The 139566-nt window shown below is 42.0% G+C and overlaps 13 protein-coding genes and 1 long non-coding RNA gene across 22 annotated transcripts; 9 read left to right on the top strand and 5 right to left on the bottom strand.

Annotated features, from left to right (window-relative positions):
* The first annotated feature begins 27850 nt into the window (after positions 1–27850).
* On the top strand, positions 27851–34204 carry LOC113032256 (CUB domain-containing protein 1-like). Its single transcript, XM_026185052.1, has 8 exons — positions 27851–27986; positions 30048–30260; positions 30356–30718; positions 31378–31590; positions 31686–32048; positions 32155–32523; positions 33219–33294; positions 33398–34204. Exons 1-8 carry the CDS (start codon positions 27917–27919, stop codon positions 33831–33833), a joined length of 2103 nt encoding a protein of 700 aa, XP_026040837.1. The 5' UTR covers positions 27851–27916; the 3' UTR covers positions 33834–34204.
* Positions 34205–38201: 3997 nt separating this feature from the next.
* LOC113032255 (CUB domain-containing protein 1-like) lies at positions 38202–46681 on the top strand. Its single transcript, XM_026185051.1, has 9 exons — positions 38202–38493; positions 38946–39161; positions 39257–39619; positions 39739–40107; positions 41001–41192; positions 42009–42368; positions 42468–42824; positions 44492–44579; positions 44779–46681. The coding sequence occupies exons 1-9, from the start codon at positions 38424–38426 to the stop codon at positions 45146–45148; spliced, it is 2385 nt and encodes a 794-aa protein (XP_026040836.1). The 5' UTR covers positions 38202–38423; the 3' UTR covers positions 45149–46681.
* clec3ba (C-type lectin domain family 3, member Ba) lies at positions 46501–48184 on the bottom strand. Its single transcript, XM_026185053.1, has 3 exons — positions 47881–48184; positions 47673–47771; positions 46501–47478 (listed from the first exon to the last, which is right to left on the bottom strand). Exons 1-3 carry the CDS (start codon positions 47975–47977, stop codon positions 47078–47080), a joined length of 597 nt encoding a protein of 198 aa, XP_026040838.1. The 5' UTR covers positions 47978–48184; the 3' UTR covers positions 46501–47077.
* Positions 48185–49883: 1699 nt separating this feature from the next.
* On the bottom strand, positions 49884–56865 carry fez2a (fasciculation and elongation protein zeta 2a). 2 transcript variants are annotated; one of them, XM_026185740.1, is made up of 9 exons: positions 56392–56864; positions 55026–55134; positions 54724–54840; positions 54428–54560; positions 54075–54334; positions 53849–53929; positions 53386–53461; positions 53249–53314; positions 49886–50968 (listed from the first exon to the last, which is right to left on the bottom strand). In XM_026185740.1, exons 1-9 carry the CDS (start codon positions 56727–56729, stop codon positions 50952–50954), a joined length of 1197 nt encoding a protein of 398 aa, XP_026041525.1. In that variant the 5' UTR covers positions 56730–56864; the 3' UTR covers positions 49886–50951. The 2 variants fall into 2 exon arrangements, with proteins under 2 accessions (XP_026041526.1, XP_026041525.1); XM_026185741.1 differs by lacking the exon at positions 53849–53929 and having other exon boundaries at positions 49884–50968; positions 56392–56865.
* Positions 56866–69044: 12179 nt separating this feature from the next.
* ubxn11 (UBX domain protein 11) lies at positions 69045–74152 on the top strand. Of its 3 annotated transcripts, XM_026184409.1 has the most exons (14): positions 69045–69303; positions 69406–69446; positions 69816–69911; positions 70024–70124; positions 70219–70270; positions 70352–70431; positions 70513–70579; positions 70673–70890; positions 70976–71053; positions 71127–71250; positions 71341–71444; positions 72510–72583; positions 72970–73113; positions 73201–74152. In XM_026184409.1, the coding sequence occupies exons 1-14, from the start codon at positions 69233–69235 to the stop codon at positions 73370–73372; spliced, it is 1422 nt and encodes a 473-aa protein (XP_026040194.1). In that variant the 5' UTR covers positions 69045–69232; the 3' UTR covers positions 73373–74152. The 3 variants fall into 3 exon arrangements, with proteins under 3 accessions (XP_026040194.1, XP_026040193.1, XP_026040192.1); XM_026184408.1 differs by having other exon boundaries at positions 70513–70890; positions 71127–71184; XM_026184407.1 differs by having other exon boundaries at positions 70513–70890.
* On the bottom strand, positions 71406–73105 carry LOC113031895 (uncharacterized). Its single transcript, XR_003273820.1, has 3 exons — positions 73052–73105; positions 71856–71990; positions 71406–71470 (listed from the first exon to the last, which is right to left on the bottom strand). It is a non-coding gene; the product is annotated as an uncharacterized LOC113031895 (long non-coding RNA).
* Positions 74153–74234: 82 nt separating the features above from the next.
* On the bottom strand, positions 74235–86981 carry cep85 (centrosomal protein 85). 4 transcript variants are annotated; one of them, XM_026184405.1, is made up of 14 exons: positions 86735–86981; positions 85780–85838; positions 85544–85675; positions 80902–81689; positions 78981–79111; positions 78761–78878; positions 78459–78644; positions 77835–77987; positions 77585–77739; positions 77357–77474; positions 76859–76909; positions 76655–76762; positions 76279–76417; positions 74235–76164 (listed from the first exon to the last, which is right to left on the bottom strand). In XM_026184405.1, exons 2-14 carry the CDS (start codon positions 85817–85819, stop codon positions 76001–76003), a joined length of 2283 nt encoding a protein of 760 aa, XP_026040190.1. In that variant the 5' UTR covers positions 85820–85838; positions 86735–86981; the 3' UTR covers positions 74235–76000. The 4 variants fall into 4 exon arrangements, with proteins under 4 accessions (XP_026040190.1, XP_026040188.1, XP_026040189.1 ...); XM_026184403.1 differs by having other exon boundaries at positions 76279–76522; positions 86735–86980; XM_026184404.1 differs by having other exon boundaries at positions 76279–76522; positions 86679–86739.
* A 2965-nt stretch (positions 86982–89946) lies between these two features.
* On the top strand, positions 89947–99883 carry wdtc1 (WD and tetratricopeptide repeats 1). Its single transcript, XM_026184135.1, has 16 exons — positions 89947–90148; positions 90656–90798; positions 90880–90963; positions 91062–91108; positions 92215–92326; positions 94034–94221; positions 95179–95361; positions 95506–95600; positions 95703–95818; positions 95910–95985; positions 96064–96160; positions 96254–96424; positions 96522–96757; positions 96996–97161; positions 98046–98238; positions 98398–99883. Exons 2-16 carry the CDS (start codon positions 90733–90735, stop codon positions 98593–98595), a joined length of 2028 nt encoding a protein of 675 aa, XP_026039920.1. The 5' UTR covers positions 89947–90148; positions 90656–90732; the 3' UTR covers positions 98596–99883.
* Positions 99884–100350: 467 nt separating this feature from the next.
* Positions 100351–106412, top strand: LOC113031761 (transmembrane protein 222-like). Its single transcript, XM_026184140.1, has 6 exons — positions 100351–100603; positions 100776–100860; positions 101170–101201; positions 101303–101399; positions 101671–101801; positions 105197–106412. Exons 1-6 carry the CDS (start codon positions 100485–100487, stop codon positions 105282–105284), a joined length of 552 nt encoding a protein of 183 aa, XP_026039925.1. The 5' UTR covers positions 100351–100484; the 3' UTR covers positions 105285–106412.
* A 5-nt stretch (positions 106413–106417) lies between these two features.
* On the top strand, positions 106418–108990 carry LOC113031759 (trophoblast glycoprotein-like). Its single transcript, XM_026184136.1, has 2 exons — positions 106418–106691; positions 106938–108990. Exons 1-2 carry the CDS (start codon positions 106432–106434, stop codon positions 107899–107901), a joined length of 1224 nt encoding a protein of 407 aa, XP_026039921.1. The 5' UTR covers positions 106418–106431; the 3' UTR covers positions 107902–108990.
* Positions 108991–110156: 1166 nt separating this feature from the next.
* Positions 110157–113577, top strand: kdf1a (keratinocyte differentiation factor 1a). Of its 3 annotated transcripts, none has more exons than XM_026184139.1 (4): positions 110157–110454; positions 111037–112067; positions 112476–112550; positions 113259–113577. In XM_026184139.1, the coding sequence occupies exons 2-4, from the start codon at positions 111056–111058 to the stop codon at positions 113342–113344; spliced, it is 1173 nt and encodes a 390-aa protein (XP_026039924.1). In that variant the 5' UTR covers positions 110157–110454; positions 111037–111055; the 3' UTR covers positions 113345–113577. The 3 variants fall into 3 exon arrangements, with proteins under 3 accessions (XP_026039924.1, XP_026039923.1, XP_026039922.1); XM_026184138.1 differs by having other exon boundaries at positions 110157–110578; XM_026184137.1 differs by having other exon boundaries at positions 110161–110737.
* A 3010-nt stretch (positions 113578–116587) lies between these two features.
* On the bottom strand, positions 116588–117923 carry nr0b2a (nuclear receptor subfamily 0, group B, member 2a). Its single transcript, XM_026184878.1, has 2 exons — positions 117287–117923; positions 116588–117171 (listed from the first exon to the last, which is right to left on the bottom strand). Exons 1-2 carry the CDS (start codon positions 117819–117821, stop codon positions 116930–116932), a joined length of 777 nt encoding a protein of 258 aa, XP_026040663.1. The 5' UTR covers positions 117822–117923; the 3' UTR covers positions 116588–116929.
* A 10596-nt stretch (positions 117924–128519) lies between these two features.
* Positions 128520–133546, top strand: gpatch3 (G patch domain containing 3). Its single transcript, XM_026185683.1, has 7 exons — positions 128520–129005; positions 130494–130954; positions 131113–131287; positions 132497–132556; positions 132638–132759; positions 132849–132976; positions 133318–133546. Exons 1-7 carry the CDS (start codon positions 128591–128593, stop codon positions 133508–133510), a joined length of 1554 nt encoding a protein of 517 aa, XP_026041468.1. The 5' UTR covers positions 128520–128590; the 3' UTR covers positions 133511–133546.
* A 398-nt stretch (positions 133547–133944) lies between these two features.
* On the top strand, positions 133945–139306 carry gpn2 (GPN-loop GTPase 2). Its single transcript, XM_026183749.1, has 5 exons — positions 133945–134812; positions 134967–135123; positions 135403–135563; positions 138641–138771; positions 138960–139306. The coding sequence occupies exons 1-5, from the start codon at positions 134393–134395 to the stop codon at positions 139030–139032; spliced, it is 942 nt and encodes a 313-aa protein (XP_026039534.1). The 5' UTR covers positions 133945–134392; the 3' UTR covers positions 139033–139306.
* The last annotated feature ends 260 nt before the right edge of the window (positions 139307–139566 follow it).

Below are 139566 nucleotides of genomic sequence, written 5' to 3'. Positions count from 1 at the left end.
GCAGAAGTCCTCCAGGATGCTCTTTATGTCACGGCGAAACAGGGAGGACTCAGGCACAGACTGAAATCACAGAGAACTGAACTTTATTTACACACTCCCGGTGCACTATATACAGGTGAGGAGGAAAGGGTCCAAGGTTCCCAGAAGTCCATGGAAGAATCAGGAAAACGTCCGCACAGCTCCACACGAACAGCACTATGGGCAGAAATCTGTGCCATCAGAAACTGAATTTGAATAAGTTAAATTTGAATTTGAATTGCTCAGATTGAATCTGAATTGTAACTTGAATAAATGCTTTTGAAAACTGAATTTGAATTAGTCTAATTTGAAATTGAATTTATGGTTTGAAAATGATCATCACTAAATTGAAATTGAATTTTATATTTTGAAAATGAATTGATTTGCTTTGAAACTGCATTTTATCCTTTAAAAATTCAGCTCTCGAATAATTTCAGTTTCACTTCTCACCATTCAGTTTCAGTTCTACAATTCAATTTCAGTTCCAAAATTCAGTTTTTTGGAACTTACATCCGGTTCCGGTTCAAGCGCAGATTAATAGAACTACGTTTTACTAGCGGACCGAAAGTGTTACTGACGGGAATCTACAGCATCTTGAGCTGAAGTAAGACTCTCAGGTTGGTAATAAATGTATTACATGTATAAGAACAAGCATCATGTTAACAAATGATAGCCGTAAGGTAACTTTTATGCTTATTGTAGCTGTTAGCTAAAAGCGCTAATTTAGCGGAGTTTGCCCTGAATTCAGCTTTGACAACAAATATGATCGACTGTTTCTAGTAGAATTCCAAAGTTGTCATCTTGTACCCTCTCAGAGTACCCCCTCTGTATGCTTGCAGAGACCCCTACAGTAGGGAAACATGCAAAACGGTGTCCAAACCTTTTGTATTTTAGCTTTATTTATGTCTTACACAGCATCCCAACTCTTTAGCTAACTTAATAACTTTAGCTAAAGTGAATAGTTAGTCTAATTCATTAGTGCAGCATTACTGGATCACCTCTATTTGAAGTGATATAATATGATATACAACTATCACTGAAACAGCAAACTTTGTAAATAAGCAAACAACACTTCTCATTCTCTAAACGTTTGGCCACAGCTGTAGATTACACTATCAGCACTTGTTCACTCTTGACAATAATTACATTTCAAAATTTACTTTGTGCATTTACAGGTAAACAATATCTAATATTTTATCTAAATGACTGCTTTGTCTTTGAAAAGGGTGAAGAGCCTGAGGCCGGTGACAGTCCAGTTCTACTCTAAGTACATCCTTACAGTGGCTCACAGGACAAGGCCACATTCTTGTCCTGCCAGAAGAGAAGAGAAGAGAAACTTCAGAGTCTTCATGCAGTTCAACCACACCTGTCATATTCCGTATGACAGGGGTCTCAAACTCCAGTCCTCAAGGGCCAGTGTCATGCAACTTTTCCATGCCCTCGAGGACTGGAGTTTGAGACACCTGCCGTATGGTGTTCATGCTGTTTTCTACCCCACAGTTACAGCATGTCTGACTGCCTGTTCAGCATATGCAAAAATATATGAGTTGAAGCATGTGATGACTAAGGCCTTCCATTATGGTGTTTGTCATCACATGTCACAGACATCTGGATGATCATTTGGAATAAACAACACTAAAAACTTGTTACTTCATCTTTTATCTTTATTATTATTGTTCTTATTTTACATTTTTCATTGTTAGGCATTGGGTTTATTTGTAGTAGTCCTTTCCAACTTCTTTCCCTCTTCCATGTTACTGTGTCAGCTTGTCAGCATCTATTTGGGTTTGGAAGTGGAACAGAAAGTAAGGAAATCCAAAGTGCCATTAAAACCAGGAGAGGTTCTTATATTTCAGAAGAAGGGATTAATTCAAAAGAAATGACCTCAATGCCATATTTTATTTAGGAACCCTAGAGAGCACTTTGCAAAATAACACATTCTTATAATTTCACCCTCAGATGAGCCAAGCTACAACTGTCAGGGAAGGTGATGTAGGTACAGAGCATGTGAGAGTGGTTAAGTTAATGTCTCTTGTCTAGATGAAGGCACAAGAGGGATCAATGGCAAGGCGTAGAGATTCAGTATCTTCAGTCTTCAGTGGACACTCCATTTCTGGCACAAAACACCTGTAAAAGATGGTCGATTTAGGAGGTGACCCGACAACTTCAGCCTGTCAAACATAGTAATGGAGCAGTATGCTTTAAAAAAAATCTAATTAAGCATGCACTCAGTACCCTAAGAATTATTATGGTAGCTAAACACAGTGATAGTTGTATATCATATTATATCACTTCAAATAGAGGTGACCCAGTAATGCTGCACTAATGAATTAGACTAACTATTCACTTTAGCTAAAGTTATTAAATTAGCTAAAGAGTTGGGATGCTGTGTAAGACATAAATAAAGCTAAAATACAAAAGGTTTGGACACCGTTTTGCATGTTTCCCTACTGTAGGGGTGTCTGCAAGCATACAGAGGGGGTACTCTGAGAGGGTACAAGATGACAACTTTGGAATTCTACTAGAAACAGTCGATCATATTTGTTGTCAAAGCTGAATTCAGGGCAAACTCCGCTAAATTAGCGCTTTTAGCTAACAGCTACAATAAGCATAAAAGTTACCTTACGGCTATCATTTGTTAACATGATGCTTGTTCTTATACATGTAATACATTTCTTACCAACCTGAGAGTTTATCCGCTGGTCATTCGACATGACTAATGACTTCTGAAGTCTTACTTCAGCTCAAGATGCTGTAGATTCCCGTCAGTAACACTTTCGGTCCGCTAGTAAAACGTAGTTCTATTAATCTGCGCTTGAACCGGAACCGGATGTAAGTTCCAAAAAACTGAATTTTGGAACTGAAATTGAATTGTAGAACTGAAACTGAATGGTGAGAAGTGAAACTGAAATTATTCAAGAGCTGAATTTTTAAAGGATAAAATGCAGTTTTAAAGCAAATCAATTCATTTTCAAAATATAAAATTCAATTTCAATTTAGTGATGATCATTTTCAAACCATAAATTCAATTTCAATTTAGTGATGATCATTTTCAAACCATAAATTCAATTTCAAATTAGACTAATTCAAATTCAGTTTTCAAAAGCATTTATTCAAGTTACAATTCAGATTCAATCTGAGCAATTCAAATTCAAATTGAACTTATTCAAATTCAGTTTCTGATGGCACAGATTTCTGCCCATACAGCACTCACTCGAAAAGGTCCTTTTCTCACACACGCCACTCTCACTGCCGCACTCACGAACAGGCTTCGGTGACCAAACTTCCAAAAAGGCCATGAAGGACCTGTACACAGAGATCAGGAATTAACACTGAGAAATAACACGATGAATACTCAAAATTGGCTTAGGCTAAAGTAGCACTGACGAGCGTTACTCAATAGTCCAGCGACGAGGTGCTCTCAGTCACTGCCTTAAGTAGTGAGAGCAAACGAGGTGAGGAGCCACAGGTGATTGCTTGCAGGTTGTGAAAGCTAGGGGCGGGAGCCCACAATGAGCTTCGCCCAGGCAGCGTGTAGAGAGTGAAAGGAGAGAGAAAACCAAAACACACACACACAGGGCCAGCCGGGCAGACACGAGGACCATGACATATTATGCGCGTCACAAATTAAAAGCGGACCAGGTGGTGGCTGGACTCTGCGACTGGTGTATGTTTCCTCCATGCCTGACATGATAGCTGGAAGGTTCTCAGCTGAGGGCCGCAATCTTTTGATCAGGGTGACCCACTCATCTCTGCTCCTGGTATTCCCATCCTCTTGCCTGAGCTTCTTGTCTTCACCACGATCATCTGTCACTTTTCGCTTCCTATAACATCTGTGCCCCTGTTCAAAATTTTGTCTAAGGTTGCGCAGTTTAGTCTCTAGGAATCCATGTCAGTGAACAACACTTCGCATCTCTCCTAAGCGATATATACACACCTGGATGGGGGAAAAGGCACGGTCAGGATACTGTTTCTTGACTTTTCCAGTGCCTTTAATACCATCCGGCCCTGTATGCTTCAGGAAAAACTGAACAGGATGGAGGTGGACCCCTGCCTGGTGGCTTGGATCTCCGACTACCTCACCGACAGACCACAGTACGTCAGGCTGAAGGACATCACGTCTGACACTGTGGTCAGCAGCACAGGAGCACCACAGGGAACTGTGCTGTCCCCTCTTCTCTTCACCCTGTACACCTCTGACTTCTGCTACAACTCTGAATTATGCCATATTCAGAAGTTTGCAGATGACACGGCCATCATGGGGTGTATCTGGGATGATCAGGAAGAGGAGTACAGAAGTCTGGTGAGGAACTTTGTCGCATGGAGTCACACAAACCACCTGCAACTCAACACCTCAAAGACTAAGGAACTGGTTGTGGACTTCGGGAGGTCCAGAGAAGGTCCACTGCCGGTTCAGATAGAGGGGGAGGAGGTGGAGGTGGTCAACAAGTACAAGTACCTCGGGCTGTGGGTGGACAATAAACTGGACTGGTCATGCAACACAGAGCACCTGTATAAAAAAGCCCAAAGCCGACTGTACTTCCTCAGGAGGCTGAGGTCTTTTAACATCTGCAGGAAGCTCCTGAGGATGTTTTACCAGTCGGTGGTTGCTGGAGTACTTTTCTATGCTGTGGTGTGCTGGGGGAGCAGCACAGCAAAGAAGGACTCATCCAGGCTGGAGAAACTGATCAGGAAGGCTAGCTCTGTGGTCGGCATGAAGCTGGACACTCTGGTGACAGTGGCAGAGAAAAGGACATTAAAGAAACTGCTGGACATTATGGACAATGCCAGGCATCCTCTGCACACGGCCATAAACAACCAGAAGAGTCTGTTCAGTGACAGGTTGCTTCTCCCCAAGACAAGAACTAACAGACTTAAAAACTCCTTTGTCCCACACGCCATCAGACTGTTTAACTCCTCTCTGGAGGGGAGAGGGAGGGGAAACAGGAGGACAAAGGAGGGGGGAACAACTAAGCTGTAGTGCCTCTTCACCTCACTGTACAATACCTTGTGCAATACTTTTGTAAATAGTCAACAGTGCAATAGACTCAATACTTGAAATGTGCAATTCACTTGTATTTTTATCTTTTATTCCTATTTATTCTATTTATCCCCTTTGTATATTTTATTTATGTTTGTCTCTGTATTTATATGTGTGTGTGTGTGTGTGTGTATATATATATATATATATATATATATAACAATTCTGTAACTTCGGTCGTTGCTGTGCTTTTTTTTGGAAGTCGAATTTCCCAGAGGAACCCACCCGAGGGATTAATAAAGTTCTATCTTATCTTATCTTATCTTATATGGGTCACAGCTGAGCAATTTCAACTCAGAAAAAAAATGCTCCTAATAAATAATGAGATAAAAGTTAAAAGATACAAAATTATCAAGTAGGAGGGGATGAGTGTAATTATTATAGCACGCAGTGGAATTTATATTATTAAAATGCTCAATTTACTTACAAATCCTTCCCTCTTTCCTGCCACTCGGACACTCAGAGTTGGAAGTGTTGATGATGCTTTTTGCTACAGTCAGCTTCTCTGCACTAAGAGGGTAACTGGAAAACAAAGGTACCCTTTCTTACTTCTGTGCACTTCAACATTTTTAAAGAAAAACACTAATTGCAAAATTTGAAGTGCAGTAAGGTGCTATACTTACTAACCACACCTCTCCACCAAATCCCCTATGCATGTCTTGACAAGAAGCTTTCTCAGTGGCACTGACAGGGTACCTGTAGTCTCATACTCCTTAAGAATCGGTGGGGCTTTCCTCTTAAGTAGTGACTTTAGGGGTTGAGTTTGTTCTTCGGTGGCAGTGGTAGACTGTGTAAAGGCAACACCAGACACATTACCTCTCTGCAGTAATATTCAAAGTCATGACAGCAAATTACCACAGAAGGTTGAGTTTTTTTTATAAAAGCTGCAGCAGAAGAAGGTGGTTTCTTAATCACTGTGATTATGGTTCAATGACTAAAATAAATTCTGAATAATAATTAAATTGATTTCAGACTTGTAGTTGCTACTTGGCAAATAAATCTGATCCTGGCTAATTGTTAATGACTGTTGAAACACATTTTATGACTTAGCAAACGCGAAGTGTACCTGATTTTGACTAGTCTCCCCAAGAGAGGTTTCCATCTGTGGTCCTCTGGCCGACAGGAAGATATGGAATCTATCAAAGTCCTTAATGTCTACCTCACTGTCAACGTCAATCAATTCCATGAAATCAGTGTTATACTTCAGCAACCTATCAAGCACACAGCCCACGTGCTGAGCTTGGCCCTCAGCTGAGAACCTTCCAGCTATGGATAGCTTGCTGTATTTCTTGTGCTTCCCTTGTTGTACTACCCTTTCTTCACTTTTCTGGAGCCCTGACAGTTAGCTAACTTCCCTGCATGATGGGATTTCCGGCTCTTTTTAGAGAACTGGCTCTTTCGGCTCGGCTCACTAAAAAGAGCCGGCTCTTCAGATTGTTTTGTTGCTTTAATTAATTTATTATTAACAACAATATAAAATTATGCACACAAGGAATTACTACAGTTCAACTTTTAACTATTTAAATTTTCAGCTTTTTCCTTTTAAACAAATTTAAAATGAAACAACACAAAACAATGCAAACCACAACACAATTAAATATAAATTATAATATGAAAACAAAAAGAAGATGCACATTCTCTGTCATATGTCATATCCACCCCTCACAACTCATCAGGAAACTGACAGACCTGGGCATCAGTTCCCTCATCTGCAAATGGTTACTGGACTTCCTGACCAACCGCCCCCAACATGTCCGGCTGGATAACCGCTGCTCATCTACCATCACAATGAACACCGGTGTACCACAAGGCTGTGTGATGAGCCCTTTCCTCTACTCCCTCTTCACCCACGACTGCAGACCTGCTGATGGTTCCAACACCATCATTAAGTTTGCAGATGACACCACGGTGATTGGCCTCATCAGTGACAACGATGAGGCCGCCTACAGGGAGGAGGTGGATCGTCTGGCTGAGTGGGGCGACAGAAACAACCTGCTGCTTAACACCGAGAAGACCAAGGAGCTCATCGTGGACTACAGGAGGAATGCTGACCCACATCCACCCATCCACATTAAGGGGACGGCTGTGGAGCGTGTGAGCAGCTTCAAGTTCCTGGGAGTCCACATCTCCGAGGATCTCACCTGGACGACCAACTGCTCCAAGCTGGTCAAGAAGGCTCACCAGCGCCTCTTCTTCTTGAGGACTCTGAGGAAGAACCACCTGTCCTCAGACATCCTGGTGAACTTCTATCGTTGCACCATCGAGAGCATCCTGACCAACTGTATAACAGTCTGGTACGGGAACTGCTCTACCTCGGACCGGAAGGCGTTGCAGAGGGTCATGAAAACTGCCCAGCGCATCGCCGGAGCACCACTTCCTGCCATAAAAGACATCTACAGGAAGCGGTGTCTGAAAAGGGCTGGGAAAATCATCAAAGACCCCAGTCACCCATCACATGGACTCTTCACCCTGCCCTCTGGGAGGCGCTACAGGAGCCTCCGGACTAAGACCACCAGGTACCGGAACAGCTTCTTCCCCACAGCTGTCAGACTCCTGAACTCTGCCTCCTGACAACTGACCCACGTTAACACATGGACTGAACATACACACACCCACAATGGACAACTGTACCCTCAAACACACAATAATAACATGGACTGAACCACCACTCACAACCACTAGCACTTTATATAGCCTCTGTAGAAACTATCTACACCCTCACTTATCTTAACTGCACTACTGTATAGCTCTGTGTAAATAATCATTCTGTACATTCGATAATCTTTAATCCTACAACTTGCATAGTTCCCATTTCTGTATAGCTGTATATCTCAGATTCTGTAAAGTTATTTATTTCATATTCTGTATAGTTTTTCATATTTATATCCTGTTCATATCCTGTACATAGCTTGTACTCACTACAGCCTGTACATACTTATAGTTATAGAATATTCACAACATACTTCATACCGTGTACATTATAACATACCATAATAGACCCATTTCTGTAATATACTCACATATCTATATTATTGCTAATATATATTGTAATATATCTATATCACTGAAGCACTTCTGGATGGATGCAAACTGCATTTCGTTGCCCTGTACCTGTGCATGTGCAATGACAATAAAGTTGAATTCTATTCTATTCTATTCTATTCTATTCTATTCTATTCTATTCTATATGGGCCTGCATGAATAAACTTTCTGAATCCTTTATCATCTGCAACTGAAAATGATTACTATACCTTTCTGATGTGACGTTGTTGACCCTGGCTCTCTTTCTCCCTCCTGCTCTGTTCCTGTGCTACTGCGACTATAACTACCGCCCCTCCCCCCTCTGCCCAGTGCAAAGCACAAGGCTCGCATGCGGAGTGAAGCAGAAAAAAAATGCGAGACAGACGGGGGGAGAGAGAGGGGGGGGGGGGGACGACACGCCTCGCGATAAGGAGTTGGCTCGCGTTGTTCACGTCAAAGAACCGGCTCTAAGAGCCATTTCGTTCGCGACCGACACATGACTACTGCATGCTACCTTGATCTTGGCCTGTAGTCTCCTTCTACAGAAGGGCACAGCTGATCACAGCTTTCATGTTGTAGGTCAGCTGGTTTGTTTCTGTCTGTTTCCCCTGACGTTGCATTCAAATCTTCTAGTAGACCTTCAGATGGTACTTCACCTAATTGGTCATGGAGGGTCCAGGTTTTTAGCTTAGCCATTATACTATCTCTCAGGTCAGCTGCTCTAGCGCCTTCAACGCCTTCAATGTGCCAGTTGTACTTGGGGCTTGGTACCCAATCTTCGGTGGGGATGATGATATCCCCCCCTGACCTGACATGCTGGTTTCCCCTTGTCATAACAATTATGCTGTACCTCATCAATTTCTAGTTGTGATAGCAGTTGCTCTTTCCTAATGTTGGAACACTGAGCTACTAGTTCACTTTAAGTCTAGATGTTGGATACAGAAAACAACATAGGTCTCACAGCACCCTATTCTCATCCCTTCTTACCTTATCCCTTCTTGTTATAACAACAAGCTAACAGAACCCATGCTCTATGGAGGTTTTTAAAACTAACTTGAAGACACATTTATTAACCCTATCCTACATGTCTTAATTCTATGGCTTTTAGTTTTTAAATTTTTGCAGTTTTTAACTTGTATTGTGTCTTTTACCTGTATTGCTATGTATCACTTTTATTTTATTTATTTCTTTAGTTGTACAGCACTTTGTTTGAAAGTGCTTTATAAATAAAGTTATCATTATTATTATTATCAGTAAGCACAGAAAAGGAAAAAACAGTGTCTGAGACGTGAGAGCAATGTTTGCTGATTATATGCTATGCTGCCTGTAAACTCCAAACCTGAACTGAGGAGAATAAAGTTGCCAAAAGGAGAATGGAGTCATGTCTCTCTGAGGGTGCCACACTGGCCTTTGAAGTAATTAAATCATTGCACCGATTACTAATATATTTTAGTAATAAGTCACTTTCCAAATCTCATGTTATTTCATGCAAAAGCATTACCAACTATTACACTTTTAAAATACTAATCCGATCTTTTTTTTCTTCATCATTTTTTAGTCAGGTAGATTTTAACCCTGTCCATGAACTCCTGGGTTTGGGCTCATCGCATTGCCTGGTCTGCAGGGGTTGAGTCACTCTTTCCCACTCAGTGAGGACGCTTTCCAGGCCCCCTAAGACAGTACTGGTACAGTGTGCAGGGACCAAAGAGCACGTTCATTCCCAGCCTGAGATCAGTCAGCAGCATCCTTGGGATGTTGGGTTAAACTCCCACCAGCTCTGCTATTTCATCCATGTAACAGAGTCCACCTGGATGGTGTGTATCTGACTGGTGACATACCTGAAAATGAATTTAGGTCGAACATGTGCAGAACACAAAGTGGCGTGTTATAGAACCTATATATTTAAGCAACCACAAAATCAAGTAAATCTACTTTGTTACCTTTGAGTCATGGCTGCCGGCTTGCACTGTATAGCTTTTAGCATAACAACTACAGAAGGAAGCTTTATGCAGCCTGTTAAAGAACACAACAGTTTTCTTTAGTTTACTTTAGTAATAATGAAAACCTGTAAATGCCTGAGTTAAGAGAAGTATTTTAAATTAAACTCTGACCTTTGAAGACACGTGGTACCCACCTGGCCTGCAACTCGGAGATGGGCATAATAGCTCCCATTGGCTGCACTTTCCTCTGGAAACTTCCAATGCCTGAAGAAAATAAGACACAATCTTCCTTTCTGTTTCCATGACAGACATAGTGTCATGGCTGCAGCAGCAGTCGTGTTGTGTGTGGAAGAAAAGGACCCAAAATGCAGGCACTGGCTTGATGCGAGTGAGCATTTTATTTACATTGAGTGATGTACAAACAGAAACGTGGTGGTAAGGACAGCACTAAGACAACGACCTAAACTGGAGAAAACTTATAAACCCAGAACACTCAATATAGAGGGAGAAAGATGGGTTGAAGGCAGAGAGAAGCGGAGAAACACCAACTAACGCAGATGACCTGACATCGAGCACGCACTATAAATACACACAGAGGGGAATGGGGAATGGCAAAACAGGAGGGAGGTACAGCTGATCCTAATTGAAATGATGAGACAAGAGACACGGACCTATAAAGTAAAACAGGAAATATACGCAGACAGTGAACAGCGGAAACACATGGGCAGGGATTTGATGTTCCCAGGTAATTTAATGTTGCAAGGCAACATTCTTCCACAAAATGCTCTTGGGAGTAATGTGACTCAAAAATGCATATAACCTCTGCATTTGCTTTACTAATGATCTGCATTGTTAAATAATTTTGTTTGGTTGTGGAGACATGCATCGACAGACATTTAGTCAGGTGATAAGATCAACTCAAAATAACTCAAAAGGCAGCTTTATTGCTGAACACCAGAAATACAAAACTAACTAGCTAACTAACTAAACTGAGAATATACATTGAACTAAACAGGCAAGCAGACAGAACACATGGCCACCTCCTCCAACTTATCCAGGGAAACACCAAGGTGTCCCCAGGCCAGCCAAGAGATATAATCTCTCCAGCATGCCATGGGTCTGCCTCCCAGTGGGACATGCCCGAAACACCTCACTCAGGAGACTCCCAGGAGGCATCCTTGTCAGATGCCCAAACCACCTCAACTGGCTCCTTTCGATTTGGAGAAGTGAAGTTAAATTTGAGAGGTTCGACAGTTCCATGTATTGGTTTTTCTAACAGGAAACATGCCTACATTGTTCTGATAGTTTTTTTATTTTGCAAATACAGTTTTTTTCTCTGACAGAATTTATATTCCTTATTAATTATTATAAGTTAACATGTTTTTTTACTTTTAAAGGGTGTGATCATGATAAAAAAAAAAAAAATCCAGTACTGGTTTATGTTTCACAACCTTTTCACAGTAAAGAAAGGGGCTGGTTGACCTTGGATGACTCTAGAAACCTTTATTAACATCTTTAACATGATAGTAGCACAAACGTAACACAAACATTTGACATCAATTTTGTTTGAACTGAAAAACGTGGGGGGGCAACTTCACTCAGGTCACCGGTGTTTATATTAATTTGGGGATTTAAAAATGTATAAAATTTTGTTATTATACTTCTGCTGCTTAGTCTCTTCTACACTGCTAGAGTTGTAGTTATTAGAACAGAGGACACAGAGAATACCTGTTCAATCAATCAAATTTATTTCACTTTGATCTGCTGACAAATTGAAGCAATTTTCACATCTCCTTTGTTAGGCTGTGGGGCAGGAGACTTTATACTTAAATGTATCCAGTTTAAAGTTACAAAGCTCTAATGTGCAGCCATCACCTTAGATATAAACAACAGCACTAAAAGTGCACTCATTGATGAAAAAAATTTATCAACCAGAATAACAAATATCTGCAAATTAGTCTCGTGCACTTTTTATAACAGTGTCACATTTTGGGTTTTTAGTGAACTCTGATCACCATCATGTTGTCATTTAAAGTCTCTGATTGGGGTGGATGACACTCATAGGGATCATTTTCTGTGGAATGACACTCTACCATCTCTTTCATTCAGATTCCCGTGACTGACTATCTTGAGCGCCATTGTTAGGGTAAGTGAAGCCAGAAAATCGATCGATACCCTGGGTTTAGTGAACATGCTTTTTAGCGAGGGCCTGTGGTTTTGGCAGAATCCAACTAATGTAAAAAGGGGTGCTTCACAGTACGCTTTTCATACACAGTGCCACCTACACCAGAGATATTATGGCGAGTAAAAATCTGTAAAGAATATAGAAAACATAGCACTTAAATGCAACACTGTTGTAAATGGGAAGGTATAATTAATGCTGCAAATCTTGCGATTTAGTGCACAGAGCTTTAAATAACCACTTTAATTCCAGTTAATCATTTTATGCTGAGTGCCTCCTCACTGCTCTTGTTTATTTCTTAAGTGAAGGCTGCATATTAGACTCTTAAAACTGGATACATTTAAACTTTAAAGCTGATTGAACAGGCATTCTTGGTGCGTGTTAAAGAGCAATATAAAAGGGATTACAATCAAGTCTAACAACATTTTATGCACTTTCTAAATAACCAAATTAATACATACATTAATGCAATGCACAGTTTGGACTTCATTTAGTGGTTTTAGTAAGGTAGACTTAAGCTGCACATACAAGAAGTATTCCCCCAGCAGAGAACGTATGCTTAAATTACACTGTTGAGTGGACCAGTATCATCACATTAGGGGGCCCTGTGGAACCTTATTCTTTTAGATTTCTGGTATCACACATTTGATCTGACGATCTTTATATTTTGCAGTGGTCAATTTGAGAAAAGCACACAAAACTTGGAGGGGAGGAGTTATTTTGTAATTTGTAAAAGCTCAAACAATGTTTGTCATTAAAAAAATACACTTATTACTTACACACACCTGCTGAAAAGAGGTGCAGATACTGGCAACTATGAAGAAACATATCAACCTGTTTCAGGACACAGAGAATCCCAACATCCCACTGCTCTCATCACAGAAGGGTCCTCCACTTCCCAACAGGCCACCAAGCAAGATACGACCACCAGTGGACAATACGGTTTACCAGCCTAAGGATCAAAGTGAGGACGAACAGCGCCTGAATCTGGGGCTTCGACTGGAGCTAGAGGGAAGCAACGGAGCAGAAGACTGAACTTAGCTTTTTGATTTTTCTCTTGACCCATTTGAACTTTGGGATATTCATTCCCTCTGTGATTGATCGCTGTTCAGCCTCACAAAGCACCTTTTTTGTTGAGTGCAGCTTTTGCACTAAAGTGAGGCACACACAAACAGCCCCGTCCAAACCTCTCTGGAGCTGTTACAACATTTTGTCTCAGATTAAAGGCTCTTTTATTGCGAAAGTTGCAGGTAATCATTTCCTCCATACAGGTTTTAGTTATTATAAAGAGGTCTTCTGCTGCTTTCAGGCAATTAACATTTTCCATTTGTGATATTTTTAGATTAGTTAGTACAGAAGCTACGGTGTGCTTTTTTACATGGTAGGTGTCTCATTTTTGTGATTTTTAGTTAAAATATATAGAGGCTGCTATTACACATGCAGTATGCTGCATTTTATAGCCTTTTTAAAGTTGTTTTCAGTCATTTGTGTTACAGGAACAGATGCAAACTGAAATCAAGCATTTGATCTGACTGATGTGCTAGTAGTCAAAGATTTTTGTCTGTGTTCATACAGACATATTTCAGCGTTTGTTGTGAGGACAAAAAAACCCATTACCTTGGATCACAACAGCCTGTGTTGATCACAGCGAGGTGCAACAATAACTGCACACATTGACTTGCGTATATCAGGAGCTGAATTTGACAAAACATATTTATTTCTTAGTAAGGTCAAACATATTGCTTTTTTTGTCACGGCTCGTAGGATGAGCTGTATGAAATTATTTAAGGACCCAAAATGCAAGCACTTCAGATGTGAGGAAGCTTTATTAATGGAGGTGGAACAAATACACAATGCGAAAGTGGCGAAAAACAGAACTGAGTAACCTAAACTGGGAAAACTAAAGAGCAAACCTGAAACAATAACCAAACGGGGAGAGGGACAGAGATACACAGAGAAGCCACTCAGGATGACGGCACAGATGAACACAGACAAACCAGCAACAGCAGGAGAACACACAGGGCTTAAATACACACAGCTGTAATCAAGGGATGAGAGACAGGAGGCGAACACACCTGGGAGAAATCAGAGCTGACGGGACAGAGGAAACATAACCTGAACACACTCACATGAGACAGAGACCTTCAGAATAAAACAGGAAACTCACAGACACAGAGAACCAGACACTGAACTGAACAGACAGATTCACAAGCAGACAGCGTGACACCAAAGACAGACAGAGGGAACAAAGAGAAGTGGGAGCAGGCAGGCATAGAACAAAACCCTAACAAATGGCAAACCTTAACAAAAGATATAATAGACTAAACAAGCACATAGAATATTATAAAGAAACACAAAACACTGAGTCGTCAGACTCAGGACCATGACAGTTTTAATGTGTCGTGATGGGATGAGTCCCTCATCCTCATTAGAGACCAGGAATAATTCCCCTGTAATTAAACTGTATTTCAGTGTATTTTATTTAAAATTGCAGTTTAGTTATTTAACTACAATAACTTAAAAGCAGGTACACTGGAATAATGGGGTGACAAGTCAGGTTTTTACAGGAAATGGGAATTATTTTACACAAGTAATTTTAAAAAGTGCATGAGTAATTTTAAGTATTACAGAATATCAGGTATTTTAAAGGAAAGGGGAGAAATTAACTACATTTAAGTAGTGCATAAAAGTCCAAAAGTCATTTTAAGTATTCAATTTCATTGTAATTTTGCTGAATAAACAATATTTTACCCATTTTACCTCATAAATGGACTGGGTTTTGGGGCTATGGACCATATTATGGAGTCACTTGACCTTGTCTTACATGATATTTATTGTTTTAGTGTGCATGATGGAGAGTCCACTGTGAAACTATTCTTTCATATTTATTAATATAAAAATTATGTAGTAATTTAAACTGTTCTTCCTTTTCTACTTTTCAATATATTTATTCAAGCTTTCAATATATTTTCACAGCGTTGTCTCCTCTGAATAGGATAGAACACTAAAGCTTTCTCCTTCCAGCAGTACAGACAACAAATGCGGATAAAAGTTTTCAGTGGTCTTAAACTTGTTTCTCTTTCCTACAGCAGTTTTAATACGATCCACCCTCTCATAACTGTGAATTAATGGTATTAATGGCATTATTTTTGGTTGATGTCAAAAAGTTTGTCAAACTATAAAACAACAAGAAAGATTTTTGTTAAGTAAATATTAGGGCTTTACTTTCTTCTTTTTTTTTTTTTTGGCCTGTCCCGTTTGGCTCTTTTGCATCAGAATTATTGTCTAAAGGCAAAGAAAGATGCCCAACAGATTTACTTTACCAAATTGACCATCCCAGCCTTGCCGTAATGGTCCATTTGATTCACCTTTTATTGTTTATTTTATTTTCACTTACTGAATACGGGACAGACTTGACTGGGGGAAAGAAGGGGAGAAAGAAAGAGGGAAAGAGAAACAGCTGAGAAGAGGGACGGGGGAGAAGGGCAAAAAACATAAACCAACAGAATGAGCAGAAAAAAAAAAAAAGAAAAAAAAATGCATATATCAATCACCTGGATCACCTGCTGAGAAAGAAAAAAGAAAACAAGCAGAAGAGAACAAGAGTAATAGAATAAACAACATCACAATGATATATGGGAATATGACAGTAAATACTAAATGTTAAACATTATTGTGCAGCACATAAGATCAACAGAACACAGTGTGCTTTGAAGTAGGAGCCAAAAAGGGTGTAGTTTGTGGGTGTGATCACCCGTGTGTACACCTGTGAGCATGGACGCGCTTGTTTTTTTAAAAAGGTTCCTTCATGTAATGATCTGCTAGATGGTGTGGGGGGGCCACAGCCCCGTCCTCCAGGGCATGAAGCAGGTATGGAGGAGATCAAAACTCCAGACATCCAGAGGCCCCCAGAACACAAGAGACCAAGGAAGACCAACAGAGGGGCAGCCGCGCCACTGTCCCAAAAAGAGCTGAGGAGAGTCCCAGATGAGGGCTCACTCAGCAGCCGCGGAGCAGAAGCCAGGGGGGGTTGCAGTGACACGCCCGTGAGCTCCGCCGGCAGCCAGCCGCGCCTGAGTGACCGAGCCCCAGGCCGAGAGGCCGGGGGCACCCCACCTCCGAAGTGGCCCGAGCGAGCCCCAGGCTCCAGGCCCCGATAAGCGGCCGCCAAGGAGTGAGCCGGTGTGTACCTGGACGCCCATCCCCGGACACAAAGAACCACCAATGCACCGATGTCTGAGGGAGTCCGCCACTGGCAGGGGAAGTGGTGGTGGGTGGAGATAGGCCTCCAAACCTTGGAGGGCCTGAGCTGTCCCCAGAGAGGTGGCGCCTGACACCCAACCTGACATATAGACACAGACATACAGGCACACACAGACACAAACATCCATTCCCACCCTCATGCTCTCATATGCACTTACTCCACACTCAACCAACGTGGAGACAGACATAAAGAGATGCTGTACACACGATCACACTCCCCAAGCGTGCTCTACAAACCGGGTCTAGGTACCCTTGCCCCTGGAGGGGGGAACTGCACCCAGACCCAGGTGGTGTTACCCTTTTCCCTGCGGTGGGGGGAGGCAGACCGCCCCGACTCCGCAGCAGCAGGAAGGCCCCACACTCCAGACCGCAGTCGGACGGCCAACTCCTCCTCCTAGCCCCCCCGCTCCAGCAGGTCGCAGAGAACGGGGGTGAGAGAAGACTCCAAACCTCCCTCCACCCGCTCATTGTAGTGTTGATGCATGTGTGTTCTAAGGTGCAATTAAAACCCAGGAGGGCATGGAGCTACCTGCCAGAGAGCAGCAGGTAAGCGCATAGTCCCTCCTGCTAGCCCTCAATGTCTACGTGTATTCAAAATTGAGAGGTGGGCAACGACGCCAGGGGTGAGGTGTACACCCTGATGGTAATTTGGATTCCGTGTATCGTGCCCACCCCCAAGATCCTATATGTATGTGTAATGAGAGTGTGAGTAATGTGAATGTCTAAGTTGTGGGATAAAATTGAGGCAGAGGCAGCCAGAAGGGGACAGGGGGGTAGCCTCCTCTGCACCCTGGTGACATACCCCTACTCCAAGGTCCTGCATGTGTGGGTGGTTGTGGTGGAGCGGGAAGAGGGAGGCAGCTGGAGATGGGGAGGGAAGGAAGGGAGGGGCAAGTGACCCCTCCCTGGGGCCAGCTCCCCCGCTGACCCCAGTAGGCACCCCCATAATCCGCGACCCGCCAGGGAAAGGGGGCCCAGGCCCATCCAGACCGGGGCCCAGCGCAGCAGCCCCTCCCGGCCCCACAGAGCCCGGGACAGTCCACCCAACCCCACCACAGAGAAAACTGCACCCACCCCACCATCCATTCTTCTTCCAGACTACATAAGACAATAAACACCCAGGCTGAGATCTTCCTCCACCTCTCCTGTATCTCCCCCTCCTGTAGAGAGAGCCCCTGAGGAGAGGAAAGCTCCTGCAAGATGTGACAATCTCCCCCACCAGTTGAAGAGCCCCCCAGGTGGCTCGATGCACCGGCGGCACCCTGCTCCAGGGCTGGGCCCCCATGCACCCACCCGCCCACAACCCCGGCAACACATCAACCAGGACCCAAGCCCCCGAGGCCCGGCCCGGGCCCCAGCCCAGAGATGGAGCGCCCCCAGAACCTCACGCCCATCCCAGACCCTCCCAGGGGCAGCCAGGCTACCAGGTCAGTAACCCACGTCCGTCAGCACAGACCCTCCCCTAGCCCCGCTGCACGACAGTCACCTGAGAGCCAACAGAGCCCCTAACCGGACATGACCGCTACCCCAGGTTGAGCCCCCCAAGGAAGATGCCTCCAGGGAACCCCCCGACGCCCTAAGCTTGTCCCTACCCCCACACCAATCACAACAGTGAAGGCGGGACCAAACTATGACCCCCCACCCCCACTAGGTGATGGAGCTGATCAAAGGAGCCCAGAGCAATTGATCTGATGTGGTGGCAGAGGCTGTATCAAGACTAATGTAATCTAATAGATAATTTCTATATTGGTTAGAATTAAGATTATTTTTATTTTTCCAGTTCATGAGGACAGTTTTCTTGGCTATGCATAGGGCAGTGAAAACCATATGGGCTATATTCTTTTCTGAAGTGACATTATCTAAGCTGCCCAACAAACACACTAAGGGGGAAGTTGGAATGTTACATTTAAGACACTTCGATAAGTCTTCACATATCTCGCGCCAAAACTTCTGAACTGGTGGACAGAACCAAAGAGCGTGGATATAATTGTCCGGTGAATTGGTTTGGCAGTGTGAGCAGTTGTTGGTAGACGTAAAGCCCATCTTGAACATCCGATGACCTGTATAGTGCACTCTATGTAATATTTTGTATTGAATTAATTGAAGACTGGGATTTCTAATTAGATGAAAGGTTTTTAAGCAAATCTGAGACCAGAAGTTTAGGTCTAAGTTAACTGATAAATCCGCTTCCCATTTTGCAATAGGAAGTGATATTTATTCATCTGTTTTAGAAAGCATTCTGTATATTTTGGATAGTAATTTGGGGGTTTTAAGAGTAAGAAATTGAACCACACTTGGTGGTGTTTGTAGTTCAACTTGACCCGGTTTAAATTTCTTTTTTACTATGGATTTAATTTGTTGATATTCTAAAAATCTTTTCTTGTTGATCCCATATTGTGTAACTAGTCCGTCAAATGAAATAAATTCTGTTCCTTCTAGTATATGTTCTAAATATTTGATTCCTTTACCACTCCAATCTGAAAAGTTTATCATATTATTGTTTTGTAATATGTCAGGGTTGTTCCAGATAGGTGTACGTTTGCATGGGATTAATGAAGATGCCGTCAATTTTAGAAACCACCATGCTGTCAGAGAAGAGCTGATGTTGATGCTTTTAAAGCATTCATGTCGTTGGATGTTTGAGCTGATAAATGGTAGGTCTGAGATCTCTAGATTATTGCAAAGTGCTTGTTCTACATCTAGCCAAGGTTCATCTAAGAGGGTATGTTTTAGCCATCCTGAGATAAACTGAAGCCTGTTGGCTAAGAAGTAGTGCTGAAAGTTAGGCAGTTCTAGTCCTCCTTTATCCTTGGTCTTTTGTAGTGTTTTTAAGCTTATACGTGGGGGTTTATTTTTCCAAAGGAATTTGGACATACATGAATCTAGAGATCTGAACCAATCTTGTGGCGGTTTAGTTGGGATCATTGAGAATAAATAATTTATTTTTGGTAAGACCATCATTTTTATAGCGGCAACCCTTCCCATGAGTGATATGGGTAGACATTTCCATCTAGCCAGATCATCTTCTACCTTCTTTAAAAGTGGGATATGGTTTAATTTAGTTAGATCTGCAAGCTTGGGAGAAACATTAATACCTAAATATTTTATATTTCCCGATTGCAGTGGTGTAGAAGAGGAATTATGGAGGGAGCAATTAATCGGTAGAACTGTAGATTTTGACCAGTTAATTGAGTAATCTGATATTCTTGCAAAAGAGTTTATCAATTCAATCACCCCAGAGATATTGGTTTGTGAATTTTGGAGAAAGAGTAACACATCATCCGCATAAAGGCTGATTTTATGTTCCACGTTCTTGCATTTTATGCCCTTAATTACTGAATTCTGTCTAATTGCTGCTGCTAGTGGTTCAATAAAAATTGCAAATAGTGAAGGGGAGAGTGGGCATCCCTGCCTGGTGCCCCTCAAGAGACAGAAGCTGGAGGATGTCTGGTCATTTGTTCTAACACAAGCTGTTGGGGAATTATATAATATTTTTAACCAGTTTATGAAAGAGGATCCAAAACCAAATTTGTGTAAAGTTGCAAATAGAAATTTCCAGTTAACTCTGTCAAATGCTTTTTCTGCGTCTAAAGAGAATATTGTAGTTTCTAGGTTTTTACTGTATGAGTAGTCTATCAAATTAAGTAATCTACGTGTATTTGTTGATGAGTGCCTACCTTTTATGAAACCAGTTTGGTCAGGATGAATTAAGAGGGGGGTTATTTTCTCCAGTCTCTTTGAGAGAGCTTTGCAGATTATTTTAAGGTCTACGTTTATAAGGGATATTGGACGATAGCTTGAGGGATATACAGGGTCTTTGCCTGGTTTTAGCAGGAGATTAATGTTTGCAGAATTCATATTTGATGGAAGTCTGCCCTTTTCTTTAATTTCCAACAACGTTCTGTAGAAAACTGGTGCTAGAATCGACCAGAATTCTTTGTAGAATTCTGCAGGAAAGCCGTCTGGACCTGGAGCCTTATTATTGGGCATACTTATCAGGGCTTCCTGGAGTTCACCTGGTGTCAGTGGTGAATCCAGTGCCATTGCTTGAGTGTCTAATAATTTTGGAAGAGTTATGTTGTCCAAAAACTGATCAATTTCTTTTTTAGATGGGTTTATTTGTGGTGAATACAACGTTTTATAGAAATCCCTGAAAATGTTGTTTATTTGTATCGGATCATATATTGTGTTCCCAGATGAATCTTGAACAGCACATATAGTTGTTTTTTCTTTATTTATTTTTAGCTGGTTTGCTAGAAATTGACCGGATTTATTACCATGTTCATAATTTTGTAGGCGTAGTCTTTGTACTAAGAATTTGGTTTTTTTTATCAATTATCTCATTTAATTCTAGTTTTGTTTTGCGTATTTTGTTCAATGTTTCCTGATCTTGGTGGGACGCGTAGGCTTCTTCTAGTGATTTGATGTTTTTTTCTAATTCCTGAATATTTTTGTTTTCTTTTTTCTTTTTATGTGATGAGAAAGAAATTATTTTACCTCTCATCACAGCTTTCCCTGCTTCCCATAGAACAGAAGCTGATGTTTCGGGAGTGTCATTATAGTCCAAATATGAAGTCCACTCTTTTTTAAAATATTTAATAAAGTCTTCATCTTTAAGTAGTGATATATTAAATCTCCAGTTTTTTCTTGGCGTAGTATTATTCTTGTGCATTAGTGTTAAAGATACAGGACCATGATCGCTGACAGCTATAGGATGAATCTCAGTGTCTGAAATGTCGTTCAGCAGTGAGCTGCTGACCAAAAAATAATCCAGACGAGAGTAGGAGTGATGGACATGTGAGAAAAAAGTATATTCCTTACTGGTGGGGTGAAGGGAGCGCCATGCATCGCAAAGACCAAAGTCGCTCATATACTGTTTGATTATATTTATGGACTGCCAATTACGCTGAGTTCCCGCTGTATTGAGCCTATCCATGTCTTCATTTAGTCCAAGGTTGAGGTCGCCTCCAAGAACAAGTGTGCCATCTAAGTGTTCAGAGAGTGCACTGAAAAAACCGTGAAAGAATGAGGGATCATCAACATTTGGACCATATACACTTGCAATACATAGCTTTTTATCAAGTATAGATAGTTTAATGATTAAGAATCTGCCCTCTGGATCTATAACTGTATCGAGTACAGTGAAATTAATATTTTTATGTATTAAAATTGCTACTCCCCTTTGTCTAGAATTATAACAAGCTGAGAACACATTGGGAAACTCAGGTGTTTTAAGTTCATTCGAACCTCTAAGAGGTCTGTGGGTCTCTTGTAATAGGACAACATCTGCCTGTAGTTTTTTGAGTTGGTTAAATATTTTTAACCTCTTTTCTCTGGAGCCAGCTCCATTTATATTCCATGTAATGAACCTCAGTGTACCCATAGATGTTTGTGTATAACTAGGGATGTATGCTGTGTGCGTTGCTTAGACAGGTGGAGAGAATACGTCACTTGTTCATAAATAAAGAGAAGGAGAGAGAGAAAAAATGTGTGGCGAGATGCTCCCTGAGTCTGATTTTTAATTCCCTGCCGCGGCTTTTCACATGTTGCTTTTGTTTGAAGTGGCCGAATTTGGCCACGATAGGACGTGGTCTCCCGGCCGTAGCCCGAATGGGGCCGAGGCGATGTACCCGATCGAAGACGATGTTCTTCACAGTGTCCTCCGGCAGCTTCAGGTGGGTTTTGATGAAGCTTTTTACCGTGGTCTCCGCGTCCTCTCCAGCGGCTTCTACCAGATTATCACGCATGCTACGAGCTTGTAGATCGATAACTGTTTCTTTTATTTTTTTTATTTTCTCTATTGAGCTGGGTAACATTATCTGTGAGACATTTCACCGACTCCCTTAGCGTGGCATTTTCAGCAGCAAGCGTTTCCACCTGCTGCTGGCTGTACTCCAGGGATTCTCGCAAGCATTTAAATTCTCGGTGAAGAATCTCCACCAAGGACAGCCTTGCGTCGAAACTGGACAATCGCTTGTCGATTGACTCCAGTATGTCGGCAATATCTTTGCCGGCTGGCGATGTTGAGCCGGGGGAATCTGCCGGGCGTTGTCTTTTCGATGACGGCGTCTCAGGTTTGGCCGGGGAAGCTGCACACTGGGTCTTCTTCATCACGAGATCCTGAAAGCACTGATCAATATAATCTTGGAGAGTCTCTAAACTCTCCTAGTTGTTCTCCAGGGTGTTGGAGATTATTTAGACAAATAGTGTTAGTTATAAGATAATTGATAAGTGTATTTGGTATTTGGGCTTTACTTTCTTACATTTTATTGTCAAATGTTTGGCTGATATCTGACCGTGTTCATCTCGGTCATTTATAATAAATTATTCATAATTTTAGAAGTCATAACACTTTGAGATGATCCACTAACAAGGTCCTCCTCCTCGACCTCTTCCTTTGCATGTCTTTGGATCCATTGTTTCAAAGCTGAATGAGCTGACTTTGGCTTTTTTGTCTATCCATCAAAGTTTCTGATTTGGTGTGTGATATATTTTGACTCCTAGTGTTTCCACTTTGTTAATTGTGTGTAATTGAGCTAAAGCTGAGCTGATGTGAGTTTATTGACTGTTAGTGCTTTCTGAGTGACCACATGGTGTCAGCACTGATAAATGTAGGAATTCGTGTGTAGAGTTTTGCAGTAAGTTCACTACATCTGACTCATGTGGTAAAGCAGGGGCATAGTGGGAGGGGCTTTGTCTGGGTGGGACACCATTTCAAAAGTGTGTGGCCTAAACTATTCTCTCCCACAAAACTTACAGTTCAGAGGAAAAAGCGTTCACACACCATACCCAAGCGTCAATATCAGTCAAACGTAGAGTGTCCGTGCACACTCTGATGACTTAGTGTCTCACATAAAACAACACGTCCCTCCAAATGAACACTGTCAAAGTCACTGTGGCTTTAGCATTAGCTTTAGCGCCGCTGATGTAAGAGTCCGAAATTTCTGCATTGGTAAGTAAGGGTTGTTGCACAGCGGATTCCCGATGGGGACTGTGCAGCGCAGCACTGATTAGTGTTCCAGTTTAAAAATAAAAGCTGCCAGAAAGCAAAACATGGTCCTTTTTAGTCTAAAATGTCAATGTTTCAAACCATATTCCAGGATTCTTAGTTCACCATTTATGAGGTTTCCCAAAAAAGGAAAAGACAGATCTGAATGTTTGAAAATGTTTTTGAAAAAGTCTGTAAAGATTAGATGAAAAATTCTCAAAGGATAAATTAAGTTAGTTCATTCTTTTGTCACATAAGTTGAAAAAAAAAAGGTTAAAGAAACAGTCAGGACTGGTTGGGGATGAAGGTGAAAAAAGAAAAAGGATGAAGAAGGAAGGGGAGAGGTGTTAGAAGATGCAGGGAGGGAGGGCAGAGGAGAGCTGAAAATTAAGATGGAACAGAGGTGGAGGAAGAAGAGGCTACATCAAGAGAGGAAGCAGCAGTGTCCCTCCTCCGGAAGAAACGGAAGCATTTTTTCTGCTTTTTCAGGCACTTTTCCATCAAACAATCATGGCTTCCATCATCTGGCTATGTGCGCTTTTTCCTCCAGGTTGAGGGTTTTTGAACTCATCGATTGTTTCGCAAGATTCAAGATTCAAAGTGTTCGTTGTCATGGGTACAGAAGAAATAGCATATTTCTGTGCAATGAAATTCTTGCTTTGCTGTCAATACACAAATGCCAGTTAAGTAAGGGTTAAAGGAACAAAATAAATAAGGATAAAAATAAGATAAGATATTAAGATAAATACAAATGTAAAAAAAATAAGGATAAAAAATAATGAAAGATAAATGAATAAGTACAAAAATAAGTAAGTGAAGACAAGTGAGGTATGCAGATGTCGATGTAGATGGATGTACAAAGTAGCTTAATGTGCAAAATGAACTTAGTGTGCAAAGTGTCCTGATATGCAAATTGCAGTTGAGGTAGGTCAGCTGTTCAGGAGTCTCCTGAACTCCTTCTTTGCAGTGGCAAAGAAGGAGTTGTTGAGTCTGGATGTTCTGGATTTCACACTTCTAAACCTTCGTCTCGAGGGCATACGTGTGAACAATCCGTGTTGAGGGTGTGTGGGGTCTTTAAGGATGGAGGCAGCTCTCCTCTGGACTGTGATGGTAGATGCTCTGCAGAGAGGGCAGTGGAGTCCTGATGATCTCCGCAGTTGTTATCACTCTCTGCAGGCGTTTGCGGTCCATAGCAGTAGTACTGGTGTACCATGCAGTGATGCAGCTGGTTAATGTGCTCTCCACAGTGCAGCTATAAAAGCTACTGAGGATCTTGGCCAACATACCAAATTTCCTCAGCCTCCTCGGGAAATACAGCCCCTGCTGAGCGTTTTTGACCAGCTGTGTGGTGTTCCGTGTCCAGGTGAGGTCCTCATTGATGTGGACGCCCAGGTACCTAAACCTGCTCACCCTCTCCAATTCACTCTCCCGGATACACATCGGCTGGTGAGGCCTCTTCTTCTTCCTCATGTCCACTATCATCTCCTTTGTTTTATTACGCTTAAGGGTAAGGTTGTTGTCCTCACACCATGACACCAGACCGGCCACCTCTCTCCTGTAAGCCGCCGCGTCCCCACCAGTGATGCGACCAATCACTGCAGTGTCATCCGCCAACTTCAGTATGCTGTTGTCTTTGTTGGAGGCAACACAGTCGTGGGTGAACAGGGTGTAGAGGATGGGACTGAGGATGCAACCCTGTGGTACGCCAGTGTTTGTGATAATAATAACTGAGGTCCTGTTGCCGATCCTGACAGACAGAGGCCTGCCAGTCAAAAAGTCCTGTAGCCAGTCACAGAGGGTGGGGTGCAGGTCGAGTGTAGACAGTTTGTGGATGAGTTTGTGAGTGTGTTGAAGGTGGAGCTGTAGTCAACAAAGAGTACCCTGATGTAGGAGTCATTACTCTCCAGGTGGTAGAAGGAATAGTGAAGGGCAGCAGCAATGCCATCCGACACTAGCAGCACCCGAAGCAGGGCCGAAGTGTTTAAGTGTTCACCGGAGTTTGCACCCTTGGCAAGCGGACTGAGGTATGTGATGAGAGGTGATCTGTTGTTATATTTTATTTAACTGAACTGTGTAACCCCTGTTTGAAACCCCTTTTGTTTTATTTAATCTGTGACTGTATATCTCAGAATTACTTGTTTGAACTTACCTGAATTAACTTAAGCTCATTGTTGTTATTGCTCATTGTTATAGTTCAAAAGGACTGTACGGGTATAAATTTTTTCTTATTTTATAGTTTTCACGGTGCTCAACGTCCAGAGAATGAGTCGTGTGTGGTGAGGAAATAAATGGCTGCACCCGTTAGAGACTCTTCTGTCGTTCTTGATGCCAAGGGCTGCTACAGGGCCGGTAGGCATACTGCAGGGGATCCAGAGTGTGTGCAATATTGCTCTTAATGTAGGCCATCACCACTCTCTCAAAATCACTTTGCAATGATTGGAGTGAGTGTAACAGGTCTGTAGTCGTTTAGGCAGGTGGCTGGGCTATTCTTGGGGACAAGGATGATAGTTGTGGTCTTGAAGCATGTGGGAACAATGCTCTGGCTGAGGGAAAGGTTGAAGATGGAGGTGAGAACATCAGCCAGCTCGTTAGCACATGCTCTAAGGGCTCGTCCAGGGATGTTGTCTGGTCCTGCTGCCTTGCGGAGGTTGATCTTCCTCAGGACCTTGTGTACTTGGTCTATTGAGACCGCTGGCAGGAGAGAGGGTCAGGTGATCTGGGGGTTCTGGAAGGTCTTGGAGGTCTGGGAGATCTAGGAGGTCTGGTGGGTATGGGAGGACGGGAAGGTCTGGGAGGTCTGGGGGTCTCAAAGCTGGTGTAAAACACGTTGAGATCATCTGGCAGTTGGCATATATCACAGCATTCAGGGCCTTTATAAGAACAGACAAAATTACTAAACTGAATCAATTTCAGCTTTCATTTTTTATTATGTATATTTTAGTAATAATTACATTTCATTATCTATATCTTTACCAGACATTTGCCACACAGGTGTAGATACTGTAAGTGCAGCTCTCTTCACCTACCTAACACTGACAGTCACACACAAACACATTGTATTCAACTAGAAAATCACGTAAAACATAAACTTACAGCTTTCACAAAAATATCGTCAATGAATGTGGACAAAGCAGAAGCTATGGTTGACTCTGACATGTCGATTCTTACCAGTTTCTCTTTGCTTTCTCTCTCTTGTTGAACGAGGAGTTGGCTGAAGAAAACCCGCCAGTGAGGAGGTTAGGTTCAGACTCTGTTACCCTGGTAACTGACTCAGAGTTAAAGTTTAACTTAACTTTCTGGAACTGAAAACCCGAGTTTCCCTCATCTCGGGATTAACAAACTTGGACTTAGCTAAACCTGCTTCCTAGAATAACCCCAGTAATGAATCTACAATGAGCTTAAAACATGTTGTGGATGAGAGAAGCAGTGAAAACACAGCACTTCAAGCCGGAGAAACTCAGAACATAACAGGCTCTGTTTTAGTTTATAATCTGTCAGCTGTGGACTCTGTGAGAGTAAAGATTAACTATTAAAACATAATGTTTTATGAGCATACTTTAATGCGTATATAACAATAACAATAAAATAATTCATTATTAAGTTGCATTTTAGAATCGAGACAAGCTGGGATACATTAACAATACTGGGAAATAGTCTGAAAGTTTTACACCAAACTTACAAATAAAATGCCATTTGCCACTCAAAGGTTTCCATTTGTCTCTGTGCCACTTGGAAATGGGTTGAGCAGCATGTACCGTATGTACGGTTACTGAGATACTGTAACACATCCTGACTAACCTGTTTGTCCTGTGAAGAGAAACTAAAAGTCAGGGTTTTTTCCTCACAGTTGAGCAACCACACAAGGCTGTTTATCGTTTGGGGGGGGGATTTCTTCATAATATAATTTTAGAAAGCTCAAAGATCGTTTATGTTTCCACATTGTAAATCTTTCCAGTTGGGAGTAACCATATTTATAGTTATCAATTTCTTATTCAGCAAATACCTCAATATATCCTTTGGGTTACTGTTTTGCACTCAACGATCTATTAAAAGATTAAAAAACTTCACAAGAAACAGAAGACAGTCACAGGTGTTAGGCGTCCTGCTCACATTAACTAAGGCTCTATAACAATGCGATCTTAAATCGTGACATCTTTATTGAAATGACGTGATTAAGGGTGAGTTGCCGTTTCAGGCAACAGTTCTCGTATATTAGCTTCTTTTTTAAAAATTCTCCATGATACTTTTCAGGATTTTATTTTTTACTGGGCTACAGGGCTGTCCTAACGCATCTGTGTCCTATACCTGCCAATATGGTCCTCCTGACCGCGCCTTTAATCTTTACCTTGCGTAAACACTCCCTCCTTGCTGGCACACTTTCACAATTAGGAGTCAACAACAACTAGCTGAGCTTCAGTTAACACCCCAGGATTGAAGGTTTCAGAGCGTCACTGTAGGGCAGCATGTCCGTATCAACAGGCGCGGCCCTTCTGTGGATTTTACTTCTTACATTCACTGTCTCCACCGTGTCAGGTAACCTGAAACTTAAATATGAACCAGTGGGAGAGATTTGGTGTGGTGGTGGATCTGTCCGTTAAATACTGACACTAATGTCACTCAGAAGCTGAAAACAGCTGAAGCAAGAAAATCCCTTTCAAGAAGCTCTCAGAGCGTGAGTGTCAGGTGATACTGAGTACGGCTGTTTTCGGTAAATCGCCACGCCATATAACGAGTCCACAGCGGAAGTGGTCAACGGGAGATCAGTGGGTATGAATCACCACTGACTGATTAGTTTTCGAGAAAATAGCGCAGCATTTCCCGGAAGATCTCTGAGACCTCTGAGTGTGGACATGAGACTTTTGTTTTTAATGGCTTCCAAAGTCTTTGTGTTTCCCCGATGAACAGCAGAAATATACAGATTCTAAAACGCAACTTAATAATGAAAAATTTTATTGTTATTGTTTTATACGCATTAAAGTATGATCCTAAATCATTGTGTTTTTATAGTTAATCTTTACTCTCACAGAGTCCGCAGCTGACAGATTAAAAACTAAAACACAGCCGGTTATGCCCCGAGTTTCTCTGGCTGGAAGCGACGTGTTTTCACTGCTTCTCTCATCTACAACATGTGTTAAGGTCGCGATTGTTTTATATATATATATGTATACAATACTGGTTTATGTTTCACAACCTTTTCACAGTAAAGAAAGGGGCTGGTGGACCTTGGATGACCTCCAGAAACTTTTATTGATATATTTAAGATGATAGCAGCACTAATGAAACTTTTTGTTGTAATTATTAGAACAGAGGACACAGAGAATACCTGTTCAATCAATCAATTTAATTTCACCTTGATCTGCTGAGAAACTGAAGCAATTTTCACATCTCCTTTATTAGGCTGTGGGGAACGAGATGTGAATGCTTAAATGTATCCAGTTTAAAGTTTCAGAGCTCCAATGTGCAGCCATCACCTTAGGTATAAACAGCAGCACTAAGAGAGCACTCCTTGATAAGAGAGTTTTATTAACCAGAATAACGAATAGCTGCCAATTATTCTCATGAAGCTGATTGAACAGGCATTCTTGGTTCATGTTAAAGAGCAGTATAAAAGAGATTACAATCAAGTCTAACAACATTTTATACACATTCTAATTAACCAAAATAATACATGGCATAATACATACAGGCATTCCTATGACAATGCAATGCACAGTTTGCACTTCTTTTAGTAGTAAGGTAGACTTAAGCTGTTCCACATGTCCTGTGGATCCCTATTCAAATTGAATTCCTGGTATTGAATTCGGTTTATCAGTTGGAAAATCTTGCACCAAAAGTCTGTTTAAACAAATATACAGAACAACCTGCTTTTTCAAAATGACATCAATTCAAAATCATGGATGTGGAATCTGTCTTCAGTGTTTATTGTGTCTTTAATAAAGGTTGTTAAAGCACTGCAGATTTCTCATATATAATACATACATAATTCGTAGTAATTATCACTGGTTCAAATTCACAGCTTAAATACAAGGTTGTTGTTATTCTTTTTTAACTCACTTTTTCTTTTACTGAAACCCCGTTGATAACTACAGGGACAACCTACTCCATACCTTGTGACAATCAGCCCCGTAATAGATTTATTTTATTCTCTCAGGTGCAGACTCGGTGCATACACAGAAATTTGGTAAGAGGTCAGCAAATAAAGTGTAGGTGTCCTGTTTTATGATCATATAATGATGACTATAGAACAATAACAATTTGCTGCAATAACAAATTACTGATCCTCATTAGGGAAATACAAATACTTTAGATGCCATCCATTCTTCCCACGTAGATCCAAATGATCTTCCAGGAATGGTGAAGCTATTTACCGAAGTACTGCAGCGATTTTCTACCTCTTGATCTCTAATCTGGAATCTAACTTGTTCCACAATACAGAGCTGCTTGGTTATAGGAGAAATCATCTGTCACTGCAGTTAGTCATATTTGTGAATTTTATCTCATCGAAATGGTAATTTCACTCTGTTATTTCCAGATATAATACTGGACCCAACATGTTTATCCCTTTGCTCACTATAACTCTCTGTTTGCTTCCAGGGGCCCAGAAGTTGACTCTCACTGCTGAACCAGGAGCCACCATATACATCAGAAATAATAATAAAGTCAAAGGTTGCCAAGTGTGTACAAGATCGATTATTAAAAAATGCAGTATTCAATCTCTGAACTCATTCAGTGGAAGTACTGTGTCAGTGGCGCTTGAATGCTCCAGACCTCAAGATGTATTCAGTATAGAAATTGTACGGCATATAAGTAAGTGTCTGTGTGATATCTGATTATTTTATCAGTGAGACTGAATGTCCTGAGTGGACTAACACAGCATGGGTGGATTCATTGTCTCTTTTCAGCTTGCACCACGGAGTCATGCAGTGGCCACATCATCCAGACTGACTTCAGCTCGACTGATGTGCTGCGTTTTAACCGCACGTTTACCTGGAATCTAGCGGCCGCAGCGCCAAAAGCTTTCCAAATAGATTTCACTAACACGGGTCTTAAACTGATTCATCCATCTGAGAAATGTCCAGACAGACACACCTACACCCTCCAGGCCTTCCAGTCTACGGGCAGTGCGGCTGTGGAGCAGTACTGCAGAAGTGGCACCATCAGCAGTGCTCAGATTTTGAAAAGCGGCAGCTTTTCTGTGGACGTCCCAGCAGAGCAGAAGCTGCAAAATGACAAGTTTGATGTGACTGTGCGGGAAAAAATCAAGTGTGAGTTTAGTTACAGTCACTTTTTTGTGTTTCTTTTAAAATGTAACAATTTTTGTTTTCATTTTAATTAAATTTTTTTTTTGTGTGTGTGTGTGTGTGTGTGTGTGTGTGTGTGTGTGTGTGTTTTATACCTTGTGACAATCAGCCCCATAATAGATTTTTTATTCTATCAGGTGCAGACTCTGTGTATACATAGAAATTTGGTGAGAGGTCAGCTAATACAGTGTAGGTGTCCTGTTTTATGATCATATAATCAATTTTGAAAAAATGTTTGCTGGCATAAAAAAATCTAAAGAGTAAAGCTGCATGTAATAATTTGTATTCATTACTGATGCTCATCAGGGAAACACAAAGACTTTAGATTTTAGATTCCAACGAATCTTCATTGAATGGTGAAGCTATTCACTGGAGTACTGATTAGCTAGTACGCAGTGATTTTATACCTCTTGATCGCTAATCTGGATTCTAACTTGTTCCACAATACAGAGCTGCTTAGTTATAGGAGGAGACAAGCCGTAGGCTTCATCTGTCACTGCAGTTAGTTGTATTTGTGAATTTAATCTCATCTAAATGGTAATTTCACTCTGTTATTTCCAGATATAATACTGGACCCAACATGTTTATCCCTTTGCTCACTATAACTCTCTGTTTGCTTCCAGGGGCCCAGAAGTTGACTCTCACTGCTGAACCAGGAGCCACCATAAACATCAGAAATAATAATAAAGTCAAAGGTTGCCAAGTGTGTACAGGATCAATTATTAAAAAATGCAGTATTCAATCTCTGAACTCATTCAGTGGAAGTACTGTGTCAGTGGCGCTTGAATGCTCCAGACCTCAAGATGTATTCAGTATAGAAATTGTACGGCGTATAAGTAAGTGTCTGTGTGATATCTGATTATTTTATCAGTGAGACTGAATGTCCTGAGTGGACTAACACAGCATGGGTGGATTCATTGTCTCTTTTCAGCTTGCACCACGGAGTCATGCAGTGGCCACATCATCCAGACTGACTTCAGCTCGACTGATGTGCTGCGTTTTAACCGCACGTTTACCTGGAATCTAGCGGCCGCAGCGCCAAAAGCTTTCCAAATAGATTTCACTAACACGGGTCTTAAACAGATCAATCCATCTGAGAAATGTCCAGACAGACACACCTACACCCTCCAGGCCTTCCAGTCTACAGGCAATGTGGCTGTGGGGAAGTACTGCAGAAGTGGCACCATCAGCAGTGCTCAGGTTTTGAAAAGCGGCAGCTTTTCTGTGGACGTCCCAGCAGAGCAGAAGCTGCAAAATGACAAGTTTGATGTGACTGTGCGGGAAAAAATCAAGTGTGAGTTTACATTCATTGTTTTGTGTTTCTTTCAAAATTACAGTGTCATTTAACAATTTTTGTTTTAATTTCAATTTATTTGGTGTGTTGTGTGTGTGTGTTGTAGCTCTTGCCCGAATTTCTCTGACTTTACCAAAAGGGACCTCTTCCTCAGAGCTGCTCTCGCCAGACTACCCAGAGAGCTTTCCTGATGACGACACCATGGAGTGGTACTTTCAGGTCCCAGACAAACACGGGGTTGATCTTCAGTTTCTAAACCTCACACAGCCAGATTGTGTGAAGAAGGAAGTAGCAGTGGAGTACCACCAGAAAGGCAGGGTGACATCGGTTCTGGGGCTAAATGACACACAGCCGCTCCAGAACCAGGGAGACTTTTTGCTCACGCTGAGGAACTGCGAGATGGAGAGAGCACCTGCTGATTCTCCTGGACTCACCTTCACCCTCAAGGTGTCTGCTTACCCACCCCGTTCAAAAGGTCTGAAAAAATAAAACGGCATTGACTTCAATGACAAAAAATATATATATATTGTGTCAATCCGAGATTAAGCACTCACTCATTCATAGTTTGTACTTTCATTAACAATAAATACATGAGATGTTATTCCGAGTTACTCCCGGGGAAAATATTTGCTTTTGGAAATCTAAAACTGCTTTAATCGATTTTTGCATAAAGCTCTGTCATTGCATAATGTAGAAGATGTTTGAAGTGATGACCACAGAGAGCGAAAACAAGGCCCCAAATGTTACGTTTTCTTCCACTTATGCAGTTCAGGGTACACCCTGGGGAGGTCACAACACTGTGTTTGAGCATGACTCCCCAGAGCAAACAGGTTAGGAAGGTATTTCAAACTTGCCCAACAGCTGGAGGCTCGATAGTCTGGGTAAAACCTCGTCATCACTAGGTCCAGATTTTTCCAAGACTTTGGTTTATGACAAAAAGAACTGCAGCACTGTGACCAGATCACATCAGCTTGATAACTTTAGCATTTGGTGTAAGGCACCACAGGAATATGAGGCTGTAGTGTAGCTTCACACTCGGGAGGATAAACGATAATTGAACGATTTTTCAGCTTCAGCAATTCTGTTTATTGTTGAATTCTTTTTTACAACCACTGCACAGTCGAAAATGTGATCCAAATGTTAACCAAGTTAATTGTTTCTCCTCTATAGCACCTTTAACCATCATCCTGGGTGTAGTGGCTACTCTGCTGGTCATTTCTGTCATAGTGCTAGTTGTAATGATTAGGTGAGTATTTCTATTATTTAGTGTGTTTTCAAAGGGGATGACCCATCAATAGCTGAATAAAACAGAAAATAATCCCAATCTTCTCTTTTTTCCCGCCAAACAGGAAGAACAAGAAGAAGAAGAAGGAGAAGAAGAAGAAGAAGAAAGGCAATTATGAAGTTGCTGTCTATAATCCTAATGGCATCAACTTCTTACCAGGATACGAATCCCCAGACGTGCTGGGGACTTGTAAAGATGATGAGTCCCATGTGTACGAAGAGATTGATGACACTCTCGTCTACACACACCTGCTGAAAAGGGGTGCAGAGACTGGCAACTATGAAGAAACATATAAACCTGTTTCAGGACACAGAGACTCTCAAAAGCCACTGCTCTCATCACAGCAGGGCCCTCCACGCCCCAACAAGCCACCAAGCAAAATCCTAACCCCGGTGGACAATACAATTTACCAGAATATGATTTACCAGCCTAAGGATCAAAGTGAGGATGAACAGCTCCCGAATCTGGGGCCTCGACTGGAGCTAGAGGGCGGCAACTGAGCAGAAGACTGGACTCAGCTTTTTGATTTTTCTCTTGACTCACTTGAACTTTGGGATATTCATTCCCTGTGTGATTGCCTCACAAAGCACCTTTTCTGAGTGCAGCTTTTGCACTAAAGTGAGGCACACACAAACAACCTGTCTGCAGCTGTTACAACGTTTTGTCCCAGATTAAAGGCTCTTCGATTGCAAAAGTTGCTCTCAATCATCCCCTGTAGCTGCATCTGACATAAAACATATTTATTTCATAGTAAGGTCAAATATATTGCTTTTTTAATGTGTCACGATGGGATGAGTCCTTTGTCCTCATCGGAGACTAGTGGCATAATTCCCCTGCAATTAAACTGCATTTCAGTGTATTTTATTTTTAATTTCAGTGTAGTTATTTGACTGCAATAACTTAAAGCAGGTACACTGGAATAATGGGGTGAGAAGTCAGGTTTTTACAGAAAACAGAAATTATTTTATTTAATTTTAAGTAGTGCACAAGTAATTTTATAAAGTTCATGACTTATTTATTAGTATTACAGAATATCAGGTATTTTAAAGGAAAGGGGAGAAATTAAGTACATTTAAGTAGTGCATAAAAATCCAAAAGTCTTTTTTTTTCTTTTTTGCCTGTCCCGTTTGGCTCTTTTGCATCAGAATTATTGTCTAAAGGCAAAGAAAGATGCCCAACAGATTTACTTTACCAAATTGACCATCCCAGCCTTGCCATAATGGTCCATTTGATTCACCTTTTATTGTTTATTTTATTTTCACTTGCTGAATACGGGACAGACTTGACTGGGGGAAAGAAGGGGAGAAAGAAAGAGGGAAAGAGAAACAGCTGAGAAGAGGGACGGGGGAGAAGGGCAAAAAACAAAAACCAACAGAACGGGCAGAGAAAAAAAAGGAAAAAAATGCATCTATCAATCACCTGGATCACCTGCTGAGAAAGAAAAAAGAAAACAAGCAGAAGAGAACAAGAGTAATAGAATAAACAACATCACAATGATATATGGGAATATGACAGTAAATACTAAATGTTAAACATTATTTTGCAGCACATAAGATCAACAGAACACAGTGTGCTTTGAGGTAGGAGCCAAAAAGGGTGTAGTTTGTGGGTGTGATCACCCGTGTGTACACCTGTGAGCATGGACGTGCTTGGGCTCACTCAGCAGCCGCGGAGCAGAAGCCAGGGGGGGTTGCAGTGACGCGCCCGTGAGCTCCGCCGGCAGCCAGCTGCGCCTGAGTGACCGAGCCCCAGGCCGAGAGGCCGGGGGCACCCCACCTCCGAAATGGCCGGAGCGAGCCCCAGGCTCCAGGCCCCGATAAGCGGCCGCCAAGGAGTGAGCCGGTGTGTACCTGGACGCCCATCCCCAGACACAAAGAACCACCAACGCACCGATGTCTGAGGGAGTCCACCACTGGCAGGGGAAGTGGTGGTGGGGGGAGATAGGCCTCCAAACCTTGGAGGGCCTGAGATGTCCCCAGAGAGGTGGCGCCTGACACCCAACCTGACATATAGACACAGACATACAGGCACACACAGACACAAACATCCATTCCCACCCTCATGCTCTCATATGCACTTACTCCACACTCAACCAACGTGGAGACAGACATAAAGAGACGCTGTACACACGATCACACTCCCCAAGCGTACTCTACAAACCGGGTCTAGGTACCCTTGACCCTGGAGGGGGGAACTGCACCCAGACCCAGGTGGTGTTACCCTTTTCCCTGCGGTGGGGAGAGGCAGACCGCCCCGACTCCGCAGCAGCAGGAAGGCCCCACACCCCAGACTGCAGTCGGACGGCCAACTCCTCCTCCTAGCCCCCCCGCTCCAGCAGGCCGCAGAGAACGGGGGTGAGAGAAGACTCCAAACCTCCCTCCACCCGCTCCTTGTAGTGTTGATGCATGTGTGTTCTAAGGTGCATTTAAAACCCAGGAGGGCATGGAGCTACCTGCCAGAGAGCAGCAGGTAAGCGCATAGTCCCTCCTGCTAGCCCTCAATGTCTACGTGTATTTAAAATTGAGAGGTGGGCAACGACGCCAGGGGTGAGGTGTACACCCTGATGGTAATTTGGACTCCGTGTATCGTGCCCACCCCCAAGATCCTATATGTATGTGTAATGAGAGTGTGAGTAATGTGAATGTCTAAGTTGTGGGATAAAATTGAGGCAGAGGCAGCCAGAAGGGGACAGAGGGGGGGGGGGGGGGGGGGGGGTAGCCTCCTCTGCACCATGGTGACATACCCCTACTCCAAGGCCCTGCATGTGTGGGTGGTTGTGGTGGAGCGGGAAGAGGGAGGCAGCTGGAGATGGGGAGGGAAGGAAGGGAGGGGCAAGTGACCCCTCCCTGGGGCCAGCTCCCCCGCTGACCCCAGTAGGCACCCCCATAATCCGCGACCCGCCAGGGAAAGGGGGCCCAGGCCCATCCAGACCGGGGCCCAGCGCAGCAGCCCCTCCCGGCCCCACAGAGCCCGGGACAGTCCACCCAACCCCACCACAGAGAAAACTGTACCCACCCCACCATCCACTCATCTTCCAGACTACATAAGACAATAGACGCCCAGGCTGAGATCTTCCTCCACCTCTCCTGTATCTCCCCCTCCTGCAGAGAGAGTTCCTGAAGACCGGAAAGCTCCTGCAAGATGAGTCATTTTAAGTATTCAATTTCATTGTAATTTTGCTGAATAAACAATATTTTCCCATCTTACCTCATAAATGGACTGGATTTTGGGTGTATGGACCATATTATGGAGTCACTTGACCTTGTCTTACATGATATTTATTGTTTTAGTGTGAATGATGGAGAGTCCACTGTGAAACTATTCTTTCATATTTATTTATATAAACATTATGTAGTAATTTAAACTGTTCTTCCTTTTCTACTTTTCAATATATTTATTCAAGCTTTCAATATATTTTCACAGCGTTGTCTCCTCTGAATAGGATAGAACACCAAAGCTTTCTCCTTCCAGAGCAACGTCCAGCAGACAACAAGTGCAGATAAAAGTTTTCAGTGGTCTTAAACAAACTTGTTTCTCTTTCCTGTGCCAATTTCAATACGATCCGCCCTCTTTTTTCTTTTCTTTTTTTTTTTTTTTTTTTTTTGGTTAAGTAAATATTACAGCTTCAAGCTTCCCATCCAAGAAGCTACTCTAAGCGAGCGGTGAGTAACGGGCAGAACAATTACATTCTTTTCCACTAGAGGGCAGTACAACTCCTTGCTCCAATTAAATGGGTTGCCAGAAGAAGACAAAGAAGAAATTACTACAAATGAGACCACGCAGCACGTGATCTGCTGGCCGGACTGACCAGTTTATCGTGAGGACAAAAATGAATTTTTCTTTAACTTAGTTTGTCACAGAAGGACGTTTGTAATCCAGAGGGGAAAATTATTATGATTAATGTTCCCAATTACTTCATCTTAATAAATAAATACAACACAACCTGCGTTTGCCTCTTTGATCCATTTCTTTGTTCATACTCAAATACCGTGAACTGGCTTTTGAGTATGCACAAAGAAATGAACACATCAAGCTGCTTGTGCCTTTATATGTTCTGCCAGTTCTTTCTCTATATGGTCGTCAAAGACTGGACAGGCAAGTGCAGTTCCTTTATATCCTTTAATGGCCTTGTTTCTTTTCCATCTATCTTTTTCTTCTCCATAGATCGTTTTAATGTCATCCTGCATATGTGCATCTTCTTCGCCACCTGAATGGACTTCCCCTTCTCCACCTTGCTCACTATAGTTCACAGCTCTGTTTACGTCCTCTAACGGAGTGGAAGCTCTGCCTGTCCTCCACATTATAACTCTGTGGCATAACTACAGGCGTATAGACTCAGTGTGGCTTACAAAAGGACTAACACATTTGTGAAATGTTTTCAAACTTGTTTAAAACAGACAAAATAATCAAAATACCTTGATCACAGAAATTTTACCTGGAAAGGCAAAAATCACTTGAACTTAAATGTGCTTAATTCTCATGCAACGAGGCGCTTCTTTGCAGGATGAGAAAAATGTCGGACTCTCCATAAATGTGCGGTCACATGATCAATTTCTTCCCTAGAAACAGGGTGTGGCACAACTCCCTCGATCTGTTCTGCTATTTTACACTCGATCATAAAGATTTTCACATGAAACAGAAGACAAGCACAGTTGTTACTAATCGCATTCCTTAAGTCTAAAAGCAGTGCAGGCTAAATCTAGATGTTATTGTCATGAGAGGACTGAGCCTGTTTTATCGTTTCCGGTAATATCATATATCAAACTCTGCATATTTTCCAGAAATTTCACTTTATTTTAGCACTTTTGTTCTACATCACGTGTCGTAACGCGTCAGCACGCCTACCTGCCAAGATGGCGATTCTAGCCACGCCTTTAAACATCACCTGGCCTCAACACTCCCTCCTTGCTGGCACACGTTCACATAGGGAGTGGACTCGTTGTGTCAACAACTGCTCCGTGAGCTTGATGTAACGCAGAGGAAAATGTGGCGTCCCAGCTCCAGACAAGAAGCGATGAAATGTGTCCGCTGATTTTATTTTTGTTTTTTCTCTCAGGATTGAAAGTTTCAGAGCTTCACTGTAGGGCAGCATGTCCGTATCAACAGGCGCGGCCCTTCTGTGGATTTTACTTCTTACGTTCATCGTGTCCACCGTGTCAGGTAATCCGAACCTTAAATATGAACCAGGGGGAGAGATTTAGTGTGAAATATTGGTGGGTTGGTGGATCTGTCCGTTAAATATTGACACTGTCTTCACTCAGAAGCTGAAAACAGCTGAAGCAAGAAAATCCCTTTCAAGAAGCTCCCAGAGTGTGTCATTTGATATGGGCTGTGCCGGTTTTGCCCCTGTGTAAATTTGAATAACAAACATTTCAGTGTAAACTAGGTTATGGCCGACCCAGAGACCTGACTGAAGCACCATATTATGTGCTGAGCTTGCTCAGGTTTACTCAGTACAGACCTGCTTAGTCACAGGAACACTTAAGACAAGCTTCATCCATCACAGCAGTCAGTTTTATTTGTGAATGGAATTTCACTGTGTTATTTCCAGATATGACACAGGTCACACATGTTTATCCCTTTGCTCACTATAACTCTCTGTTTGCTTCCAGGGGCCCAGAAGTTGACTCTCACTGCTGAACCAGGAGCCACTATAAACATCAGAAATAATAATCAGGTCAAAGGTTGCCAAGTGTGTACAGGATCAGGGAACACACAACGTTGCAGTATTGAATCTCTGAACTCATTCAGTGGAAGTACTGTGTCAGTGGCGCTTGAATGCTCCAGACCTCAAGATGTATTCAGTATAGAAATTGTACGGCGTATAAGTAAGTGTCTGTGTGATATCTGATTATTTTATCAGTGAGACTGAAAGTCCTGAGTGGACTAACGCAGTATGAGTGGATTCATTTTCTCCTTTCAGATTGCACCACGAAGTCATGCAGTGGCCACATCATCCAGACTGACTTCAGCTCGACTGATGTGCTGCGTTTTAACCGCACGTTTACCTGGAATCTAGCAGCCGCAGCGCCAAAAGCTTTCCAAATAGATTTCACTAACACGGGTCTTAAACAGATCAATCCATCTGAGAAATGTCCAGACAGACACACCTACACCCTCCAGGCCTTCCAGTCTACAGGCAATGTGGCTGTGGGGAAGTACTGCAGAAGTGGCACCATCAGCAGTGCTCAGGTTTTGAAAAGCGGCAGCTTTTCTGTGGACGTCCCAGCAGAGCAGAAGCTGCAAAATGACAAGTTTGATGTGACTGTGCGGGAAAAAATCAAGTGTGAGTTTAGTTACAGTCACTTTTTTTTGTGTTTCATCCAAAATGACAGTTTCATGTAACAATTTTTGTTTTAATTTTAATTAAAAAATGTTTTTATGTGTTGTGTGTGTGTGTTGTAGCTCTTGCCCGAATTTCTCTGACTTTACCAAAAGGGACCTCTTCCTCAGAGCTGCTCTCGCCGGACTACCCAGAGAGTTTTCCTGATGATGACATCATGGAGTGGTACTTTCAGGTCCCAGACAAACACGGGGTTGATGTTCAGTTTCTAAACCTCACACAGCCAGATTGTGTGAAGAAGGAAGTAGCAGTGGAGTACCACCAGAAAGGCAGGGTGACATCGGTTCTGGGGCTAAATGACACACAGCCGCTCCAGAACCAGGGAGACTTTTTGCTCACGCTGAGGAACTGCGAGATGGAGAGAGCACCTGCTGATTCTCCTGGACTCACCTTCACCCTCAAGGTGTCTGCTTCCAGCCCAGCTTCAACAGGTCTGTATCATATAAGCACTTTGTGGAGCATTTGGTAACAAAAGTGTGAGTTGGTAGAGACCAAAAATGGAGCTGAAAGAAGATTGCGTATTGGACTTGTAATTAATCAAAAGGCCCTAACAAGACTACAAGTGAATACTGAGGATGTCTTCATGTTTTGAAGGTGTGTTATTATGTGCAGTGACATGTCTATATGTCAAACTTTTTCTATGTTAGAGCAGCACAACTGTGTAAATACATACCAGACTTTACAGGTGTGTAGCTGATGAGTGCAGTCTGACCCACAAGTAAGCAACAAGCACCAGAAGCATGTTAGTCACAGGGGTTAAAAGCTCCATCACATTATGTCTTTAGCTATAGTATTATTAAAGAGGGTGAGCTCAGATAGTCTGGTCTGTGGTTTCTCCCACTGTAAGGTGTTGCGTGATGCTGATGCTTCGTCTGACTCCAAGTGTTTCAAACACGTAGTTACTAAGTGTAGCTCCATTTCCAAAACCGATTAATAATGTGTGGGTCCCACATGGCTAAATTTAGTACTGCAGTTTCTTTTGTACAGTGGTTTTGCTGTTGGGGAGATGTGTGCTGCCTGCTCTGCATGTGGCAGCATGTACTTGTATAAATAGTTTCTTTCTTTTTTCTTTTTCTATCGTCTTAAAGGTTACAACAAAGGTGCAGTTTGATTAGTCAGTGGTATGACAATGTTCCCTTTCTTGTAATATTTGTGAATAGGAGGGACTTGGAAAGTGTGTGTTATGGCCTGTTTCTGAGCCCAGGCAAACTCTTAAATTGCCTAATCTCTTAGTCATGTATGACAGCACTGATAAATTTCCAGGAAAGTTTGAGGAATCACATTTGTTGAACGTGCTTTGTTTTGCTGCCCCCAACCCTTCCAGTGCCATGTAGAGTAGATCTCAGCAAAACTGAGGGCCTTTCTCTGAACATTTCCACGGTGACATCGACCCCTGACTGCGTGATGAAAATAAACTCGGCGAAAAAAGACAACATCACAGTCACATCAAGTGCTGATCTGTCTTTTGAGGACTGCTTTCCTGGCAACATGGAAGTCAGAGCCACGCAAGTCATAGGTAACTCAAGATTTACTTAAACTCTCGTTTCATCAGCTGTTTAAGCCTCACTGTGTAAAATCCACAGATGTATCATCAATAATTCATTATAATACTTTTGTCATTTAATCTAAATCATCTTAGATTTGGCTAAAAATTCTATGGTCCAAAGTTTGAACATATATTTAAAATGATTGCTGTGAATTTTTTACATAATATATTAAATAATTTTAAAAATATAATTTTTGAGAAATAGTCTGACTTCCACCGTGTTTCTCATTTTAAAATCGGAGGCAATATTTGAATATCTCAAAAGAAATTTTTACTGGTTTTTCTTATCATAATTCTGGAAAGTGAATGGTGGGATCTTTTTAAAAAAATAAATAAATATAAAGTATTTCTTATACCAAGGCGAAGTTCATTATTTACTTTTAATCCATATAATTTTCAGGCAAATCAGAGTTGGTTCAGCTGAAAATATTCAAAATTTTGATTTTAAGACGGAATAATAATAATAATACTAATGAAGGCGTTTAAAATGCATTGTAATATAGTGTAATTTAAGGATAAATATTCACTGCTGTTTTAGATTTGTTACTAAGTTATATTTTATTATATTTTATTTTTCAGTTTATATACACGCCTCCTAATTTGGGTGCTCAAAGGAGATGTTACAGCTGTTGGCAAATACATTAGTACTCACATGTGCTTACAGGTTCATTAAAGTTAGTTCAGACCATGTGTTTAAAAACATCTGTACTACCTTCTACTAAAAGTGCTTCTCATTGTACTGTAAAGAACTTTATCAGTTTCATTTGAGAACCTCTTTCCGTTCAGATTGTAGTTCTGGTAAATGTCCTGATCCAGTCAGTCTGTCGGTGCCTCTGCTGCCATCATGCCTCCCTGCACCTCTGAGCCGTGTGACGTGGATACTGCGTCCCGGTCAGCACGGCACGGTAAAGCTGATTTCTCCCACCGGGCCCCTTAAGCAGTCCCTACCTGGACAGCTATGTGATGACAGCGTCACTATTAACGTGGCAGAAGAGAATGGAGCAACTATTGGGACCTTCTGCCCCAACGGAGCCATACAGACCGTCCACATTCACACAAGTGTGTCTGTCACATGGTGGTCCAGCATGAATGCTAAAGCACCAAGATCGGCTGTGTTGAATGCCAGTTTTGAAAAAGAGATTACAGGTAAAAACAAGCACACTTGAAGGGGATAAGCTGAATAAAATAAGAACATTAAATAACCATTAATATTTCACATTGTTTTCTTTTTGCAATAACCTTCAGAAAGATACATATTCACCGTTTCTCCAAAGAGAGACACCCCAGAACTTGTGGCTACTCCAGCTTGGCCAGCGGGAATGAAGGCCTACTCCACCGTCTCCTGGATTGTCTCAGTTCCTCCGAAGATGGAGGCGCAGCTGATTTTTACCAAGCTCAGCCAGCCCAAGTGCATCAACCGCCACACCAACATCCGGGTGCAAAGAATGGGCAGCCCCAAGGAGGACTACAGCCACAGGGAGGATGAGGTGGCCAATAGCGAGCTCACGGTCTCTGAGAGCTTCTACCTCAACATGTCCAACTGTTTGCCTGAAAGAGGAAACTTCAGCGTAATTACCAAGATCTCCCTGCAGAAGAGCAATGGTAAGAGGAAACTTTACAGTTACTTAATCTATATCATAATTTTCTGATTTTTAAAAAATAGATATATAATTCTCAAGAATATTTCAATGAATTTCCATGAAAATTTGTCCAGACACTCAAGGTCCTCTGGCTTTTGAAGACGAATGTGACAAACTTTAATTTTCAGCATGCATCAGCTTGTTTCTGTTGCCTTGATAAGGATGTTAGCCAGCTGAACATTTCGGTCAATACACTGTTGTGCATATGTAGATGAAAGATGCATCCTGGCGAGCATCATCAGTGATCTTTCCTAGATTCCTTGGGTGATTCGGATTGGCGACCCAGCCAGGGATTGATCAGGTCCTGACATTAAGCCTCAGATTTCCCCACTTAATCCACCTGGAGGCTCCATCAGCTGCTTCTTTTGCAGTCCTGAAAGCTGTGTTTCTGTGTGGTCTCTTCACGCCTGGCAGGGTGAGGACTCTGCAGCCTACTTCAACAGGAAGATGACCTTTTTCCTGGCAGTCCTCCCGAAACAAGTCCTTAAAACTTGGCCAGCTTGCTTTCAAAAGCCTCCTCCATGTGATCCTACCAGTGCACAGTCAGTTCAGTCAGGGCAGGTTGTTTTAACGGCTCTGAAAGAATGACAGTATGTGTCATCGGTGATGTGTCACAGAAACATGACTTGCTTGCCCAGACTGAGCACTGGTTCCCAGTTGTGTGAAGTGAAGACTTTGCTCTGTTCTGTGCTTTTGGTTTCTCATTAAGAAATGAGATTCATACACAGACTTGCCGTACAGCTGGAGGTGTGATGGGCTGGTAAAATGTCATACGCAGCTTGTTGAGGAATTTAATTTGTTGGTGCTCTGCTCGCCAGATGTATTTACATAAAGTATCATCACTGACTGATTGGCTTTAGTATTTCGCCTAAAGAACTGCTGCAGCTGTAGCATACAGGAGTATGAAGCTGTAGTATGGCTTCAAAGTTGGGAGCGTGGAGGTCATGGATACTGAAACTGTTTTCTTTTTTTAACCTTAGTGCAAAGTTTTATTCTGCTTTGCTGATTTTTAATCAATGTTCTGTTTGGGGGAAAAGTTACTTACGCAGTTACTTTCCTTCTTTCTCTCTTGTGCAAGAAGAAAGCTCCAGTACCTGGATTGTATTTATCTATATTTTTATTAATTCTTCAGCTTCAGGAGGCAGCAGCCTAAGCAAGGACACCCAGAACCTCCCTCTTCCCAACTACCCCCTCCAGCTTATCTGGAGGAATACTGCTGCATTTCCAGGCCAGCTGAGAGATGTAATCTCCCAAGCATGTCCTGGGTGTGTCCTAAGGCATCATTCCGGTGGGAAATTCCGGAAACACTTCAGCCAAGAGGTTCCCAGAAGCCATCCTAGTCAGATTCCCGAACCACCTACCTCTCTCTAAGGGAGAGACCTCCCACCCTTCAGAGAAAACTCATTTCTTTTAATCACTGCCCAGAGTTTGTGACCATAGGTGAGGGTTGGATGGTAGATCAACCGGTAAATCGAGAGCCTTGCTGTCATACTCAGCTCTCATTACCACAACGGATTGATGCAGTGTCTGCATCACTGCAGGAGCGTCCACCATCCGTCTGTCAATGTCAGGGAAAAATGTGATAGAAAAAGCTGACTATGGTGTTTGTTGCCATTTTTTTCTTTCTAGGCCTTTTACTAATCAACATCCTGAGTGTGGTGGCTGCTCTGCTGGTCATTTTTGTAATGGTGCTGGTTGTGGTCTGTGTGGTGATTAGGTGAGTATTACTCTTTTATCCTTTGTTCTTTGAGTTTTATTATTTTTCTTTACAGTTAACATGGGTATTTTCACATTGTTTACTTATCTGCTCTCCTCAACCTGCTAGAAATTTTTGTCCTTCATCGAAAATCATAGCGAGCATAATTTATCAGTAAATTTAATTTAAAAAAGCTCCGATCTTCTTTTCTGCCAAATAGGAAGAAGAAGAAGAAGAAGAAGCTCAATCACGAAGTCTCTGTCTATAATCCAAATGGCATCAACTTCCTGCCAGGATACAACGGACCCCCGAAAACACACGAAGACGATGACGCTCACGTGTACACCTCCATCGACGACACACTCGTCTACACACACCTGCTGAAAAAGGGTGCAGATATTGGCATCTATGGAGAAACATACCAACATTTCACGGGACACACAGACTCTCAAAAGCCACTGCTCTCGTCACAGAAGGGTCCTCCACTTCCCAACAGGTCTCCGAGCCAAGACCAAACCCTGATGGACCAAAGTGAGGACGAACAGTCTTCAAATCTGGGGCCTCGACTGGAGCCAGAGGGCGGCAACTGAGCAGAAGATTGGACTCGACTTTTTGATTTTTCTCTTGACCCACTTGAACTTTGGGATATTTATTCCCCGTGTGTTTGCTCGCTGTTCAGACCCCCAAAAGACACTTTTTTTGTGTTGAGTGCAGCTTTTGCACTAAAGTGAGGCACACACAAACAGCTTCCAAACCTGTCTGCAGCTGTTACAGCGTTTTGTCTCAGGTTAAGGTTCTTCTTTTTCAAAAGCAGCACTTAATCATTCCTTCTACACAGGTTTTTAGTTTTTATAAAGAGGTCTTCTGTTGCTTTCAGGAAATGAACGTTTTCCATTTGTGATATTTTGTCAATACATTATATCGTTATCAGAACACAACGGTCTGGACTGCAGCAGCCGTATGTTGCAGCAGCATGTCCTTCTGTTGTTCATTGTTGCTTTTTGTTTTCTAGCTGTAGTGTCATTACACCATAAATGAGCCTTACATATAGGTCAGGCTCCCTTTAGAAATTAGTAAGGATCTTATAGTTGTTTTCAGTCATTTGTGTTACTGAGACGGTGCCAAACTGAAACCGAGCATTTGAGAAGCTCGAGCCTAAAGTGCTACTAGTTCATACTGAGACTGTATATCATGATCAGCACTGATCAGTAGTTAAAAAAACCTGTTTCACCATTTGTTATGAGGACAGACACAGCTTTGTTTGGATTACAATGAGGAAAAATATACATTTATTTGCATTATATCAGCAGCTGCATCTGCCATAAAATGTATTTATTTAGTAGTGAGCTGTAATATGTTGCTGTTTAAATGTCCCTTATTCTAGCATGAGCCTAAACATGAAAGAGAAAAGTTTTCTTTCAAGGCATGCATCTGTCCTCTTTGAGGAAAAGTGCTTCAGAAGGACTTTGGTCTTGAAAATTCCTCTTCCCCACGGAGTGTGGCCATAAATGTTTTACAGTCTCAGTGGCTCACAGTGAGTAAAGAAACTTTAGAGGAGCCTTTAAAATCCGGGAGTTTGGAAGTGTTCAGACTTGTTGATCTGTCGCCTTCATTTGGGTGAGTAAAGTACTTTGAATGCAAACACAAAATGTAGAGTGTGTGTGTGTGTGTGTGTGTGTTACGTGACTGTACTCATCATACTCTCATCATTCTCTCTTAGTGAATAGGCTGGATTTAGTTCCAGTATAAATTGGACAGGCGGGAGTCTTACGTTCATACTGAATCAGTTGCACAATACAATGAATCAGTCAACTTGGCACACCTATTTAAAAACCAAAACTAAACGAGAAACTACCCTATGCTCATGCTTTGTTTTTGTTTAGTTTATTCATGGAGGAAATGAATGTATGATCTTATGATGTGACCGTGAAAATGACAACAATCATAACCCAGGTTTTATTTATTACCTTTGGTTGTAATAGATTTGTTACAAAAGCTTTTTTCTGTATGAGGAGTAGTACATTCACATTATATCTGCTGCTGTTTGTTTGTTTGTTTGTTTGTTTGTTTGTTTGTTTTTTACATCAGAGAGAAGAATAAAATGGTAAACATGTTCATTAATATCCTGTAATAAAACATGAGAAGCATAACTTAACATTTAGAAATAAAGAAGGTGGCACAGAAAAGGCACTTTGTAAAAAGAACTTAGTAACTCAGTAAGAAAAGATTTTGTTATGTTAACTGGCGGCTAATAAGAGAAAAATAAAGACAAACCCTCCAGTGTTTACCTCAATGAATATTTAAAGCATTGTTTATGGAGTGTATGTACAAGTGGGTGTAGCTTATACAAAGAGCACCAAGTGAAATCTCTGTTCTGGACTGACATCTGGAAGGCTTGGCCGAGAAAATGCAGGCTGATTAAAGATGCAGCGCATTATTTTTCAGCGCATTTCATAATGTTGCACTTCATGCTTACAAAGCAATGTCAGAGACTGAAAAACGGAGCAACAGATGGTCTCTCAGACGATGTTGAACTCGCACACAGACGCCTTCTCAGCCCTGCAGTTCTCATCGAACCACTTCCCGTTGGCCGTGATGGAGAGGACGGCGCAGTTCTGGCTGGATCCCCCATCTGGCTGCTGGGTGATTTCAGTCTCCCAGTTTTTGAAGCGCACATTAGAGCCTGATTGGTCAACCCAGTGGCCATCGGTAACCATGTCATTAATGCCCAGCCAGATGTGCTCATCGGGGCCGATGCTCTGGCGTACGTAGCTGTAGAGATGGTCGTTTTCGTCTCCTGTTAGAGGAGTGCTTAGGCTGCCTCCTTTGGCGATGCAGTCTTCACTGGCGGCATGGAAGGATTGTTTCACCAGATTGGCCAGAAAACACTTTCTGTGGATCTTTGTGCCCTTTAGACAAACTGATAGAGAGGGAATTATGAGGAAGTGGTTCAAAAGCCCTGGATCTGTTTCAGCTCTCCATCTCTAGAAAGCTGTTTAACTAGAAAATGACATGCAGCCTGCAAACTGAAGCAAATACTTGAGTGGATTGTGCAACTTTGGGGCATTCTTTACAAAAAATCTAACTGCATGGTGTTTGTGAAGAAGTCTACACCTGTTTGTAAAGCTTGCTGCTCTTTCAGCACGGTCAGATCCCGAGTAATGTCATCAATTTGCCTCTGCAGATTCTCGATTGTAGAGTTGATGGCAGATTCTGCACAAAATTACCGAAACAAACAAACAAAAAAACAAGGTGAACTCTAACAATACTGTCCTGTAGAAGCCACTGATTTTATATTCAGCTGGTGAATATGAAGTCCTACCTTTTTTGCCATTTCTTTTCTTCGAGTTCTGCTGGGGTGAGCCGTGTGCCAACAAGAGAAGGCAGAGCACCATCCAAAGTCCTCTAGCATCCATCATACCTGGAAAAAATACCTTAAATCCAATGCAGGGAGCCTGTTTTGGTGCAGCACAGCTTCTGAGCGCTGGCCAGACTGTGGCGTTTTACACACTCGGGCTGGAGGCACAGAGCGGAGTGAGGAAATCTTATCTGAGAGAGAACAAATGTTTTACAGATGTTTGACAGAGGTTTGTGTTGCTTTTGAAAGGCTGAGGCGAGATGGATGGGGAGCAGCTTTTTGTATTTAACAGTGTTCAGACAAGCATGGCTGGTTTTTCCATATGTTTGTAAGACACCAATAAATTACAGATATCCTTTTGTCTTTTTGAGTGTGCAGTCATTTATTACATTAATAGAATTTAACAGGATCGGCATGTTGATGAAGCTATTTTGTCAATTACCTGCATCGGTTTTTGTTTAACAGCAACAACTATTAAAATGACGAACACATGAAAAGGCTTTTATCTTAGTTTTTTGAACTGTCGATCTAATCTCTTGTTTTCCTGTCACAGAGCCAGCTGTATTTCTTTTAAGGGCCAAAGGTTGGATTTTTTTTTGGGGGGGGGGTCCACAGCTTACATCTGGATCGCCTAAATGAGCTGGAGGGTGTGTAGCTGACATGTGGCAGAGACTTGTGTAATAAGTAATTTCACTATTGTGAAATTGACTTTAAAATGTTTCTGGAAGCCCATAGAGTTTTACTGACCATCAGCCAGCAATGAAAGGGAAGACTGGCCAAGACTCCAACCAGTCACTATCCACAGAGCCACATTTCACAGAGCCTGGCAAACGCAAGCAAACAGAATTATCATTCTCACGTGTACAGTCCTTAAAAATAATGAAAATGCAAACTCGGATGAACAGCAACACATGACATATTACACCAGAGGCAGTGTGGAAAAATCCCACGATTTAACCACCTCTGGCAACACTAACTTGAAGTAATTGTACTCTGTATGACTTAATCAGACTCTCAAGTTATGGAGGATTTTTTGTCCATTCTTCTTTACAGTGTTGCTTCAGTTCATTCAGGTTTACAAGCTCATTATTCAGGCTGAGGTCTGGAATTGGCTGGACCACTGCAACATGCTGATTCATTTCTCGTTCAGATAATCTGTTGTAGATTTGCTGATGTGCTGCGATCATTGTCCTGTTGTATGACTGTTCTATCCAAGCTTTAGGTGTCAGACAGACAGCTTAAGCTCATATTTGACAAGTTCTTTGGCATACCGACAAATTCATGGTTGACTCAATGACTGGAAGGTGCCCAGGTCCTGTAGCCACAAAACAAACCTAAATCCCCCGTTGTTGAAAATGGCAGCACATATGCTGGAGAGGCAACAAGTAGTCCTCCCCCAAAAAGGGAACAGTTTGCAGGCAGTGGAGAGAGAAATGCAGCCCATTCCTCCCTCCGTATCCCGGCTGACTGATTTTTCTCTACAGTTGCAGTTTGTTTGTTCTCCTCCAGCCAATTCAAGCTGCACAGCTGCAGCTTCTCCAGGATGGCATCAATTCAGTAGCAGGATGGGTATGTGTTCATTTGTGTGAGGTGGAACAGGATGAGCACTGCAGGTTATTTATGTGCATATTTTTGACAAAATTGTCAGACACAGACCCCTTAAGCATAGCAAGATATTAAATAAAGGGGATATGGGTGTTTAGGCCATCTATCTATAGTATTTTGTACATTTTACTTGCATTTTGTATTTTTGTTGCAAACCACTGACTGAAAAGCAAGGCGCATATATTTCTCGGTGATGCTGTTTGAGGTAGAAGTGCTGGTGCTTATTGTCACTATAGTGAGCATTCCCAAAAAGTTGATCCTGTCCTTATGAACGTAGCGTTTCACTGGGATTTCCTTACCTGGATAATTGAGCATGCATCAAGATATAGCGAGCATTGTTTGAAATTAAGAAACGACACGATGCGATTTTATCAATATCATCAATATTTTATCAAGAAAATATTTACAAAATAAATAAACATGGAAGCGAGTTCTGTGGTTTAGTAACATGACATTCAATGAAAATAAGTCATTTATAATGTACAAAAGTTCAGCCAAAGGCAAAGGCAGCTTGTATAAAGTAATACATAGAGAACAGCAATGCCCATTGGTAGTGTACGCCGCCCCATGCACAGAGGCAAGAGTACAGACAGTGCGTGGGTCACAATTCACTCAAATGCATAGTTAGTAAGTTAATCAGTAAATATCAGTCCAGACTAAATCACCTCAGCCATCAATACAGTACGTCATCTTCTATGAAATTATAACAATCATGTTTGCAGTGTGCTAAGATGAAAGCAGATGGCTCCCCTCTGTCTGCGGCTACATGGAAAACTGAACTATATGATAGTTTTGTGTTTATAAACACAGGTTTCAGATAATCTGAGTAATCTTCATCATTTTGTATTTAATTATTTGTATCTTGTTCCCTTAGAGCTCTCTCATCTGTTTCAGGTGCTACTGTAATAAATACTATCTTGTGGTTCACTCTCCTCTTTTTTAAAATTCTTAAGTTATTTTCTGTGTAAGCTTATCAGTTTAGAAGCTTGCTAACATTCACTATTACAATCCTCTATCACTGCAACATCTGTATCAGAGCGCTTTGTGCATCGCGTTCTCCGCTCCGTGTACAGCTCAGCACTTCCGATAAACACAAAGCCGACCGCGGTGCAGCTTTGCTCTAATCAATAAGCAAAGCTCAGTGCACGGCCAGTCTACATTTCTTATATAATTTACTAACTTAGGATACACTATCACCCTGCGAGACAATTAAAAACAAAAATTCACAAGAATACACACGCTTTGAAATCATAGTGCTTGTACAAAATAAATACAACTTAATGAAAATCCAGGGGAAAAAAATTGGACACACAAAGGTAAAAACATCCAGGAATAAATTAAGTGTGCTTCATGTTTGCAAAAAAACAAAACAATGAGTCCTCTTCTTCTTTTCATCACGCTTAACAATCTTTGCAGAGCCTCCCTCTCGTCTATGTCGGGCAAACCACTGGAACAACAGCAGAGATCAATATTAACAAAGCTGCGATGGAGCCGCTGACACAGCCTCAGTATAAGGCATTAATTACAATCCAGGAGATAAAGATGAGGAAAAACAAAAGGATGTACAAGAGCAACTAAACCTATTTCTGGTGCAGGTCGAGTGATTCAAATACAGCCTTAGCTGTGATTAATAACTATTAATCCTTATAGCAGTGTCTCATATATTAAGTGCTAGGTAAACAGATCTCTATGTGAGTGGTTGTGAGTCACAGTCTGCAGGTCTGGACACTAACAACCGTGCAGGAGAGAGGGGAAGTGCGAGGGAAAGCATCGGGGTCATTCTGCACTACAGTTCAGTGGTCAAGAGGAGGCGCTCTCTCATTATGAGTAACACCACCACAACATTCATAATCGAACTGTCACAAACCTCTCCATCCAGGGCTCACACCAGAGCTACGAGTGTGGGGCAGCGATTTGTTTTGAAGAATAGCACAAAAGAAATACAGGAAGAAAAAATAAAGACATGAAACAGAAAGTGAAATGTGGACGACACAGTCAAAAGGACAGACTGCAAATATTTAAAGATACTAAAGTTCTGTACTCGGTAAACATCATGTGCACAGTGTTTACAATTCAAGTAGCATTTTTAAAATATGACCCATTGCTAAGGGTGTAATTCACCAAAAATTAAATGGGATTTCAGTGTATTTTATTTGAAATTACAATGTAATTATATTTACCTACGAATCCTTATCCAGTACACAGTGCAGAATAAAAGGGTAACAGTTCAGGTTTTTACAGGAAAGGAGACTCAAATTATACTGAGAGCAATTTTAAATAGTGTGTAAGTAACTGTAAGCAGTGGTGCACTGAACTCGTCTTTTTGCTTTATGGATGTTCCACTATTCACCTGCCCTGTTATATAACATTACAAGAAAAAACAAACTCCACCAAACATCGCAGGACGTCCATCAAGGCCCGTGAAGTCGTATAGTGATGAGTCAGTGATTATTGCATTTACAGACTTCATGCCACCCACCCATCCACCGGGCAGGGTGAAGCAAGAAATAACTACTGTGGGTGGATGACATCAGCATTTAACCCCATTAGCCTTTTATGACTGAGGGGTAAAAAACCTGATTAATATGAGTGAAAAAAAGACTAATAGAATCATTTTAATGCATATCCACAACAAGAATAAACTGGGGTTTTTAGCTATGAGTACTTTTAGGTTTGTTTTTCATTTGTACATTTCAGTCATATCTTTGGTTTATTTTGTGTTTTCTACACAAAAGCCACTACACTACACTCTTCCGCAAACTTACCTGGAAGTAACACACCTCTTACAATGAATTTTGCACTACTTCAAGTAATTCACGCACTACTTAAAATGAGTTACTATGTACTTACTATATAATTTTTCTTACTTCCTATATAATGTGTTTTCTCCTGTAAAATTACAATGAAATTACTTGCAGTAAAACATTTTTCCAGTAAAAACTTGACTACTTATACTCTGTTGATACACTCCTTATTGTAGTTCATTCACCCATAAGTATGTGTAGATTAACATAATCACACTGTAATTTCAGACTAAATTATATTAATTCCAGTAAATTCCGGTTGAATTACACCCTTAGTTCAGACCCTATTATAAAGTGGTACCAAAAGTAATTTTCCAAATTTATTGCTGATTTCATTACAGTCTGAAAGTGATTTTGAAGGATCTGCTGGTGTGTTCAAAATACTTAATGAAGATTTACCAGCAAGAAACCAGATATTAAATTTGGACTTTTACACAATCAGGTTTTATTACGTCTCCGAAAAACTTTAAGCCAACTCCACAACAGGCATATCAAAAGGTGACACATAAGGGGACGATGCTTTAATGGGGTAATAGAGAAGACCCGTTTTCATCACTGTACACAGGCCAAAGTCACCCCCTAAAGGCTTGTTTAGATGCAGGAAAACTCTCACAGTCTAGCTTGGAGTTAAAAACTCACGTTGAAGCTTTCAGAGGATTTTGTAATGAACTGAAATCAAACGAATTTGAGCATCAATGATTTACAACATATGGTTGCAGCATATATAACCGCTGCCGCGTCCCTTTGAGCTTACATCATCAGCACAGTAATAATTGACTGCTATTGATCTTTTGGGTTATGTGGAACAAGGATGACATATGCAGACGTACTGCCAACACGGGATTGTTGGGAGTCTCTCTGTGTCTCTCTATTTTACTTCAAATGCAAAGCACCCTGTGTAACAACACAAGAGAAAAGCTCACCTTTGAGAATGTAGTCTGTTAGGAGGCTGGGCACCTTGTCACTATCATCTCTCATAGCTTGCAGAACTGGGAATTGAATGAATCAGAGTTAGTAAGTCAACTGCAACAAACTGCACAGTGCAGGTGAAGCAACTTACTCTTGGTCAATATCTGGAGGTCTTCAATCGAAGGAGGATGTCCCTTCTTCTCGTAAGGGATGACTGTGGTCAAATACTGTAAAACAATTGAGAAAACACACTGATATTAAAGAAAACAACACGTTAAGCCTGAACTGAAGTGTCTGATCTTACTAATAGTTTTGAGATTGCGGAGTAGAATGGACGTTTGTGTTTTAGGGTGGTTCCCAACGCTTATTTTTCTGACGTAGCACTTGTCAGATAAACTCAAGAACCCTTGTTCAACAACACCTCTCTTATTCAAACACGTTCCTTTGAGCTCATTTCAAACTGGATTTGAACTACTTTCACTAGAGCTATTCTGCCCACATACTTTATACCCAACGTAGGTACACCCAAAGATAAACTGCAGGTGGGAACCTAGGTTTGGCATCACCATTCGAGAGCAGATGGAAAGCACAGAGAAAAGGAAAAGCACAGTAACCTGTCTCTCACTGCACCCGCTCCCAAAAGTTTGACGGAAACTGTTTTGGATAACAGAGGAGATCCCCTCCATGCTGAAGCGCTGACAAGAAAGGAAGAAAAACAAAGGGGAAAAAAGATACAGTAAATGTAGCAGACACTAGAAAAGAAAGATCTCTTTCACTCTAGCAACACCTCAGGCCTGGTGAGAATTCCTTAAAACCTGGCTGTAAAGTTAAAGTACTCACAGATGTTTTCTCCGGAAGACCTTGCGATGTCCCAGCTCCACCTTTAAGCTTCTTCTTCTTCTTGAGCGCCTCGCGGTACTCCTTCTGCCGGTTCTGCACGTCGATGAGGGCTGAGATGAAACTGTTCTTCACCTCTTTCTCAAAGTCCAGCTCATCCCTGAGAGCCAGCTGCTGAACCAGCTCCTCTGAAAACCTCCTGATCTTCATTTCAGTCTCCTCCAGACGCTCATTCAGCTCTGCAATGCTCAAGGCTTTCATCCCTGGACCACCAAAGCATATTCCCATAAATTACTAATATAATATGCAACAAAATAACTCATCATAACACACTGTTCTGATCAGCAGACACTCACTCTCCTCGTAGTCAGGGCAGCTGTTGGGCTGCTGAACGTCCACAGAGAGCATCGACAGGTCCGACTGTGACGGATTATGCTCTGCCTCCATGTCAGGAGAGTCCTGCATCATTTCCTCTATCTCCTCAATAACCTGCATCAAAGAGCCAGCTCTTAAAATAACCCATCGAGCACGAGTTATTAAACATCTGTGGAAAAGATTTCAGCCATGTTAAGCTCTGCCTATACAGGCTTGACCCAGTGTGGCTGCTTCTGGGGTGAACTATGCTGGATTCTGACAGGGCTGTGTAACGTACCTGCTCTGCTGTGAAAAGGGGCTCCTCTGCGATGCAGGAAACAATGATGGAGTGCATGTCTAGCTGATCCCTGAGCTCCTCATCGTCAGACAGCTCCAACGCGACATCTGCCTTTCTCTAACCAGGAACAGAGCAGGAGGAGGGAATTTAATCAAAGCACTAAACCCTGGCACAATGAATATTTGAGATTTGCGAGATGACCGGAAGAGGGATTTGGCATTGGAGGGAGGGGAGCCGGGTGGTGGGATGAAGGGAAAAATGAGACAGAGATAGGATGGGCCGGAAGAAGTGGGATCACTCACAGGTTTCTCCTCCAGGTTGATTGTGGGAACGTGGAGGGAGCGCGTTCGAGAACGTTTCCAGTCCACCGGCATCACATGTCCGTAGTTAGCCGTCAGAGTGTTCCAGATTCTGAGGGGACACGAGACTTTCAACCACATAGTCTTTAAAAGGCTGTCCTGCAGATTTCATTTGCCTGAACATGTTTCCAATGGGATCTGATGACTGTAAATATCTTAGCATCTGTGTTACAAACTATGTCAAGGTTGAGATCAATCAAAATAAACAAATGAACTGCAAAAAGAATGAGGCTATTTATAGTTTGAGACTGAAACTATATCTTCTTGAGGTACATATCAGGATGGACTTCATCTTTTCTTTGCATTTTTAAAGATTATTTTCTCATTTTTAATCTTTACCAACAAAAGCAACAGTTCTCCTGTTTGCAGCACTTGAGATAATCACAGCTTTCCTGGAATTCCCCTTTAGCGATACATTTTTTTTACTAAAAACCAAACCTACGTTATCAGCAAGGATGTTGGTACTGACTGTGTGCACCACAGAAATACTTTTTTTAATGCTGCATCTAAAAACATAACAATCAGATTAAGCAGGTCTGATGCTTAGGTTAAAAGTATAATCCCCTACACAGCTTATCAGGTTGAAAATACCACAGATGATGACGTTTAAAAAGCGCCACTTACACCCAGAGCTGAAGCATCATGCCTCCTGATGGAGCACTTAAGCCAAGTTTCATGTTTCCTATTTAGGATTTGTTGAGGATTTTTCCACCCTTGACCTCCCATTTCTTTTCAATTTAACACTTTAAGGCTCAGTTTCCCAGACATGGATTAAGTCTAGTGTGAAACTAAAAATGTTGATTTTTCCTTTCAGTTTGTGAATAGGTTGGGAAACTGTAAATGTTTTTGGAATGAACACTTTAAAACAATCCCCAACTTCTAAATGTGGTAAAAATGCCCAAGGTGACTTTTTAAACAACCAGCAGCCTACCCTGATTTGAAATTATTATTATTACATAGGCTACTTAAAAAATTATTTTAACCAGCTTTAAATATAATATCGCAGTTATTTTGCAACAAATGTATCTCTTAAAAATATCACAAAGATGTTGATTTTAGAAATGGGTTAAAAATAAAACAACTGTGAGTATCGGCCAATATCGATCTTTAATATAGGGCACATAAGATTAATCTGAACTAAAGTTTACTCAGTTTGAATATCTTGATAACAGGTGATGTGTCGATGCCTTTACTTCCTATTTTAAATGTTCCCAACATGTCTTTCCGTGTTTTTTAAACTGTATTGGAGCCTCCACATGCACACTGGATGGGAAACACGCAGCCTGCCGTAGACAGGCCGTGGACTCACTCGTCTTTCTCCAGCAGCGTGTCCTCGGCGATCACGGCCACGGGAGCGATGCTCTCCGTCTTGGCGTCAAAATTTTGGAAGCACGTGGTTAACTTCTCATCGAAATCGTTCACCAGATCCTCCATGGACCGGAACCCCGCGTTCTCTCTAGGGGAGAAGCTGCTGTCGTGCAGATCATCATCATCATCACCGCCAAACAGGAGCGACTCGGGCGCCGCTTCGCTCGCGGCGGCGGCGGCGACACGGCCTTTCTGCGGCAGCAGCCCTTCCTGTGACACCATGCTCGGATCACCCAGGTTCGGCCAGTCGTCGTCGAAATGTGCAATAGGTGCAGCCATAGCCCGGACCGGCCTAGTCGCCCCGGGTGGATGATAGATGTGTTGTTGTTGTGGGACTGGCAGGCCTCCGCATCCTCCCTGTCTGCCCGCTCTCTGCCCACAGCGAGCCTGCGCCGGGCCGCCTAGCGGCGAGACGCGGAATATAAACAGGTCACGGTGACGTGGGGTCTGAACAACAACGTGATTATTAAAAGCAATAAAAACGCATCGTGATCATTTATCACTACTGACCCGATACAATGGCGAGTTTATACCCTTTTTTGGGGTGTGTTAAAAAATCTCACACCGTGTTAGATTTTAACACATGTGCTGTATCTGCTCAGGGACAACACATGATGTGTCAATTTTAACACAAAATAATGTGTCTGCTCCTTTAACACATCTTCTGTGTCAAGTAAGTCAACACACAGATGTGTTATTTTGACACAAAGATAAAACATAGTAAAACATGTAAATTTTATTTTTTTTAAGAAATGAGAAAAAGATGTGTATATATAGTATACATTTATTGATCCATTTTATACTTGGCACATTATTATTTATTACAAACAGAATAAACGACAGTTTTCAGAATCTTTTAAATTTAAATCTATTAAAGTCAATTTTAACCAAGCCTATATTACTAAATTTATATGTCAAAACAATTTCTATTCGACAGACTCGAACAAAATTAATATGTGACTAACGTTCTAGCGCTCTAGATTATTAAAACGTCAAAAGAAAAACCTTTGAAATAGTGCAATTATCATATATATTCTGAAATAATCATGTCCAGACAATACATGAATGCAGTTTTTTTTAAAGGTAACAGTTGTCATCGTCAACAAATTGTCAACATTCAACAAATATGCAGTTGTGTGCAAACAAAAAAACATTTACATTTCGCCGAATATAGCATCCAAGGTATACAACGGTGTACCTTGGGTTCAAATACAGCTTAATGGTATCAAAGCTTGTCATTATATATAATTATATATATATATATAAAGTGATACACATGTTGAACCTGATCCACAGCACATGTCAGTCCATCATTCAGAGGAATGGTTACTTTGTCATTCTGGACTGAAACTGTCGGACCTCTTTGTAGTGTATGCCATTGTGCATTTGACCCAGACAGCCTCCTTTCATCAGGCAGTCCTGTTCGAAGCTCATCTCACTCTAAAGAAGTAGGTTACAACTAGGGCTGCCACGATTAGTCGACTAGTCACGATTACGTCGACTATCAAAATCGTCGACAACTAATTTAATAGTCGACGCATCGTTTGAAATTTTGTAACATCCCAAAAGACGCAGGAATAAGTAGTAGGATTTAAGAGTGTAATAACGGACTGAAACAGGAGATGGCAGCACTGCATGTACAAGGATGCCAGCTGCCGTTAAACCCTGAAGAAGAAGAAGGAACTGTGTCCCAGAATTCGTGGTGCAGCCCAGCGCAGCCCTGCTCAGTTTCCAACAATGGCGGCAGCTAGTTAGTTTTAATATTACTCTTATTATTCTTTCTGGGTCACAAAATAAACGTTTAACATATTTTCAGGCGAGAATGTAGCTGTGTAAACTAGAGATGGCACGATACCACTTTTTTATGTCCGATACCGATACCAATATCATAAATTTAGATATCTGCCGATACCGATATGAATTTAAATGAGAATAAGAAAGGAAAGTATGTCTTTGTGCCCCCTTTTCCCTGTTCATGCCTTATCGGCCCCCCTTGCTAAACTTTGCTAGATCCGCCCCTGCACAGTTACCAGCCGTCAGCTACATAGAAAAAGATCCTGGTCTAGAAAGTAATATTAAATAAATTCTAACAACAGCTTATCAAGCTTAAACGTGCTGCTGTTGTTCAGCTGCTGGTTTCCTCTTTCTGGCGCGAAGTGGGCGATAAACAAAAGCCGATCAGCTGATCATTGATCAGTATCACGATTGAAGTAGCAGCAGGAGAGGGAGAGGCAGTCGCTCCATATATCGGTTGTTAAGCTTAACATGGAAATGCTTTACAAACATTCAGAGATGAACTTACACACTTGCTTTACTTCTCTCTGGGATCACTTCCTCGGAGATGAAATGCCGGATTGGTAGCGAGGCGACAAATACACACAGCCGCTCTATCACGTGACGCATATTGCGCCAATGTGCTATGGTTATGAGCTGAGTTACGCCATGTCGCCATGTTTGTGAGGTGCTTTTTTGATATTTAATGGATCGGATTACATTTTTTATTTCTCTCCAATCCAGTAATTTACGTCAGTATTGGACCGATACCGATACGTAATATCGGATCGGTCCATCTCTAGTGTAAACCTTAAATATTTGCACAGTTTATCAAGACACCACATATTCAAAAGCACTCTGATGTTTTCGGCGGTGTCTGTTACCCACCAGCTCGATAGCTAACTGGGGTTCAAGGCTCACTAGAGTCCGTGAGAACACCGGACTCCCGGCAAATCGTTTTCAAACCCACCGCAGTCTTTCGCTACTCAGGTTAAACATATATAAGTCACTTAGATAACTTAAAATGTTATTGTTTGGCCTTTTTCAGTATTTTCTTGGTTCCTGAGTAAATCGGTTTGGCTGAGATTAAAGTTATAGTTTTTACACAGCTGAATAAACGTCAAGCAGACAGCTGATTATGAGAAGTGTGAGATGCTCAAGAATATACTCCGGTTTCCCGTTATATTATAGATAGCAAGGAGTTTATTAAACCTCACCGAAACAATCTGCAGATTTCATTAAAATTTAATAAACTATCATCTTGTCTTTATCTTTAGTTAGCACATACCTTAAACACTTAAAGCTGTAAGCTAAAGATAGTTATATAAGAGCAGATGCGTGCTGGTGCAATAAGCTGTACGGATGCATGATCTGATTAGTCGACTAATTGCAAAAATAATCGGTGACTAGTCGACTATGAAAATAATCGTTTGTGGCAGCCCTAGTTACAAGTGTGAGGACCACACAAACAAGGAGGTGAACAGATACAAAGCACGACATTCAAATGAGACAAATTTCTATTTGTGCAACAATATTACACCCATTTTTTTTTTTACATTGCAATTGAAATGACACCAGTGGAATGATTGTAACATTTATAATACAGTTTTTCTCAGTCGCTTTGGTGCGTTTCTCAGATCAGAATTGAAATTCTCATAACTATTAGTTCAACCTCCACAACACTCAGTCATTTGTGCACATCATAGTAGCAATTTCTCCTCTCTCTGAACAAACTGCAAATGATTTTGGACATGAATCAGTTGCTTCCATACATTTCCCTGCTGCTTTCTGACATTTCCATTTGCTTATGTCATGTCAGTCAAAAGTAATCATACCTATGGATGCTGAATAGTCGTTCCCAATAAAACTAATAGCCATACATCCATTGCTTGAGTCATCACACACAAAATTGTTGAACTAGTTATCACATGCCAAATATTGGCCATCTGTCAAGCAAATCCTATACCTTTCTGTATCATTGTTCCTGGAAATGTCTCCGAAATTGAACAGTTGATCTCAGGTGAATTACAGCTGTCACTCATGAGGAGGCGTGTGAAAGTTTAGTCGTAACCAATGACAAACAACTTGTTCACTGTCAATTATGGATGAATCCTGTGAATCCCCAATTGGCAAGCATATATAAACTGCGCAGGAGCTAGTGTGTACCATTTCTACACTTCTGTGACACAAAATGGAAGGTCAGCACCGTGGAAGAGGGGTGAGGATGCGGGGAGGAAGGGGAGGGGGAAGAGGGAGAAGAGGCAGATATAGGCGGATTCCTAATGAAATAAGGGCTACAATTGTGGACCATGTTGTCAATCACGGCCTCACCATGGAGGAGGCTGGTCGAAGGGTGCAACCCAATATTGGAAGAACTACTGCCAGTTCAATCATTCAAACATTCCGTAGGGAAAACAGGTATGCAAACAGTAATACACTGTACTGTACTGTGCCATCTCAGACACATCACATGTTACTGTACTGTATTTGCAATTTCACAAAAAGTTCACTCTGCACCACATAGGATTGTAAGACAACCTCGCGGAGGCGGAAGAGGGCCCCTTTTTACCCCACAGCAAGAAGAAGCCATTTGTGCAATGGTCATTGCAAACAATGCAATAAAGCTGAGAGAAATACAAAGCGCTGTCATAGAGAATTACACGGTATTTGGCAATATTGAATCTGTTTCAATTTCAACAATTGACAGAGTACTCAAGAAAAATGAAATCCACATGAAGCAATTGTATAAAGTGCCATTTGAACGAAACAGTGACAGGGTGAAGGAGATCCGTCACCAGTATGTGCAGGTAAAGCTGGTCTTCTATGTTCTGCACTGCAAACTGTTTTACAGTACTTCGTAGTTTCATGCAGTACACTTGCAATTCCACAGCACATACTCTACAATGTGTTTTACCAAATGCATGCATTACTGTTTGTTACTGTACACAGGCATATTGTGACATTGCATTTCTGTCTCTCTCTAAAGCGTGTACTGGAGCTGGAAGCCAGGGAAACACTGCACACATTCATATATAGTTTTTCTCAGTTGCTTTGGTGCATTTCTCACAACAGAATTGATCTCTGCACCACTACTAAGGCTCTTCTCAAAACAATTAGTGCAAACTGCAAAACATGGTGGATAACTTGCAAAAGTGAGTCACTTCATCAAAAAGAAAAGTCAGTTGTTCAAAATAAGTAGTCAATGCTTCAAAAGCAAGTCCCTTAATCAAAACAGATAATATATTCATCAAAAGCAAGTACTTATATCAAAGTGTCAGGGCTGTCACAATTACAAGTCATTACACCAGCACCTTTGGTCACAAAATCAAATGGTTTGAACATGTTCTCATTGTGACGGATTTCTTTGTAGGTGCTCCCCAATGACATGTCAAGTCTGGACAGCATCCATGGCATGTTGAAAACCATAAATTGTAAAGGAAAATCAAGACACTTCATATGCACTCTTGATAATATTTAATTGAAACTGTTCACAGCATTGTGCAACTGGGGAAATACAGCAAATCAAACATTTTACAGCAAACATAAACTCACTTAGACAGTAAACCTTACTGCAGTAGTTATGAAACAAAACCCTGAAAAACAGACACTGCTGCATATCAATCATTGATATCTAGACACTCCCGTCTGTCTGCCCACATATTTGCATCAACATCACAGCGAATGTCAGCTCTATCGATGCATCAGGGAAAGTATCTTCTGGAGTGTCGAATCCACCCTCTGCAGGACGCTGCTGTGATGTCATCACAAGCTGCATCCATAGCTGCTAGCAGGGTCATTTGGGTATGTGGATGCCTGTCATATACCTTCCACCTCCAGGAAGAGAAAAACTCCTCAATTGGATTTAGGAATGGAGTGTAAGGAGGAAGAAACTCCATAAGCATCCTGCCGTGTGCTGCAAACCACTGCCTGACTACAGCAGAGTGATGGAAGCTAACATTATCCCAAACCACTACATACATTGTCCGATTGTCACCAGGATCATCCCTTTCATTTTGTGGGATTAGGTCCCTATAAAGAGCGTCCAGAAAAGCCAACAGGTGTTGTGTATTGTATGCACCAATACGAGGAATATGGGTGTGAACGCCATTTTCTGAGATTGCTGCACACATTGTAATATTTCCTCCTCGTTGGCCTGGGACATCAATGGTGGCTCTTTCTCCAATGTGATTTCGTCCACGCCATCTGCCTTTTGCGAGATTGAATCCCGCTTTGTCAAGATATACAAACGTGTGCAGGGGTTCCCTGGCTTCCAATTCCAGGATACGCTATACAAAGGATGAGAATGAAAAAGTCTGTAATGGTGCATTTCGCACAACAGATTGTACAGTTTGAATTGTTAATAGGATTACAGTAACATGCATAAATGTAAGTGCAGGACATGGCCTAAACTTTTACAGTAAACAGAGGTACATATGCAAACATGTTTTACCTGTACATACTGGTGACGGAGCTCCTTCACTCGTCACCTGTGACTGGGTAGAAGAGGCTTTTCATTGGTTGCAAGTAAGAGTAACACACACCAATTTTCATTAGTGTGAGATAAGGTTCACCTGAGAAAAGTAATTGCATGGGGGCCCGGCCCTGGAGCAGGGTGCCGCCGGTGCATCGAGCCGCCTGGGGGGCTCTTCAACTGGTGGGGGGGATGGTCACATCTTGCAGGAGCTTTCTTCTCTCAGGAACTCTCTGCAGGAGGGGGAGATACAGGAGAGGTGGAGGAAGATCTCAGCCTGGGCGTTTACCGTCTTATGTAGTCTGGAAGATGTGTGGTTGGTGGGGTGGGTACAGTTTTCTCTGTGGTGGGGTTGGGTGGACTGTCCAGGGCTCTGTGGAGCCGGGGGGCGCTACTGCACTGGGCCCCGGTCTGATGGGCCTGGGCCCCCCTTCCCTGGCGGGTCGCGGAGGGTGGGAGTGCCTACTGGGGTCAGCGGGGGAGCTGGCCCCAGGGAGGGGTTACCTGCCCCTCCCTTCCTTCCCTCCCCATCTCCAGCTGCCTCCCTCTTCCCGCTCCTCCACAACCACCCACACATGCAGGGCCTTGGAGTGGGGGTATGTCACCAGGGTGCAGAGGAGGCTACCCCCCCCCCCTGTCCCCTTCTGGCTGCCTCTGCCTCAATTTTATCCCACAACTTAGACATTCACATTATTCACACTCTCATTACACATACATATAGGATCTTGGGGGTGGGCACAATCACGGAGTCCAAATCACCATCAGGGTGTACACCTCACCCCTGACGTCGTTGCCCACCTCTCAATTTTAAATACACTTAGTCATTGAGGGTTAGCAGGAGGGACTATGCGCTTACCTGCTGCTCCTTGGCAGGTAGCTCCATGCCCTCCTGGGTTTTAATTGCACCTTAGAACACATATGCATCAACACTACAACGAGCGAGTGGAGGGAGGTTTGGAGTCTTCTCCCACCCCCATTCTCTGCGGCCTGCTGGAGCGGGAGGGCTAGTAGGAGGAGTTGGCCGTCCGACTGCGGTCTGGGGTGTGGGGCCTCCCTGCTGCTGCGGAGTCGGGGTGGTCTGCCTCTCCCCACCGCAGGGAAAAGGGTAACACCACCTGGGTCTGGGTGCAATTCCCCCCTCCAGGGGCAAGGGTACCTAGACCCGGTTTGTAGAGTACGCTTGGGGAGTGTGATTGTGTGTACAGCGTCTCTTTATGTCTGTCTCCACGTTGGTTGAGTGTGGAGTAAGTGTATATGAGAGCATGAGGGTGGGAATGGATGTTTGTGTCTGTGTGTGCCTGTATGTCTGTGCCTATATGTCAGGTTGGGTATCAGACGCCACCTCTCTGGGGACACCTCAGGCCCTCCAAGGATTGGAGGCCTATCTCCACCCACCACCACTTCCCCTGCCGGTGGCGGACTCCCTCAGGTGTCGGTGTGTTGGTGGTTCTTTGTGTCTGGGGGTGGGCGTCCGGGTACACACCGGCTCACTCCTTGGCGGCCGCTTGTCGGGGCCTGGGGCCTGGGGCTCGCTCGGGCCCCTTTGGAGGTGGGGTGCCCCCGGCCTCTCGGCCTAGGGCTCGGTCACTCAGGCGCAGCTGGGGGCCGGCGGAGCTCACGGGCGCGTCACTGCAACTCCCCCTGACTTCTGCTCCGCGGCTGCTGAGTGAGCCCTCATCTGGGACTCTCCTCAGCTCTTTCTGGGACAGTGGCGCAGCTGCCCCTCTGTTGGTCTTCCATGGTCTCTTGTGTTCTGGGGGCCTCTGGATGTCTGGAGTTTTGATCTCCTCCATACCCGCTTCACACCCTGGAGGACGGGGCTGTGGCCCCCCCACACTCCCTAGCAGATCATTACATGGAGAAACCTTTGGAATGCAAGCATGCTGATCCACACAGGTATGCACACATGGGTATTCACAGACGCGGACTAAAGCTTTCTTGGCTGCTGCCTCAAAGCACACTGTGCGCTGTCTATCTTGCGTGCTGCACAATATCGTTTATTACTTAGTAAATACTGATATCTATGACTAGCTAGTTTATTGTGATGGTGCTTTGTTTTCTCTATTATTATGTTGCTCTTTGTTGTTTGCTGTCTCCTCTGTTTGTTTTTGTTTGTTTGTTTGTTTGTTTGTTTTTCTCCATACAGGTGACCCAGGAGTTTTTTTTTTTTTCTCTCTCTTCCCCCCCCCTTCTCACCGTCTCTTCTCCCCTTTGGTTTTCTTTCTTTCTCTCCCCCTCTCTCTCTCATTCATTCCCCCTGTCCTATTTATTAAAAAAAAAAAAAAAAAAAAAAAAAAAGACAAAGGATGAACTGAAGCTCTGCCATCACGTAATGTCGCATACTGCTGTTTCTGATGTCATTTAGAAAAAAAAAAAAAAAAAAAAAGAGAAAAGTAATTTATGGAGATTTTCATGGAAACTCCTTAAAAATAGGGTTTTCAAAATGGGTGTACAAATTGTTTGACAAGATGTTCAACAATTTTGAGTGCACTGACACAAGCAATGAAATGAAGACTATTAGTTGTGAGGACAATGACTATTAAGCCGGTACAAGTATAAATAATTGTGACATTCATGATAAAAGCAAGGAGATAGTGATGAATAGCAAGTCAAAAGTGACCATTCTTTAGATATTTGTACTTACTCAACTGCTTCATGTCCAAAGGCATTTGCACAAGGTTGTGCCAAAACAACTACATGTTGTGGAGGTTGAACTAACTATTGTGCAAAGTTTAATTCTGTTGTGAGAAATGCACCAAAGCAACTGAGAAAAACTGTATGTTGATGAGGCAGGTTTCAATCTGGCCAAAGGCAGAAGGCGTGGAAGAAATCGCATTGGACAGAGGGCAACCACTGAAGTCCCTGGTCAGCGCGGAGGGAATATTACCATGTGTGCAGCCATCTCAGACAACGGCGTCCTCACCCATATCCCCCTTCTTGGTCCATACAATACCCAACATCTCCTGACATTTTTAGACACTCTTTACAGGGACCTAGTCCCTGAGAATGAGAGAGGTGGAGGCCAACTCAGCAAGTATGTTGTTGTCTGGGATAATGTCCGTTTTCACCACTCCCATCTGGTCAGAGAGTGGTTTGCAGCACATGACAGAATTCTGGTTGAATATCTCCCTCCATATTCCCTATTCCTTAATCCAATAGAGGAGTTTTTCTCTGCCTGGAGGTGGAAAGTTTATGACCGGCATCCACATGAGCAAATGGCCCTGCTAGCAGCCATGGATGCAGCATGTGACGACATCACAGCAGGGTCCTGCAGAGGATGGATTCGCCACTCCAGGAGATACTTTCCTCGCTGCATTGCGAGGGATAACATCTGTTGTGATGTAGATGAAAATATGTGGCCAGACAGACAGGAACGTCTGGATGTGCCAGAATGATTTACTGTACTGTTACATGTGCTGTTTATTGTTCACATTAGTGCACAGCTCTACCAAATGGGTGATTTTAAGTTTACATGTATTCTACAGTGAACAAGTGACTGTAGCATATTTTTCTTTTGCACAATTCTGTAGGATTACAAACACTTCTACACAATGGAAATGTGAAACGTACGTATTCAGTGTCTCAGTTACTCCCAAGACTCCCATAACATCTACAGTGACTTTACTGCACATTTCAGATGGCTGTACAGGTAGGCCATAGTGCTGTCGTCAGCATTTTCAGGTGTCACCAATTGTTTTTGCAATGGGAAACACTGAGATTATAAACTGTCATAGTGGAAACATGACAATGCCATTTGACTATCTTGTTCATAAAGATGGTGTCAAGACTTTTCATTTTGATGGCACTGACAGTTTCATTGACATGGATACTTGCTTTTGAGGTATGGATAATCAATTCTGTGCATGTGACGTGCTTTTGCAGGCTATCCACTAGGTTTTGCAGTTTGCACTAATTGTTTTGGGAAATGCACTAACTGCTGTGCAAATGTTAATGGTGTTCTGAGGAACGCACCAAAGCGACTGAGAAAAACTGTAAATAAGTTGGCTGAGGTTTTTGCTGGTAGCACATGATTATACACCCTTTTTTCTCTTTCTGTATCAACAGAACCAGATCCTTACATACAGATTGCTGAACTGAGGAAGAATATATATATATATTTGTTCGACTACTCCGCCTAGGCTCGACAGTGCAGCCTAGGCGGAGTAGTCGAACGCAGATTCACTGAGCGCTCAACACAGACAGCATCGTCAGAAGGAAAGTTGATAAAATAAATTACAAATTTTGTATTGTTCGATACATATGCGTACCGAACCGAAAGCACTGTATCGAACGGTTCAATATCGATACGAGTATCGTTGCACCCCTAATAGATAGATAGATAGATAGATAGATAGATAGATAGATAGATAGATAGATAGATAGATAGATAGATAGATAGATAGATAGATAGATAGATAGATAGATAGATAGATAGATAGATAGATAGATAGATAGATAGATAGATAGAAAGGCAATAAAGTGATACTGCCTGGTTGCACTCTTTAGATCACCGATGCATATCCCCTGCGGTTGGTGTGTTGTTGGATGATGCTTCAGGATCACTGCAAAGTGATGCAATACTTGTTCCAGTCTTGGAGACAGGGAAGATAAAGATAGATTTTTAGAGAGACTAAAATAAATTCTGAATAATAATTAAATTGATTTCATCCTTGTAGTTGCTACTTGGCAAATAAATCTGATCCTGACTAATTGTTAATAACTGTTGAAACACATTTTATGACTTAGTAAATGCGAAGTGTACCTGATTTTGACTAGTCTCCCCAAGAGAGGTTTCCATCTGTGGTCCTCTGGCTGACAGGAAGATATGGAATCTATCAAAGTCCTTAATGTCTTAATGTCGTAACACTACCTCACTGTCAACGTCAATAAATTCCATGAAATCAGTGTTATACTTCAGCAACCTATCAAGCACACAGCCCTCGTGTGTTACACGTGGGCTGTATGTCATGCAAATTCGTCTTGGAAATATGTAATTAGGGAAGCATATTACCCTGCTGCTGCTGAGGCGCTACAGCATGAAATCTGTATTCTGTATTATCTATCCTGTTTTTAATTGCTTAATATAACATGGACAGCATTTATGTAGTTAAGAGACTGAAACAATGGTGTAAACAATACTGAAACAAACTTACTTTGGAGGATTCTGGTCAACATGATTAAGCCTTTGGCTCAGGTTTCATAATTAAAGCGTAAACTGGTGTATTAAACTGAAAACTGTGGTTATTAATTCTGAATTATTCTTAGACACTGAATTATTCTTAGGTTATACAAGTAATTAGATTGCTTCTGAAGGTACTATTTTATTGTGTATCCAGTTGAATATGTGCTTTAAATATGACTAATAATGTGTATTAAACGCACAGATGATCACTAAACCACTAATTACTTTCCACAGTAATTTGTTTGCACAACAAAACCTTTTATTTTGGAGATCTGTGACGTAAATGTGCCTGTCTCTAAAGGGCTTTGGACCAACTTCTGTACTATCGGTTATAAATACAATAAATGTGACAGTCAACAGAAAATGTGTTTTTATTTTTTATTTTCTCCCAAAAAATTGAATACAATTCAGTGGGCTCCATACTGAACTTAGAGGATAGGGCAAAAAAGTATCAATCTAATGCGCTAGTGTTGATCTGATACCAATACAAGCTTTGGTATCGATATTTTGATCAATCTGCCCACCTCTACCATAAATGGTAAATGGACTGGTTCTTATATAGCGCTTTTCTACTCTTCTGAGCACTCAAAGCGCTTTACACAACTTGTGCATTCACCCATTCACACCCATTCGCACAAGCTTATTGTTCTAAGTGCTTTCGAAGTAACTTTCACACACATTCACACTCCGATGGATGCATCGGAGAGCAATTTGGGGTTAATATCTTGCCCAAGGATATTTGGCATGCAGACTAGGGGAAGCCAGGAATCGAACCACCAACCTTCCAATCAGTAGATGACCTGCTCTACCGCCTGAGCGGTATGTCTGTATGTCAAAGTTGGGAAGAAAAAATGTTATGGCAAAGATTAGTTGCTGCCGTCATAATTTCTGAGTATCCATGGTTAACGGCATCTAAATAGTAAAGGCAAATTTAGGAAACACCACTCATCAATGTTTGTTTATCTTTCATGAAAAAAAGGCTTTTTTGTTTTGTTTTTCTGTCTCATTAGTTTCCCAACATGACATCACCAGTGCTTACATTTCATAATACATCTTATTATGATGAATAAAACATTAAATATTTATGACTTCTCACATTAAAAAAAACTACAATCACTTAGTTTGGAAATGAATTAATAATTTTAAAGTGAGGACAGAAAGAGCGACCTCCTCTGGATGAAACAGGCACTTCTGCAGACTTCACTTAATACGTTACATTGTTGCTATTGGAAACGGACTCCACACAAACTGAGAAAACACCGGAAATCCCTCTGAACCTCTGTTATAGTTCATTCTCTGAACAGAAAGAAGTCCAAAGAAGAAATAAGTGTGGGATATTCAGGCTTTGGATTTAAAATGAGCTCTCCTTTGTCAATGCTAAAGAAAACCAAACGCACTCCTCTGCAGGGCGCTCACAAAGACCAAGGGTAGGTGATTAACTCCACACAGGTAGAAACTGGACTGTAGTTTTATTGTGCAGAATAAACGTATCAATCATGTCGCCACACTTAATTTTCTTCGACCTGCAGGAGCAAATCAAAAGTTCCTTTCAGGAGGAATCTGCTGAAAGGTAACGATGCACTCACAGATCACCAGCAGCGCTGCAAATTCAGTAAAGTACAAGTACAGAATAAATAAATACATCCCAGCTAGAACTAGAACTACTTTCCTTTTAAACCCTTCAAATTAAAGCTCAAAGTCTGCACTTTAGACACACTGTGATTGTTTGATTTAAAGTGTGTGGAGATCTAACAGTATTCATGTGTCCACAACATAAATAACTTAAACTGTGATGAGCAAAATGCGGCAAATCCTCACATTTGACGAATAATAACAATTATATCTTACTGGAGAAACTGATCATAAGTTTATCAGGTAACTTTTCCAGTTGAAAAAATAGCAAAACATCTTTTATAACCATGATACTTTTTGTTTTTAGAATTTGAGGCTGAATTGGCCGATGAGTCTTCTGATTACTCTCACACTACAACCAACGAAGCCTCCACCTCAAATACGGGAGCTCCATTAAAGAAAGGTAGGCTTTAACACAATGCTTCATATTCCAGTGTCAATATATCTTCTTTTATTTATCACATACAAAATGATTATACGTTTTATTTTTCCAATACTTAATTGCTGGTTTCCAGGGTGTCCTCCGACCAACTTTGACCTCATGTCTGCCATGATGCAGCGAGTGACCCTCCTGGAGAAAACAGTGAGGAGCCATGCAAAGGAGATAGAGCGCAAAGTGAGCATGCAACCCCTTCAACGAATACCAAAACTGCCAGCCATCCTTTAAACATATTTAAACCTCACTTTATGGTTTCATCATTCCTCCCAAGGATAAACAGATTTCAGATTTAGAGGAGAAGCTGAGGGTTCAGGAGAAGTCAGGTAATTACCTACAGCAGGCACAGACTTGAGTTTGATTTATGTTAAGTCGATCAAAGCGTTTTCATGATTGTGTGGATTTAGGAAGCATGCATGACCCGAGGAGCAGAGATGATCTCGAAAGCCGGTGCCAACAACTGCAAAATCAAGTGCATGAGATGGAGGTGAGTAAGGTGTGTTCATAAAGTATGAGATCGTGATTTTATCAGTGTGGAGGTTTCACTGAGCTGCTGTCGTTGTTGCAGGACTTTCTGAATGATTATGGTTTGATCTGGGTGGGAGATACAGACTCTGGTGATCCTGCAGAGCGAGGTAGATCCACCAGTCCTGCAGACCTGCAATCCCTCCGTGTCTTTTGTATGTTAAAGCTGTGCTGTTTTTGTTTTGTTTTGTTGTCTTCTGCAGAGACTTCTGGTGGCAGAGGCGTCCACATAAACTTTGATCTCGTGCTGCAGAGGATCAGAGAACTGAACGTCCTCCTAGGGGAAGGAGAGTCTTTTGTGCAAATGACAGCGACAGGAGCACAGCTGGCAAAAAAGGATCCCATTCCACTGAGGCTCTACAGGAATGGCATTGTAATGTTTGATGGTCCTTTCCGCTCATATCAGGAGCACAGCACGCAGGTTAGCTACACTAAAAAAGGAAAATCAAAGTCTATATTAAACTGGAATCTTTCCTTGGTTAAAAGTAAACTCTTGGTCCCTGCAGCAGTGCATGCAAGATCTAATGGATGGCTATTTTCCATCTGAGCTTCAAGAAAGATTTCCGGATGGTGTACCTTTTGAGGTGAGTCTCAGTTTCCTTTTCTTATTTTGTTTTTGGGAACAATCGACTGTCTTCACAAAAATTCTCTTTGCAGCTTCATGACAGGCGATACGAGGAATTCAACTCTAGGCTCCCGTGGGAAACGTTTTCTGGTAAAGGACAGGCTGTTTGTGGGGACAAAGATGAATCAGCAAGCTCGCTGAGTTCTCACTTCCCCGGTCTGTTCTGCAAACGTCACCCTGATCAAAGCCGCGGTGCAGATCCTCAGAGACTTTGCTGTCATTCTCATGTTTTCTTCTGATTCAAAGGCAAGAAGCTGACCACAGATCAGTTCCTGAAAAAGTTGCCGAAGTTGGTGGTGAAGGCCGGCCGAGTGATTGATATCAGGAACTCGCTGAGGGCAAAGCTGCAGGTGAGTCGTAGAGAAGCAGCAATTATCTGTTTGTACAAATATACAGATGAGGACAAAATTACCAGCCACCCTACAAAGTTTAAAAGCTTCGTCAACATTTTTCCGAGTGCTTTTTTAAACAGACCAAGGACTTTTTAACATAACATTTGTAAACATTGTAGTTTTCTTTATAAAGCATCAACTATTATTACCATTTCAGAAAAAAGCAAAAATTACCAGGATCAGTATTATTAGTTCCCTGAAAAACCATAGCAGGCACTACTGCTGTGCAATGATGAGCTTTAACATTGTAATGCTCGAAGCTAAGTTGAAACTGAGAGTTAGCTTCCAATTTTCTCACATTATAAAAACTTCAAGCTGCCACCTGAGAAAGCATGCTACCAAAAACAAAAGAAATCCGTTCAGACTTACTCGAGTCGTGAATTATAGTCTCAAAGAAGATAATCACTAGAATCCAGCACAGGAATGGACTGCAAAGCTGCAGAACAAGAAAAACTCCACTTCTGCAGAACAGATAACTTCATGCCAAACTCACTGAAGGACAACCTGGAGAAAGATTTTAGATACTAGTAGCACATGCTTTGATCAGATGAGACAAAACTAGAGCTCTTTGGCCAAAGAGATGCTTTTTATGTTTGGAGAAAGAAGTGAGAGACATATAAAGCAAAGAACAACGTCCCCACATTGAAACACAGTGGTGGCAGTATTATGTTGTGTCTGGAACTGGGAATCTCTTCAAGGTGGAAGAAATCAAAATAAAAGGATATGTGAAGATTTGGGAGCAAAATCTCAAGCAGTCACCAGTAAACCTGTGTCTGGGTTGTTGCTTTGTCTTTAATCACGACAGTGCCCCAAAACATAGTCACCCCTGGTGAAGACCAGGCTCCAGAAGGCCAAAATCAACATTAATTGTCATTAGTGTCATTAAAGGCCTGCACAAATCTCTGATTTCAGTTCCACTGTTTCTCTGTTTAGCAACACTTGGGAAAATCTTTATAGAGGGCCTAATGGTTAAGTCCTCATGTATATATAAGACAGCACTGATAATCAGTGTGCTTCTACCAGGGTACATCTGATGTGGACAGCAGCAGTTCAGTGATACTGATAGATACACCGTCACTGCAAGCGAGTACTGAGAGGTAAACCAAATGTTCTCTTTTATTTTTTATGTGTATAGCATAAATATTTGTCTCTGCCAGTTAACAGACTTACCAGAGGGTGTCAGTCATCACAAACTCATGCTGTGCAAATAAGCATGGCTTAAAAACATTTGCCATACCAAATGAATACCACATGAAAAAAATGACAAGTACAAAGTGGGTTAAAGGAATTTAAGAACACCACACTTGATGTAAGACCTGCTTAAATCCCGATTTGGCCACTGATCGTCCAGATTGTAGAGATTACTGTATGTGCTGATCTGAAAATGAGGGCAGCCATCAGCTGGTGACCGTGTTTGTGATGCAACGCTCCAGTTTTCACCCACATTTTTCTAACAACCATAATGCGTCATGGCTGCCACCAGACTGCAGGCTTTCAGCGCCTACCAGCCTGCCTGTAATGTCATCACTCTCAAGGTGAAGTCAGAAGACGGGAGCCACACTTACATAGTGAAAATGTCCCCGTCGGAAACAGTCGGTGACCTGCGGAGGTTCCTGGACAAACACAGGTGAGGACACATCTCAATGCACTGACCGCACCGCTGCTTTTACAATCACGTGACCCAGCCTGCTGTTTGTTTGTCGCTGCACTACAGAAGGGGCGGTGTGCCCAGTTATGACATCATCAGCGCATTCCCACAGCGCAACTATGATGATGATGGTCAGACGCTCCAGTCGCGTGGAATCGTGACAAACGCCACTCTACTGCTGCGACAGAGGAAGCCCGATCCTTCACTGGCCGACGTCAACAAAGCTGTTAAAGATTAAAGAATTACTTTTATCTTGTTACATCAGTGCTGTTCACAGCAGAGCGGAGCGTGAGCAGAAGTAAAGGTGTTGCTGATGTTATTAATGACGACTGTGTTCTGTGACAGTGAGGCCAAAAGCATTCACAAACCCATGACACTGAAATAAAATCCCAATGAGCCATTATTCCTTTTGTTTCTTATACCTTTGCTCTTATCTTAACAGGGACACAGATCATTAACACCAATATCTAATCAGATAATCACATGGCAGCAATTCAGTGCATGTAGACATGCTCAAGCTGACCTGCTAAAGTTCAAACAGATCATCAGAACGGTTAGTGCCAGATGGGCTGGTCTGCTGGGATTTTCCACGCAACCATCTCTAAAGTTCAGAGACAACGTTCAGTGAGCAGCAGTTCTCTGGGTGAAATAGGAGAAACAGAATGACTGCTTAGAGCTTATGGGAAAGGAGCAGTAACTTGTTACATCCACAATATGCAGAAGAGCATCTCTTAGCACACAACACACAGAACCTTTAAGCAGGTGGGCTACAGCAGGTGAGGACCACACCGGCTGCTGTCAGTTGAGACCAGGACGCTGAAGTTACGATTAAGACTGGAAGAATGTTGCATGGTCTGATGAGTCTGTTTCTGCTGCAATACTTGGATGATACGTTCAGAATTCTGAGTAAACATAAAAGTAAGGTTCAGGCTGCTGGTGGTAGGACATAATCTCCTAATTTGTGTCTTTTAAAGGACAATCTCTTCCCTGGACTCATTATGAATGTGCAGCTGACACATCTGCAGGAACAGTCTGGTCTTTTCATCCTTTCTCTGCAAAGTTAAACAAATAAAAGCAATCTGAGACCAATTAAAACAAAACCAAGTGTCGAAAATCTTTATTTCTAAAATATGCAAATACAAACAAGGACAAAAGTATGAAAATATAAACATATTTTTTCCCTTTTGCAAAACATTTGAGATGTTAAGGCATGCGGAGCCCGACTTTTCAAAGAGAAATCTTGTGCTACTCAAGTTTAAAGGTCCCATGAAATGAAAAATGGCTTGTGTGTCCCTGGGTGGTGTTCAGAATAATAAAAGTCATTGTTGCATATTTTTATGTTAAAATCCCTTTCTCTTCCCATAAAGTGTCATGCTTTTTCGTTTTTGTTTTCCCCTTTTAAATGGCTTATCTCACCGTCAGGACAAATACAAAAACTCCATTCACTTCGATGTGACCCGTGATTATGGGGTGATCCAGCCAACCCCTCCACAGTCACCTCCACAGTCAAAACGCCTGAAGGAACATCCCATCCCATCTCATCACACCTCAAACCACAAAGAAATAATACAATCTAACAGACACTTCATGGGACCTTTGCACACTGTGGATGCTTGCTGAGACACGTTAGCACATTATTACAGCAACAACACGTTAGGAAGACCCAGAAAACTTTCACACCGAGTTTTCAATGCAAACAAAAAAAACCCTAAAATAACAATAAATAATACTGAAGATTAATACTGTTTCTCATTCATACATTTACTCAAACAGTTCACCGCTCGGCTTGAATGCGAGTCTGCTGTCATCGACATGAAATCTACGCTATATCTACGCTCAGACTTTCACCGTGTTTTAATCATCTACCAGGGCCAACTCGAGCTTTGCAACACGTTTTTTTTTTTTCCTACTACATTCAGTGTCAGAGGGAATGTATTGACTGTCCTACTGGTTGACACACTGAGTGAACGGTTATACTGGAAGAGTCAGCTGCAATCAGCCCTTTGTGGTTGGTCTGGGATGAAATTAGCATTGAAGTTGCAAACGCGACAGAAAGGCACATGTTGGTAATTCATTCAGGAGGAAGCCTGCAGCAGCGAGGAGTGCTCGCACACCTGCACGACTGCTTCCACCGGTGTTTCTTTGGTATACGGTAGGCCTGTTGGTGTGAGAAGCTGATTTGGTATTAAACCTCTTTTAGTTATTATGCCTCATACCTCACAGCAGAGTCCAGTATTACAGTGTTCACCATTTCAAATGGCGCATTAGTAACATTTCCTTGCAAAGTCGTTAAAAAAAGGAAGAAAAAAAAAAAAAAGCAAAAGTAAAAAGCAAAGGTTAAATATTTTCAGTTGATTGTCAACTACTTCTCAGATAATTCCCCTTTGGAGGGAAATTAAATTTTAAATAAGTTAATATTTGCAGGACCTCTACACAAAGAGTTTTCCACCAAAGTGGAATAAAAAGTATAAGACTGTTTTGGTAACTGACAGCATCATGTCGTCATCATTATAAAAACAAAAAAAACCCCACACGTGCGCACACAAACACACAGACACACAATGCTTAAGGATCAAGTATTAGAGGTAAGTTATATTCTGTTAGCCCTTGGACTGAAATAGATGAACTCAATGGGATGGGGGCGGGGAGGTGGGGGCTCTGAGCTACAGGCAGGCTTGAGACTCGACATGCAGTCAGTCGAGAAGTAGAAGCTAAACCATATGGGCTTTCCTTTGTCCTCGTTTCAAGGAAATTATAGTCCAGTCCTCTGACATTCAGGAACAAAGCGTGGAAGAAAAGCCTGTTAAGAGTCCTCCGAGATGAAGAGGTTCCCGCAAGTTTCCTCCATCGTGGCTGGTTGTCGAGGTTACTGAGTTATGCAGTTTTCTCCCATGTCCTGAGCGTAACGGTCCAGTATTACGTTACGCAGCTCCTCGACATCGCGCCGGAGCTGCTGGACTTCGACCAGCTTCTTCTGCAGCACCTCAGGATTCATCCAGTCCTCGCCGTGCTCCGCCACGGATGGGGGTGCTGGAAAAACAATGCATAATTGGTTCTCATTCGATTACATTTAATTTAAACATCAAATTCAACACTACAGTGAAAAAGATGAAGGTCAGAAATAAAAACTCGAGTAGTGCTTACAAGTGAGGCCAAGGAGCAGGGACAGGTTGGGGTCTTGTCCCTGGGCTCGCTGGGTTAGGATGCTGCACAGTGAGCGCAGGTCACTGAGGCAGGAAGCAATCTCAGCATGCAGTCTCTTTGTGAGATTAGCCCCAGCTGGCTGCAGGACAGAGGAAGCCTGGTTAGTGCACTTTTGCTCTGGATCGCTCATCTGCTCCTGCAGCGTCAAATTCTGCTCCATTAGTTCCTGGTTCTGGGTCGACAGCTACAACACAATGATCGGCATCGGTGTTAGGAGCTGTCGAGCTTTATTGAGGACTCAGAGGTCTGATTTCTAAATTAAACAGAAACTGAGAAAGTTGGTGCTTTTTTGGAGATGGTGGTTAATATAGCTCACCTCCTTCATGGCTGTGTGGAGCTCTAACACGTTCTGCTCTTTGGCCAGCACCTCCTCTCTGAGAGCCTGAGAGCTGCTTTCTTCCTGAGATATCTGCTCCTCCAAAGCCTGCAAAAGAAAAAAAAAAAAAGGATTTAAAAATGTTGCGCGCTACAGAAACAGCAAACACGCACTCATTCAGATTCCCTGTGAAGAGATAAACACCTGGATCTGTGATCCAAGCTGTTCCATCATCCTGTGTTGCTTCTCAATAACCTGCAAAGAGAAGAAATGAGCATTAAAACAACACCAACTTAAGCACCAATGAGGCGTTACCGACCAGCGTGTGCTGGATATTTTCCATGTTATTGATCTAACTTGCACACATGAGCACAGCAAATTCAGTACACACTGCAGAGAACATGCTGTAAACCACATAATACAGTCATTTCCCAGAGAAATACTCACTTCTCTGTAAATCTAACTCATCTGAACATGAACTTCCTCTAAGCTCAGGAGTCATCTGAGGTCAATGCACAAAGTGGGTTCTTTCTGCATCTTTACTTTGGGATAGAAATTACTTTTTAATAAACCTACATACAAATAGTCCTTAGTTATTCTAGTTTATCCAGTGATATTTACACTCTGAATCCTGTCTTTGTGTTCTGTCCTGATCTGAAAAGGTGAACCTTCTTTGCACATGTAAGACCACACCAAGCAGACCTTTTTGAGTCTCTGCTGCTCCTCTTTCAAACTGTTGTTCTCTCCTCTAAGCTTCTCAAAATCCAGAGAAGGGAGTCTGGCTCCATCCTCCAGGCCCTGCTGTACCCGCTGCTGCATACTGATGAAGACAAAAATAACGCAGAACACTCATTATGCACAGTTATTAGGTTTTCTTTTTACACTGAGAGCGAGGAGAAATAACATGCCTACAGAGAGGAGTACACATACTCAGTAATGGTGGTCAGCAGGTCCCTCTCCCTGCGTTTCTGCTCCTCCAGGTATGAGTCTTTCTCCTTCAGCTGCGAGTTTGTCGTCGCCAGACAGTCGTCCAGTTCTTTTACTTTCCTTTCTAGCTCTGCTACCTGATGTTCAGCTTCCAACAGCTTATTTTAAAAAAGCAAACAAACATGAGCAGGTTTAATGATTAACACATGTGCACCTGAGCAAACGAAAAGGAGTTAAAGTTTAGTGTCCTAACCTGTTTGTTCTGGTTCTGGTAGTCCTCCAAGGTGGGCAGGTCAGCGAGGTAGCGCTCAAGAGTCTCAATACGCTGCTGGTTCTCCCTCTTCAGTTCCGACTCCTTCTGACACTTTTTCTTCAGGTTGCTGATGTGCTTGTCTCGACTGCGGATCTGCAAACATAAACACACGTTAATCTGATAACATTACGGTACCCAAATGTGCCGCTCAATACTGATTACAGCCCTTCTCAATCATCTGATGATGAATAAAGGAAAATGACAAACCCATTGTTACTTTTTAGTTTCAAAGAAGTTTGTTTAATGAAAAGAGGAAGCGTGCTTCAGGCTTCGAGTGATTAACCCTGACCGATTTTTATCTACACCATATTGTTTCTTGTGTGGGAGACAACAACTTCCCACTTGATGTCCTTGGGCTCAAGGACGTCAAGTGTTTTGCTCTGCTGTTAGCTAATATCAAATACTGGGACATGCTAGAGCAAAGTATTGGGCAGGGTTTTTATTTATATATAAAAAAAAACAACCATTGCATTGGCCATCATTAGGGTTTAAAGGTTTTCAGTCTCGATATTGTGGTTCTCGTGTGCATGACTCTTAATAAGGACGTGTTGGGTAAGCACAAACCCTTTCTTCCTGTTTCTTCATCTCCTCCGTGTGCCTCTCGCAGGCTTCCTTCAGATTCTCGGTCAGTCGCCGCATCTCAGCCTCAACTGCCGCGAGTCTGCGCTCTGCCTCTGCTTTCTCCAGAACAACAGAGTCTGTGCGCTCTGCAAACTGCGCCCTCAAGAACGCGTTCTCCCTCTGAGCCTCCTGCAAGTCAACATCAAAGACTCAGCTGAGTAAGATATGGGTGCAGTTAGTCAACATGACAGCAGTATAGTAGTCCTAAGCGTTGCTTTCTGGAGGCTGAGCATGTTTTTACTAACCTGTAGACGCAGCATATACATATCTCCATAAGAAGCTCCTCTGCCCAGGAGGGCTCCGTGAACCTGCAGCTCGCTTTCCCTCAGACGCTGCTCCAGCTGGGCCATGTGCTGCTTTTGTCTGCGATCACAACCAAGTCCAACCATCAACAACAACACAAACATTCACAAAGCTTTGTTTTGGTAATTTAATAAAAGCAGTGAACCCATTACAAACACTTACCTCTCAATGATAAGCTCCTTCTCCTTTAGCAGGCTCTCACTGGCTTTGACCAGCGCGTCCCACTTGCCCGACTCAGAGTGAACCGGTGTTGAGTATAGAGGTGGGTACTGACCCATTCCTCCACCCATTAGCTGTAACAAGAGAGGGAGAAATGTATTACGTGTCAGTGTTAACTGACAGTGGCGGACAAGTGATGAGACACACCTGCATACTTTCCACTTTTTCACACAATTCAGGGGTTAGCAACAACAGATCTAGTGCTTTAAAGTACCGAGTACTGCAAACGCCTCATGAATAACCTCCAATTATTCATATGCAACACGAAAGTAACAACTACTTTTTTGTCAAATCACATGGTCATGGGTCACTGTGCTATGAAATAATTAGCAGTGCCAGCAGTGTTTGTTTTCCAGTAAAACTTTAGATGACTAATGTTAAGGTTGTAATGGTACTACTAGTCTTATCAACACTACTTGGTGATTTGTGCTTTCACTGTTGATGTTGTATAAGAAACAAATTAACAGGATTCAGGACAAAGACAATGATAGTGATGCTCGTCATGCATGTGTGCACTCAGGACAAAACGGTTACTTTTAATCATTAACCCTTCAAGCTACCGGCAGACTGCTGGAATTTCTGCCTTTATATGCAAAAGACTTGTACTTATGACTTTAGGAACCATAATTCATTGTGTAGCTTTGTACGTGCTACACTGTGCTGCAGCTGCCAATGGCCTTCACGCACATATAGAAACAGGGAAGATGAACTTCTGATTCTAAACCCCAAATTATAAAGTTTGAAATACAAACTGGACAATATATTATTAATAAAACAATAGTAAAGGACACCAAGTTTCTTTATTTGTTCACTGCCAATAGTACAACTGGTAACATTGGAGCTGATCAGTATTCTTATGATCAATAAATAAGCTCTGGTACCTGTTTGATTTCTGCTTTAGTGCCAACATCTTTACATTAAATACTTATAATTTTAGAGCCACACACGCCACATTTATGCTGACAACATAACAGGTTTAAATCTGCACACAGCTAGCCACCTGACAGTGACAGAACAAATAAACTGGCATAACAAATATATTCCCAAGAAACATGAACACGAGCCTGTCATCTACTTCTTTTGTTAATGTCAAATAGGCTATGTATGTTGAGGACAAAAACGCTTATTGGGAAAGGACACAAAAATTATATCTAAGCATTTAAAATACAATAAATAACGTTATGTATTAGAAATGACTGAATGCAGCTCATCGATCTCGGCTTTGAATCAGCAAGAGGTTGTACAGCCTGTTCATATAGTATAATTACCTCTCAATACGATCAGGTTTAGCTTGTTTTTGTTCAGTGTTAGTTCCAGAAAAACTGCATTAGTGTACTTAAGTGTTCATTTGTAAGCAAAAATTTGATAAACTGCTAAAAGTCACACTTCAAAGTGGCACTCGGTCAGCATCTGCTCCCAAACATAACAAAAGTCAGTGTTAACAAAAGATCGAATAATTAAATATATCTGCAGACAGCATATAATTGATTGAAGTAGTTGAATTTTAAATTTTGGTTATTGATCTGTTTAAAATCCTGTTTTAAAATAAACTTAAATGTGTATTAGACCACATTTTATATGTAATTAATAAAGAAATGGGAAAATCTATACATTGTGTATAGAAGCTATTCTTTTTCCAAGTTTTAATCTTTACAAACAAACAGCTACTCCACAAATCTTCAGTTTTTTACATTTTCCCAGATACATCTGAACCCATTTAAAGCTGCCTTTTTTGTTTTGCCACCTAGCAAAATATATTGTGTGGAAAAAGTGTCACAAGATACACTTGAAATCCAAACTTGTTGGTCTCACTTTCTTTACCAACAATCTTGCAGCAGTAGATGTTTTATATTGAGATACATACCTGCATTTGTTCCATTTGCAAGCGTAAGCTTTCCAGTTGTTTATGCTGCTGTTGCTGCTGCCAGCTTGGAAGTTCACTGCATCTGTCCTGCCGCAGCGGCTCATAACCTTTGGAGCCTGCGTGCTCTCTCAACAGAGCCTGCGTCTGAAGGCTAAGAGGACTCGTATAAACTCCAGCAGATCCGGCCACACCAGGCTGTCCGCCCCTTTGATTAGAGGCTTCTGCAGTACCAGGAACGCCAGGCCTAGCTTCAGGCAGAACTTTATAGCTGTGCTCCAAACTTCCTCTGTAGGCCTCAGACACGTAGTCTGGAGTGTCTCTAATCCCGGTCTGTAACCGGAGTCTCATGTCAGGGCATAACCCACCCAGAATGGCTGACTGATTCAGTGTAGGTTCCACCGCAGGAGTATCAAACCTGTGGCCCTCGTCCAATCGCGTATGGTCTGTTGGGAAAAGCGAGTGGTCCAGCCCATTCACCAGACTACGGTATCGACTCAGGCAGTCGGGCTTTACCCCGACGGGATCTCCTCCCACGCCAACTTCAGCATCCAAGTTGGGCGAAGATGCTGATTTGGAGAGAGAGGAGGACTTTGACGTGGTGCCGCTTGGGGTTCTGGAGCCAGAGGAAGATCTGTGACCTGCAGCTGAGGACAGGCAGTCCTCCTGGACACATGACTGGGGCTTTGAGGCCGGGGCTCCGGCCGTGGATGGCATGACATGTGCAGTGGGTATGGGGATCTGACTGCGGATGGGCTGGAAAGAGGGGCTGCTGCTGGAACTGCAGAAATCTTAAAAAAATAAAATAAAAGAAGACAAACATTAGAAACAACATTAAGAGGATTTCTCTCACACTACAAATGTTCCCTGTTAAACCAGTGCAGAATATCTGGAGCGCTACCGCAGGCCATTTTCTCTATTTTCAGTCAGCAGTGTAAAGTAGATGCAGCAGGGTTTACTGGTGGCCTACTTTGATGATGAGGTGTCACCGCTGAAAGAATTAAATGGCTTTGACTGACTCAACTCAGGGAATAGGCTTATAATAGACTTAAAGCACTGCACAGAATTAGAGCTCCGTGTTACATGACAAACATTTCCTGTGTTCACTGTGTTAATAAACCTGCTGATACCTGCCTGAAACATGTACAATTATAACCCACTATAAAAATATGTTACTGCAGAAGGGCAGACAAAAAGTTCAGCCCTATAATTAGCAAAATTTTGACAACACACATGGGGTACTACAGCTTCAGTAAACACAGAGTCCACTTTACTAAGCAAGCAGATACAGCAATGTTAATCTGGAAGCTTCAGAGATGATAAATGACTTTAGGAACACAGGAAAACCCAACACCAGCCATCTCCACAATCCTCAACACACGTTACACAACTGTTTTACCAGCACTACAAACCTCAGAGAAGTGTTGAAGTCTGAAAATTGGGCAGTCACTCAAACACAGCAAACGTGTTAGAGGCTGTGGCATGTTTTCTAACAACGAGCGGAAGTGAGCAGAGCGGCAGAACGCTTTAAATCAAAACACAGAACAGTCTTCTGCATTTCCTGAGAGCAACAGAACAACCTGTGAAGCCAAGACTGACAGCCGCCCGACGAGCAAGCCCAAAGCCGTATTGTCCTCCAACAGAAGACCTCGCCTTTACCGAGCCCTGAACGAACGCATACAAACAGGCACACGCAGGAAAGGTTAGGGGGTATTTATAGCCCACCTCTCAAGTTACAGAGCAATCTGTGGGTGCCGCTTATTTAAGCACCTTGCCTCCTCCCACTGAACCACACATCACACGTGTACCTCCAAAGTCAAATACTGAATGGGATACTTCTACCTCTTACCAGCTTAAACCAGAACTGATTTAAATTAAGACACCCTGAATAATCACTGCACACAAAAATAAACAGCAAACTTGGCAAAATAGGGTGGGGGGGAAAAAAAGAACAAACTTTTTTTTTTTTAAAAACATAACACATCTGATATAAAAGACGCCTCAAGGCTCCACTGAATCACGACTGGCTAGAACATGTCTGAACTCCTCAGCAAGAACAACCTTTGTTAGATGTTTGCTCAACACACATTCCTACCCAAAGACATAAAAACCCAAAACTTGTTCATTTGTATACCAAATCGAGTGTATTTCCCACTTCACGGTGACTCTAAAAACTCATTATCGTAGCTTTTAGTGAAAGACACTGATAAGATATCATTGTTAACAATGTCATTATCTCTTCTGCCTGCTGGTCTGATTCTTTATCAATACCCTCATTGATTCATGATCAATCATCCAAGTACATAGTTTTTCAGCTTAGACACAGAGGTTTTACTATACCTGAATCTGAACACAGTTTAGAAACAGAGTTTTGTTTTTTTAGAAGGCCTGTGTGTGACTATGATGTGCAAAAACCTTTTTCCATGAGTTTGATGTCCCTCTATAAAATATGCAAAAGTCAGGAAATCATGAAGGCCCCGATTAAAAGGCACTGATCAGCTTGGAGCCACAAGAATGCAATGGACTGGACAATTTGATACTGGTGCTAAACTGGAAGCAGTTTAATTCCAAACCCTAATTATCTGCTATATTTATAGGCACTGCCATCAGTCTAGGTGGTTGGAAAAAAGCCTAATAGCTGCATTACTGGATATATTAAAGCCAGTTTCCCACATGCACTATAGCCTGAAATGTTTCTAGATATCATCCAATGAAAAGTCTCTCAGCTCCAAGTTTGCCTATGTGAGAACAGAGTGGACAACTGTCTGTTGAAGGAGAGCACAAAACTGTAGACAATGTCTGGAGACTTCTGTTTTGTATTTTAATTTCACCTTTATTCAACGTATCAAACTGACATCTTGAGAATATGATATGAGCCAAGGCAGGAAACCAAAACTTCCAGAGAAAAATCCAGAAAAGCACTCAAACTACTCAGGATTGTACAGTGGGTCAGTGCTGCTAGTTTAGCTCTGTAATAGCTTACAACTATTGCTATAAACGAAATTTGCTCAGGGAACACAACTCAATACATGAACATGTGGAGGGTTGGACAAAATAATGCAAAACTAGCAATTAGTGTATCTAATAACAAGCCTGCCAACCATTCGCTTGAATACAGCTCTGACCGTTATAGGAATATTGTCTTACAAGCGCCGAGCTCAGCGATTAACATGTTCAGGAGGTGTAAGATAACCCTGGCCACCTCAATGGCATCTGCTTTCATTTATTTCAAAGACAGAACGCATGCATCTACTAACACTAATAACTGGTATTTACTGGAAGTTTGAAAGTTTTGGTTGTTTCTTATTGTATCTCTGCTTGTGTGTTATTTGTTTTATGCTCCACTGACTGTACTGTTGTCTTTCTTGGCCAGGACACTCTGAAGACATTTTTTCCTGGTTAAATAATTAAAAAAAAAAAAAAAAAAAAAAAAAAGAACTCCACAGGTTCACACAATGTTGGATAACACCTCCCACCCACTCCATGACATGTTGGTCAGTCACAGGAGCACGTTCAGTGAGAGACTGAGATTACCGAAAAGCACCACTGAACGACACAGGAAATCATTCCTGCCTGTGGCCATCTCCCTGTACAACGCATCCACTTAACACACTGTTTGCTGCTACAACTACACATGTTTCTTTTCCAAATATTTATTTATAAGTGACTTATGTATGTATGTATGTATGTATATATATGTATATATTGTACTATTCTTAGTTAGCGTATTGTCTGTCTTGTCTTAATGTTGGTTTAAAATGGAGCACTGTAACAAAAAATAATTTCCCCCAGGGATCAATAAAGTATTCTGATTCTGATTCTGATTCTCTTAAAGCTAACTGATAAAAAGCCAGGAGCAGAGATTGTTTAATTCACCATAGTGACAGGGAGAGCACCAAAATAACCATCAGTTTACTCAGTGTGCTGGGACACCATCACCTCACTAATATTTTTCCTTGTCCTTGACAATTGCCTGGCAATCCACCCATAAATACCAGCCCAAAGCCTACAGTGCTGCTACTCTGCAGCCTATTATTTTGTAATGTTTCCTTTGGAAACAGGGACCACCCATCCCAGCTGGCCATCCATTAAACACAGCCTTTCAGTCCATTATTTTTTCCACTAGTGCATGCACACACAAGCTATCAAACCATTGGGAGATTCCCATTTTAAACAGAACAATGTGAAAGCAGTGATATTCCCGCCACAGGCAAGGTACAGCCTTGGCATTCAAACATCTCCTCTCACTTAACCTCAACTCTGGAGCAGTACAAGCTGCACCTTGGGTCAGTTTTGGCTGGGGAGTATCTCTGTAAATGTCCCAGGCATCAGCGGTGAATCATGAACATTTTATCACCCTATAAATAGACCTAGAAACAACACCATGGACAACACAGTGTGTTCCAGCTTCATCTCCCCAAAATTGCTAAGTGCCAAGCATTACCTAATTTAAATATTTCATGACTGCGCTCAACTTTCTAGTGAGCAATTTTAAAGAACAGAGGTTTAAGGGTGCACAACCATTAGAAAAACAAACCCAACACTGTTTAATGGATGTGTTCAGGTCACTGCAGTGAGACAGTCTTCAAAACAATGTTACACAACAGGCACTACAGGCAGAGGAAGAACAAGCAAAAGTCATCACCTTCTGCACTGTCAGATGCTGATGTGCCAAGACCAGTGTCCCCGCTGTCTGATGTTCCGGGCCGGCGGCCAAAACGGCTTTGGAACTTCTCTGACACAGCTGGCGTCTGCCACTCCATGTCAGCAAACCGGGCTAATGCACATTTGTGAAAAGGGACAACGACAGCAGAGCAGAACATCAACACATGTGGAAATGATGCAGGGCTTATGCATGGTGACAGCAGCGTGTCAACTTACCCGCTGGTTTGGATTCAATATATCTCTGCGAGGTGGTCATTCCATAAAAGACCAGTTACCTGTGGAGACAAGGAATTAGCATTATTGTATGGTACGGGACACTGAACAGGTGATCAAACTCATGGAATAGCTTTAAATTGGAACATGTGTAAATTTGTTTACTTTGCCTCACTTAAACAAACAGCTGAACAACTAACGATCTATTTTAAACAATAATTTGACAGAGGCTGGCAGACTTTTGTGCCCACCGTAGAAAGCCTGTCTGCACATAGTAATTATGAACTGGACGGTCACGGGCTAGGACACAGCAGCTGTTAGCTACTGACTGATCTGCTCGCCTATCAAATTCATCTGCCCATCAACAACCACCACACACACTTTTCTGGGTAGCAACAAAAATAACAACACGAGCACATGTCTTCTCGTTACATAATGTCTTACACAAACATCTCTATCCCTACGGGAACCCTATAGGAACTTCCAAATCAATGGTGAGAAAAGAATGTAATGATGGTGGGCACCAAAAGGCTAAGACACCCCCCACTGTTGTTCAAACTAATCATTTTCTGTAGCTAATTCTTAAAGGAAACTACTGATGCCAGGGAACGCTTTAAGCTAAACACGAGTACACGCTTAACTGAATGTACTAAAAGTATTTTTGTTAGTCAGCCGAATGAGCCAATTACTGCTATCCCAATCTACCTATTTTGTTACAAAGAAAAACACACACACAAACAACTCGTTTAAGATTTGAGCAGCGATGCCCTACACCGTTAAGCATTTTAGCTAATCCACGACAAATCCGTTTCCGCCGAACAAGCTAGCTAACAGCTAACACCGCTACGGTTTTCTTAGACTCCTGAGTTCACATCCACGATACATATCTGACTTCAGCCTACCGTGCACATTATCGTAGATAAGCCGGTTCTTCACGCTGAAAGAAAGGCTACTTTACCTTCGGTTTCAGATAAGGACTGAATACAGTGATAAATCTCGGTCTCGGGCTCTGAATCTGAACCCTTCGCTGCTGCTGCTGCTGCTGTTGTTCCGCTAGCCAACTGATCTCCTCTGATGGCAGACAACCCCGCAAAGACACGGTGGAAGCTTGTTTAATATTACAGCGCCGCCCGCTAAATTCGGGGAGTGGGTGCTGCTTCACAAACCGCTGCGGAGTTTTCTGCATACACCTTGTTACACCTCCACTGATGGTACACACCGACTTCAAAACTATGGGTGCTGGTGTAATATCGTGAAATATTAACCTCTGAGCCAGATTAATTCACAGAATTTTTATCTTGTCATGTGGCCAAAAAACCACTACAGCAACACACAACGAACGCATCTAACCAAGTTGCACAGAGAAGGCAAGAATAACCTAGAAGAAGACTTTCGCAAGGGTTAAAATGTGTTGAAGCCATATTTAAAATACCTTAAATTGGACTACAAAATGTTGATTGGCACTGATGTGAACACTGTAAACTTAAACACAAGAGGTCAATGTCAATGAATTGTCAAGGAATTGTATTTGTAGAGCACATTTTAGTACACGTAAACTCAATGTTCTTCCTATAAAAGATAGACATCAAAATTACACGGATCTGTACGTAGGGCAATAAAAACAACAAAAGAAAACGTTACAAAAACATTAAATTCAAGCGAACACGCACACACAAACACATACAGTGTAAGTCTATGAAAGTAAAAAGGGTTTTGAGTCTGCTTTTGAATGTAAACACACTTATAATTGACCTCAGGTCAGCGGACAAATCGTTCCAAAGAACAGGACCACAGTTTCTGAAAGCACACTTTGCTGTGTGGTTAGGAGTAGTTAAAAGATCTGCGCCTGATGACATGAGAGGTCTCGCTGGGTTAAATAGAAGGAAGTTAAAGATAATTCAGTGTTGAACTGAGAGCCAATTAAGTTATTTCAATAGATGTTCAAGTTTCCATGTGCGGTTAAGGACTCTGGTAGTGGCTCAATCCAATGATCCTTTGGATAATCTGGTTAACAGAGTGTTAATGATTAACCTGCTTGACATAAATGCATAGAGCAATCTGTCAGAGTCAGTTTGATATAAAAATGTTCTTATGTTTTATTTTATTTATTTATTTATTTAATTTTTCAGTAGTTGAAAGCAGTTCTGGTGACCTTATTGATATTATTGTTGTTATTGTTTCTTTTTTATATACACTACTGTACAAAGGTTTTAGGCAGATGTGAAAATTGCTGTAAACAAAAAATGCTTTCAGAAATATAAATGATTATTTATTGGCCCCAAATGTATTCTGCAGCAAGACAATGACCCCAAACATACAACCAAAGTCATTAAGAACTATCTTCAGCATGAAGAAGAGCAAGAAGTACTGGAAGTGATGGTATAGCCCCAACAGAGCCCTGATCTCAACATCATCAAATGTGTCTGGGATTACATTAAGAGACAGAAGGAAAATAAATGATTAACACTTCCATTTTTGAAAGCATTCTTTGTTTCCAGCATTTTTCCTCACCTGGCTAAAACAATTGCACAGTACTATAGATACAAAAGTAAGAATAATATACTATACCACATACTGCTAGCACGTGAAATTGTCAGCTGACAATCGTGCCAAAACTCTGATTTCTCAAGTGTCAAATTTCAAAAAGAAAATCCTAATTTGCTGCACATGTTACCCTATGATGGCAGATGTTGAGTATTACAAATGTCAGTTTCTCAACTTCCTGCAATAAAGCAACAAACAAACTCAGCATATGTCACACTTTCACTTCCATTTTTTGAGCCAAGTTTGGTAAGAACTGAAAAAAGAACCATAGAATTGTAGAGTAGAGCAGAATCGAGTATTACTGACCCCTGAAAAAGTACAAGTAATCATTACAAACTTTAAAGACACTATTATTACAGCGGACAACTTTTATGTTCTTTTAGAGTTTCGAAAGTTTCTGAAGAACTCTAATATCTGAATATTAAACTTACTACTTTGCTGCATCTTTATTTAAGGGTTGTAAAAACACATGCAATGAGATTCAGGTTTAACAATCTTACTGTTAAAGAAAAACTAAAAGTTGAAACTATTATCTTTTTTTAAAAGTAGTTCAGAAAAGACAGACCTAAAAATAAAATAAAGCCAAATAATAATAATAATAAAATATTATTATTATCATTATTATTTTTTATATATATATATATATATATATATATATATATATATATATATATATATATATATATATATATATATATATATATATATATATATATATATATATATATCCGAGATGAGAGAGTTTGTATTGTATTGTATTCATACCATAATTCACAAAGTCAGATACTTTATCACTCAGTGGGTTGTAAATATCCCAGGTTGTTTTAATTGAACTCAGACTGTTCCACTCATAAACACATAGGTCTGCTTGGTCACTTACAAACTCTGCCCGCCCTCTTAATTTGACTGCTTTTTTACATAAGGAAACTCTCCTTCCTCATTCACTGTGTGAAGTACATAAAATTACTCTTATTGTTTTCACTCATTCATTTACAAAATCTTCTTTTTTGATGCTGCCTTTAAGGGTCGTCACAGCAGACCATCTGGCTCCATCTCACCCTACCCCCAGCATCCTCCTCTGTTAGCCTGACCTTCTGCGTGACCTCCTTCACTACATCTATAACCTCCTCTGGGGATTTTCTATTTTTCTCCTTCCTGGCAGATTTATATTCACTATCCCACTATCCCTCTTCTGCTAACCATCTGAGCCTTGCCTCTCTAACTTTGCCTCCACCCCGAGCTGTTCCACTGATATACGTGTTTTTTAATCCTGCCCATCCTGGTCTCTACCAATGAAAACGTTAACATCCTTAACTCTGCCACCTCCAGCGCCACCTTCTGTCTTTATGTTAGTGTCACCATCTCCAAATCACGCATCACAGCATCATAGCAGGTCTCACTACCTCGTGTACACCATCCCTATTTTCAAAGTCAGGATCCTTACTTACACATGATTCACCCGCACAACACTATTCACAAATTCTTCCTTCAAGATTACCATCAAATTACAAAATAATACTATGTATTGCTTAAACATTTGGTAAATATATGTTACATTCTTTGTTGTAGTGCTCCTTTATTAAACGTTACTTGAAAATGCTTTTATTCTGGAATGCTTTTATTGTGATGTCCAAACAGACCGGAAGAGTTTGGTGTATTTTCAGCTGGCGGAACAAAGTTGCGTGCTTATGTGCAGTGGAGGAGGGTTGTGTTCAGGTCTGCGAAGGTATTAGCGAGTATCCTGTCAACAAAGTCACACGGAGTGCAATTTGTGACTTTTACTAAATGGACATTTCTTGACAGAGGCTTGCTTAGCTCGAGGGAAACGGTGAGTTTTGTTTAACAGTTGTAAATTATCACCAAAGCGCTGCAAATGTTAACGTTATATAAAGTGGATGTTTTGTTTAGCTAGCAAGGTAACGCCAGTACGCTAACGCCAGCTTCTTGATGAACGACAGGTCTCTCAAAGGCCCTGTGCACGGATCGTTAACCATTCTCGTAGGCTAATGGGGCTTTAGATTTTAAATAATTGTTAGTTTTTTGCAAAACTGTCAGTTGTTGTATTCCCAGAGCTACGTTGCTAACATTAGCCTGGTTAGCTAATGAAGTCGCTTTGTAGGTAACGGGAGCAAATACTATCTGTAGACCAGCTAGCGGTATGTTTTGTGCCTATGTCAGATGAGCAACAAAAAATCTCTGAATAAATCACATGCCTGAGTTTAATGTCGACTTTTTCCTTTTTCTGTTTAAAGCTGATATTGACGCTATACCGGTGTAAAGTCTCTGTCTTCTAACAAGTCTCTGCTCTGCCTTAATCCATTCTGCGTTTTTACAGCTTGGTCACAAGGAAAAAAAGAGTAAATGAAACCTGATCTCTGACCCTTGGAAACCTCCAGCCTCGAAACCTAATTTATGTTTTGCGGTGAGGCCATGACTACTGCCAACATCTCCAGAGATATCCTGCACAGGCAGATCAGGGTATGTAAGAACAGTCCAGAGCCAGTGTGATCATCCCCGTCTGATGGAGAGTCTGATGGAGATGTGCTCTTTTGTCTTTAGGACAAGAGAGCTGCAAGCTTCCAAAGGTTCTACCATGTGACTGACCCCTTCATCAAGAGACTTGGACTGGAGGCTGAGCTTCAGGTCACTAATAACATGACATATTTTTCTGTAAACACATTGGGACACTTTTTTTTCTTTTGTTCTCTTCGTCTGACCCTCAATGTCATTTATTTCAACAGGGCCACACAGGCTGTGTGAACTGTTTGGAGTGGAACGAACGTGGAGAGTAAGTGATCAAACCCTGTATGTACAGTGAATTTCTGTTGTATCTGTCCAGATAAGGTTTGCATCCTGTTCACTTCCTGCTTGGATTTTAAATGTCACAGTTTTACTATCAGTGTTGTGTCTAACGTGTTGCAAAGTAATAATATAATCACATTATATCTTATTTTAGTAATTTAATGCGTTACTCACTAATTACAATACAGTTACAGTTATGTTGTTATTTGAATTACAAAGGCTCTTCAGTTATCTGAGCAACTGGCTGCTAGAAAGAAGAAAACTTTTTTTAATGCTTTTAAAGAGCAGAAATATGGTTATTACTTTTATTTTTATTGCACCAAAGGACAAGAGTGCCATGATGACAAACTGCATGTAGGACAGAAACATCTGCATTATACACAAAGCTAGACAAGAAACCCAGAATAATGTCAAAGTTTATTGTATGGCGATCCCAGCCCAGCAGCCAAAGCCTGAACTTTAAAAGGCAGTGATGTGTAGTCAGGCTTGCAGACTCCATTTCTACCTGTACATATTTTTGCAGTAGAATCACTGTGGCGATAGCTTTGAAGACCCTTTCAACTTTGTTTTGTGTTGTTGACTTTGTTTTCATATGTGAAAACTAAAAGAAAGATTGTATTTGTGTCCTCATTAGGGTGGGGTTTTGTGTTGGTGTGTGGAACTGTAACCTCAGTTTTATATTAGTTGCCTGGTAATTAAGTATGTGACAGTGTGTTTCAGTAATTTTATGTACTACATACATTTTAAGAAAAGTAACCAGTAATGTTTAATACATTACTTTTTTCCTAGTAACAACCCCAACATTGTCTACTAGTTAGTAAAAGTAGTCTCACTCGCCATGTTTATCAGTGGTGTGAGTCTGCTTCTTTCGTAATCTGACACCTTCAGCACACCAGGAGGGATCAGTTTAACATAAAGATATTGCATCCATTCTAAAGTGAATCTAGCAACACAGGTCCAACTGCTTATTAGTTAGTTCTAATACCTGTAATATAACGTGTAAATGTAATAAATCAACAAAAAAAAGGTGCATACCTTAAAGAAATGCTGCTTGGCTTCTTTGAATTGTTATTATTTTTTCCTCGTACTCAGTCTGCTGGCTTCAGGCTCGGATGATCAACATGCCATCATCTGGGATCCATTCAGGCACAAGAAGCTAACAACTATGCACACAGGTCATGCGGCTAACATATTCTCTGTAAAGGTAAGGAGAACACATTCTACAGTGTACTGGATGGTGCCTGAGCTTAGAAACATATTAATACTGCAGTCATTGCACAATTGAGGCTGCCTTGTTGCTCTTCCTCAAGGTTAATTACGAAAATATGGCAGAGAATAATTTTCGCTGTGATGTGCAGTAGGGCTGGGCCTTATCATACCGTTCACGGTAATACCGGTACAATGTTAGGCAATGATAAGAAAATGAAGTATCGCGATAGAATATGGGTAAAATGCGCATACGCAGTGCCTTTGTTTTCATACGCACATGGTGGGAAAAGCATGGCGGTGACGGAGAATGAGAAGAATCGTTGAATGAAACAGATGAACCAGAATTGGTTTGTAAAAATGCTGCAACTTCAGTGGTGTGGAACTGGTTTAGCTTTCGTCCGTCAGATACACACCACGTCGTTATTACTATTATTACTATTATTACTATTATTACCGAACCGATTTTATGTGGTACACGGCGCTCAAAAATCTGTCAAAAATGTTTTAGTACGACTTTGCTAAGCTGTGAAGCCGCACCGCTTTATGGATTGTCGGAGCATTATGGCTACCGTAGTTGGGAACCTCGCAGAGTAATACGTACTGTGCTTCAACATAATATTACTGTATTGTGTGTGTATAACCTCCTTTTAAGTTTTGTGGATATTATACATGTTATGCTCAGGATCTGTCGGCCAATTTCCACTGGAAATGCCTTTTGGTTAAACTGTCAGAAAGGAATTGGCAGCTGCGAGAGAAATCAGCATTAATGAATCAATGTTACGGAAGTGGAGGAAGCGCAGTTTTTGGCTTTCCCCATATTTCAAAAGTGCTTCATCTCTTTGCTATGACTGTCGCCCGGCATAATTTGCAGATGATAATGGTTGCAGCCGCTACGACGCTTTCGGTCAAAACAGGCGCAGCTTGATGACATCATCAACATGCGCTATCGTGGTATAGTCAAAATCTCTAACGTTGGCCAAATTTATATCGTTTCTATCGTATATCGTTTATATCGCCCACCCCTACATATATATATATATTTATTTTATGATGTCTTATTTCCTTTTCTTCCTCCTCGTGATGAACTCCACTGGTGTTCTCTTTCCTGTTCATTTTGCACACTTTTGTGGAGAACTGCAGCAAGTGTGCCTCTGCACCCTCAGTGTTGGTTGAATTCCCATAATCCTCTTCTCTGTGTAGCCATACAGCTATGTAAATGGATACAAACATTGGACTATGAATTCAGCTTAAGAAGTCTTTGTAAATGTCATAACAATGTCCTGTGTGTGACTATTGACATTTATATCACCATTTATTTCAAAGCTAAGCCTTTCTCAAACATTGTGTGTGTATACTTAGTGGGGATGCGCTGTTTGTAAGATTTTGGGTCAGTGCCAGTGTTTACAGCTCAGGTTTTCAAACGGCAGTGTAACAAATTGATCTTCATTATTATTAATTACCTCCTATTATAAAGTATATTATTTGGTACTTTTAAGTGAGTACAGAATCAAACACAGTCCTCATATCTGTCTCAGATGTGAGGACTATTAAACCGAACATGCCCTACAGATGATCGTTGGACTCTGTCAGCTTATTTACTAATCAGCTGGTCGCCTGATGTCAACAGTGCCAATATGAGCCAATAAAGTGTTGCATCTCAGTTCTTATCAGTTCACTTTGGTATTTTTATTTGTCCATGCAGTTCTTGCCTCACTCCGGGGACAGAATTTTGGTAACGGGTGCAGCCGACACAAAAGTCCACGTGCATGACCTGACAGTGAAGGAAACCATCCATATGTTTTCTGATCATACAAACAGAGTTAAACGCATAGCCACAGCACCCATGTGGCCCAACACCTTCTGGAGTGCTGCGGAGGACGGCATCATCAGGTTAGACCAAAGAGATCAATAATGTATTAAAGTCAAATGTTATGTTGGTAGTGGGTGTCTGTGAAGGTTCTCAGTCATCCAGGTCATCGTAGTCTAAGGAGCTTGGAAAGAAAAGCGTCTGGACTTCTTTAAGTTGCTTGAAGACATTTCACCTCTCATCCGAGAAGCTTCTTCAGTTCTAAGAGTCAAAAGGTGGAGAGTCCCAGATTTAAACCCAGTGGGAGTGTCCCCCCCCCAAAGAGGGACAAAGGACCCCCTGATGATCCTCTACCTAATCACATGAGCCAAAGTGTGAAAACAGGTGTGGGTCACAATCAGCCAGGGTTACGGGTGAGCTCATTGTGGGGCCAAACTGTCAGCAAGGAATTTGCATTTACACTGTTAAATTTTTATATAGCTTTAATGCACATAAAAACCGCTGCTTGTTTAAGTCAAAATGCATTGATGGGGGTTCTTTTTCCACTAATAAAGTTGTGGAGTTGTAAAGTATTTTGTCTCCCGTCAATTATATCTTCAGTTATATCGTTATCGCAAATTTTCAAATATATATCGTGATAAATATTTTTGGCCATATTGCCCAGCCTTAATCTGCAGTGTGATCAAAGCTCACAGCATGTTGGTGCATTCGTAGCCTGCAGGTTTGTAGACCCACATCTACATGTTGTAGCTGTTTACTGTCACTTGGGGTCAGTGTTAGAAATATGTGGGACAATGAGTGTGTTGTGTGGATCAATCTTGTTTGTTTCTGCTTTTCTTTTTTAGCTTAGTACCTGCTGTGAAGAAAAAAAAATCTTTGTAATGGTGTAAAAACCTCTTTTTAAAAACTTCTCGGATGGGAGGTGAAACGTCTTCAAGCAACGTAAAGAAGTCCAGACGCTTTTCTTTCCAAGCTCCTTAGACTTGGTAGTGGGTGGTTTTGCCAAGGTAATATGTGCATGTTGTCCTTGTTCACTGCAGACAATACGACCTGAGGGAGAACAGTAAACACTCGGAGGTGCTGATCGATCTCACAGAGTTCTGTGGTCAGCTTGTCGAGGCCAAATGTTTAGCTGTTAACCCACGGGACAACAACTACCTGGCTGTGGGAGCCAATGGGCCTTTTGTACGTCTGTACGACATCAGGATGATACACAACTACAGGTGAGTTTGGCTTTTTCATGCTATTCTGTGGTAGTGAGTACTCGGCAAACTGTCAAATAAAGCGCTTTGTAGTTACTCTGTGGTGCGTTCCAAGTTTTGACAAGGAAGTTCCGAACTTTTTTTTTTTTTTTCTTCCTCACACAGGAAATCTCTGAGTCAAAGCACATCGGCAGCTGTGCACACATTCTGTGAAAGGCAGAAGCCCATCCCAGATGGAGCTGGGCAGTATTATGTTGCAGGTGTGTATACAGATAAATTGTCTGGAATCAAATTCTTTTAATGGGTGCATTTATATTCTGGACTGTGGTTTAATACCATTACCATCTGACTGAATGTTTCAGGTCACCTGCCGGTGAAACTCCCTGACTACAATAACCGCCTGAGGGTCCTGGTTGCCACCTATGTTACTTTCAGTCCTGATGGCACCGAGCTGCTTGTTAACATGGGCGGGGAACAGGTAATGCATCACCAAACAGAGAGGGAACCATGTGAGAATCGCAGAGGCATTCTTATGGGATCCTTTTACTATCTCTTTATGGTTCTTGCAGGTGTATCTGTTTGACTTGACGTTCAAACAGAGGCCATATACATTCTTGCTTCCAAAGAAATGCCAATCGTCAACAGGTAGATAATAAACACTGAGTTTCACACTAACTCCAAAGTACATGAAGAATGCCGATTATTGAATCTCTCGCTTTCCAGGAGATGTGCAGAATGGAAAGACGACAAACGGCGTCTCCAATGGAATTCACCTGCCAGCTGGCCACATTCACTTTACTGGGAGCAAAATGCAGTCTAGGTAAACGTCGGCTCTTTCCACTACACGTCTATTGACTGAGGTTATACATTTGAATTTATGTCAAAATATCTGCTTTTCCCTTTTGTCTTTCAGTTCTAATGACCTCCCTCCTCACCTGGAGAAGATAAAACAACAAGCTAATGATGCTTTTGCACGGCAGCAGTGGACACAGGCCATCCAGCTGTACAGTTTAGGCATTCATCAGGCGAGCAGCAACGCCATGTTGTACGGGAACAGAGCTGCGGCCTATATGAAACGCAAGTGGTACGCGGCGTTGCTTTAGTGCAGAGGAATGATGCTTTTTTTAATTCTAAAACCTTTGGAAACCCTGAGTCTTTATGTTTTTCTATGTGATTCTTAGGGATGGAGACCATTATGATGCCCTCAGGGACTGTCTGAAGGCTCTGAGTCTAAACCCCGGTCATCTGAAAGCACATTTCAGGCTGGCACGGTGTCTGTTTGAGCTAAAATATGTGGCTGAGGCTCTGGAGTGTCTGGACGATTTCAAAGGGAAGTTTCCAGAGCAGGCGCACAGCAGTGCCTGTGATGCCTTAGATAAAGACATCAAGGCTGCTCTTTACTCCAAGTCAGAATCAGGTGGGAAAGAAAGAAATAGCTCTTGGCTAATTTTCAGTAATTCTCAGAGAATTTACACAGATCTAGAAAAAAACATTTATATCACACTTCATTGGATAATTGCCATTATTTACAATGATTGTATGCTCACTAAAAAACCTGCTTTGTAGTACACATGTCGTTTCTTTGTGTATATTTTAGTTTTAAAATCTGTGTGAATTACAGTAAAAAAAAAAAAAAGTTTTTTCTATAACTGCAGAAGACAAAAAGGCCAACAGCTCCATCCGATTCCACTCGTTCAGTCGGAAAGAGTCCATTCCTGAAGATGAGCTGGAGCTGAGAGAGCGCAGCTTTGACTACAAACACAGATACTGCGGTCACTGTAACACCACCACTGACATCAAAGAAGCCAACTTTTTTGGAAGGTGGGTTAATCTCGTTGCCAGGCCGCTATGTCATCACTAGGGGGCAGTCGTGAGCTTTGAAATGTAACGTGATCTTTATCTAAATGACACACTGTGCTCAAGCGATTATAAATAAAGCCGAGCCTTTACACATTAACACTGTTGCACTCAGTAACTAGTCAAACCTCTTTTGCAGCAAAATGCTCAAACAGCTTTGAAAGTAGCTGCACAGGAGTAAAGTGTTCTTTATTACAAAGCTGTGGAATCTCAGCCATATTTTTAGCATGTGTGAGCAGCTTTTGGGGGCTGATTAACAGCTTTGTTTGATTACTATTTGGCCTTTTTTATTTTAACATAATTTTGTTCTATTAGTTTTACACAATCAACAGTTCCTCAATCTAAACAAGTAGTTTAGTTTCTTTAGAGTCGGTCGTACTTTTAGATGTTGGCCTATGAAGCAGTTGTTTGTTTTTGCTGTTCAAAAGTGTGACTAAATCGTCTACTTCCCATGACGTTATAACAGTCAGAATATATTCTAATCAACACCAACTCACGCTGTGGCTCATTTAGTTTACCTTTTAAATAAACACAAATCTTTATGATGTGTTTGATTAGTGAGTGCAGTTCCAACAGCTTAACGAGACTGGTTTTTGATACCATGGGCCAAAGGAGGTACTGTATGCTGAGTGACGGTAGAAAATGGCACGCTGCTGTTGCTTAACCTTCACCTCAGCTGTTCTCAGTACTGTACACATCTGCGCAGTGAAGTTGACATTCTATGAAAGAAGTTCAATGTAAAACGATTGCACAATTTTCCGAGTAAATATTTAAATTCCCCGTAAAAGGTTTGTGTCCCAGGAACATGGCTCATCAGGCAGGTCTGAATGGATTCTTTTTCTCCACAGCAAAGGCCAGTATATTGTAAGCGGCTCAGACGATGGCTCTTTTTTTATCTGGGAAAAAGAAACAACCAATCTTGTGAGGATCCTGCAGGGGGATGAGTCCATAGTCAACTGCCTACAGCCGCACCCCAGCTACTGCTTCCTGGCTACTAGCGGTATCGACCCTGTCGTTCGGTTATGGAACCCCAGGCCAGAGGTAAACAGAGGAAACTCCTCTATGCGCAGACTTGGCAGACTTGGTCTTGACATGCTTTGGGAGTGTGTTAAGGAGATGCCATTCATTAAAAAGATGTGTCATGCTGTTGGAATTATATTTGATCACTTCTTTTGTTTTTTTTCTTTTTAAATACCGCAGACAGACAGCGAAAACGGGCGTGTGGTGGAAGACATGGAGGGAGCTGCTCAGGCTAATCAGCGGCGCATGAACGCGGATCCGCTGGAGGTCATGCTGCTTAACATGGGCTATCGCATCACAGGCCTGCGCGGTGTCGGTCCAGATGGTTCAGACGATGAAGAAAGCTCAGAGGGACAAGTACAGTGCAGGCCCAGCTAAGCAAATAGTCATCTGTTCTGCAGAATGGATTTTAGGAAGCAAAGCACTCTACTAGCTCCTGTTTGAATCTGAAATCCCCTCGCCCTCCTCCCCAGCCCCGTCTGACAGAACATTGAGTGAATGTCGTGTCACATCTCTGCACTATGCATCACCCTCCCCTGTCCTGTGAGAGGACTGGTGGAGACCACTTTTGGGGGGAGAGGAATTCATGGAGGGTTGCGACAGCACCCTTCCACCCCTTCGAAGCACCTACAACACCTCAGCCCGTCCCTCCCTCCACCCTGCGGTGGCAGTGGGATGACTTTGAGGAGAGCACCTTCAAACTTCACTCCCCCACTTTCTCACAAAGAAGGAGGAGTTCAGCACGCATCGCTCCTCAGGTTTATGTTGGAGAGGCGCGTATCTGGTGGCCTATTTTTCAGGTCGGCGTGTGGCCGCGCGGTCAGAATAAGATCTCTGACCCGAAAACGGTGTATTTGTTACAACTCCTGTCTGCTCGGCAGACGGAGCAAAGCGTCACAGTACCCACTCATCTCGGAAAGGCTGCACACCCAAGTTATTTAAGTTAGCCTCAATCCTATTTTCCGTTGGAGTTTTGGCCACTGGAAGGCTAGAATTAACTCGCTCTTTAAGTTGTGAACGCTGCCAGAGTTGCTCTAATGAAATGTATTTATATGCTTTTTTAGTTTACAACTGTCAGGAGGAAGAAGGAAAAAAAAACAAGGGGTTCTTCTGCCAAAGGTTGCCATCTGTCACGTAAACAGCCAAGGATTAATGTTAGACTTCTTTGTTTCATTGAAACATAACTTTGGCTCCTTTTAGTTAAGAGGTTTTTCTTACAATAGATTATTGACAGGTCAAAGAAAGCAGCTTTCTAATACAGTTTTTTTTTTTCTTCTAGTCCTGTTGATTACACATCATTTGAGATGAAGTGTCAATGTCATTTTTTGGGGGGAGGGGGCAGCTTTAGGGTTCCTGCCTACTAGCTGCGTGGCTCTAGCATTAGTCCTCTGCTGCAGCCAGGTGTTCAGTCCTGCTTGCATGAGGCATCTCTGAGCATAGATGCAGGGCAATAAAACAGCACAGCCACAAGCCATCCAGTGCTCGCTGGGTCTTCTTTACCCTTAGATAGGGTAAATGTTCATGAATGGAGTCCTCAGCTACATGCATCACTAAGGCTTCCATTCGTTTTCATTTGTTCATTAATTTGAGATGCTCTGTTTTCTTTGAGGAATCCTGTAAGACCTTTGTGGCAAACAGAACAAAGAATAAAAATTATTGAACACCACCTTACTATCCTTTTGATTCATTGTTTGTTTCATCTGTTTGCCCTTTTTAGCTTGGCGGTTACACAACGCGTACAGTAGCACTTAGTTTTATCTAGGTTAGGAGGATCCCCGTTCGTCAGTGTCCGCACTTTTTGCTGACTGTCGGGCAACAAATGCGAGCACGGTACATCACAAGCAAGTTAAATGAGCATCTCATCTAATGAGGTGACCCATCTGTGGGAGAAGTTACTGCAGGTAACTCTGTAGCAACAACGCTGGGCTGGAAAAGCAAGTGTTTTGCAGATGTTTCATTGATGTGGTGAATTAATTGCAGAACCACAAAGCAGTCAGTTTTACAGTGAAATGAGACCATTATGCATGTATTTAGAGACTATCGCAATACATGAAAACGACAAAAAAAATTTATTTTTTAGATTTGTTATAGAGGTAAAGTGCTAGGGCGCTGCAGCTAACATTAAATCCCTCCTCGCTGACCGTAAAGGCCTTAATCGACGAACAGATGGCCCGTGCTGCGTTCACGGACCGACGGTTGGAGGAGGTGGCTGCGTACCTCCGCTGTGCGTCACTGCCGTTCATCTCCTTCTGTCACTCCAGGCTGTGATGGCGGAGGCGAACGATACCGACGTAATGATGAGCTACCACGGTGATTTCCCAAAAAACGACAGAAAAAGCAGCCGCTACCCTTTCTGCATTGTCTGGACACCCATTCCCATTTTAACGTAAGAGGCTACTGCAGTATTGATGCTCCTGTGCTGTGGCAGCAGATGAAACGAAGCTATGTTTATCTTATCCGCTAATACTGTTTCCTTGTAATGGTATTGCGTTAGCTGTTTTGCTGGACATTAGGACGTACAGTAATTGCCTCGTGTGTTATTTGCGTGCGTCCTGCAGGTGGGTGCTCCCCTTCATCGGTCACATGGGCATATGCACTTCTGCTGGAGTCATACGAGATTTCGCAGGGTCATATTTTGTCTCGGTGAGCACTGCTTTTGCATCGAGTTTATCACATCACCGCATAGAGACTGATGTTAAAGTGCTAGACCTTCTCAATGGGAGTCTCAAGGATAGATTCGCATTAGCGGTGGGAAGCAATTTGAATATGGTACTGGTATTGGATCAGTACTACTGTGTTATAAACTGTGTTCAGATTTAGTCTTTTTCTACCTTTATAAGTTTAAAGTATCAGTGTCGGTGTTGGTGTTGTCAATACTGACCCTGTATTTACTTGGTATTGGATCATGATCGTACAGCACTAATTCACATGCATGATTTCCGCTCTTTGCAGGAGGATAACATGGGGTTTGGTAGACCCACAAAGTAAGTTTATTGATGATATTATTGTCTTTTAACAAGTAGGGGGGGAGCAGAGATAACGCATTAAAGGTAACTCACTGTTTTCTTTTAAAATAATACTTCAGGTATTGGAAGCTTGATGTGGATAAAGTGTGTGGTAATGGTGCAGCTACATGGGACAAAGCTGTGCACGATGCATCAGAGGAGTATAAATGCAGGCCGGTAAGATTGTTGTATTTAGCATTCTCTTATGAATTAATTAACACATTTCTGGATTGTGTTTATGGAAGGCCTTCAGTGCCAAAATGAATTAAGTGTTTGATTAATTACTTACAATTAAAATATATTTTTAAATATGTAATAATATTTAATTATAGTTTTCATTAATTAATTATATAATGATGTATTTAATTAATTCATTTTGACACTAGTGACCCTCCTTGCACATTAGTGATTTAATAATAAATACTTATTTATTTACTTTTTGTTGAAGCACAATCTGTGCTTTGATAACTGCCATTCCCACGTTGCCATGGCCCTCAACCTGATGCGCTACGACAACAGCACATCCTGGAACATGGTGAACCTGTGTGTGCTGTCTCTCACTCACGGGAAACACGTAAGGTAAATATTTTGGCCACTTATTCCAGCACTGCAGGAATAAAACACATGTATGAATGATAAGAGCGGCTAGAGACAGATCACTCTTCACACTCTCATTCCTGCTACAGCCTAACCCAACATGCATGTCTTCGGACTGTGGGAGGGAGTCTGAGTACCCAGAGAGAACATGTGAACTCTACAAAGAAAGGCCCCTGTTGGTGGGTGGAGCAACAGTGCTAAACACTGCCCCGCCCTCCCGCCACTAATACCACATGCTACCATTTAGAGTCATCCAAGGAAACCTGGAAACCAAAAACGAACAGGCGTGATCTTTTGGCTTGGTTAACTTTCACATTTGTCAAGCTATTATTAATGCTGAAATATTTATACAGGTTATGTTTTTTAGTAACATTGTGCAATACAGAAGACACTCTGCACATGCTGCAACAGCATCGCTTCGCAGTAAAAGAACCCAGCTGCGAAACTCGTCTGCCTGCAGTCCAAACATGCCACCCTGCAGACAATATTTAGTGTATTTTTAGGGCCCTTAACTGTTGCACAGGTGAAATCCTCTATAAAACTTTCAAAAGTTATCAGCTGATCTCCTCAGCTCCCAAACCCTTACACAGTGTTGCTAAAAGAAGAAATGAGGCAACACGGAGGGAATCATACCCCTATCCCACCTCCTTTGAAACATCTAGTTAGAATCAAATTGATTGATTTATATTGTAAGTTTTATTTATATTTTACACAATGTCTCATCTTTTCTGGAAACGGGTTGTATAAAATTAATGATTAATTTGCTAGTGTTTATATCTCAAGCTATGCTTCACATTCACTGGGCAAATCTTTCAGTTTGGTTTTTCTCCCTGGTTTTGTACATCAGGAGCAATTCTGGCTTTCAAATGTGTGAGTCAAGGGCACTTAAACCTTTTAACACAAGCTCTTTGCCTACCCACTCTACCACTTGACATGTAGTAGCCACACCGGTACTTATCTGCAATAAATCCTCTATTGTAAACAGGAAAATTTAAGTTCAAGTCATACTGGTTTTGTTTGAGCCAATTGGTTTAGGTTGTGAAGTTTATTTAGTCAGTTACGACTGTGTAGAATGCATTCACCAACTACTTTGGTAGGTACACCTGTTCAAAACAAGCTGCTGAAGTTCAAACAGTACTTCAGGACAGGAAAAACAGGTGACTTAAGTGAATGTGGTGCAGTTCTTAGTGCTGGACAGGCTGCTTCTAAGTATTTCAGAAACTGCTGATCTACACAGTCATCTCTTTACAGCGTTTACAGAGAATAATCTAGCAAAGAGAAACTACCCAGTAAGAGGCATGTTCTTTGAAGCCAGAGGTCAGAGGACAATGGCTGGACCGCTTTGAGTTTATATAAAGGCAACATACCTTCGTTGTAACTCATGACAGCCAAAGTCTGCAAAAGAGCATCTCTGAATGCACAACATGGTAAATGGCCTGCATTTGTATAGCGCTTTTCTAGTCCATAGGACCCCAAAGCGCTTTACACTACATTCAGTCATTCACCCATTCACACACACATTCACACACTGGCGATAGCAAGCTACATTGTAGCCACAGCTGCCCTGGGGCGCACTGACAGAGGCGAGGCTGCCGGACACAGGCGCCACCGGGCCCTCTGACCACCACCAGTAGGCAAACACGGGGTTAGTATCTTGCCCAAGGACATTTGGCATGCAGCCAGGATGCAGCCTGGGATCGAACCACCGACCTTCTGATTAGTGGCTGACCTGCTCTGCCACCTGAGCTACAGCCACCCCATAACATGACAAATCATGAAGCAGATGGGCTACAAGAAGCAGAAGATCACACTGTGTCCCACTCCTACCAGCTAAAAACAGGAAACAGATGCTCCAATTCACACGAGCTCACCAAATTTGGACAATGGAAGATTGGAAAAATGTTGCCTGGTCTGATGAGTCTCAGTTTCTACTGTGAGATTGGATAGTAAGGTCAGAATTTAGGGTAAACAACATGAAAGCGTGCCTGGTATCAGTGTTCAGGCTGCTGCCTCTTAGTACCAGCTGAGCATCATTTCTACACCACAGCCTACCTGAATATTGTTGCTCCTATTAGGACCACAGTATGTCCCTCTGCTACTAGCAGGGTAACATGCCATGTCTAAAAGCTAGAATCACGTCAAACCAGTTTCTTAACCCTTGTGTGGTGTTCGTATTTTTGTTACTCAGCCAGTGTTCATGGGTCTGGTGGACCCGCTAGAGTTTTGGCTTTCCAAATTAACACTATCAAACAATTTTATGTTAAATTACTCAACAGATGTTTACTTCATCCCAATTACAAGACATATGAACAGCAAACATGGTTAATTTTTCCCTTTACCTTTGTTAGATCACATTTATGAATTAATGTGCTTCTCGTTTTTCTTTTATATAAAATGTTATAAATAAATCAGTTATAATCAAGTGGAGTGAGTGGAAAGACACAACACATTTACACGTGAAAAAATAATTAATTGTTTAATTTTTCTTTTGAAAAAAACTGAACACGGGTCTCACAGACCCGAACACCATACAAGGGTTAAGCATGACAATGAGTCCACTGTGCTCAAAAGACCTCCACAATCACCAGATCTTAATCCAGTAGAGCACCTTTGGGATGTGGCGGAACTGGAGTGTCACACCACGGGTGTGCAGTTTACAGATCTGCAGCAGCTGTGCAGTCACATCAACATGGACCAAAATATCTGAGGAATGTTTCCAGCACCTTGTTGAATCTTTGCTGTGACGAATTAAGGCGGCTCTGAAGGCAAAAGGGGTTTCAACCCAATACTACCAAGGTGTGCCTAATAAAGTGTCCTGTGAGTGTACTAAACCCTCTATCATGGCAGGTTTCACTCTTTCAGACATAGGTGCTACAAAGGGTGATACGAGTAGCTGTGCTAGTATTACAGTTTAACTGAAGGAGAACATTACTGTGCAGCACACCTGAAGCATCTTCATCACCACAGTCTGAACAGTCTGTTAAATAGCTCCGCTGCTGGATGCTGGAAAGCATCAAGAGACATATGGCTCAGAGATCCTCCCTCATTATTCTCTGCTGACCCACATAGAGATTGCTGGCGTCACAGCTTGTGCTGCCTCTGCTCGTACGATCCTGTGGCACAGGAGTCTTTTAAACAGAAGGGGAGTCGCGCAATTAATCACAGACGGCAGCGCTTCCCCTCTGTGTAACAACTGGAGGTCAGTCCTCCGCTGGGGCTCCCCGCACACCGGCTGGGTGGACGGGGACAGTAGGACACAAGCTGGGGCTGTAGACACTATGTTAGATTGCACCATGTGACACTCCGGCACACCTCACGTCCTTGTCACATCCAGGTGTTGAGAAGTACTCTAATTACTGTGTTTTTCCATCCTCCAGCTGGGCTGCTTTCCTCAAGACCTGGCTGCCCTTCGTCATGCTCAGCGGAGTCCTCGCCACCTTCATCCTCACGTTTAACCTACAGTAGTGCGGCGAGCAGTAGAACGAGCTGCCTCAGGCTTTTTGGTTATACTTTATACACAGTCATTGGTGTGAGTGGTGCGTTCTGATGGAACGTTTGTTTGCGCACAAACTGAGTGACTGCCTCTTCATCTGTTGTGATGCATGTTCTAAGAGTATTAAAGGGCAAAGCTAAATGTTTTGGTTTTTTTTGGGGGGGGGCAGTTGAAATGAACAATTTGTCCTTCAGTTATTGATATTTTGATTATTTCTCATTGGTTATTATGCTAGCAAGGCAAGCTACAGTGTCTGCATTTGTGTTTTTGCTTTATTTCCCCTTGTTAATATTATCATGAAGGAGACGACGTCCAGATTAGACCCCAGTAGAGTAATGCATTTCAGTTGCAGAGATGTATTTTTGATGAACGGCAGTGATGAATGTGTTTCCAGGCGGGCTAATATATATTTCAGTGACGAATCCATAGAAAACGGATTGCAAAATCTTCAAGCTGGAAGTATTCATCAATTATTTGTCTTAGAAATATGAGCAGCTAGACCAAAGATAGAATGATGGAAACCCGCATGTTAATAATTAGGGTATTGCGCTCCCTCGGATACATTTTCCTCCTTAATAAGACGCTTCTATGTTAAGTGACTTCTTTTTTGTTTGTTTTGGCTTTTTTGCAGTAAGATTTGTATGATTTCCTTTTGTGCATCCTCACACTTGATCCTGCCAAGTTATATGAGCAATATTTGATCACTTGTTTATGCATTATGTTATTTTATTGGATGTTTTTGGTACTTGAATAAGTATTATTTATTATTGTATGTCTGTAACCGTTTAATATTTCCATTTTTGTACCTGCATTTTGGATTTGCTGTGTGCAGAGCTCTTTTGTTGTCTCCCCTGGCAGACTGGGATAAAGGTGACCGGCTGTGGGTCGTCCTCTGTACCTTTAAGGGGACTGCGTTTTCATCCAGCAGACTCTGTGTGATATGAACTACCATCACTTTACGGGAACCTTTATTCCCACAGTGCAGCAGACGACGACTGAGCGAGCAGTCTTTGCCACCTCTGCAGTGTCCGATCACTTTTAGAGAACAAAGGATAACAGCTAAAGTTTGATTTATGAATACACGTCTGTAGTTTAAACTCTTTCAGCTGTTATTTAGAGATGTGTTTTTCTGCTGTTTTTGTGTTTTTGGGGATTCTTTTCTGCGCTCTGTGCCGCTGCTTGGAGTGTCCTTTTGGCTGTGAGTGTTTCGCTGTGATCCGCACGGTAAAATGTGTTTCTAAAGATCTGCTCACAGCACCAGAAAATATTCCAGGATATGCCAGGACCGTCATTATCACAGGGAATAATATACACCAAATTGGACCCAGTTCGTTTACGGAGCTGGAGAACGTCACTAACATCATTTTAACCAATAACAGGTGAGAATGTCAGTGTTTTTTATTTGTTTCTTTTTCAGTTTCAACCATGTATGTATTAAGCCGTATTTGAATAGTTTATTTCTTTATGTTTACACAATAAATAAATAAATAAAGATCTGTTTCTGTGAGTTTTTCTTTTTTTAACCTTGATAGTACAGTGAGGTTTCCCAGCATTTCTTGTTTCCAAGCAGGAGGATATAATCAGATGTCTAAAACCTGATGTTAAAGTGTTAGTCGTCTCCTCAGGTTAACAGAGATGGCGTCCCACACCTTCTCCTCCCTGGTCAACCTGCGCTTCCTGGACCTCAGTGGAAACCAGCTGGCACTCATCCATCCAGAGGCTCTCAGCATACCTGGTAGTCCCCTTCAGGAGCTCAACCTGAGCCAGTCACTCTACAACTTTACTGCCCTTACAGACCTGACCACAGCTCTGCGCTGGGGGGGCCTCGCGGGGCTCCTCCGCCTCGACCTCTCGGGGAACAAGCTTGCGCTGCTTCCCCCGGGCATGTTCTCTCACCTTCCCAATCTGCAGCAGCTTTTCCTCTCCAACAACTCTTTGGTGGCAGTCTACAGTGGGACCTTCTCTGGCATGAATTACCTGGAGATGCTTGACCTGACGCACAACACCTTCAGCACATTCGGAACCGATGCTCTGGTGGAGTTGGACAAGCTTGGGGACATCAGAATCCTGCTTGGTAACAACCCCTACACCTGCTCCTGCGAGATCAATGAGTTTGTCGCGTGGCTGAATAAATCGAGAGCTAAGGTTGATGTGGATGCTGTGAGATGTGCCTCACCTGGCGCATTAACTGACGCCCGCCTAAGAGGGCTCAGCATCCAGGATATCGGGTGTGTTGTTCCAGTCCTGGCAGAGGTCGCTGATCTCACCCTGCAGACCTCTTATGTCTTCCTGGGACTGGTTCTGGGGCTTGTTGGCATGGTTTTTCTCTTTGTGCTCTACCTGAATCGCAAAGGTATGAAGAAGTGGATCAATGAAATGAGAGACGCTTGTCGGGATGTCCTGGAGGGCTATCACTACCGATACGAGATTGACTCGGACCCTCGGCTGGGGCACATTTCTGCAGACAGCAGAAGGGCGCAAAGGCAGTTAGGAATATCTCTGCCCCAGCAGCTGCCCAGTGACACCTCTGTTGCCCCCACAAAAACACAAGTCAAACAGCTGACAACCTCCCCACCTCTAAACTTATGATAAACTAACTGATGATTTGACATATTATGGTGTAGCTGTAAATAGTTTTAGGAGGAAATTTGCAATTTTGTCTCGAGCATTCTGTACATATCGGAGTTACATCCTAGAAACCTAAAAAAAAAAGTGCCTTTGTGTTGTAGATACTCTAGATTCTTGTATTTGTAAGTTAGTAAGTGTATGTTTTTCTTCTAGATTTTTATAAGGACCTTACACATAGGCTACTTTGGAAATGGATGTTAGCTTTTTCAGTGTGCTTTCTTTACTTTTATATTAGCTGAAATATCTTTCCAGTAAGCAGAAGATAAAGAAAAACATAAATAACATAAATTATAGATGACCAGTGAATGGTAGGGTAGGTCTATTCTACTGTGTTCTTCAGTAAAAAAAAGCAAAACCTTTAAATTTACTCAGCCCTATATCTGTATAGGAGCGGTAATAATGCGATTTGTATTTGAATGAATATGTCTTGGTATGATATAAAAACCTGTGTTTACATTAATTAGAAATAAAAAGAAATGATGTAATTAATTTCTTGTGCTGTTTTATTGTAAGTGTAGTGAGGAAGGCACTGCTACACAAGCTCATGTATATCTCCACGTGAGATTGCCATACTATTTCAATTCAAAGAGTGGGTGATTAAGTGTTTCTATACAAGGAAAAAGTAGGGCAGAATGAATGATATCACCGGGAAACACACCTGCTGGCTCTGCAGCTGTGCACCTCTGTGTCCCTGCTGGAGCTCTCTACCCATTGTATGTGCACGTTAAAGAGGATTTATATAGAGAAATTAGAAAAGTGCACTGCTGCAATTTAAAACACAAAAATTCTCTGCTATCCTGCATCACATGGCTGTTTATCAGGGGTGTCAAGCACACAGCCTAAAGGGCAGAACTGGCCACCAAGGGTCCACCGGACAGCTTTGGAAAATGTGAAAGCTGCAAAGACGCTCTCATTTGATTTATCCTTAAGAATGATCTGAATCATCTGCACTTTTACGGCCTTCTAGCCAACAAACACGTTGCCTACAATCTGCCCTACAACACCAAATAAAGAAAGTGATAGAAACACTGTCAAAAGATAGAAAATGATTCCCCCCCCCCCCCCCCCCCCCCCCCATAACATTTCTACTTCATTAAATATCAGACAGGTATCTGTTTTCATTGTAGAAACCACTCATGTGAAGTTTTGCTGGGACTTTCTTTTATTTATTTCTGCAAAATGCCCCCTGAATCTCTGCCTTAAGGCATTGTAAACCTACACAGGCGTTTATGCTTTTATGTTTAGTCTTAAGCACATTCAGTTTGAGTAAAGCAGCATATATTAAATAAATAAACTTGCCTTTTATTTTTATTGTTTTAATTTTGTTCCCATATTCCTTTCTCCATTATACTTTTTAAGGAGGCTAATGAAATATTCTTCATCAAGCTTCACTCGCTTTTTCTACTCACTATGTGTTTATACACCACTCTGCATTTAATCATTAGTTATTATGAACCTTTGGCTCTCCTCCACAGTGTGTCTGTTATCCTGTCTTCCTTCCCTCATCCCCAACTGGCCACCCTCCCTGAGCCTCATTCTGCCAGACGTTTCTTCCTGTTAAAAGGGAGTTTTTTATTTCCACTTTCACCAAGTGCTTCCTCATACAGGAGTTTTCTGTCTATTATTCTAGGGTATTTACTTTAGAGTATAACGCACGTTATAAAATTTTACTGAATAATGATTTCTTGTTGTAATGAATGAACTTTAAACTGAGCTACATGTGTAATGTTCAAGCTGTTCAATGCAGACTACAGATACCATGGCAGTGCCAGGATTGTGAGTGATTGCTGAAAATGTTGAAATGTACTCACTCACTTTTTATTATTATTTGTAAATATGTGTACAAATGGTTGGTTTGTTGTACTGTTTTTATCAACAAATCTCAGCAACAAAGGAAATACACCCATGTGTGTTGATTTCTCCCTAAGATGGCAAACTGAAACACTCCAAGTTGGTGACTTTTGGAGATTTATTTCCCTGGATGATTGAGAATGCATCAAGACGAACACAAAAGGAAGTTCACAGCTTTTAGCAGCTCCCCCACCCCCTCATTCACACACCCCCACTCCCCTCCAGAATTCTCAGGTAACAACCTAATTTACATATGAATGACCAGCCAATTTAGCTTCCACTTGGCTGAAGCTAAAGCCTAGCTAAACACCTACCAGCCATTTGGCTGGAAGGCGGGTTTTAAAGGTAGAAAAGCCAAATGGCTGCTCTCGGGGGACACTAAGTGTTAAATTCCTGTTCTTTAAGAACTCTTTAATAATTCACGAAATGCGTATTTAAACATTTTTAAACTGAAAGAAATCCGACACATTTTTATGGAATTTTTAAAAAACAAACAAACAAACATACACGTTATTATGCAATAGTTTCCCCTCGTATCACCCCCCGCCCCCTCTTTCCTCCCCACATCTCTCGTTCCGTCCCCTGCACGTTCAAATCCGCCTCGTGTGACGTCACGACTCACCTGTGGGTGGGTGTAGGATCTGGGATTAGCTGTAGCCGCAGGTAATAGCCAAACATTGGGAGACTCTCGGCAACGCAAGACTGTAAACTTCTTTTCACTGAAAGACAAACGACCTCGATGAGCTGAGCTGTGTTTTTCCCCTCGGACTGCGGGACTCTGTTTTGGGTTTGCAAACTTTGCTTAAGTACACAAACCTAAAAATCTGTAGGCGGTTTTGTTTTCTCCGTTTGGAGCGTTAGCGTAGTTTTTTTTTTTTCTCTCTAAGACTTCCGCACTTTGCTCGTTGAACAAGTTGTCTGGGATAAAAGTGTTTCCTCTTATGCGGTAAGTGGACGATTTGCAAGTAAAATGGAAAAACAGTTGGATGTTGAATGAGGTTTGGTCTCACCTTTTCTCCTCCGCGCGCACTATTAGGCAAGAAAAAAAAAACCAAGGGTGCGACGAAAGTTATTGTTAAGATAGAAATCAGAGCACTCAGCTTTATTTACACTCTCCGAGCTTCATGTTAGGTTACTTTACTGAAAGCTATGTTTTTCCTGCTTCAGCTTTAAATGCAGCTTAGTTCAATGTGTTTTGGGGGTTTTATGGAGGTTGTACTAATCTGTCCTCTCCTCCTCCTCCAGGTCCCAGGCTTTTTGAGCCATGCCTGGCCACAGCACAGGGGCTCCCCGCCACAAGTACCCCAACTCTTGCTCTAGGGCGGACAACCATCGACCCAACCGGACTATATCCAGGGACAGCACGACCAGCCAAGACTCCTACAAGGATCCTCATGAGGAGCAACTACGAGACCACTCCCGCTATTCAGAGGGCAGGTATGGTCGAGGAAGAAGCCACCCTCGAAACGGCACAGGAAGGGGTTCAGAGACAATAGGATTTATTCCGGGGTCGGCAGACAGCGTGCCGAGCAGCAGGCAGTCCTGTGGCTCCTGTGCCTCTATGGGCTGGAGTAGCTGTAAGGCTCTTATCTGTTGTGTTCTCACCTGTGGATTTTATGGCACCCGGGAGCCCTGCCTCCCCGTTAACGAGAGCTCCACAGACCATACCCCCAAAACGGTCGGTGACCCTCGACCTCCTAACGGCATAGCTATGAAAACCCCTGGCATGTCTTTGGAGCCCAATAATAAGCAGCCCAAGACCCCCAGATTGCCCCTGAATGACAGTTTCCGTTACCCAGATGTGCACATAGCAGGTCAGAAGGTAAAGTACCCAGTTGCTGACCCCAAACGGGGTCGCGCATCAGGTAAAGGGGATAACCAGCGGCCGGTCAGCAACACCAGCCTTATATCCTACGAGGACTACGACTTGGATGAGCAGAGCGACAAAGACATTGACTCTCTGATCACCAAGAAGCTGCTGGAGCTTTACGCCCTGCATCAGATTGACCAGCTGGCCAAGTGCACCTCTGATTCCTCCTTCTCCCGCAAGACCAACGAGATCAGCGAGCTCATCTACAGCATCGCTCAGGACTACAACCTGGAGGAGCAAGAGGCCGAGTGCAAGCTGGTGCACGGGGTCATCCGCATCAGCACGCGGAAGGGCAAAAGGAACAAGGGCTACCTGTCGACCGGGCAGCATCATAACAGCAGGAGGGACGGGACCCTCCCCGACAGTGGCAACGAGACCATGACAAACACCTTCATGAGCAGTGATTGTAAGAATCTTTTCTTTTCTTTTTTTCTTGCTAGAGCTGTGTAAATATTTATAATGCACAAGACAACCTTGCTCACCAGCACCTTGCAGCAACATACCAAATATACCAATCATCTGACCCATCTTTTCTTAATGACTCATAGAGTCTGTTGGAACACCGGCTGAAGCTCTTTTGTTTGCCTCATAGCTGCGAGCTCTAAAACTCCAGGTATTTTACATGCAGTAGCCTCATAACAATCGCTTAATCTGAGGCAAGTCGATGCAGGTGCGGCGTCTGCTAAACTCAAGCACGATAACAGAGATGACCGGATGAATTATAACGTTTGCTGGATCTCTGTTTGTTTTCTCTTGCCTGCGTTCATTTTGTCTTGTCTTTGTTTTTGCTTTGTTTTTTTGCCTTTCGCTACAGTTCCAGAGGTGAAAGTGTCGGAGCAGACGCCATCAGACGAGCTGGCGAGAAAGATGAGAAATTACAGCGGGCGAAGTGAGTGCATGCGCGGGGGTGGTGTGTGTGGGGATTTCCCATGAGTCTGTCTGTCTTTTGGTTTCGTGTGGAATTAAGATACTCGGGAGTAAATAAAGTAATTCTGCTTGACTTTGGCAGTCCATCCTGGGCATTTGGGTGTAATAACCAGCCTGCTCTGTGTGTGTGTGCTGTAGCTGTGCAGCTGTAGGCGTTTTCTCACCTCCTCCTCCTCCACCTTTCAGTCACATCCCACTCTCCTAGCAGTGAAAGCACCGCATTCCTGCCCTTTTTCCATTCCCTGCATATTCTTTCACCTAACACCTACCTATCTGCCTGCCCTCCGGCTCCATGGTAATGCTACACCACCTGCTAGATGAGCAGATCAAGTCACATTAAATATATGTCACATAATGTTCCCAGATCTGCTAAGTAATTTCACCAACTTGGGTTACAGATGGATTACGTAAACTAGGCTCCTCTTTTCTCTCTCTCTCTCTTGTTGTTCGGTGAAGAGGTTGGTAAAAGGACGGGTGTCCTGTTACATGTCTGTGAATGAGGGTACGCCACACCGTGTTTTCACAACTTTAACTCTGTGTTCGGGGAACGTGTCCGGGTCCTGGGTTTGTCCAGGTTTTTTCGCTTAAGGATAAATGAAACTAGAGCTATGCTTTTTAACCTCACTGCATTAAACAATCCTTCCTTTTTTCCCTTTTTGTCTTTTTGCAGCATATTCCTCCAGCACTACTACGGCCTACTCGGCGTACCACCACGACGCTGAAACCTACTCCTCAGGCGCTCCTCTGATTCTCTAAAAGTCAAACAAAAACAATGAGATGTAGCCAGTTACATGGGCTATTTCATCCTCCTGCTGTTACCAAGTTGAGCACCTTTTACCCCGGGTGGTTGTACTTCTGCCTTTAAGTGGTCCAGCTACTACCTGCTGTTTACAAGCATCTTTATGTTTCAAGCAAAAGACCCACTGAGGAGACTCTCCCCCCCTATTTCCCCTCCACACCCACACACACACACACACACACACACACACACACACACACACACACACACACACACACACACACACACACACACACACGTTAGGAGATATAGGTTTTTATGTATTTTTTCTGTGCAGTGTTTAAAGATGAAAAAAGTGACTCCACTCAACAGGATGCCATAGGAAAGAGGCAGACGTTTGAACAGAGCCGTCCTCGTTCTTGTTTTTATCTTCATTTTTTTTGCTAGCTGTTGTGCATGTGCCGTATGTGTGTATGAGCTTGTCGACCTCCTGCCATTTCCCCACAACCCTAAGACGTGAGTTTTTTACCTGAAATTTGTATTAGCCATATTTTGTAAATACCCTTCTGTCGATGTTACTTTGTGGTTTTTTTAAAACCATATGTGGTGTTTGTCCACATTTTTATTTTATTTTATGTTGTTAGCTACTAAGTCATATTTTTAACAAAATAATAAAAAAAAAAACAACTTCCATTCCTCTTTATGCTTGTGTTTATTCAAAAGTCCTTTCTCTCTCTGTGTATAAAGCAGCTCCATTTGTTTGGCAGCAAATGATTTTGCTCATGTATATCAACAAGTCTTTACCATCACGAGCTTCTCTGGCACTCTCTCTTCAGCCTATTTTTTTCCTCTTTATCTCTGGGATTATTGTTGTCAGGCTCATCTCCCCGAGGTCACTGTGTTACAGCAGGCAGGCTTTTTCCGCCCTCAGCAAAAGAAGGAACTCGTTTGGCTGGTTCTTACAGAAAGGAAATAAAATCCACGGCTTTGTCTTTGTCATTTATGGCAAAGGCGAAGGAACAGTGCAGAAAGTCAGCCTAATTTTCTTGAAGCGGTTCAAATTTGGGTTAAACAGATGAAGCTGCATCTGTCAATAATCATTATCTTTTGTTTATTTTAGGAGCCTGTACAGTTGTTTCCAGCTGTGACTTACTGCTTTAAAACGAGGGGCGGGGGGTTAAACCGGTAGCCAAAATTGCACCGAGAAAACGCACAAACAAAGTTACTGAAACTATTTTGTTTTTATTCAAAACCCAGTAAAATCTTGCATGAAGACAATTACACTTCCTAACTATCTGTTCTTCAGCGCCACACACACAGCTTTTTTGTTTTAGGCAAGTTGTTTCTGTGTGTGTTGCATTTGGCCTGTGTAACCCCATTTCCTCTGGCTCACTCCCCCACCAGCACATTCCTGTTTTACCTGTATGTAGGTGTCATGTAAAGGCTCACAGTTTCACAACTAACATACCACAGGACAAGACCAATCGTGAGCTTGCTCCATAAGTGATGCAGCCTGCAGATCTCCAAGAACCAGTCAAGAGTTTCCCGTCGCAGCTGATTTAGCCTTTTAAGTTTTTCCTCGGCTGCTTTCAGGTGCTGAACCTTTAAAATCACTCCGAGTGAGGCTTTTGCACTCATAAGGGTTTGCAAACGCAATAAAGTTCAGGCTCAATTTTTATGATTCTCTCTGTTGGGAAAATGTGTGACTTCCACAGTTTTCCATGAGAGGGGGACAGAGAACCATTAGAGAAAAAAGAAAGCATTACGTAGACTGCGTATAAAACTGTGCTGCCACATTTAAACATAGTGTCTCCATCCTCAGGTCAAGATACATAACTAATAATAACATGGATATATTTATGACCCCTGATAAATCCTTTCTAAGCTGTCATTCCCCCACCTATTCTATAATGAATAAATAAATAACTGTGTTATATCCCCTAAAAGCTCTTTTTTTGATTTCCCCCCACCAATAGAATCATTTTCATGCTCTCCAGAGATTCATGCAGCAATCTAAACTCAGTGATTTTGGTCCACACTGACATAATAAGATCACATAGTTGCTGCACATTTGTCAGCTGCACATTCACGATGGAAATCTCCCATTCCACCATATCTCAAAGATGCTCAATATGATTGAGATCTGGTGACTATGGAGGGGATTTGACTGCGGTGAACTCATTTTCATGTTAAAGAAAGCCGTTTGAAATGATGTGAGCTTTGTCACATGGTGTGTTAACCTGCTGGAAGCAGCCGACAGAAGACGGGCATACTGTGGTCAAAAAGGGATGGCTGCGCTCAGCAACAACGGGTAAGCTGTGGTTTTTTAAACGATGCTCACTGGTATGGGTCCAAAGTGTGCCAAGAGAGTATTCTCCAGACCATCACACCACCAGCAGCCTCAGCTCAAAGCTGAATGTCGTTTCTGACATTACCACCTGATTATTGGAGCAAAAATTAAAACCCATCAGACCAGACAACATTTTCTAGTTTTCTATTGTCCAGCTTTGGTGTAGCTTTATTTTCCTGTTCTTAGCAGACAGAAGTGGCACTCAGTGTGGTCTTTCTGCATCTTCTTCTTCTGCTGCTTTTAGTGCTGTCAGAAAAGCTCTTCTGCACAGCTTGGCTGTAATAACTGATTATTTGACTTGCTGTTGCCTTCCTGTCAGATCGAAGGTCATTCTCCTCTGACCTTTGTTATCAACAGGACATTTTCACACAGAGAACTGAGATATTCTTTGTAAATGCTTTTTTTCTTCTAGTTTTTTGGCTTCGTTAAGATCTTAATTTGTTAAAGCAGTGTAAAATTCTTTATTCCTATTATTTTAATATGTTCAGATACTATTTGTTTTTCTGTAATACAGTTATCTAAACCTATTTTCAAGAAAGTCTACTAGCTGTTAATTTATTTAAAATCAATAAGCACTCATGTTAAATGTAACATGTAAAACATTTCCTGACATTTTAATGCAGAGGTTATTTAGGTAAAAATGACCTTCTGCTCTGCCACCTGAGCTACAGCCACCCCATCACCCCAAAATCATCCTTTTACTCCCATTTTCAAGGTATTTGCTTTTTAAGAGCTCTGGAAACAACAAGAATTTAATGTGTCATGTTGTCCTGCACATATCACTGATGGGCCTGCCAATGGAGTGCAGGGGTCAAATGTTCAAACCAGACTGTTAGTACCAGATGTTCCAGCTGGTACATATATTACAAACTTCCCTTTTCAGGTGGCCGACACACAATTTCACTCTTCATTTGTGTAAAAAAATAGATTTATTTGAAAAGTTTTGTAAATGCAAACAATAATTATTTACAACAGAGAGCTCCCGTCATGAGATCACGCAAATACATGGGCAGTAGGTACTCTGTCCTAATGTAGAAAGTCAAATCCAGTTCAGTTGGACGAAATCTTGTCAGACTGGGCTTCAGTGACCTCGGCATCATTTTCAGTGTAAGCAGTTCATAACCCCATCTTCAACAATTCACAGTTTTTGTTTTCTTTGAGTTTTGTTTAATAGTAAATGTGTTTTAGAGCAACCCACCATCAGGCAATCCTTCATTTCACAAAGACGGAAAAGCTCTAAAATCCACTGCTCCTATCTGCAGAAGAGCATGTCCACCAGCAGCTCCAGCAGGTTCGCCTGTCCTATCACAGGCCGGAAGAAGAGTTCAGTGATGAGGCTGGGGGTGATGCTCTGCAACACGGAGGCTGTGAGGAGGATTTGAGCAAAGCGGTCCCCGTCCCCTGGGTGGAGGAGCTGAACCACCTTGCTTAAGGCCTGCTGAGCTTCCTGTTGCAAGCCTTCCACAAACAGGGCTGCCTTCAAATCTGGTACGTCTGTCGGTGGAAAAACAAAACTGTAAAGTTACATGAATGCTTAATATTGCACACCATTATTAAACCACTGAAAACTGACCAGAGAAAGCTGAAGCTGAACACTTCGAATACATACCTGGATTAAATATCGTGGTCCCTTTGAGGTATGCGTACTCCTTGGGGCTCAAATCCAAACTCCAAAACTTTTTGAGGCAAGACACGAGTTTGCTGACACCGGCCATAGTGGGCTGCTCCCTTTCCACCTCAGGGTTCTCAGGTCTGTTCAGGAGGATCTTTTTCAGCATGCTATCAGTGGGGATGTCCATCACCTCAAAGTCCACGTGCTCTTGGGCCAGACCCAGAATGAAGAGTGGCGCCCAGGAGCTTTTCAGAAGGGCGAACTGGTCGTTTGGAGGCAGCTGGTTAAAGGCGGGCAAGTTTTTCATGAAATTTAGGGTTTTTACCAGAACCGCCGAAGCTTCTTTGCAAATCTCCGACGGCCTTTTCAAGCACACTGTCCGTCGCGCCTCACATTTGCATCTGTGACGCACTGAATTGTAGCTGAAGTTGCCTTGGCTTGGTCTGCTGCCATCCATTTGGCTCAGGATGTTGTACAGGATAGGATTTGAAGTCCTATCACTGCTGGTTGAACAACAACACGCGCTGTCCATTTTAACCGAGTCACAGATTGTGTGGGCAGTTAAATGAATCCTCTCGCAGGATGGCCTCTTCACGCGCTTGTGAGCACAGCTGCTGCTGCTGCTTGGAGTCTCCCTCTATTTATAAGGCCAGCCCAACCTGCTTTAGTGGACTTTGACTTGTCAATACGTTCCATATGAAAAACAACTGTGTGTTCTGCCAGGTGACTGGAACAACCCTGGGAAACTGATAAGCTTTTCTCAATGAAAAGGAGCTGCTGATGTAAAGTCTGGCTATCAAGAGGGCTGGGTCTTATCTTGTAACCGGTGTCATTAACCCAGGCAGTACCAAGCTACCAAGGACTGCAAAAGTAATCAGCCCCACAGTGAGCCCCTGCTTGCTGCTAGCTCACACCTGTAATACTGGAAACAGGCCAAAGTAGACTTGGGTCACTGACCTGCGAGATAACTTCAAATAAAAGAGTAAAATCCCAGAAGACAATTTTATTTGAATACTCTAATTTAGTGGAAACTGGTTGTAAACAGCCACCTTGGTGTTATTGTCTTTACCTGACAATGTAAAACACCCTGAGGCGACTGTTGCTGCGATCTGGCACTATATAAATAAAACCGAATTATTTGGCAAGGAATCTTGACTTTTAAACAAGCTGAGTTATTACTATTTATATTATGATTTTAACCAGAGGAAGCTTTATATAAGAGAAGTGTAATTCAGCCTCCTCCAGCTCACAAGGGTTGAAAAGTTGGACATGTATTTGATAGAGCAGACATTTATTTTCACTGCCACATTGCAATGTAAAGACTACAAGCATCCAGTGAAAACGCAAATTCTGCACAAACCTGTGAAGAAGAGCTAGAAAATCTTCTTGTGTGCCACAGGACAACCTTGAATATGGTTCTATTTATGGTACAGAAATAGCGTTTCAGCACTATCACACACTGGTAAATGGACTTTTACTCGCATAGATCAGTTGAAATCAAATTCAAACTGCTTTCTACAGTCTCACACATCCACACAGCACTATTATCTGTGCCTAAAACACCCACTCACACTCTAATGGATACATCAGGGAGGACTCAGGATTCAGTATATCACCCAGGAGTACTTTGACACCCAGACTGGTGGATCTGCAGCTGCCCAGTGGTTTTTATTGTATTTCATGTTTTGTATTTGTAACGGATGTTCCAATGAAAAGACCGACGCCACTAAAAGTCCAGATCTCTGGCAGTCTCGAGAATCCCTCCCTCCTGTAAAGATTAATCTGTAGTTTGGGAACAGGCAGAGATAACTGGTTAGTAGATCACAGGTCAAGCTTTGTGAAACACGGGGACTTACTATTAAAGCAGGGTCAGGTGATTATGATGATTCTGAGGCGACTGGAGTGGGTGCGTAGCCGTTTATCTATTAGCTGGAGAATCCACAGCATCTGTGCAAAATGACCGCTGAGATATTTCAGCCTGCACCCAAGAAGTAGACTGCACCGTACCTGCAGCCCTCCAGCTCTGCCCCATCCACTCAATAAGAAAACAAGAAACGAATGTGTGAGAAACCGCTCTACTGACACAACTGCTACACACGTTTTTTTTCTCCCACCACCCCCAAAACAATTATTTTTCACAATTAAACACAAAACCACCTGCATAAAACTGTTATTTATTGTTTGTTATTGGTTTTACCTTTGTGAGTTTTATTTTTGGGGGATTTGGTTTATAATTTGAGGCTTAAGTGTTTTGTTTTTTTCAGATGTATGTAGGGATTTACTTAAAATTGACCTTGGAAGTTATTCATTTCATTTCAAGTGTTCTTTATCATTGTGTGTTGAGATAAAATTGGAAATTGTGTTTCTTATATCTTCACAAATACACACACACAACTATTTAAAAAATATTCTCAAGTCAATATAAAAGAAATCCAGATCAGTCTCCTGTGTACTGTGAAGGGAATTTCCAGCCCTGGCTGTGGTGTGCAGACTTTACGCTGATTGCCCTGATACGTGCTGTACTACTGTACTGCAAAAAAAATCTAGTAAACATTTGTACTGGCCATGGCAAATTATTGTCCCCATGAGGTTGATCTTACTTCAGTCTGTGACATTCGTATATCTCTTCATATATCAAACTAACTTTTATGAATTTTCTTTTCAAGTTTCTGAAACTTGAAATGAGCACAACAAACTCCTGTACGTGGAGTTCATGGTGTCCGTAACATGTTGTACACTTTTCCACTTGTCATTTAAATGCATTTATCCTATTTTGTTATCTACCCCGTACCTGGCACCGAGCTTTGGGGCCGATAAGAAAATGATTTTATTATCGTAAGAAATAAACAAACAACCCAATGTGGAAGACCTCTGGTTTGAACATCCAGTGCCATGAACTATAGACAGTAAAACATTTATGATAGTCAGTGATCCCGGGTGCCACCATATATGATGTACCATCCTCGTTATTTATTGTTATTTAGTGACACATTTGCCAAAAAGCCTGACAAACCCAGAAGCTTGAAACTGGAAGTTTAAGAGGAGGATCTGAACTGCAGGGTACCTGTGTCAAGGTCAGTCCATAAAGTGAATGACCGCAATAAAGAGATTACACACCAGACACAACTGGCAGCGCCAGTCACCGAATATTTGTTTTATGTTATCAATGCCTTTACTCATTCCTTGAAAGAATACATGAAAAATGTTTAACAGCCCTGTTTTTTTCCCAGGGTGATCTCATTATGATGGACAGTATCATATCAATCATATGGGACACGATGTCCGTACTCACAGAAGCCTAATCGAAATTGACCACAGCTTCAAAACACGATAAGATGCACGGGGTTATCTTCAAGAGCGCGCTCCCTTCAGGGAAGTGACCTATAATGCACTCAGCAGCCCTCAGGCTTCATCAAGCATGCTGACAGTTGTAAATGGTTTTGATAAGGCCCGTGTTTATAGAGGTTTGGAGCAGGCACAGACGGGCACGGAGAACAGACGTTTATCTCTGCCAGGACAGTAAAACGAAACGTCCTTCATACTATAAGTAGAACAACCACTGTGTTCGGAGTAAAGGGAAGCAAGATGGTGATGATGTCATAGACAGGAGCTGAAGACTGTTTTCCTAATATCTTCAATATTCATGCACCTTAAAAGAATTTATTAGGACACTTTACTGTAATTGCATTACTGGATTTGTGGGAATATGAGTCGCTCAGACTCATCTTCACAGTTTTCCCAAAACACTGACTGACTGAACTTCCACTGCTTCCAGTTTTTTCAGGCCACTGAACTTTCCGTGCTACCACGTGGGTGCATGATGGACGTCATGTGTTGAACATGACTTTTGGCCTTGACCTACTGCTAATACAGAGGTTCATTTGCCTGGTTCCATTTTAATAAGGTCATCAACCCAAAGATGATTCACACAGGGTGGCCTCATGGGAACACGTACTCAGGAGACGAAAAAGACACCCAGAATCACTCAATTAAAATTCAGATTGAAATTGCATTTATATACTGTCATGAATCAAGCAGCCAGGAACACACAGGCACAAATGTAATCTTAAAAAAAAAAGAAAAAAAAAAAAGGGTTTTATTATACCCCCAAAAAGGACAAGATGATTACAAAAATTCAAAATAACAAAAATAAAGTTTTTAAGAACCAAGTGGGCCCATAAGAGACTTTAACTTAACGCTACTCAAAAGTCACTTAACAAAAACATACCTCAACAACCTGATCTGCCCAAATGAGAAACAGCTCCAGTTATATAGCAAATGAATAAACCATTATATACACCAAAGGTGAAAACTAAAGAGATAACAGCTAACCATCATTCAAGAAGAACCCCATTCCCCCTGCATGATCACAATAGATGGTCCAGTCCACTTTATTGGCTTCTGCATTTAAACCAGCTCCACCCTCAGCCTCCTCTTTCAGCCAAACCAGGAAGGACTGGAGCGGAGGTCAGGTAACTCAGAAAGAGCAGAAATATAATCAATATAACATACCTATATAAAATAACAAACAATGCAAAGCAAAGTCTATGCCACCATTTGGGCTATAGCTTAGTGCTGTCATGCATTACAGGTAAACTCAAAATATCAAATTAGTTAACTTATGATCACAGAAGCTTTAGAGCATAACATAAACATAAGACAAAAGACCAAATGAATATTACCTAAGTATCTCAGTTGTGTGGTTGCAGGCATCCATCACATATACACACTGAACTTTAAATTGCAGTGAAATAAAAATTTTTAAAGATGTTTTTGATGTTTTTTGTTTTTGAAGCCCTTCAGTCTCAGATGCCATCTGATGTTTATGGGTCTGCGGTTGGCACCAGTAACGGCCTTAATTTGGGTGGAGGATCATCCAGCGTCTTGATGGACAGTCAACTGGATCCTCTGGCTGAGTGCTTGTGAAATTTTTTTGGGTCTTCCACTTGACGTTTTTGGTCCATAACGTTCAGGATCATTTAAGAAATGACTGTCTTATTGCATCCCACCTCAGCAGCCATGGCACACTGCGAGAGACCCCGCTTGTGCAGTTCAACAACCCGACCACGTTCAAAAAGAGAACGTTTTTTTGCCTTTGCCGTCAGAACGTTATGACAGTGACTACCTGACAGAAAATGTCAATGAATCCACATTTCTGCACAGATTTGGCCTTTTAAAGGCACGTGGTCCTAAACTTTCATCAGCTGTAAAACCGCTTGTTTCAGTTTAAGCGTTGTTTTCAATAAACATGTTTTGTCTCACTCCCATTTCTTCTTGTTGCATGAAGAAAGACCAACGCAAAGTGGTGCACACGTGAGAAGTGGAATGAAAATCATACATGATCCCAAACATTTTTTACAAATAAAAAACTGAAAAGTGGGGTTGCCCATAGACATTGCCTGATGAGTGCTAATGACTAATGTGTGTAATCTAATGTCAGTACAAATACAGCTGCTCTGTGACGGCCTCAGAGGTTGTCTAAGAGAATATTGGCAGCAGCAACAACAAGTCCAAAGAACACACCAGACAGGTCAGGGATAAAGTTATTGAGAAACTTAAAGCAGGCTTAGGCTACAAAAAGATTTCCCAAGCCTTGAACATCCCACGGAGCACTGTTCAAGCGATCATTCAGAAATGGAAGGAGTATGGCACAACTGTAAACCTACCAAGACAAGGCCGTCCACCTAAACTCACAGGCCGAACAAGGAGAGCGCTGATCAGAAATGCAGCCAAGAGGCCCATGGTGGCTCTGGACGAGCTGCAGAGATCTACAGCTCAGGTGGGGGAATCTGTCCATAGGACAACTATTAGTCGTGCACTGCACAAAGTTGGCCTTTATGGAAGAGTGGCAAGAAGAAAGCCATCGTTAACAGAAAACCATAAGAAGTCCCGTTTGCAGTTTGCCACAAGCCATGTGGGGGACACAGCAAACATGTGGAAGAAGGTGCTCTGGTCAGATGAGACCAAAATGGAACTTTTTGGCCAAGATGCAAAACACTATGTGTGGCGGAAAACTAACACTGCACATCACTCTGAACACACCATCCCCACTGTCAGATATGGTGGTGGCAGCATCATGCTCTGTGGGTGCTCCTCTTCAGCAGGGACAGGGAAGCTGGTCAGAGTTGATGGGAAGATGGATGGAGCCAAATACAGGGTAGTCTTGTAAGAAAACCTCTTTGAGTCTGCAAAAGACTTGAGACTGGGGCGGAGGTTCACCTTCCAGCAGGACAACAACCCTAAACATAAAGCCAGGGCAACAATGGAACGGTTTAAAACAAAACATATCCATGTGTTAGAACGGCCCAGTCAAAGTCCAGATCTAAATCCAATCCAGAATCTGTGGCAAGAAAACTGCTGTTCATTAATGCTGTCCATCTAATCTGACTGAGCTGGAGCTGTTTTGCAAAGAAGAATGGGCAAAGATTTCAGTCTGTAGATGTGCAAAGCTGGTAGAGACAGACCCTAAAAGACTGGCAGCTGTAATTGCAGCAAAAGGTGGTTAAGATAAGATAAGATAAGATAGAACTTTATTAATCCCTCGGGTGGGTTCCTCTGGGAAATTCGATTTCCAAAAAAAGCACAGCAACGACCGAAGTTACAGTTACAGAATTGTTATATATATACACACACACACACACACACACACACACACACACACACACACACACACACACACACACACACACACACACACACATATAAATACAGAGACAAATATAAATAAAATATACAAAGGGGATAAATAGAATAAATAGGAATAAAAGATAAAAATACAAGTGAATTGCACATTTCAAGTATTGAGTCTATTGCACTGTTGACTATTTACAAAAAGTATTGCACAAGGTATTGTACAGTGAGGTGAAGAGGCACTACAGCTTAGTTGTTCCCCCCTCCTTTGTCCTCCTGTTTCCCCTCCCTCTCCCCTCCAGAGAGGAGTTAAACAGTTTGATGGCGTGTGGGACAAAGGAGTTTTTAAGTCTGTTAGTTCTTGTCTTGGGGAGAAGCAACCTGTCACTGAACAGACTCTTCTGATTGTTTATGGCCGTGTGCAGAGGATGCCTGGCATTGTCCATAATGTCCAGCAGTTTCTTTAATGTCCTTTTCTCTGCCACTGTCACCAGAGTGTCCAGCTTCATGCCGACCACAGAGCTAGCCCTCCTGATCAGTTTCTCCAGCCTGGATGAGTCCTTCTTTGCTGTGCTGCTCCCCCAGCACACCACAGCATAGAAAAGTACTCCAGCAACCACCGACTGGTAAAACATCCTCAGGAGCTTCCTGCAGATGTTAAAAGACCTCAGCCTCCTGAGGAAGTACAGTCGGCTTTGGGCTTTTTTATACAGGTGCTCTGTGTTGCATGACCAGTCCAGTTTATTGTCCACCCACAGCCCGAGGTACTTGTTGACCACCTCCACCTCCTCCCCCTCTATCTGAACCGGCAGTGGACCTTCTCTGGACCTCCCGAAGTCCACAACCAGTTCCTTAGTCTTTGAGGTGTTGAGTTGCAGGTGGTTTGTGTGACTCCATGCGACAAAGTTCCTCACCAGACTTCTGTACTCCTCTTCCTGATCATCCCAGATACACCCCATGATGGCCGTGTCATCTGCAAACTTCTGAATATGGCATAATTCAGAGTTGTAGCAGAAGTCAGAGGTGTACAGGGTGAAGAGAAGAGGGGACAGCACAGTTCCCTGTGGTGCTCCTGTGCTGCTGACCACAGTGTCAGACGTGATGTCCTTCAGCCTGACGTACTGTGGTCTGTCGGTGAGGTAGTCGGAGATCCAGGCCACCAGGCAGGGGTCCACCTCCATCCTGTTCAGTTTTTCCTGAAGCATACAGGGCCGGATGGTATTAAAGGCACTGGAAAAGTCAAGAAACAGGATCCTGACCGTGCCTTTTCCCCCATCCAGGTGTGAGTGGGCTCTGTGTAGGAGGTACAGGATGGCATCCTCCACTCCGACACCCGCCTTGTATGCAAACTGTAGTGGGTCCTGGGCATGTTGTACCTGTGGTCGGAGGAGGTTGAGGAAGAGCCGCTCTAGAGTCTTCATAAGATGTGACGTCAGTGCCACCGGTCGGAAGTCATTCAGCTCATTGGGCCGGTTCTTTTTGGGGACCGGGACGATGCAGGATGTCTTCCATAGGGCGGGCACTCTCCCCAGTCGCAGACTGAGGTTGAAGACTCGTTGTAGCGACTCCCCAAGTTCAGCAGCACACGCCTACAAAGACTCAGGGGGCTGAATAATTACACACACCCCACTTTGCAGTTATTTATTTGTAAAAAATGTTTGGAATCATGTATGAATGTCGTTCCACTTCTCATGTGTGCACCACTTTGTGTTGGTCTTTCACGTGGAATTCCAATAAAATTGATTCATGTTTGTGGCTGTGATGTGACAAAATGTGGAAAAGTTCAAGGGGGCCGAATACTTTTGCAAGCCACTGTATGTGCCAAAGCTTTTATTGCACTGGCAGTGTGTTTGGGATCATTGTCACGCTGAAAAATGAAGCTACTGCCAATCAGATGCTTTTCACGTGTTATTGAATGGTCGTTCAAAATCTGACTGTTCATAATTTCACCAATTGTGAAAAGATCCCCAACACCACTGAAATTTTAAGGACACACTGCACACCATGCTGAGATACGCCAAGTTTTGAATGACCTTGTTGGTGTGAAAATACTATTTTATGTATTTCAAATTGTGTTATCTTTGGCATTTTGCACAAGTTTGACTAAACAAGTGGGAACTAATCATGTTTTCTTTGCCACTTAAAATTGGTTCTTTGCTTAGCTGTCTGCTATGTGTACACACAACACAGGTTCATCTCTTGAGTTAGGTGGCTGTTTTATGATCTAATCACATATTAACCACATCTACTGTTGTTTAATTTTAATTTTATTTTTACATCACACACGTTCACACATGCACATTCTCAAGAATTTGTTTGAACTTCCACTAATCAGGAGGGTGATGACTAATGCACGGTGTGTGTGTGTGTAATATGATGTGTGACATAATGTCAGAGTCCAGACACCCGAGTCTAGTTTTACTGCCCATTACTATAAAAATACAACAATAAAAGCTGAGGTGAAGGACAAAGCAAGGGTTAACTTTGGGTTAATGAACTCTGACTAGATATATTTCTCAGCTGCCTCTTTCTCTTTTATCCTTTTACTAGTCATGCTAAGTTAAACAGTTTTGAACAACTCTTGGTGTATTTCTAATGAAATGAAGGTTTTACTGTGACCATTATTAAAGAGGCGGAATTGGCAACTTATAGTCAGTGTGAAAAGAAATATACCTGTGCAACCAAGTGAGACATGATTAAACATGTTGTCTATCAAAGCACATCGATGCCACTTTGATGTGACCTCTTATAATATATACTGTATGAAAACATTAAGACAGTGCTTAAGCAGTTCTATTAATCCAATGGTCTATTTACTGAGCTATCGGTATTGGCATGTATAATGGCAGATAAAAGAACATTTTAAAACTAAAGGAAAAATTGGAGAAAGACCAATCAACTATGTAAAGAGTGTTAATTTTAGCAGCATTGGAAGGAATCTGAATGCAACTTCTGTGTTCATAACTTACCTGTTTGGGATGCCACAAACACAGCAACCAGCTGACCTGTGTAGAATCGAGCGGACGGTAAACAACTTAATATAAAATATCATATAACAAGTTTGGAATGTCAGACTTTTAAAAAACAATAAAGACAAATGAACTTTGTCCTTATGTCAAATGTCAGTATCAGTATGGGTTGGGCTCTAATTTTTTAACTTGATGTTTATGATTCTGGATTTTCCTGACCAATCTTGCATCACTTTGTTTTCCACAAATTACACAGCACATTTATATACAGACTTTAAACACCAAAAATCCAACCATTAAGACCCAATATGTGATTTTAAGCAATCTGATTATATATTTTGAGCAGCACTGGTTACTGGTTGTGTGGATGTCAGGGGGGATTTCACAGTGAAAATATAAAAAGGATCAAGACTGGTGATTGTTTGGATATGGTCTGGATTTTTGTGATGATTGTATTTTGGGTCACTGCATTAGTTTTATTATTATATTGCTGCTTTTCTTTCTTTAAGGTTTATTTGTATTTCTGTTAGTTCCTGTTTTGGACTTTGAATTCAAGCTGATTATGAAAAATGTTTTTTATTTTTTTCTTTCTGTCTGTAGTCAGGTGTTGGGGTCCTGAAAACTGTGACTGGCAGACACACACACAAGCCGGTACATGTGAATGTCCACTGTATCTACATTGTACACTAAATAAATAAATGTTTAAATACTGACATTCAATGTTGAGCTAACCGTTTCTGTACTCCTTCCTTTACTCCACTGCATTTGTCTGACAGCCACTTATTAAATTTTGAGATTACAGTGAAAAACTGTGGATCTCTGGATTCTGTGATTTTTAATTTGATATTTTCTGCTAAACTGAATGAGGACGTGTTCCTTTATGGGTTGAGAGCCTTCTCCTTCTGATATATAAAGAGTTAAAAACGGTCTTGGCTGTAACAAGCTATGTTCAAAGGTAAACAGGGCTGTTTTCTGAGTCCATAAAAAAGGCTGACTTTTAAGAGCTACCTTAAAAGTCAGCCTTTGACAGGCTTTGACAGGTCAGGGACGCTATAAACGCAACACTCATATATATTATGATGTGTTGATGTATATTAAACTGTACGCACATTATAAAAAAGCAAGCTTAAATGAGCTCAACATTAAACATTTACATCCGTAAAACATGCATAAACAATATAATGCAGCAGTCTCATAAAACCAAAAACAGCATATGCAATAGTAGAAAGAGAAAAAGTACTTTCAGAAAAGACGTTAGGACGAGAGATGTGCTCTCCAGATATCCTAGATTTAATTATGATGGAGAATTCAGCAAAAGGGAATAAAAAGGAGGGATTTCCCGGACTGTTTTTATTTAATCGGATTTGATTAATTAAAATTTTTTTGCTCATAACACATAAAAATTGTGCAGGAAAAAATATTAGTGCTCACTTTGAGATTAAAATCGAATTAAATATTTCGACCTTTTAGAAAAAAGGTCGAAATATTATTTTCAGATAATTCTTTCAAATAACTCCCTGAAAAGGTTTCTGCAGGTTTTGCCAAGATGTCTTCTTGCGTTTAAGTTTAATACTTAATGATTTTTTTTTTGGACATGGTTAATAATTGTTATGAACGTTTATGAGTCGATGAGCTTTACTTCTGTAACGTCTGCGGAAGCGGATATGACGTCATTTACAAACGTTCCTGAAGATAAACAATCATGGCGGACGCTAAAGCTGACCCTCCGGTGTATTTTGCAATAACCAACATTCCTGTCGCGTTTCGCTCAGCAGACCTGAGGAATTATTTCAGTCAGTTCATAGAAAGCGGAGGTTTTCATTGTTTTCACTACCGACACAGGCCGGAGGTTCTCAGGGAGTCCGGGGCGCCTGAGAGCTCGGTGTCTGGAGATGACTCGGAGCCCCGTTCCTCATCTTCGGAGTCCGCTGAGCTAACAAAGATCCCAGCCGAGTCAAAGCCGGCGGTGAGGTCGTGCTGCTGCATCGTCTCAGTTCGCGCTAAGGACGCTGAGAGGTTCGTGAGGATGTATGCGGGGAACCACTGGATCGACGCGAAGGGAAACTGGCTGGCAAGACGATGTGTTATCAAGAGAGTCAAAGTTTCCTACGACAAAGGTGAATTATGTCATATGCGACGTATTAATGTGGCACATGACACATTAGTCATTGACAGGTCAAGGTGAGGAGTATTAGTTATCATCCAGTGATAAAAGCTGTAGTTCCTGTGCCTCTGTTGTGAGCCTTAGAAAATCACAGCCAGAATTATAAAAATAAGAAATTTTTTATTTATCTTATATTTGGGGAAATGCTTTTAAATCAACAAAGCAAAACTGAATTTTAAAAGATGTGGAGGATTATTAAAACGGCTGAGCAGCTGAAAGAAGAAGACAGACATTACAATTGGCTGGGTCTTATATACTTTAACCCTTTTCTTCTACCTGAACACTTGCTGTGCTTCCTACAGCTTGTCTCCTTCACCAATTCATAGAAGCACTTTTTAAATTGCTTTCTGTCTAACACTGACACTCTGATGGATGAGAGAAACTTGGTTAGTTGCTGAAGCTGCTCAAAATACAACTCAATATTATAACACTTCTCCAGTCTGTATGCCAGGGATCAAACCTCCAAGCTTCTGATTAGTAGATGACCTGCTCTACCTCTCGAGTTACAGTCACCCCACAGTGTTGGAGAGAGATTCCAAAAGATCCGCCGTGGGCAGCATTTATTGGAGAGAAGACAGGAAAGCTGGGACAAAGAGCATGGGCAAGACACACAGTAAATGGCTGTAGGGAAGATTTGAATTTAGGCCTCTCTTAGGCAATAGCGTTACGGCACACGGGTCTCCTATACTGGTGTCTGAAAGAACTTGATTTTATTTGGAAGAGACCTCCAGCTGAAAAAGGCTCAGGCTGGAGCATATAGACAACAAGCAGGACTAAAAGAAAAGTTAAGATCATGCGGTAGTGGCATATTAAACATATGGGGGGTGAAAAGATGGGAATGGAGACTATATGCTCAGTGCATCATGGGAAGCCTCAGCCCAGCACCTTGAGCCTGTAGCAAAAAAAATTATGACTATGATGTTAACTATAAGCTTTATCAATAAGGAACGTTTAAATCCTAACCTTCAACGTAGAAGAGGTGTCTGTCTCCTGAATCCAAACTGGGAGCTGGATCCACTGGGGAGGACCTGACAGCTAAAGGCTCTGACTCCCATTCTACTTTTGGAAACTCCATAAATCATAAGCCTGCTGAGAGTGCTACTGGGATGATATTAAACTGTAAGGTCTTTAAGATAAGATGGAGGCTTTGTATGTGAGGAAAAGGATTTAAAATTCAGTTCTGGTTTTAACAAGAAGCCAGTGATGAGAAGCCAGTATGGGGAAAAATATGATCTCTCTTTCTAGTGCCTGTCTGCACTCTCGTTGCGGCATTTTGTTTTGTTTTGTTTTTCACTGAAGGCTTTATGGGAAGTTTTTAGGAGAACCTGACAGTAAGGAATTACAATGACCCAGCCTAGAAGTAAGAGGTGCACGAACCTTTCACATCGTGTGGTTTTTGTCACTCTTTGTACATGTATTATTATTTTTTCCTTTCTTTCAGATGACGGATCTTTCCCCTATAAAACAAAGTATGAACAGCGGCACCGTGTTTCCTTAACAGAGCGATTCACAGAGGCCGACCTCAGAAGCCTCTCCGAACTGAATCCACCTGCTCTGATGCAGAACGGGAATGTGGGCACATCCGTAAAAGTGTTTCTCCAGCTCATCCAAGCCTGTCGCCTGCCTCCACGCCTCATTCGGAAACTGGGGCTCACTTTCCCCAAGACCAGTTCCAACCGTCGCTATGGGAACGTGCCCTTCCAGTACCATGACACTTGCACACTTCCAGCCACAGAAGAGACTGTATTAACAGCTGCTGGACATGAAATATCAGGACCAGGTACTTTGCCTGGTTCATCCTTAGGATCGAGGCAGCTGGGTGATAACACAGAAACCACTGAGGCTGATGAAGCACAGAAGGAAGACGCAGAGGAAGAGGATGCGCAGTCGAATGCTGATGATGTAGGTTCAGTTCAGTCCTATCAACCAGCTGTCTGTCAGCGTGTTGGATAAATGTGTTGGTTTTAGTTTGTGTCGGCTGTCCATTAGGTGCAGCCTAACTAAAACCATCATCATCCCTTTATTGTAGTTTGCTAATTTCTTCATGTGATTGATTGTAGGATGATGACTGCTGTGAGGAGTGGGAACGCCACGAGGCTTTGCATGATGATGTAACAAGCCAGGAGCGAACCAAAGAGAGACTGTTTGAAGAAGAGATTGAGCTGAAGTGGGAAAAAGGAGGCTCAGGTCTGGTGTTCTACACTGATGCTCAGTACTGGCAAGAGGAAGAAGGAGGTAGGCACCAAAAACACTAATGCACTTTGAAGAAAAAAGCTTGCATACTATACTGTGTTAATAAACGAGCAATGGGGTGTGCAGGTTATTAAGCAAACTTTAGGTAAATAGGTGTGGAAAGGCAAACTGAACGTGTCTGTATGTGTTAATTAGTATAAGAAATCAATTCAGTGGAGATGCTGACAAACAAATTCCGCTCTACAATAACATACATTAAAAGATAATTGCAAATATACTCACACTGGCCGCTTTGTTAGATACACCTCTTCAGTAGCTTGCTAATTCAAAAATTCGATCAGCCAATCACATGCCAGCAACTGAATGAGTTTAGACATGCGAACGTGGTGAGGACGACCTGCTGAAGCTTAAACCAAGCATCAGAATAGGGAAGAAAGCTGGTTTAAATAACTTGAAACATAGTTGTTGCTGTCAGACAGTTTGGTCTGAGTATTTCAGAAACTGCTGATCTTCCGGCGTTTTTTGCACACAAGCATCTGTCGGGTTTTACAGAAAACGGTCCAAAAACAAGCAAATATAAAGTGAGCAGCAAATTGTGGGTGAAAATGCCTCGTTTGGTGTCAGAGGAGAACAGCCAGACTTCTTTATGAGTGAAAGCAACAGTAGCTCAAATAATCACTCGTTAAAAAAAGGGGGCGCAGAACAGCATATCTGAATATGTTAAACCTTGAAGCACATGGGCTACAGCAGCAGATGTCTGCTAAGAACTGGAAACTGATGTTCACAAAAGTTCAACAACTCCAGACAAAAGAAGACTGGAAAAGAATGTTGGAAACACTGGAACATCAGAATTAGGAGTAACCAACATGGAAGCATGGATTCATCCTGCCTTGTGTCAACTGCTGGGGTGTGGAATATTTTCTTAGCACACTTTGGGGTTCTTAGTACCAACTGACCATCATTTAAATGTCACAATCTACTTTTGTGTTGCTACTCGCCATGAACATCCATCTTTATGACAACAGTGTACCCATTTCCAACAGGATAACAAGCCACGTGAAAACACTGAGATCATCATAAACTGGTTTCTTGAACATGACAATGAGTTCACTGTTCTCAAATGGCACAGTCACCAGATCTCAATTCAATAGAGGGATGTGATGTAACCAGAGATTTACATCATGAACAAATAGCTAACAAAACAACAGCGACTGTGTGATTACATTCATGTGTGTTTCTCTCGTTTTTCAGACTTTGATGAAGAAACAGCCGATGACTGGGATGTTGACATGAGTGTTTACTATGATAAAGGTAAAAATTTTTTACCCTAATTAACTAAACTGTGTTCTATTAATGCAGAGTCAGATTTCCTATAACCAAGTCCTTTTACAGATGGAGGTGACATGGATGCTCGAGATTACGTCACAATGCGGTATGAAAAGAGGCTGAGGGAGGGTCATGAAGATGGATCAGGGCACAATCAGTCTATTGGCCGCTTTGAGAGGTTCACTAAGGTGAGGAGGTTGCCATCACATATAACTTAATCTAATCTTTCCTCTTGTTACACATCAGATAACTGCACATATATTTTTTCTCTGATTAGGGCTTTGGGCGTCGTGTGATGGAGAAACACGGCTGGAGGGAAGGTGAAGGCCTAGGAAACAGCCAGATTGGAATTTCTGAAGCACTTGAAAATGAGGGGCAACATCCCAACTGTAAAAGAGGCTTTGGGTGAGCATGAGCACAATCAGCGGAAGATTTTGATCGACTTTGCTCTCAAGCTGACGGCAGGTCGCTTGTTCCAGGCTCAGGTGTCAATCAATACTGCTATTCTTCACTCTCATTGGTAGTTGTTTCGATCCTATGGAGGAAGTTAAAAGAAGTTAATTTTACATCCAACCCACTTCCCAAACGCCAGCAGTTATTCCGCCCTTAGTCACTTGAAATTGCAGGATGTCACTCAATTTGCTTCCAGTGTGGACGCAGCTTAACAGCTAATATAATTTTAAGCTTTGGTATGTGAGGTAGGTGATGCTGATGCTGTGTTGTTTTTTTCCTTTTCTTTTTTGCAGGTATCATGGAGAGAAATTGGTCTTACATCCTATAAAAAAGGCCAGAACAGATTATCATATAACTACAGTGTATGATAAACCCAAAGACATAGACAGAGGCGATACCTTGCTGAGACGGCAGCCGAACACAAGTATGAAGTACAGAGGGTGGCAACCAGGTGGCAGCATTGGCCCACAAAGATCACAAAGATGACTTTAATAAAATGTAATTAAAACCATTTTAACATCATGGAACTCTTTTTTTTTTTTTTTTTTTTTTAAACACACACATGCTTATATCTCTCTCTCTCTCTCTCTCTCTCTCTCTCTCTCTCTCCCTATATATATATATATATATATATATATATATATATATATATATATATATATATATATATATATATATATATACATATATTTATTTATTTATATATATATATATATATATATATATATATATATATATATATATATATGTAATGTTGAAATCCTTTTTTCATGTGATTAGTGTCTCTAATTTTTAATCTCACACAAAATCTAGTTTTCCTATATTAACTATACACATGTGTATGAATTGTACCAAGCTATTAATGACGGAATAATGTGGTGTTTGAGCAAGGATGAGATGATTTAGAAAAAAATGTAGTCTGAAATTAGTCCTGCACGTTGCGCCATGTTAACAACCGGCTTTTATTTTGACACGCCAGTTACGTAACTTAGATATACTTCCGAGTAGCGTTAGCATGTGTTAGCGACTTCCATACGCATGTAAATATAGCATCAGCAAACGGTAAATATCAGTCAGTATTGCTGTAATTTACAGTAAAAGTCAACATTATATTAAGGACCTGCACATATGTTTTGAGTAGACTTACGATTTATCGTACATAAACATTTAAATAGCTACTTTGTACAAGTCTTGTCTGACCGGAGTGGATGGCAGGTCCAGGTTTAGTTAGTGTTTAAAGAGTTTTTAATGTAGTTGGTGGAAGAAAAACTGAACTCTTGATACCAAATCCTGTGACACTGCCAGCCAACACCCCAGTTGGTACCCTGCACAGGACATCCTAGCACCATCTAATGCGAGTCTGAAGCCATGTCCAAGCAGACACAAGCGAAGCCCTCCCTGCGTTTCGGTCAGGTGGTTATTGGGCCCCCGGGTTCGGGGAAAACCACCTACTGCCAAGGGATGCAAGAGTTTCTGACTCACCTGGGACGCAAGGTGGTGGTTGTGAATATGGATCCAGCCAATGAAGGGATACCTTATTCCTGTGCGGTAGATATCTCAGAGCTGGTGACTTTGGACGATGTCATGGAAGGTTTAAAGCTGGGGCCCAATGGTGGACTTCTCTACTGCATGGAATACGTCGAAGCAAATCTGGACTGGTTGGAGGAGAAGCTGAAACAGTACAGTGACTGCTACTTCTTGTTTGACTGTCCTGGACAGGTGGAGCTCTACACCCACCAGAACTCAGTGAAGAATATCTTCTCACAGCTGGCCAAGTGGAATTTCAGGGTGAGCTTCATCATTAGATAATTATTGTATGTCTGCTGAGCCTTCACAGCTCCTACCTTACCCACACTGCCATCATGTATACACAGCTTTAACACAAGGTGAATTTATATTAACACCATAAGATGAATTTTAGGGCTGATGTCCTCTCTTTTAGCTCACAGCGGTGCACCTCGTGGACTCTCATTACTGTGCTGATCCAGCCAAGTTCATTTCAGTGCTGTGCACCTCGCTGTCTACGATGCTGCATGTCGAGCTTCCCCATGTCAACGTTCTCTCCAAGATGGACTTGATGGAGCAGTATGGCAAGCTGGGTGAGTTAATAAGGGTTTGCTTTAAACAGATTTTACAGGCTGTAGTCAGAGATTATCTGATGAATCGCATTGATTTGTGCTGGATAAATGTTCTAAGACAGTGAGATTAAGACATTAAAGGTCTTTTTAGAAATCATATTTCTTTGTTTCCCTTCTAAGAAAGTAGGATGAAAGAAAAAAAACTATACCGGCATTGATTGCCAGCTGAGTTGTTGAATTTCACAACTGGTTGCTTTTCATCATCATCCTTGGTAACATTTGTCTTGTACTCTTTTCCAGCCTTCAACCTTGACTTCTACACAGAGGTCATGGACCTGACCTATCTTCTCGATCACTTGGCTGCAGACCCCTTCTTTAAAAAATTCCGCCACCTAAATGAAAAGTTGGCAGAGGTCGTACAAGATTACAGCCTTGTGTCCTTTGTCCCTCTCAATGTACAGGTACCAGCGCTGCTTCTTGGTATTAACTGCAAAAGAAGAGCCAGTAATGTCTGTTTAACTCCCAGTAAATTAGAATATGCTTTGGTGAATTAAATAAATAAAATAAGCTGCTTTCACACATGAAGTTCTGGCAGTTTGGGGAGAATCTAGTAGTGATAATTTCCACAGGTGTCCTTTCTCAGAGTCTCAGTCTGCTCAGATGTGCTTGCCTGCTTTATTCACACATGCCAACATCACACGGGCTTTGCACTGGGGAGTTTGTTGGTTAAGGACCAGTGGAATGTATAATACGTTGCTCTAATGTTGAGTGACTAACAGGGGGGTGGCACTGTCGCCTCACAGCAAAAAGGCTCCTGGTTCCAACCTGACGGCCAGCTGGAGCCTTTCAGTGTGCAGTTTGCATGTTCTCTTTGTGCTCACGTGGGCTCTCTCTGGGTACTCCAGCTTCCTCCCACAGTCCAAAGAGCTACACGTTAGGTTAAACTGGCTATATAGTGTGAGTGATTGTCTGTCTCTGTGTCAGGGACTGGGGACCTGTCCGGGATGTACCCCATCCAGTGATAGCTGGGATACGTGCCAGCCCTGACACAACCCTGAATTGGATTAGTGGTTAAGAGAGTGTGTGGATGGATGGATGGGTTCAGTTTGTGTGGACCACTAACAGGTCTAGAGAGTACACATACAGTGGGGCAAAAAAGTATTTAGTCAGCCACCGATTGTGCAAGTTCCCCCACCTAAAATGATGACAGAGGTCAGTAATTTGCACCAGAGGTACACTTCAACTGTGAGAGACAGAATGTGAAAAAAAAAAAAAAAAAAAAAATCCATGAATCCACATGGTAGGATTTGTAAAGAATTTATTCGTAAATCAGGGTGGAAAATAAGTATTTGGTCAATAACAAAAATACAACTCAATACTTTGTAACATAACCTTTGTTGGCAATAACAGAGGTCAAACGTTTACTATAGGTCTTTACCAGGTTTGCACACACAGTAGCTGGTATTTTGGCCCATTCCTCCATGCAGATCTTCTCGAGAGCAGTGATGTTTTGGGGCTGTCGCCGAGCAACACGGACTTTCAACTCCCGCCACAGATTTTCTATGGGGTTGAGGTCTGGAGACTGGCTAGGCCACTCCAGGACTTTCAAATGCTTCTTACGGAGCCACTCCTTTGTTGCCCAGGCGGTGTGTTTTGGATCATTGTCATGTTGGAAGACCCAGCCTCGTTTCATCTTCAAAGTTCTCACTGATGGAAGGAGGTTTTGGCTCAAAATCTCACGATACATGGCCCCATTCATTCTGTCCTTAACACGGATCAGTCATCCTGTCCCCTTGGCAGAAAAACAGCCCCATAGCATGATGTTTCCACCCCCATGCTTCACAGTAGGTATGGTGTTCTTGGGATGCAACTCAGTATTCTTCTTCCTCCAAACACGACGAGTTGAGTTTATACCAAAAAGTTCTACTTTGGTTTCATCTGACCACATGACATTCTCCCAATCCTCTGCTGTATCATCCATGTGCTCTCTGGCAAACTTCAGACGGGCCTGGACATGCACTGGCTTCAGCAGCGGAACACGTCTGGCACTGCGGGATTTGATTCCCTGCCGTTGTAGTGTGTTACTGATGGTGACCTTTGTTACTTTGGTCCCAGCTCTCTGCAGGTCATTCACCAGGTCCCCCCGTGTGGTTCTGGGATCTTTGCTCACCGTTCTCATGATCATTTTAACCCCACGGGATGAGATCTTGCGTGGAGCCCCAGATCGAGGGAGATTATCAGTGGTCTTGTATGTCTTCCATTTTCTGATGATTGCTCCCACAGTTGATTTTTTCACACCAAGCTGCTTGCCTATTGTAGATTCACTCTTCCCAGTCTGGTGCAGGTCTACAATACTTTTCCTGGTGTCCTTCGAAAGCTCTTTGGTCTTGGCCATGGCGGAGTTTGGAGTCTGACTGTTTGAGGCTGTGGACAGGTGTCTTTTATACAGATGATGAGTTCAAACAGGTGCCATTCATACAGGTAACGAGTGGGGGACAGAAAAGCTTCTTACAGAAGACGTTACAGGTCTGTGAGAGCCAGAGATTTTCCTTGTTTGAGGTGACCAAATACTTATTTTCCACCCTGATTTACGAATAAATTCTTTACAAATCCTACCATGTGGATTCATGGATTTTTTTTTTCACATTCTGTCTCTCACAGTTGAAGTGTACCTCTGGTGCAAATTACTGACCTCTGTCATCATTTTAAGTGGGGGAACTTGCACAATCGGTGGCTGACTAAATACTTTTTTGCCCCACTGTAAAAACAAATGCCATGTCTTGCCAGTGAACTCGACAAATTTTCATTGTTATTACTTAATTAATGTATCTGCATCATGCTTCTGTGAGATGTTGAGTGCAAAATAAGAGTTCTTTACTTTCTTCTGAAGTAGTCATAAAGCATCCATACTGACCAGACGTCACAGTTCGTTTCCCTTAAAAAGTCACATGCCTCGTATTTCATTATTTGAACCGTTAAATCATAAATCGCTTTTAGCGTTTCAAATTGAAGGTTGGATCAATTTTGTGCAGATGGATTGGGGGAGAGGGCTGTCTGCACTCTGCACTCGTTCCCTGACATCGCTTCTTTATAAAGAGTGATTTGATCCTGTGTGTGCAGAGACAGGAGTCTAGACCATGTGCCATCACTGCATGTGGCACCAGCAAGTTATGCGTGAGGCAGGTTGGCACACATGCTTTGTACATGTTCTTAGTTTAAGCAGCCATTAGTTACCTTGGTTACCCACTTATGGTGCCTAAAGCAGCCAAAAATAAAAGCTTTCGACTTTGAGAAAGAGCTGCAAAGTGTTAGAGGTCAGTGAAGTTTGAGGATTTATTGCTTTGCATGTGCGTGCTGCTTATGTCATTATGACAACACCTTATAACACACAAAGAAGAATCTGAAAAATCTGTGCTCACACATTTTCAAAAAGGCTTTGTCATCCTCTTTCTAAAGTGAATCTCACTTGAGGGGATCAGTGGGTAGTTTCTCTTTGTGGGAAAGCCCCGGATCAAGCACTTCTCTTTTCGGTTTCCAGGACAAAGAGAGCATGATTCAGGTCTTACGAGCAGTGGACAAGGCCAACGGCTACTGCTTTGGAGACCTGGAGGAGAGGAATCTGCAGGCCATGATGTCAGCTGCTGTGGGGGCAGACTTCCAGTTCAACTCGTATCCTTTCCTGATCGTCGTGGTGACTCACAGTGACTCATCTGGTTTGATGCCAAATATAAAGATTTACAGGAGGTGTCTGAAAAGCACAAGTGTTTACAGTTTTATTGAGAGGATTTCTTACGCCAAGAAATAACAGCCAATTTATGTGTAGTTTGTCAGGTTTTCCTTAACATTTAACCAACCAGTACTCTCGGGGTGCAAGAGAGGTATGTTGAAACCAGTGGAAAGACTGTGGAAGAGGAAATGATGGAGCTGTAAATGGAAAAGCTCAAATAACAGGACGAAAGCGGTCACCCCTTCAGCAGCAGTATACGAAGGGGGTCCTGGGAACATCCATCTCACTTGGCCTGAATTCTTCTCAGCCTCTCTGCAGAAGCAGTGGAGACATAAGAACTAAATGTGGGTGCTGTAGATGCTTCACGGTCGCACCACACCTCATGAAAGAATCACAGTGACGAAGACTAAAGGGAGCAAATGTGTGGGCTGAGTAATCTTTTTTTTTTTTTTTTTAATGTTTTGTAGGCAAAAAAGAAATGTCTTCTTTACAAATGGATAAAAAATAAAGTCATTCAGTTTCATTTTTGTTTGAGTTTGATACATGCTTGGGAGCCCATGTTTTGCCTTGTAGCCCTGATATGATCGTTGAGCTGAAACAACAACGTGACTGTAATGAATATGGCCATTTATTCTTATTATGGGTGCAAAAATGAAATGTTTTGCGTGAATAATGGCAGATACACACAAACTGGAATGACGAGGAAGATGTCTGATAAAGCCTGCATGCATAAAAAC

This window comes from Astatotilapia calliptera, chromosome 11 (genome assembly GCF_900246225.1).
Source record: "Astatotilapia calliptera chromosome 11, fAstCal1.2, whole genome shotgun sequence".
Taxonomy (NCBI): domain Eukaryota; kingdom Metazoa; phylum Chordata; class Actinopteri; order Cichliformes; family Cichlidae; genus Astatotilapia; species Astatotilapia calliptera.
Note: the sequence above shows the minus strand (reverse complement) of the source record. Positions and strands in the feature narration are given on the sequence as shown.

Coding starts and splice junctions, on each gene's coding strand:
- LOC113031761 (XM_026184140.1), top strand. CDS start 100,485: ATGGCGGAGGCGAACGATACCGACGTAATGATGAGCTACCACGGTGAT. Junction 101,202..101,302: donor GGGTTTGGTAGACCCACAAA/GTAAGTTTATTG, acceptor ATAATACTTCAG/GTATTGGAAGCTTGATGTGG. Junction 101,802..105,196: donor ACTCACGGGAAACACGTAAG/GTAAATATTTTG, acceptor TCCATCCTCCAG/CTGGGCTGCTTTCCTCAAGA.
- LOC113031759 (XM_026184136.1), top strand. CDS start 106,432: ATGTGTTTTTCTGCTGTTTTTGTGTTTTTGGGGATTCTTTTCTGCGCT. Junction 106,692..106,937: donor ATCATTTTAACCAATAACAG/GTGAGAATGTCA, acceptor TCGTCTCCTCAG/GTTAACAGAGATGGCGTCCC.
- LOC113032255 (XM_026185051.1), top strand. CDS start 38,424: ATGTCCGTATCAACAGGCGCGGCCCTTCTGTGGATTTTACTTCTTACG. Junction 39,620..39,738: donor TGTGCGGGAAAAAATCAAGT/GTGAGTTTAGTT, acceptor TGTGTGTTGTAG/CTCTTGCCCGAATTTCTCTG. Junction 44,580..44,778: donor GTGGTCTGTGTGGTGATTAG/GTGAGTATTACT, acceptor TCTGCCAAATAG/GAAGAAGAAGAAGAAGAAGA.
- gpn2 (XM_026183749.1), top strand. CDS start 134,393: ATGTCCAAGCAGACACAAGCGAAGCCCTCCCTGCGTTTCGGTCAGGTG. Junction 135,124..135,402: donor GGAGCAGTATGGCAAGCTGG/GTGAGTTAATAA, acceptor ACTCTTTTCCAG/CCTTCAACCTTGACTTCTAC. Junction 138,772..138,959: donor GCAGACTTCCAGTTCAACTC/GTATCCTTTCCT, acceptor TTAACCAACCAG/TACTCTCGGGGTGCAAGAGA.
- nr0b2a (XM_026184878.1), bottom strand. CDS start 117,821: ATGGACAGCGCGTGTTGTTGTTCAACCAGCAGTGATAGGACTTCAAAT. Junction 117,172..117,286: donor GACCACGATATTTAATCCAG/GTATGTATTCGA, acceptor TTCCACCGACAG/ACGTACCAGATTTGAAGGCA.
- cep85 (XM_026184403.1), bottom strand. CDS start 85,819: ATGACCACCTCGCAGAGATATATTGAATCCAAACCAGCGG. Junction 79,112..80,901: donor TGCAAATGGAACAAATGCAG/GTATGTATCTCA, acceptor CTCTTGTTACAG/CTAATGGGTGGAGGAATGGG. Junction 76,523..76,654: donor TCCACACAGCCATGAAGGAG/GTGAGCTATATT, acceptor ATTGTGTTGTAG/CTGTCGACCCAGAACCAGGA.
- gpatch3 (XM_026185683.1), top strand. CDS start 128,591: ATGGCGGACGCTAAAGCTGACCCTCCGGTGTATTTTGCAATAACCAAC. Junction 129,006..130,493: donor CAAAGTTTCCTACGACAAAG/GTGAATTATGTC, acceptor CCTTTCTTTCAG/ATGACGGATCTTTCCCCTAT. Junction 132,557..132,637: donor GAGTGTTTACTATGATAAAG/GTAAAAATTTTT, acceptor GTCCTTTTACAG/ATGGAGGTGACATGGATGCT.
- kdf1a (XM_026184139.1), top strand. CDS start 111,056: ATGCCTGGCCACAGCACAGGGGCTCCCCGCCACAAGTACCCCAACTCT. Junction 112,068..112,475: donor CACCTTCATGAGCAGTGATT/GTAAGAATCTTT, acceptor CTTTCGCTACAG/TTCCAGAGGTGAAAGTGTCG. Junction 112,551..113,258: donor GAGAAATTACAGCGGGCGAA/GTGAGTGCATGC, acceptor GTCTTTTTGCAG/CATATTCCTCCAGCACTACT.
- clec3ba (XM_026185053.1), bottom strand. CDS start 47,977: ATGATGGATGCTAGAGGACTTTGGATGGTGCTCTGCCTTCTCTTGTTG. Junction 47,772..47,880: donor GAAAAGAAATGGCAAAAAAG/GTAGGACTTCAT, acceptor AATTTTGTGCAG/AATCTGCCATCAACTCTACA. Junction 47,479..47,672: donor GCAGCAAGCTTTACAAACAG/GTGTAGACTTCT, acceptor CCTCTCTATCAG/TTTGTCTAAAGGGCACAAAG.
- fez2a (XM_026185740.1), bottom strand. CDS start 56,729: ATGGCTGCACCTATTGCACATTTCGACGACGACTGGCCGAACCTGGGT. Junction 55,135..56,391: donor ACGCTGCTGGAGAAAGACGA/GTGAGTCCACGG, acceptor GTGTCCCCTCAG/AATCTGGAACACTCTGACGG. Junction 54,561..54,723: donor CCCTTTTCACAGCAGAGCAG/GTACGTTACACA, acceptor TCTTTGATGCAG/GTTATTGAGGAGATAGAGGA.
- ubxn11 (XM_026184407.1), top strand. CDS start 69,233: ATGAGCTCTCCTTTGTCAATGCTAAAGAAAACCAAACGCACTCCTCTG. Junction 70,125..70,218: donor CAAAGGAGATAGAGCGCAAA/GTGAGCATGCAA, acceptor ATTCCTCCCAAG/GATAAACAGATTTCAGATTT. Junction 73,114..73,200: donor AGGTTCCTGGACAAACACAG/GTGAGGACACAT, acceptor GCTGCACTACAG/AAGGGGCGGTGTGCCCAGTT.
- wdtc1 (XM_026184135.1), top strand. CDS start 90,733: ATGTTTTGCGGTGAGGCCATGACTACTGCCAACATCTCCAGAGATATC. Junction 95,362..95,505: donor AGGATGATACACAACTACAG/GTGAGTTTGGCT, acceptor TTCCTCACACAG/GAAATCTCTGAGTCAAAGCA. Junction 96,161..96,253: donor GGGAGCAAAATGCAGTCTAG/GTAAACGTCGGC, acceptor TTTGTCTTTCAG/TTCTAATGACCTCCCTCCTC.
- LOC113032256 (XM_026185052.1), top strand. CDS start 27,917: ATGTCCGTATCAACAGGCGCGGCCCTTCTGTGGATTTTACTTCTTACA. Junction 27,987..30,047: donor CACTGTCTCCACCGTGTCAG/GTAACCTGAAAC, acceptor GTTTGCTTCCAG/GGGCCCAGAAGTTGACTCTC. Junction 30,261..30,355: donor AGAAATTGTACGGCATATAA/GTAAGTGTCTGT, acceptor GTCTCTTTTCAG/CTTGCACCACGGAGTCATGC.